General features: G+C 43.9%; 1 protein-coding gene across 3 annotated transcripts; it reads right to left on the bottom strand.

The window, feature by feature from the left end:
- Window positions 1-31,088: 31,088 nt before the first annotated feature.
- Window positions 31,089-101,323, bottom strand: Macroh2a1 (macroH2A.1 histone). Of its 3 annotated transcripts, none has more exons than XM_026398146.2 (9): window positions 101,131-101,323; window positions 90,769-90,970; window positions 68,232-68,338; window positions 67,617-67,814; window positions 55,759-55,869; window positions 48,641-48,740; window positions 42,219-42,308; window positions 39,740-39,914; window positions 31,089-31,851 (listed from the first exon to the last, which is right to left on the bottom strand). In XM_026398146.2, exons 2-9 carry the CDS (start codon window positions 90,938-90,940, stop codon window positions 31,686-31,688), a joined length of 1,119 nt encoding a protein of 372 aa, XP_026253931.1. In that variant the 5' UTR covers window positions 90,941-90,970; window positions 101,131-101,323; the 3' UTR covers window positions 31,089-31,685. The 3 variants fall into 3 exon arrangements, with proteins under 3 accessions (XP_026253931.1, XP_026253929.1, XP_026253930.1); XM_026398144.2 differs by lacking the exon at window positions 48,641-48,740 and adding an exon at window positions 46,822-46,912; XM_026398145.2 differs by lacking the exon at window positions 48,641-48,740 and adding an exon at window positions 46,822-46,912 and having other exon boundaries at window positions 55,759-55,866.
- Between the last annotated feature and the right edge of the window lie 42,856 nt (window positions 101,324-144,179).

Raw genomic sequence — 144,179 nt, 5'->3', positions numbered from 1 at the left:
AAATTGGTTTAATATTTGAAAATCAATGTAATTCACGTTAGCAGAATAATAAGAGAAAAATATGATTATTTCAAAGACAGAAAAACATTTGCCAAAATTTGACACCCATCATCAGCAAATTAGGAACAGAGGGACTTCCTCAACCTGATAAAGGGAATCTACAGGAAACTTATGGTTTACTTCATACCTAATGGTGAAATATTAAACACTTTCCCTAAATTAGAGTAAGATAAGGTTGTCATCACTTCTATTCATTATTGAAGTAGAGATCCCAGCCAGTGCAGTAAATCAAGTAAAAAGTGAGGTGTTCACAGACAGGAATGGAAAAATCAAAACTGTCTTCTTTCAAGGACTATGATCATGTATGCAAAAAATATACCCTAATGAATCTATGGAAAAGCATAGAATTAATAAGTGAGTTTTGCATATTCAGAGAATATGTGGTTAATGTACAAAAATCAATTCTTGTCTATACTTCTAGTAGCAAAGATTTAGAAAATAAAATTAAGTAGACCATTCTACTTTTAATAGCATAAAAAATGACAAACTTCATAAGGGATAAGTTTAACAGAATATGTGTAAGATCTAAACACTGAAAACCACAAATCCAAAGCCATCTTAAAATAGAAGAACAAAATTGGAGAACTTTCTGATTTCAAAACTTACCATAATGTGCCGCAATCTCTCATGTGATGTTGATGTACTAACAGACACATAAATTAAAAGAACAGGACAGAGTCCTGTTGATGGATTATCAACAAAGATTACAAGAGAATGAATATTTTCTCCAACAATTGTTACTGGAGCAACTGACTGTCTATGTGGAAGAGGAACAGCACCTGGACCTACTACTTTAAACCATCCACAAAAATTAACTCAAAAAGGATCACGGCGGGGTGGGGGGCTGGAGTTGTAGCTCAGTGGTAGAGCGCTTGCCTAGCACATGTGAGTCACTGGGTTTGAGTCTCAGCACTACATAAAAATAAATATGTATATGTCCACATACAACTAAAACAATTTTTTGAAAAAGGATCATGGAAAAAAACAGCAATCAGATTCCAAATAAATAAATAAAGAAAATAAAACCCAAGTCTTAAAAAAAAAAGGAGCATGGAGTAAAATTGAAACATTCTAGAAGAATATGTAGGAAAAAAATCTTTGCAACATCAGGATAGACAAAGATTTCTTTGGACTTAAATCACTAATCTTAAAAATATATGAAGTGGGTTTAATAAAAATTGAAACAAATGTATTGCTCATCAGAAGATACAACTAATAAAAGGGAAATAGGAAATAAAAATGGAAGGTTAGAAAAATATCATGTGACATATATCTGATGAATTTTTAGCCCAAATATGAAAAGAACTCATACAACTCTATAAGACACAAAAAGGGGGGATTCCAGTATTGAAGTAGGCAAGATATTTGGATAGACATGTAATATAAGAACTTATAAGAATGAATGGTAAGCAAGCCACTCTGTGTTTAACGTCTTTAGATAGCAAGGAAATGCAATGAGGTAACATATATAGCTAAAAGTTTTATAATTGAAAATGCCAAGATTGAGAAAGTCATGGGGCAGCTGTTAATGCCCACTCCACACCAGCGTGTATGTACTTCGTGTCAAAATACAAAATCACAGAACCACTTTGCAAAAGAGTGTGTGTTGCTTTTTAAATTTTATTTTTGTCGGTGGTGTTTTTATAAAGTTAAAACATGCTTCCAATTTATCCAGCCATTAAGCTCCTTGTTATTTACCCAAGAATAATGAAAAATGTGGCTATAAAAAAAACTTGTGTATAAACGATCGTAGGAGCATTATTCATAACAGCCCCAATCTGGAAACAATCCAATGACCATCAACTGATGAATAGATAAACAAATTGTAGTATATCTATACTATGTAATATACAAAACACTAACTGACAATAAAAAGGATCAAAGTATTTGTAGATAATACAGTGAATCTCAGAAAACATTAACTGAAAGAGACTACATGCTGCATGATTCCATTCACATGAAATTCTAGAAAAGATAGAACTACAGCTGCAAAATGCACATCAGTGCTGGCCAAGGGTCAGGATATGGGGAGGGCACAAAGGAAATATTTTAGGTGACATAAATGTTAATTATATATATTTATATCTTTTTTGGGGGGGTTACCAGGGATTGAACTCAGGGGAACTCAACCACTGAGCCACATCCCCAGCCCTATTTTGTATTTTATTTAGAGACAGGGTCTCGCTGAGTTGCTTAGTGTCTCGCTGTTGCTGAAGCTGGCTTTGAACTCATGATCCTCCTGCCTTAGCCTCCCAAGCCCCTGGGATTACAGGTGTGCGCCACCAAGCCGGGCATTATATCTCCATGATGGTTATGGCTACAAAACTATATACAATTACCAAAGTTAATCAAATCATGTCCTTAAAATAGGTAAATGTTATTGCCTGAAATTTCTACCTCAATAAATCGGTGAAATAAGAATATATTCCAAATGTAAAAAAAAAAAATCAAACAGAATAAAAAACTGACAATTCCAAGTGGTGGTATGGATCTAGAGTAACTGGAACTGTTGTCTATTGTTGGCTCAAGTGTGCAATTGGGCAGCCCCTCTGGGAAATGAGTTGGCAGTTTCTTTCAAAGTTAAACACACACTTATTCCATTCCTAGGTATTTATTCAAGAGAAATGGAAACATATGTCCTCCAAAAGACTTTTATATGAATATTAATAGCAGCTTCATTCATAAGGTTCCAAACTAGAAACAACCCAAATGTTCTTCAGTAAGTGAATGGAAAAATTGTGGTACATTTATACTATGCAATACTATTTAGCAATAAAAAACCCCTCCAAACCAAAAAAACAACGAACTACTGATGTACACAGCATCTTGGGGGAATCTCAAAAACATGCTGAATGAAAAAGAGTGCATCCTGTGTGACCCCATGGAACCATGACACAAGCTAGGCTGCAGTTCTGGGTGGGGGTTTGACTATACGGGGGCACCAGACAGCTTTACGGGGAGTTAGAAATATTCTAGCTCCTGACCACGATGGGTTTCCTGCATGTATATATTTGTCCAAATTCAACAACCTATATACTCAAAAAGGATGCATTTTACTTTACATTTCAAAGAAAAAAAAGATGCCAATCAAGACCTTCTATCAACAGAAAGCTTCACTAGTTTATTAGAATCAGAGCATAATTTAGTGTCCTATTTTGTATCTCCCATCTGATTTTAGATACTTTGAGTTGAAAACTGAAACATAAATCAATCTTAAAAGTATTTTTGAGAGGCTGAGACTGTAATTCAGTGGCAGAGTGCTTGCCTAGTGTATGTGAGGCACTGGGTTCGATCCTTAGCACTGCATAAAAATAAATAAATAAACAGATACATAAATAAATACATAAATACATAAATACATAAATAAATAAAATAAAGGCACACTGTCCATCTACAACTACAAAAGAATTTTTTAAAGTCAAAAGATAATGTCACATTCATGAGAACTTTTAATTTCCACTATTTTAGGATACATTTTAGGGAATTCTCTTCGACTTGGTTCTCTGTACCGAACAATTATTGGGAGACAGGGAATTGCATTTTGATTCCCCTTTCTGCGAAGATAATGTGTCCTTCCATCTTCTGGAAATATGACCAGGGGCTTAGTTTTTCATTCAGGGCCAGTAGGTCCCTTGTTTAACAGCCTGTGTGTTGCACCCTCAAGAAACTTGAAGCTTATTTAGATAATTTCTATGGGGAAAAATCCCTGTTATTTCAATTATCTAGTGATAGCCATTTTAAAAAAATTATTTTGCTTTATCTGGATAATCGATCCACTGGCCCAGTTTGAGGGCAGGGGTGGGATAGATGTGCCGTATTCTGAAGTGGACACTTGTTAAAGGAAGGGGACAGATGTTGAGGAGGACCGGTGATGTACCAGGCACAGGGCTCAGGACTTTATGAGCATCATCATATTTCAGTTTACTCTCACAAGTCCTCCTGAGCAACTCCATCATCTCCATGTTTGTCCTGTAGTTCTGGGTCAGACTTTAAGCCATGTGGCTTTTAAATTGTGAAAGAGGATTCAAGCCTGTGATCTGTCTACCCCCCACATCATGGTGCTTCTGCTCCATCTCACTACAGGAAATAAATTATACTTCAAAGATGACCAAGAAAACAGTCCCACTTTTATCAGATCTGACATGGCATCTTGCCCACATGTTCCCCTGGCATACGAACAGCTGAGGGCCATACCAGGGGACAGGCCAAAACATCTCCATCCAATAAGCAGTCAGAGGGATTTTTCTCTGAAGTTCCTGAGGGGCTGGTCTTGTCTGTCCCTAGCCCACTGCCCAGTTTTGCAGCTCTGTGCCTCCCAACTTCTCAGCCCACCTGAAAGATCCCGCAATTTTCCTGTGAAAAGACCAACAAAAAGTTCTCAGGGTTTCAAGAGCTTGTGTTACCCGCTCTTCTACCAAGCACATTTTACACTGGATTGAATTTCCCTGCTTTATGCAGGAACTCAGCACTGAGCACAAAAATACCACCAGAGTTATGAATATGAAGAACACATTTTTTTCTTCCTCTTTCTCCTGTGCCCCAGTGTAGGACACAGACAGCCAAACCCAGGCAGGTGTGTGATTCTGCACGGATCAGCCCGGTTCCATGGGTGCCCCAAAGGAACAGGGTGTGCTGGGCTGGGTGGTGCCTGCAGGCTGAGGCAGAAGAAATGCTTTTGTGTGTGCTTGGAGGCTGGGGGAAGGTTCACGGCCAGGTCACTGCGCCAGCATTCTTTCCTTGGCCACAGCAGCAGCGGTGGGCCCCCAACCCGAGAAGCCTGGGCAGGCGGGGCGCGGGTCTTGGGCGGCAGAGCTGCAGCTGCTGTGTTTGGCTTCCCTTTGGTCCCGGGGATTTAGATAAAAGGGTTGCTTTTATTGATTGGGGGGACTGGGGGAGGAAGGGGCTCTAGAAGTCAACCTTTGCCTTTTTGTTTTTCTAAGCAAACATTTATTGAGCATTTACTGTGTGCCAGGCACAGTGCCAAATGCTTTTCATGCATTATTAGATTTAATCCTCATGACAGCCCTGCTGTTAGTCTCTTTTCAACCCAGGAGGAGACTAAAGCTCAGAAAGGCTAAGTAATCCATATAAGGCCACACAGCTTACAAATGGCAAAGAGAGTGGGCGCAGGAGCCCTTTTTCACCTGGACCATTGCAATAGCCCTATTGCTGCTCTCTTCTTTCTGCCCTGCACCCCCCTATCCACCTGCTCCCCCTATACCAGAATGGTATCCCAAGAACTCAGCTCTTCTCTGCATCCTCAGTAGCTCCTCACCTTCCCAAGGTGCAAAGCTCATGTGGTGACGGCAATCTGAATCCGGCATCTCCTTCCCTTGGTAGTCCCACTGAGCCCTGTCCTTTCCACCCAGGTGTCCCTCCCTCACTTTCAACCTGCCCTGGAATACCTGTGCCCCAGCTCTCCTGCCTGTCTCTCAAAGCAGAACTCAGAGAACTCTCCTCAGATTCAGTCCTCCGATTTGGGGGAGAAAGAGAATCAAATCACAACTTGCCTGCCGATGCCTTCCGGCCCCAGCATGCCCAGCCTAGTGGCTGGGTCTTGGATAGCAGGGTTGTGTGTCTCTCCACCCTCTCTGCCCACACGGGAGCTGGGTGTCTACTGACTTTCATGGTAACACCAACCTTTTTGACCCTTCATCCATGGTGCCCAAGGTATCTCATGGCCATTCTCTGACAGTATCATGCCCTGCCGTGTTGGGGACTATGATAGACCCTCTCCCCCAAGGGAGGGCCTGGGTTAATGACTGTTCCCTGTCTGATAATAAAGTCATGGGGAGAAATTGGCCAGTGGTCTAATTTGAAGGCCTCGCCCTCTAGCCAAGTGGGCAGGCCTCTTCTAAGCTGGGTAGGCTGGTGGGCTGGGGCAGGTGGCAGGAAAGAACCCAAGAGCCACAGCCCAGAAGGTAGCAGGAGCCAGGTCCTGGACTGAGGTTCTGGTCGGTCCTGGAATGACACGGGAGATGCTGGGTTGACATATGGGGAGTCTACCGAGGGACTTCACACACACCTGGGGCCCCGTAAGAGCAGGGGAGGGCTGCTGGGCAGCACAGGTGTTACCTGGCCATCAGGAAACCAGCAGGCCAGAGATTATCCAATTTGACATCAGAGAGACACAAGTGGATTGGGTGCCACTTGCTGAAATGAATTAGGACCCCAGTTGGGTATTCAGGTTGCAAAAAAAAATCTCAAAGCAGTATTACAGGGGGATCATGGTTACCCACTCTAGTTAATGAGCTGACACTGCTTCCATGGGAACCCTTTGGCTGAGTCCTGAGTGGATATCTTTCTCATTTCCTTGATGGGCTCTTCCAGAGCCTCAGTTTCCTCATCTGTGGCTTGAGGCCCTGTGGCAGCAACCTGCTTTCAGGTGGCATCAGAATGCCACGCAGCTGGTGGTATCCAGGGTAGAGACACTCCCCCAGCCCTGTGGCGTAGGCAGTGATGAAGGGGCTCCTTGGACAGGACCGTTGTTGGATCATCTCACCAAGGCACTCCAAGGACCAGAACCCGACTGTCCTGCCCTGATGCTATCTACCAGCATCTTCTTCCTGACTGCAGCCACGTGGCATGGGAGAGCTCACCACCCTTCCCCTGGTCTTCCCAGAGCCTGTGGAATGTGGAATGCATTGCTGTGTCTCCCCATGCCTAGCCCTTATGGGGACTGACAGACTGTGGCCAGGATGGCCCTTCTATCCCTGAATAGAGGTCCCCACAAGTGGCTCTGCCCCCTTTGGGCTCACCCTCTGTCAGGAGGGCTCTTGGTGGAGGCAGTGAGGGGCAGCCTTGCCTTGTCTACATGGGAGTCCCCACATTGGGTGGTTAAAATAAAAACGGAGAACGATACCCTTTAGTCACACTGGTGGGCAGATGTGGGTGGCTCCTGAAGATGGCCTTGCTGGTGGACATTATAAAGTCATCTGGATCGTGGAGCAGGGACTGTGACTGGCTGATCACAGGGTATGAATGCCAAGGGCAAGAAGGGAGCAGGGGTGAGCTGGCAGGCCTCAAGGTCCAACAGACCAGAGCTGGCTCCAGGCTCCACTATCTTGTGTGACCTTGAGCATGTTGCTGAGGCCCAGTGCCTGTCCGTGTATAATAGGGACCGTGATGATGTCCATGATAGGCACGCACAGTGTGGTCCACGGGAGCCTCAGCAGGGACCCTGGGCCATGGAAAGCCACTCTGTGTGGTGACAGTAGTTGTCACGGTATTATTAATGCCCTGGTGGAAGAGGGTCCTTCCAGCCCTCTTTCTGAGGCAGCCTGGGAGGCCAATAGGCGCTGACCCCAAAGCACAGGTTCTTCCACTAGGTGGGCGCTGTGACTGCCTGCCCAGGACCTTCTCTGCACAGGAGACACATGGAGATCTGGAGAGGCTGCTGCGTCCATTGTTCAATCAATCAGGCTAATCTGCCTGCCCCTCGATAAGGGGAGAGATCGGGTTTCAGGGAGATTTTCCTGGGATTACTTCTAGTAGCCGTTCAGTCTAGACAGGCCTCTCAGTTACAGGGGTGCAGACAAAGGCGACAAATGGGAATGCCTAGCCCTCCGAAGCCTCCTCCCCCATCCATTCCCTCCCTTCCATCTTCCTTCTCTCTTCCTGGGGGGCCAGGGCAGGGAAGAAACCAGCCTGTCAATCTGGGGGCCATGGTCCATCTGGGAGAGGGTCCTGAGCCCCCAGGTTCTGAGCCCCCATAGCCTGCCCAGGTTGGGGACCAAGGAACCATCAGAATTCAAGTGACTACAGAGTTCAAGTGTCTGCAGAATGTGAATTCTGTGCAGGGTGCAGGGAAGAGGGGCACGTGTTATCCTGTTATGTCCCTGGGAGGCTCTCAGGAGGCAGCCAAACTTGCTGCGCCCATTTTACAGATGAGGATAGGAAGGTGCAGCCCCACAGATGTGAAATGGTGAAAATGAGACTTGAATGGAGGCCTGTCATTGGGGGCTACCCTGGGAACATGGTGGGGAGAGTTGTCCTAGTGCTGAGGGGACATTTGCCAGCTCCCATCTCTGGTGTGTGTGTGTTTGTGTGTGTGTGTGTGTGTGTGTGTGAAATGTTCCTGATACACTGCTCTTTGGCACAGCTTACCTGTCATAAGAGGACCCAGAAAGCCAAGAAGATGGGCCGAGTGGCCTGCCTAGGTGCCTCCGTTCTGGGTTCTAGCCTGGCTTGGCTACTCCCTTGCTCTATGACCTGGGCAAGTCGCTCCTGGTCATCAGCATTCTCTGTCAGACAGGCATGGTGTCCACCCTGTCTGGCGGAGGGGTGTGGGGAGAGTTGCTGGAGAGAACATGATTGAAATGGATTTGGAAACTGTGAAGTGCTGTGCCAAACCTAGTGACCAGTTCCTAGAATGCCGTCCGCCACAGAGTTGGCCGGGAATGAATGAATGAGAACAACCCTCCTTCTAAAACGGGGTTGGTGAGTCTTGTCTGCTATCCTCTCAACCTCCCTAACTCCCCTAAACCTGAGGAGTAGGGGAGCCACCTGGAGACCAGGTGCCTGCAGGGGTCTCAAGGAGATGGAGCTGCAGGAGCTGTCCCTCCATCCAGTGTTACTGGGAGAAGAGCTAGAGAACTGGCCCTCGCTGGTGTCCTGGAGACATGTAGGTATGTCTTTCCCCTCAGATACTGCTGGGTCAGGGAGACCGTGAGGGTGGGAGGGGCCTGTATGCAGGGCCTGCCTTCCCCAGACAGTCCAGGGAGGGACTTTGAATAGACGCTGACGGGGGTGGGGGGGACTGGGATGAAACCTTGGCCATGTACATGTGTGCATGTCTGAGAGCTCTAGGAACACAGAGACAGACACAGCTCTTCATTTTGTTGACTCATCTATCTTGAGTTTGAAACAGGGTCTGATACAATTTCACATTTCTCCTTCTCTACATTTTTCCCCTCTGCTCTCTGACCAAGTTAGAGGTTTGGCCCCATAAAATATTACTCCTTTAATGAATTAGCATTCCCCAGAGTAGCAAAACCAAATCCTGTTAACAGAACCCAAAACAGTAACAACTGCTACTTCTACTGCTACTACAAGTTGGGCAAGTCCCTAAGCTATTGCTTTTCTGTAGAAATGGCTTCTGCCTTCAAGTCAGCTTTGTCTGGAGGGTCTAGAATCAGAACTTGACCTTGTATGTGAGGGCAGAGAGAGTGCGTGGTTCTGCACACTTTCTCCTATAGGAAACAGGTGTCCAGCCTGTGCATTGTGCCATTCAAGTCACAGAGGACACAGTAGAAACTAGCAGGGAGGAGGAATCGCTAAGGCAAGGTACATAGTTTTGACTCTCAGTTATCTGAGTTAGAGGCCCGGATGATCCAAACTCTGCTAGCTGTGTGGCTTAGGCAAGTCAGTCAACCTCTCTGAGTCTCTCTGCTTTCTCATCTGGGAAACAGGAAAAGTGACAGGACTTAGGTTGTGAGGCCACTGTGTTCTGTGGGCCTGATAGGGCTGGGTGAGGAGGGCAAGCTTCCAGAAGGGTTTTCCTGGCAAGGCTGAGTGTGGGAGTTGTTGGCAGGGCTTGCAAATCCACTGGCAGGGCCTCTGTTGCAGGCTCGGTGGGGTGACTTAACCTGTATACTAGGCCTTGGGTGCCTCCACTCATGTCTAGATTTTCAAATGCATTAAAAATGCCACTGGGCTCAGAGCAAATGCCAGTTTAGCCTGAGTCTGGCTTCCCCTCCGTAATGGAGAGCCTTGAATCTCCACTGAGCCATGCATGGCTGCTCCCAGCAAGATGAGCAGAATAATAATGAAATCAGCATGTGCTCATGGATGTTGACGGTGTTATTAGCATCTCTGGATTTGATGAACCCTAATCTTTTCAGCCGTCAGTGAGTGAACAATGTCAGGAAAACCAAGGTGGGGACCATGGGTGGGAAGCAGAGACGGTCATTGGAAAAGAAGAGGTGGCAGCTGCTCCATCACGCCCTCTCTGTAGAGCCGAATGGACCCCTTGACAGCGCTGGGACTCAGTTTTCTTTCTCTACCAAATGGGATAATTCTTATTCTGTCTATCCACTGGGCTGATTTGAAGACTGCATGAAACTGTATGTTAAGAAATATAACATCTTGTACAGAATCGTGTGTCTCTGGGTGGATAATCACTGACAAGAGATGATTCGGAAAACTCTGTTAGTTACATTTCAGTTTCTGACAGTTAAGAGTGACATGGAAAATATGTCAAATAAGACAACTGCTTTGTATTTCTAAGAACACACACTCTGGGTTTTACAATTAATTATGCATCTTTCTAGCGTCTTCAATAGAGCAAAGCAGACAAAAGTTAGCCCTATTCCTTGGAGAAATGACCGATTCCTGGGTCGGGGCAAGAAAAGTACAAGATGAGCCAGGAGCATCTCATTATGCCAGAAAGTAAGGAAGGGTGTAAAGAAGGCTGGGGAGATGTCAATAGGACAGGGAAACGGCTCCCACTGGCCCAACGTGGGACCGTTGAGTATCAAAATATAGAATGAATGTAATGGATTCAAAATCATCAGCTGGGTGCAGTGGCGCACACCTGGGAGAGGCTGGAGAGGCTGAGGCAGGAGGATCACCAATTCGAAGCCAGCCTCAGAAACTTAGCAAGGCCCTAAGCAACTTAGTAAAACTCAGCCTCAAAAAAAAAAAAAAAAAAGCCATTATACAGCTCTCCTAAGCCCACATTGGTACAAATAAATAGGTGTGGAAGAAGATAAAACTTCTTCTCATGGTAGAATTCCAACTGATCAATACCAGTATATAATAATTTAGGCAAAATTAATTAAAATTTTTTCACATTTAAAAGTATATATATTTCACATATATGTGTGTTGTATGTACATACTACAATGCATATGACATGTTAGATATAATATATATATATAATATATTAGGCATGCTATGGCTCCATTCTCTGCTATAATTCAGAACCTACTCAAATATTCACTAGGTTGTCCCTACCCTTAATGATTGCAGGGTACATTTTTAAAGTTTCTGTCTGTGTTCTGGTTTGGTTGTGTGTCTTTCTCTAGTTTGTAGCTGTCCTTTTTTGCTGTTGCCACTGTCATGCCGTCGGGCAGTCCTGTCTCATCGTCCACTCCACTGCTCCTGTGTGGACCGACTCGGACGCCACAGGAGAAGCTTGTCAGGGCAACATCCCTGGCTCTGAGGAGGCAGAATGAGCTTTCTGTGCATGGACGTCATGACAACTCTTGGCTGTTGAGACCTTGTGGCCTGGCCGTTTCTTGGCTTTGAAAACATTCTGCACAGAGAAGCCTGGATCCCACGCTACAGGTGGTGACCACGAACATCCAGTTTCTTTTCCTAGAGCGGTTTCTTCTGCACTGTAGTCAACAGGTTGTGTAAGAATGTGCACCCTCCAGCCTACAGGGGAGCCCAGAAGTTGCCAAGTGCTAATGGGTTGGCCAAGGCCATCTGCAGGACAAATTGTAGGCAGTCACTTGTGAGGGGATTCCAGGGGTGCCACCCAGGGAAATGCCAGACAGATGATTCTTTAAATGAAAATAAGCAAATCCGTGGCTGTTAATGAGCTGAGTAATGGCCGCAGCAGTACTTCCAGGCCCAGCTGCTCAGCGCAGAGACAAATGCTATTTCTTCACTTGCCAGTCCACACACTCCAAGAGACTCTTCATTTGCATGTTGGCTGGGTCATTGTAAGACCTGCGGCTGTGCCTGTCCTTGCCTCCCAGGACCTGGGAGGAAGGTGTGTGGGGGGGACAGAGCCCTGAGACAACGGTTGTCTTTGGAGACCACATTGCCAGTGGTACCTCTGGGCTCAGGGGCACTGAGATAGGACAGACGGCCCTGGGCTCTGGGAAACTGTTCCAGGAAGTTTGGTCTGCCACCCGCAAATAGATGTTCATCATCCAGGAATGGGAAATTTGGTTTCTGGATTCATTTTCATGTGCTATTTACGTTGGCCACTCTCCTCAGAACAACCTTGGCTAGTCAGGGAAGAAGAGAGAGATCACGCTATGCCCACTTTGAAAAGGTCATTCCAAGAGGACGAGTGGCTGGAGGGGAGTTTTGATAGTCAGTCATGCCTGTTCTTGGCAGGGCCTGGTCTGGGTTTGGGCTGGGCATTCTCTTGGGAATGGTAGCACGGTGTGCAGTGCCAGGAGAGGCCCAGAAGACAGCTTGTGTCAGGTAGAAGGTGGTTTCTTCCAAAGCACAGCCATCGGGAGCCAAGGAAGTGGCTGCTTGTGTGACCCAGGTGTCAGGACCTTTGGGGACTCTCCTTACATTCTTCTTTCCTTGAGCAGCACCTGTTTTCTGTGTGCCTAACTGCAGCAGGCCCCGGGATAATTCTGTCATCTGTGGTAAAAGCCTCAAGCCTCATGTCTGCCAGGGCATAAGACAATGCCCGCAGATGTTTCCCCTCTCCCTTTGGAACTCTGGGTCTTCACCATCGTTTAGGGGGCCAGAATAGAAGACCTCCAAGATGTCCTCTAGGCAGCATAATACCCACAAAGCCACTTGCCTGGCAACTGTACTCAAGAAAGGTCATAGCTGTCTCCCTACGCAGCCCCTAGGCGGGGAGCTCATGCAGACTCCAATCTCCCTGGAAACTTTTAAGATCTTCTTTTTGTCTTCACAGCTGGACCGTTTCCCTGCAACATGTCCAGGTGTGAACTTTTTATTTATCCTATCTGGGATTTGTTGGGGTTTCGAAATCCGAGGGCTAATATCTTCCACCCGTCCTGGAAAAACGTCTCCCATTATCTCTTTAAAAAATCTCTCCCCGGGCTGGGGATGTGGCTCAAGTGGTAGCCCGCTCGCCTGGCATGCGTGCGGCCCGGGTTCGATTCTCAGCACCACATACCAACAAAGATGTTGTATCCACCGAAAACTAAAAAATAAATACTCTCTCTCTTAAAAAAAAAAAAATCTAAAAAAAAAAAAACTCTCCCCCATTCTGTTATGTCCAGAAAAACTCATGAGATTACCAAATCAACTTTCTCAGCCTATCTTCTATTAAATGTTTGAAAGAGGTACTCACGACAAAAACAATTACTTTTTGCTCACAGGTTGGGGGGCGGGCCATGTGGTTCAGGTCTGAGACAGCAGGAGCTGGGGATGAACTGTCTTGCACTGGAGGCCGAGACAAACGTTAGGTACATTAGCCTCTGCACACTTCATGGTCACTCACATTCCACTGGCCAAAAGAAGTCACGTGGCAAAGCCCAAAATCAGTGGAGTAGGAAGTCTACCTGACCACAGAGGGGGTTGGGAAAGGTGAGGGTTTTTTTTTTTTTTTTTTTTTGCTGAATGTAAACACAAGCTACCTTGAGGGAGGGAAATGAATATAAGCAAAATATACTTACTATCTTACTATAAAGAATCAAGACTGTCCCCACCCCAACCTCCCAAAACCACAATGTACAATCCAGAACTGAGACAAATTAACCATACTACCTTTCCTATTTGAAATGGGAGGCACAAAGCACAGTTCCATAGCAGGGCCTTCCTTCTGGTAAAACACTGTGAGAACCGCCTACCCTAGGGTCAGGGACTCTTCCTTGATTAGGTCCCAGCTCTGTTCTTTGGGAGCAGCTCCGAGATCCATTGTTCTCCGTGGCTCTTGGTTTCCCTCTCAGTGAGTTCCTTCCTTTCCACCTTCTTCCTTTCCTTCTTCCTAAGAAAATATCAGGAAATATTCCCTCCTCTGAGTGATGAGTAACTTTCTCTGCCTCCTGCCTGCAGGTAGAAAGCAGAGGTCCAGGGCTTCCTTGTGTGAGCCGGTTGTCATGAACCAGACTCCATAAGGACCTGCAAGGAAGCTCAGGAAAGAACTGGCCCATTTGCAAACAGAATTCAGAAGTCTGAGGTCCTTGGACTTTCAGAGCTGCCAGATGGAATGTTTCCTGGCCACATTAAGGGTGTGGCTCCTGGGCTCCTCAGGTTTGGTTTGAGGACCACAGTGGTTTTTGTCACACATTTGGACTTAAACTTCCACCCAAAAAAAAAAAAAAAAAACAGATTAATGCATAGCCATCGAGGCACTGTTTTAAAACAAACATCAAACAACCAAGGAGGCCATCACGCCATCATCTCCCCAAACCTCAGAACCTCTGATTAGATGAAGGTCATAACTGGTAGATCGTTTTAACAGGACAAAATGACTCCCATGGAAGCTTAATGAACTCAACATGCCTATAATTAAGTCAGAAGAGAGAGAAAGAGATGGCTACCTCCAAAGAATTGTGAGTGTGGCTTTTGGCAGTGGAGTTGGCCGTGGCAGGTGATGGACTTGGCAGGCCATGGTGGTCCCACGGCTCAGCCTCAGCTAGAGCTTTTGGCCCTGTGGTTTCCCAACCTGTTCTGGTTTTTGTTTCTCATTTTAGCTGACCCTTAACTTCACGGGGCGGATGATCGTGTCTTATACAATGTTTCTGGATGTCGATGGGAGGGTGGCCTCTGGTGCTACAGGAGCACATCACTTCTCCCTAGTCCCCAAATCCCATTCATCCCTGGCACTCAGCAGGGGTCTCAGCAAGCCTCAGGGTCCCAGCCCCAGAGTGAGCTCAGGGCCATCTGGAGGAAGAAGAGGAGCTTGTCCCAGAGAGGGCAGGATGTGCAGACACAAGGAGAGAATCTACAATTGAGAACACACATTTGAGAACCTACAGTGTGAAAGATGCTGCAATGGAGTCCCTTCGACTCTTTGTGTACACATAAAGGCATATATATATATTTTTTTTTTCCACATAATCTTATTTATTCCTCACAACAACTTTTGACATGTGCTTACAAAGGAGAAAACTGAGTCTCAGGAGTGGCAAGTAACGTAGCCAAAGGTGCACCTCAGTTGAGAAGCCCCGGCTGCCTGGCTCTGAAGTCCATCCGTACTGATGGATGTGAGTGGCTGGGGAGGCTGAGTGGGAGGCAGCATGGACCAGGGACCCATGAACACACAGCTCTGACCTGCTTCATTTCTGAGCATGGGTGTGTGCAGGCTGGTGGTGGCATCCATGCAGGGCAGATTTTAAAGGAATTTTGCCCTCTTTCCTTTTCGTGATGGTTATAGACCTTTAAATGATACATTAAGTCAATCTTTTATGGTGGGGGCGCCAGGGTTCGTACATGTGGGCAGAAGGCCGTGTGCAGGGTTAGGGCTTTACTGTCTTTAGGGTTGGAATCTGCAGCTGTAGGTGGTTGAAGCCTGTTGCAAGACAGGTGTGTGTGGTAGGGCTCAACTGTGAGGCTGTTCTCAGAACTTCTGCAGACGTTCTAACTGCCATCTTGTTGAGTTGCTCCCAAAACTCTTGCCAACAAGGCCCAGTGACCCCCAGTTCTTCAGGTTTAGTAGGGGGTTTGGTTTTGAATCAGGATTCATTCTTAAGAATCACAGCAGCTTACCAGTGACATTTTCCTACCCCTCTTTCATTGAAAAAGTTGCATTTCATCTCTCCCCTGGCACTAACCCTGCCCCCAGGGAGTCTGTTCCTCTATGGGTCACCTTTGTTAATGATGACGTGCCCGTCACTGGCGAGGCAGGCACTAGCAGATGTTAGTGGCAGAGGGAGAAAGGATACTGCTTAGACCATAGCATGACAGCTGACATGTCCTCAGGGAATAGAAGGCTCCTCGTGCCTCCCTGGCCCTCAGATTTCCACTAGAGGGGCAGGGTGCTCTGCCAGGGCAGTGGGACAGTCCCAGGGGGCTCTGCTTCTGTGTGGCAGGTGATGAGCTGGCTTAGCTTTAGAATCACTCTCTGAGCGCAGCAGCTTTGGAGCTGGGGCCACAGGTGGAATTCTGACTCAGGAGGGGAAATGCCAGGGCAGGAAGGGAGCCTAGTGATGAAGAGAGTCAGAGTCAGACAGGCTTGGGTTTCAGCCCTGGCTCTGTCCTTTGCCTATGTGACCTTGAGCAAGTTCCTTGATTTCTCAAAGCCTCAGCCTTCCTACCTGGGAGGATGAGGATAATAATTATTGCTACCTCAGAGTTGTTGGAGGCCTTTTAGCATGGTGCCCGGCACATGGTAGGCAGTAAATAAATTCTGCTTATTGTTGCTGGCCCCTGGACACCATGAGGCTGGCTCTGTTGGTTCTGGTCTGAAGTAGAGAGGGAAGCCTGGGAAAAGATCCCGATAATTCAGACTCAGTGCAGAACATGCATTACCACATTGCCCAGGTGATACCCTTCAGCTCTGGGAGCAGGGGCCTTAAAGGGGAGGAGGGAAGGGCTCCTCCCATGGCTCCCTTAAGAACCTTGCTCCCTACTCAGCTGAGGTTGGGCATCCCACGTCCAGGTGCTCCTGGGAGGCCAGTGGCTGGGGTTTTGTACCAGCACCAGAACTTGACTGGGGTTTGCAAGGTCTTTCCTAAATGAAAGCTGTGGTGGAGTCTGTGTTACTGGGAATGGGCATGTGGAGAGGGGGTAGGCATTCTAGGGTCCCAGGAAGAATTAGAAGCAATGTGCAAGCCTGACATTTGGCAATGGACAGGTCTTCATCTTCTGGGCTGCAATGTACCTGCAATTGGGCTAGGCCCATGGGCTCAGTCTGGCAGAAGTGTGGGGCGGACTTGGGGAGGTCCTGGTGCACACTTGGGGAGGGAAAGGGGGTGTCTCCGCAAGGGGGCTTGGAAGGGCACACTGGCCCATCCCAGGCAGCTTTTGCCTCCTTGATTGGCTGATCGACCTGCTGCCAGGAATGGTCACCCTTGACTGGGAACACAAAGAGCAGCTGGAGAATAGCAGGGAGGCTATCTGGGACAGGTGGTGACAGGGAATACCTGCTCCTTACAGTCCCTAGGCAGCCTATCCAAGCGTGTTTTCCCTGTCCCTTTATGGCAGGCAGCAGAGCAAGGGACCTAGAAGTGAGGGGTAGAGGGAGGCCCCATTTGTCTCTCCATGAGGAACACTTTCAGGTGCCTGCACATCCCCTGCACACCCCACCCTAGAAGGAGAGCCTCTCAAGGAAATGCTCTTCTGAGACAAGAGACCTCAAAGTAAAAACAAAAACAATTCAAATATAACAGGTAACATAAGATGAGAAGGTACCATGGAGCAGGCCTTGGGCTAAGTGCCATGATTCCAAAGAGCCAAGAAGGGCCACCACGCACCTCATGGAGGGCTGACAGCATGTCCACTGCTTGGCTTTACCATCTCCTCTGCCCACTGAGCCCCATGCAGCCCTTTAGGTGGGGACCATGAACAAACCTATTTCCCACATGGTGAAACTGAAACTCAAGAGAATTCAAGTCTGGGTGCCCAACAGCAACAGAAGTAGGAGTCACACCCAGACTCATGGGCTCCAGAGACCTGTTGTTAACTAGCTGGTGGTCAAGTGCCCTTGTGTCTCCCATGGGGCGCTGCAGTGTCCAACATCCATGTAGGAGCCTGTCCTCTCTGCTGGAGGTGAGAGCCCAGAGTCTATTCCCTGTGTCACCTGTGACTCTTCATCTCCTGTATTCCACCCCAACATGAGTTTGTAGTATTGGGAACAGGACAGGAGGCCACATTTGTGTTCTTCAGGTGGGTGCTGTGACAGGTTTGATTGGGGAGCTGAGGAAGGCCTGGGTCCTGATCCCTTCAATGGGGAGGGGCCGCCCTGGTCCCTTCAATGGGGAGGGGCCGCCCTGGTCCCGAGTCTGCCCAGGCACAGGACAGGGGCTCTGTGCTTCTTGGGCCAGCAGGTGCCCCCACAGCCTCATTCATCCTGGGCTGTATCAGAGGGTGAGTGACACTGGGGGAATGGGTGCCTTGTGAGGAAAGTCCAGTCATCTACTGGACTTCCTGCCCTTGGTGAACAGAGCACATAGAGCTCAATAACCCTTTCTTAGTAATTGGTTATTTCTCTTTCTGGTGGTGTAAGGAGCATGTGTGCACCCAGGGTCTGTGAGGTCACTATAATAGGTAGAATAGTGCCCAAAGATGTCCATATCCTAGAACTCTGGAACTTATGCATATGCTTCCTTACATGGCAAAAGAGATTTTGCAGATGTGATTAATTAAGGATTTTGAAATGAAGGGATTATTTTGGGCTAGCCAGCTAGGCCCAATGTTCTTATAAAGTGGGAGGCAGGACTATTACTCAGAGAAGGCCAGGAGCAGAGGAGAGGAGCAGAGGAGAAAGAGAAAAGGAGAGGAGAAGGAAGGAGAAGAAGGAAGGAGGAGAAGGAAGAGGAAGATGCTGTGTAGCTGGCTTTGCAGATGGAGGAAGGGCCATGAGCCAAGGAATGCTTACAACTTCTAGAAGCTGAAAAAGACAAAGCAACATAAGGAACACAGTTTAGGAGACACTTTGATTTTTAGAGTGAGACCCATTTTGGGCTTCAAACCTCCAGAACCATGAGATATTGTGTGTTATTTTAAGCCAATAATTTGTCACAGCAGCAACAGGAAACTAATACACACACTCAGACTTGAAGTTAGACCTGAGCTACTGAACAGAGCTTTGCCTCCATTCTGATCATCACCCTGGGAAGGGCGCCAGGCCACTGTTCTCAAACACAGTGACAGATCCGTGGCCACATCTGTCCTCCACCCTCCTATGTTTTCCTTTCAGAGATGCACCTGATAGCAGAATAGGGGCGAACAGAGGGATGTCGGATCAGGGTGAGGGGCAACCTTTGTCTCACTGACATAAGACAGTGAGACTTCATTTCTTAGCAATCCCAATTGTGACAATGATTTTACTCTATCCCACTAAATTTCTTAACCAATTTCTGGCCTTTTCAGGAACTGTCAGACTCTGGGGACACACAAGGGGTGGGATGGTGGGGACAGATCTTCCCTACACAGGCCAGCCTTTGCTCCCAGAACCAGATTGATGGTCACATTCCCAGACCTTTTAACAACTTAGAAAAACAAACCAACTCTTTGTCCAAAGGGGAGTTTAGTAGACAATTGCTGTGGGATTTGGACATTTCAAGGCGTTCTAAAGGAGGGTTAGGCAACACAGTAAAGCAGACAGATTGAGACAATCACACCTGCCTCCCTAGCAGTGACAAAAGTCTGGTGACTGGCTGCTGAGTGGGTCCCTCTGCCCTTATGCCTCATTTTCCTACCTGCTGCCTCCAGATGACCTTCGAGGTTCATCCTCTCGACTGGTGCAGCTGGTGGATTCCCGGCTGGCATACCATCCTGGCTTATTTTTATATAACTTTCTTCTGAGGAATTCTCGATCCATTTGAAACAAGAAGAAACCATTTCACAAGTGATTCCCCCTCCCCCATTTGTCCTACAATGTAAGAATTTCACAAAGATGGTTAGCAGATGATCCTTAGGATTTTCAAAGAGATATCAATTTTCCAGAGAATTCTTGGCCAGAATGGGGCAGAGAGATGGCAGCTTTATAAGGGAGATGCTGGGTGGCCTTGGCTCCTATCTGTGAGGCCTCTCCACCTCATCCAGTCATAGGACTGCAGGAGCCCTGGCCTCTCGGGACCCTCCTGTGGCTAACCAGCCATGGAGGGAGGGTTTAATCTGCAGCAGCTGTAAAAATGGTCCAATCACTAGGCAGACCCTCCTAAGCACTAAAAACAATACCATCCCTGCCTCCCCACCGTCGCCAACTCAATATAAGAAATGATTCAAAGCCGTGATGCCAAAATTAAAGCCATTCCTTGTTATGGTTTGGATGTGAAGTGTCCCCCAAAATCTCATGTATGAGACAATGCAAGAAAGTTCAGAGGTGAAGTGATCGGGTTTTGAGAGCCTAATCCGTGCATTAATTCACTGATAGAGATTAACTGGGCTGGAACTTAGACAGGCATGGTGTGGCTGGAGGGAATAGGTCATGCATTTGGGGTATATATTTAGTCCCTGGTGAGCAGAACACTTTCCCTGCTACCTGATGGCAATATCCTGAGTAGCTTTTCTCCTCCATACCCTCTGCCACGATGTTCTGCCTCACTGGGGTCCAGAGCTATGGAGTTGGCCATCTATGGACTGAGACCTCTGAAATTGTGAACCAAGCAACCTTTTTCTCCTCTAACTAAAACATAACTTTTCTCCCTAAACTTTTATCACTTATGTAGAAACCTGGTTTGCCTTTAAGCCTGGAATGTTTTGCACCTTAGCCCTTAAAGCTGTGGGCTTTGGAGTTTGTTTCTTTCTCCCTATGTCACCTTGGGTAAGCCAAGTCACCTCCTGAGCTTCAATTCCCTCATTCTCAAAAAAGGAGATAATGGTATCTTCCTGTGCTAGTCAGCTTTCTGTTACTGTAACAATTACTTGAGATAACCAATTTATAAAGAGAAAAAGGTTATTTTGGCTCAGAATTTTGCAAGTTTCAGTCCACAGATGGTTGGGCTCACTGCTCTTGGGCCTGTGGCAAGGCTGCACATCATAGTGGAACAAAACCACTTACTTTGTGGCCAGGAAGCAAGAGAGAGAAGAGACTAGAGTCCCACAATCCCCTTTAAGGGCACACCCCACAATGATTCACCAGACCCTAACTTTTAAAGTTTCCACCATCTCCAAACAGCACTAAGCTAGGGACCAAGCCCTTAACAATGGGCCCTCGGGGGACTCTCAAGACCCAAGCCATAGCAATTCCTTACAGAGTTGTTAGAGCGCCAAGCTACCATTTATTGAGGACTTATTATAGGATGGGCACATATGCTGTGTATTTAATCTTCACAACAAGTTCACCATAGTTGTATGTGTCTGAGTGTTGGTGTGACTATTGTTCTTATTTTGTAGGTAAGTTATAGACTCAGAGAACCTATGTGACTCACCTAAGATCATTTAGTAAGTGGCAGAGCTGGGACCCAAACCAAGAACCAGAGAAAGGTCTGTGTTTTTAACCATCTGAGATGATGCCCACCATAGGGCCCAAAGGCCTGTCCCTTACCTGTGCCTTGCACAGTATAACTGAATGAGCAGAGAGTGAGGCATCTGTGTGTGCAAACCCAGCCCCAAGGAATGTGTTGGGTCTCAGGCATAAAACCCTGATTCCCTTGACCTTATTGGGGTGGCAGGCAGGCAGGTGGCATTCTTGGGGATGATTCCAGGGCAAGACTGGGCAGGAGAATGGCCCTGTGACATTCCCTGAGCTGCCTCTTCCGCTTCCTTCTGGGCAGCCAGGCAGACATCCCTGAGTTGGAGTCCGGATCCTAGATCCTGGAGGCCGGCAAGGGGTTGCTTAGATTTAAGGGGTAAGTTCAAAGCAAAAAGGAAGCTCTCTTTAAATTGAAGGGCAGCGTGAGTGTTGGGGCCAAAGGAGGATGGTGGAGAATTTCTAGTAAAACTTTATAGCTTCCGCATTTCCCCTCCTCTCCATCTTCCCATGAAAGTCGTGCGTCTGGGGGGCCGTCTCGGCTGAGTGAGGGCAGGAGCCACCCTGAGCCTAGCTGGGGTGGGTGGGGGCTTCCGGCTTCATTAGTGCCCGCCTAGAGTCCTGGTGGACAGAGAGCTTGCAAAATGGGGGGTGATGCTCCAGGCCCATGGGTGGGGAGGAGCAGCCATGGGATGCTCTCTAGGACCAGATGGCACCGACTGTCCTCCAGTCCTGCTGGACTGCACATGGGCAGAGGAAGCTCAGCTGTTGTCCCTTTTATGCGTATTGACTTAGTGGAGTGCAAACACGTTAAAAGTTCACTTTCTCCTTTATAGGAGTCTATAAAAAGGCTCTTAAACCGGAGTCCTAGGGCTTGAGCGAGACAAATGTAGGATCAGGCCTTGGGGAGGGCACAGTGCTCCTCTCCACCTTCAGCACGGAGGTGTGCGTCGATTCAACATCTTGCTTCAGCTTGGAGCCCTGGCACCGTGGCCTGGCCATGTCCACTGCAGCAGGCTCACACCAGTGGGCAGAAGAGTCCAGCTGCGGGTCGGCCCTGAGGCTGGCAAGCTGTTTCTGGTGAGTCCCTGGTGGTCTTCTAGGATGTGGGGGGAGAGGCTTCCCTGGCCCAGGAAGACCTGCTGAACGTCTGTCTTTCTGCATTTCTGAACAAACAGGTTTCTGCAGCACAGGAAACATCCTCATTGACAAGTGAGTGCAACAATAATCCTGCCTGGTGACGTGGGTTCTGGGGCAGCTTGCAGGGGTGAGGGAGAGGGTGCGAGGCCTGAGACAGGGATGAGGCCGTCTCAAGTTGGATCTCTGGTGTCCTGTTTGGTCTTTGGAGCCATAGAGCCCACCAGATGCCTTGTCCCTGAACTTGATCTTAGCCAAAGGCTGAGAAGCATTAAGCCTTGTCCCTGAAAAACATTCCCTTCAAGGACATGGAGCAGCCAGGTGATGAGGGACCTGAGCAAGTGGAGTGGGGGCCATGGGATCTTTAGGAATATGCCTGTGCTCCTTATACCTCCATTCCCTCATCTGTCAGCTTGGAGGGCGCTCCCTGCTCTGCCAGCCAACCTCATGAGGACTCCACAGGGATGCAATGAGAGAGGGGTTTGGGGCTGGTGGGATGGTGCATTCTGTCCAGTGGACCTGGTCTGTAGAAGGCTATGGCAGGGCTACCAAGTGACCTGGTGTTGAGTCTAGTGCCTAACACCTATTTGCCCAACAAACAGCGAATTGCTAAGTTAATAGAGGTGCTGGGGCTCACTCTGAGACTGGCCACAGTCACCCTGCCCTTTTCTCTGCCTTGGTATATGCTCTGGCTGTGGCTTTGAGCAGGAAAATACAGGTTGCTTCTGTCATAAATTGGGTGTCCCCCTGACATCTGTCCCTTCTAGGTCTGCTGATCTGACCCTTGCAGGACGCCACAGCCCTGATGGGGTTTGCAGCACAGCTGGGACCTTAGCTCATCTCCCCCACCCCATGGCCCCTGGGGTGGGGTGGAACAAGGCAGTGAGGAGGTCCCAGCTTCGTGGGAACACAGCAGCCCCACTAGCCTGGAGTGAACTCTCCCAGGCCACTCTAAGGAAAGACCACATCAAGGGCTTGGGGACCCTCAACCAGGTTCCAATAAATCTGAGCTGTTTTGAGAGAAAGAATGCTCAAGCTGAATGGCAGGCAGGCGGGGGAACAGAGACATCTTTTGGAAAAGACAGTCATCCCTTTGCATGCAGATCTAGTCAGCACAGGAGGTTAGATGGTTCTGCCCTCAGAGCAGGCCAGCTTTGCAGTCAGAGCTATTCCATGCCACCTGTCCTCGCCTCTCTAAGTCTAGAAGATGGAGCCATGTCACAATATGTGGGGAGTTAAATCATAATCAATGTCAGGCACCCAGCTCCATGCCTGGAACATAGAGATGTTTGGTACGCGGGTATTACTATTTCAATGTCATAATTATCAGTCATTATCACTATTAATAGCATGGAACCATTTGCTCATGGAATTGTACTGACTCAGGCAAATGGCATAGACACTCAGGTGGTCGCTCTGAAAGCCTCTGTGGTGTTCTAGGACAGAACTGTGTATTACAGCTTTCTTCCATCCTGGAGCTCTGTCATCAGCACTGTCCACCATGGCAGCCACTAGCCACATGTGGCCACCTTGTTCTAGAAATGTGACTAGTGTGAAGGAAGAACAGAATACTTCATTTAATTAGTTTAAACTTAGTCACCTAAATAGGCTAGCGTCTATTGTATTGAAATGTTCTAGAATGTTCCTTGCAAACTGGACATTGCCTGGTTCCTTTCTGAGCCATAGCACCATGTGGAGAGGGGCTTCAGCTGCCTCTAGCACCCTTGGCTGCATAGAGTAAAGGTGGGTCCTAGAGGCCAATGGCACTGATAACCATGGGGCGAGGAAGTTGAGCTGGGTGCTGTCAACACAGGCCATAAACAGCATTTGGATTTTAGCCATGGCAAGTAGATGGCTTCCAACGGGAATGGAAGCCATAGAAGTCATTCCCATTAATTAGGCGTATATGGGTGGCACTGTGTTGTCAACTCTGCAGAAGAGGACAAGGTGCCCTGAGGAGGTCAAGTGACTCACCACACCCAAGCTCCTCCCTGTTTCTCAGACCACAAATAAAGGCCCAGCCAGGCTTCCTACGGAAGGACAGCCAGAGGCTCAGGGTCATGGGCCGCAGAGCAGTGCTTTCCTTACCTGGAGAGCCTGTCCATGTGCTCACCTCTATAGGGCTCCCCAGTAATGACACCTCTGTCCTCCACCCTGTCATTTGATGCAGTGCTCTGACTGGGGGTGGCCAGGGCAGCAGGTAGCTTTGCATTTTGCAGCCCTGGGAACGGAGGCTTTAACCAGAGATCCCACAGGGAGCAGGCCAGTCCCCCAGGAGACCGCAGGCTTTCTGTCCCTGGGCCTCCTTCTCCCACCTCACCCCTCCCTGCCTTGCGACCACTTCCTGTGGCCCCTTGCTGAGCGCGCTGGCCACGCCCGTGCACATCCCCAGGCCCTGGGAGGCTGGGCAGGGCCCAGAGTGGGGTGGTCCTGCCGCGTGGGGCGGGGGCTTGACAGCCCTTAATAGGCACATTGTCCCCTGGCTGCCGCCGAGAGCGCCGCCCGGCCACTTCCTCACACGCCGCGCGCTGGATGAGCTCATGTCTGAGCGGCGGGCGGCTCGAGCGCCCGGGCCGGCTGCAGGGAGGCCGGCGGCTGGCGAGGCCCGCGCGGGCTGGGGCGGCGAGTCCTGAAGCGGAACGTTGTAATGAGCGACGCCGGCTGGATTTATGGGGCTGCGCACGTGCGCCTGGCCTTCCTGCGAGGGCCTCCGCATGGGAACAAAAACAAGGCCTGGCCCGAGGATGGCGCGACGGGGTCTTAACAAGAGCCCGCTAATTACTGGAGGGCCCCCGTGTGAGGAGGAGGAGGAGCGCTCAGGACCAGTTCCCCGGTCAGTCTGAGCTCTGTCCAGGAGGGAGCACAGGGTCCCCGGGCAGGCAGACCACTCCCTGGCTCGGTGACTGCCGTGGGACAGGTGCTGGTTCAATCTTCTCACTTTTCCTGATCTGTAAAATGGGAACCTACAGTTATTGAGGCCAGTGGGAGGCAGCGTATCAGAATGAACAAGAACTGATTTCAGAGTCAGTCATTATCTGGCTTTGAATGTGGTTTGGCCATGTTCTTGCAGTGTGGCCTGGGCAAGTCACTTCACCTCCCTGATCAAAACTCTTACTTAAAAAGCAGGGATCTAAGGTTCTCTTTATAGGGTAGTTAGGAGGATTTGCTGAAATACCACATGCAGGCCCCTCAGTCCTCACAGTATTCACACCAACCACTGCGGCTTCTGTGCAATGGCAACGTCTCTTGTGCTGTTATTTTCCCACCCAAGCATGGAGGTGGCAGATTCCTCTGAGTCTTATCGTGGGCTCTCAATGGCCCTCCTGCCATGGTGATTTTACTGGGTGTCATAACGATTTGGGCAGCAGAGAGTGGGACACACCTCCTGCTAAGGGATGTGGAGATCCACCAGGGCTGCCCTGTGGATCACCTATGATAATGACCACAGGACTCTCTTTTCTGGTGGAGGAGCCTCACAGTCCCAGGAGTCGGGTCTTGGATGGAGCTGGTGTTGGGACCTAGTCCTCCTGTTGCAGGGCTGGCTGTGAGAAGCAGCTTCCTGACACAAATGTGTGTGTGGTGTCACCAGAAGAGGCTGTTGATGGCCCACAAGAACACATCCCTGTGGCCTGTAAAATATGTATTCTCGATTCACTGGCACATGGGCAAGGGCTTTCTGGAACCATAACTTGCAAGTCCCTTCCGCAGACATTTTCCATTATTTCCCCTATTTATTCACAGCATGGATTTAGCATCTAACTAGAAAAGTCCCACATCCATTCCCCTTGCAACTCCAGAGCAAGGCAAAGCAGAAGCATCAGATGCCATGAGATCCAGGGTCCTGCTGGCAGCATGGCAGAAGGGGACCAAGTCAGGGCCTAGTGCCAATATCAGACTCTGAAGCCACCCTACGCCCACAACAAAGAAGAGGTCTAGCATGATGGGTTACTCCTAGTTGTCCCCACCCCCAGGCTGATTTCTACAGGGTTGGAGTGCCATAAATGTCCTTGGGGAAGGACAAGAAGGAAGACCACAGTCCCCTAACCTGCCCTCTGCCTTCTCTGAGTCAAGTCCAATGTCAGCTGACTGGCCTTTGAGTCCTTTCTGGCAGTAATTCATGCAGCCATCAAAAAAGAGCCCCCATTCCTGCCCCAGGCCTTCTGGGGTGGCACCAAGGGTGCGACAGGCCCTGGTCCCCACCTTCATGGAGGGGAGCATCTCTTTTCCAGACCCTAAGAGGTGATCAGGGGCTTTGGGGAATGTGTGCATGGATGCCACTCGGCATCTGCTGGGGAGACTGGCACGCAAACGCTAGACAGCGAGGCAGGTAGTGTGGATGGTGGGCGTGCAGGGTGCACAAGAGAGGGCACCTGGATCAGACCGGAAAGCTTCCTGGAGGAAGGGGGAGGGAGGGCTGAGCTGAGACCTGCAGGGGTGAAAGGGCTACAAAGAAGCAGACAGAAGCACATGCTGGTGAGGATCGAGGGCTGACTGCAGGGCCAGAGTGGCCTCTCCCGAGGGAGGAGAAGTGGAAGGAGTGCCAGGGGAGTGTGGGTGGGACTAGGGAGGGCCTCTGGAGGAGTTAGAAGGCAGCAGCCCCATGGCATACAGAGCCTCGGTTTCCTTATCTGTAACTTGGAGCCACTGGCCCCACTATCTAGGAAGAGAATGAGCCCAGCAGCATGGTTCTGTAGGCAGCAGAGGCCTGAGTCGGGTGTGGTGGTGGTTTTGAGGAGCCCTGGGGCTGGGTACATACATAAGAATGCACAGGAGAGTTCAGAGAAGGGCCCTCTAGGAAGCAATGTCTTTTAAGCATAATCCTAATGGAAGTTGTCAACATCCTCCCAGTTGTTTGGATTCACCCATAATTAAATCCTGGAGAGCTGTCGGTGACTGTGGACAAAGACATCACAAGCACTTGGAACTCAGGGAAAGTCTTACAATTAGCCACATGCGTGCCTGAGGTGGCATTTCCCTTTAGAGGAAGCTCCACCAGGCCAGATATGCTCTCTTGGTGTGCTGTAGCCTTCTCAAGGTGGGACTCCGTAGCCAGGACCTCCGTGGGACCTAACGAGGAGCTGCTAGATTTCAATTATGCGCCAGCCCTGGCTTGCCCTGTTTGACTGACAGCTCATTACCCTGCTGCCATTTTGGGGCAGTGGAATTTAATCTCCCAGATGGGAAGCAAATCAATTTGCCCATCCGCTGCAGCTGAGCCTACTTGAACTCAACTCTAATTTATTCTCTTAAGCTTAGGAAGCCTTGTCGTTTCAAGGTACAGAAATATCAGGTTTCCCAGGCAGCTCGGGCAGGGACTGCATAGGCAGATGTGCAAAGACGGCCGGGTCTGGGGCCTGACCTGAGTGAACTGTGGTGGTCGGCAGGGGACATGCTATCAGCCCGTGTTAGAGGGAACAGGGCTCAGTCCCCACAGGTCAGGGTCATGGATGGGGAGGTTGTGTGTGGAGATGTGGGAACAGTGTGACATCAAGAATCAAAGTCACCTGCCTGAGGACTCAAAGTCAGAAGGGATTCCCCCAGTAAGGTGCCTTTGACCTCGTTTCCCTGTGTTCTCGGGATGCTTTCTTCTGTACCTCGATTATCACTGTGGTTTCTGAGCTTTGGACACGGGATGTGCATGGTGTCATTCTGGGTCTCTAAGCTTTTCACCTTCCTCAAAGAGTAGTCATAAACCTGAAGCCAAGGTGCTGACCATTAACCTGTGTCATTGGGGCATTTTTCCCAGATTCCCTGCTCAACAGGGCCATCAAAGGGCTTCTGGGCAGGGAATCTGCTGGGAGTGCATGGGGCACATCCCCTGCTGACACCAGAGTGTGTGTGCCAGCTGTTGGTGTGCGTGACTGCTGTGTGCTGGATCCCCCAGACTCTGGAGGGAGTCCTGGGTGCCCTGCTCTAAATACTCCGAGGGGGACTGTGGGCAGATCTATAGAAAGTTCTAGTCATTTCACAGAGCAAAATAGGCCTAACTTAGGAGACCTCTCAAAGAAAAATTTCAAAATGTTTTGTGGGAGACAGAATCCCGGCTGCTTTCTGTTCAAGTTAAAAGGCTGTTTGCATGTCCTTCAATTCTGCTCTCTGCCAGCACAGAGGCCTCTGGAGTCTCCTTATGTATATGTGTGTGTGTGAGTGCGTGTGGGTGTGTGTGTGCACGCACCTGTGCATGTGGGGTGAAGAGAGGAAGGAACAGAAAAGTGCCTCTTACAGAGATGGTGGTGTCGCTGTTTCTCCTTCCCCCAAGCTTGACAAAGCAGCCCAGACTGGATTGGTTTCCAGGGGTCAGGGAAAGGCCAGTCTATTCACACACCTTTGCCAGGAGCATGGAGGGTGGTGAGGGGCTGGATTAATGAGCAGTGTGATTGCCTCGCCTGTCACCAGGGTCATGTGATATTATTTTGATATGGGGGGGGCCCACAAGCAAACACAACAGGCCAGGTTATAAATAGAAGAAAAGCCAAAGAAAAGGTGGCCTCACCCCTTGCCATTGAACGTTTCCCTTTCTTCTCAGTGGGGAGTGGGCCCCAGGACCCCTCCCCACCCCAGTGCCTTGAGGCCGATCACTCTTAGGCGGCACCAAGGCCAGCTCCCAAGATAACATTGGTTGGTGGCGCCGGCAGCAAAAATTAAACATCACCGTTGCTAATGAATAAATGGGCCAGGCCATCCCCTGGGACCACTCAGGGCCACCGACGATGCGGCCTGACTGACAAATTAGGAAACGAGACACTCCCCTGCACCCAGGCTGGCCTGGCCACCTGAGGGCCTCCACCACCCAAGGAAGACTGTGGACAGACTTGAATCCTGGGGCTTAGGAAGGGCAGGATTGTGGAAATGATTGCCCATTGCTTGCTTTTTTTTTTTTTTCATCTTTTAAAAAATTTTGCTTTAACATATGCCAGTTTGTCTGACAGAGCTTTGCTGTAGCTGTGACCAAATACAGCAGCCACCTGACCCCAAATGGGAGGGAGGGATTCTATCAAACAAAGCCATCGTGGACAGCTGCACATGATGGGGCTGGGGCTGGGGCTGGGGCCAGGGCTGCAGAGCAGAACCAGACTGAATTGGCTGACATGGGTGGGAAAGGGATGCAGACCTGGGGTTCTCGGCAGAGGGGACATGAAGGAATAGCTATGTGCCGGCTTGCCACTCACTTCTTTCTCTTTTGGTCTAGGAGATTCCAACTTTTTATACAAAGTAAAGCCCTAGTCTGTCTGCTCCAAGAACCACTGCAGAACTTTCCGAACCAGCAAACAGAACTCCCTGATCTGAGCCTGTTGCTGGACAGAGGCACTGTATGACCTGCCTTTGGAAGAGGCCCCAGTCTGAGGCCTCATTCACAGTAAGCACTCATCATCCACTAGACCTCTGGATTGCTTGAAATACACAACCCTATTCATCTTTTCTTCTACAGGTTGTTTTATGCCCCCAAGGCTGGCCACATAGGCTTTATCAATGAGTAGGCAAGAAGCCCTGCCTAAGGGAGAACAAAATATTGGGGCAGATACCAAAGGAGAATCTAGCTCCAGGGAGGGTGGCGAGAGGTCTGGTTGTATAATCAGAGCTGGGTTCAAATTCCAGCTCCACCATTTACCACCGTGTGACCTAGGGAATATATGCTTTACCTATCTGTTGTGCCTTCCTCATAGCGTTGTTATGAGAAGTAATGAATACTGTATGGAGAGGACACCTACACTAGTTACCATTGTCAGCCGAGTCCCAGTTGGAGCCTTGTTGGTTTTCAGATGACATTTAAAGGGAAATTCTGGATTATTCAGGGCAAAACCCAGCTGCTGAGTTTTGACAAGCTCAGAAGCAAGTGGGAGTGGATGTGGTCTGCCTGAGGCCACCCTGGGCTCAGGGCTGCAGGGTAGAGGTGGGTGCTCAGCCCACAGCACTCTCTGATGCTCATAGCCAAGGGTAGAGCTGGGCTGGGGAACAACATCAGGCTCGAGATCCCGCAGGGTTTCTCCCCTCAAATAATTTCATTTTTGGCAAATTATACTAATTGCAAACTTGTCTTGTGAATAGAGGCATATGTGCATTTCAAGAAATTCCTAGCTAGATGCAGTGGTGCATGCCTCTAATCCCAGCCACCTGGGAGGCTGAGATAGGAAGTCTGCAAGTTCAAGGACAGCCTCAGAAATTTAGTGTAGACCTTCAGCAACTTAGTGAGAGCCTGTCTCAAAATTAAAAAGGGAGCGGGGGTGGGGATATAGCTCAGCGGTAAAGCACCCCTGGGTTAGAGCCCCAGAACCAAAAAATAAATAAAATTAGATTCCTTGTAGTTCCATCAATTTTTTAAAAGTAGTGATCCCTTTCTTTTTCTTGCTTTAAACATGAGGCTGACATCAGAGAACAGTTTTTAGTCCCAGTTTTAAAAGTTAACTGGGTGGTTTGTTGGCTTTCTTTCCCTGAGTTTCATTAAAAAGAATTTCTTCTATGTGCCCACATCTCAGGGGCACAATGTACTTTAAATTATTCAAAGTTTAGAAATATTTAGGTGATTATGGTAAATAATTCATGCAAAGCCTGACAAATGCAATTTATTCTTTTGTGCAATCAGAGCAGAAATCTGAGGCCCTTTTCTCTAGGTACTTCCTAAACCTTTGAGCGACATCTAGTGGAAGATCTTTGAAAAAATACAGCATTTACTCCTATGATGTTTCTCTTAAGTCAAGGAAATCCAATTCACTGAGAAGCTATGTAAACCTCAGCTCCATCTAGATCATTTGATGGTGGACAGAGATGTTTCTGTCTCTGAGTCAGAAACAGCACCAAGGCCAAATGGACTCCTGGCACTGATTAGAGTGTGCCATTAGGGGCCCTATCTCACAGGCTGGCATCTGCGCTTGAATCTGCTTGTCACTTATTAACAGTGTGGTCACAGGCAAGTTACTAGGTAGGTCTCAGTGTTCTATCAAATAACAGGACCTGCCTTACCGTGTCATTATAAGTGGCAAATGGTACCCTGAGCTCTAGCCTGCCATTTGCCCCTAACGTGGCTATAGATACATTCCCAAGAAGAGACTTTACGTGAATCCTCTGCAAATTACCAGGGGCCAGCAGATGGTCCCTGCCCGCCACCCTTACAGCTCACAGGTATAATAACTTGAAACATGCCAGTCACAACAACAGTTTAACATTTTACTAAATCAATTCACACAAATTCCAAATTGCAAATATAATTAAGGACAAAGATTCTGTTCTGCCTTTTAAATCTTTCATTTTCAAATCCATCATTAAGACAAAAAATAAACAAAAATTAGGTCTGTTGCAAATTCATGATTTTCTTCTTCTGAGGAAAAAAAAGAACAATATAGTAAAAAGAACGCCACTGGGTGTACAATAGAGCACCACGACACACGGTTACAAATGGGGCTTCCTGGCTTCTGCGACATGTAAAAGGGACTGTTCTCCCCACTGCTCTGCGTCAATCAGAATTTCATTAAAATAAAACTATAAAATCTCCTAGGTTACACTAAGTCAGACACGGTCTGCAACACAGTGCTTAACAACAGTAATGCCAACTATCAGTGCTAACGTAAAACATTTTAGAAGGTCAAAAACAATTAAACTGGAAACCAAAACCTTATTTTCCCTAGATGAGCAAAACTGAAAATGAAAGGGTTCCTGCCTCCCAGTAAGCGTGAAGGGGAATTTTTTTCTTTATTTTCTTTCAAATTGGAGGCAGGGGACACGCTGTGGGCTGGTCCTGGAGTTCTTCAGTCTAGTTGGCGTCCAGCTTGGCCATTTCCTGCACGTAGATGCCTATACTCTCACTGTCAAAAAGCACGAAGTACACCGTTTTGATGGAGGAGGACATGGTGGACACGAAGTAATTGGAGATGGCCTTCAGAATCAGCTGGGCTGCCGTCTGCTTCGGGAACCCGTTCCTACAGGATAGAAAGCAGGCAATCAGCAACCAGGTAGCCACAGTGGTCCTCCCTTGGGTCTTCTCCTGCAGAAGGTCCTCAAGACCATCTGAGCATCTTGCCCCATGTTGTGCCAGTGTTCACTGAGCCCTGTGGCTGCTTGTACGTGGGCATGAGAAACCCCCGTACCCTAAAGACTGGAGGCAGGCGGCAGGCAGAGCGCTGTGTGGCACAGGAGAGTGCACTGTGTGCCTCCCAAGAAGCAGGCACCCAGGTCTTCTGAAAGACAACCAGCAAGTGGCAGGACAGTGTTTTGTGAAGTGCATTAAGCTTTCCAGGGGTGGCACAAACCCTGCTTCTTTTTCCCACCGTCCCTGCCTCTAGTGCTGTCCCTAAGCCACACAGCTAAAGTGGGTGCCATCCCTGAAGAAGGCTGAAGGTTCTCTGGGAAGGTGCTGACCTCATCCACACATGCAGGATGATCTCTTTACACTAGCCTTTAGATTCGAGGCTGCAAGAGCCACTGTCCCAGAATCCAGCCTCCAAAACACATCAGCCAGTGTCACCCCAGAGGCCAGGCATCAGGAGCTAAGAGCACAGAAGAGCTCTAGGCTGAATGAGCTTCTCATCCCATAGTCTCCATGCATTTCCATTTAAAGTAAATGTCACATGGGGAGGCAGGGGCTCAGAATTTAAGATGAACTCAGGATGGGGAAGATTGATACTCACTGTTCTGTGTGTGTCTAAGGCTGTTCCTAGTTAACACTGTGTACACATGGTCTAGGGCACCCTGAGGAAGGTGACAGTTACCAGATAGCTTGCCTGGTCTGGTGGAAATAATCAGGACTTGGAGGCAGGCCCTGGATTCAAATCCTCTGCTGACTATGTTTTATGGTTAAGGATACTGAGGGCAAGAGTCTGGGACCAGCTTTAGGGGGATTTCTTTGCTCACTGGAAGATTGACAACTGAGCCCATGGACACACAAGCATCTGAAACGATGGGCCAGCCTATCTCTGCTGGTCGCCTCCTTCAGGTAGGGTGCCTGCTAGCAGGTAGGCAAGTTTAGGAATTTGTTACAGCACTTTTAGCCTCACTTGCTGCATGCCAGTGAGTTTTGAACCATCTAGTGATCCCTTGGAGAGCCACAAACGTCCTACTGTCAGTGCTCAGAGCCTTGCACACTCACAAAACTGTTCTGTGACTTGCTTTTGATAAAACATGGCTTTATCCACAGCTTGAATGGTGGCAGGGACATGTAGGGAGAGGGTTTTCTTTTATTTTGGGAGGTACCAGGGATTGAATCCAGGGTTTACACATGCTAGGGAAGTGAGGGAAAAGGTCCTTGATGAGAGTGGGCAGGTCATTTGTCTGTCACCCATGCTCACTCTCAGATCTGAAAGCTCAGCCAGGCACAGCTGCCATGACCATTTTCACAGGCAGCAAGGGCACACGGGCTAGGTTATTTGGAACAAGACACAAAGGCTAGACTGTCTGGGAATTGCTGGGACCTTTCATTCGAGGAGCATCTTCCCAGCTGTGCAGGCTGCTTCCAGCTGTGGCTGGGCTCCTGTGTCCTGCTGTAGACTATACTGGAGCCAAGGGAAGGATATGGGCTTTTGAGGTGGGCTGAGCTTGGATGTGTGGGGACTGACAGCACTGTGAGGAGCTGTTCTCTGCATGTACTCTGCAAGCTCTGCACTCTCCCAACGACAGTGCCTTCCTGCCTATCTCCCCTCATACCACCACAGGTGAACTGGGCTGAGGGAAGGCATGTATAACTATCTGGAGTGGCAGTCTGTGGTATGGCCCAAGAGTTATGGCCCGTCTCCTTCTGTCTGCTCAGCCTGGCTTGTGTGGCCCTGGGACAAGGCTGCAGCCCTAAGGCCTCCTAGCAACTGGTCTGCCTGGGCCACTGCAGCTATAGCCTTAGCTCTCCCAAGCTGGGTAAGATGTGGTTGATATGGGCACACACAGAAAATGTGGCCCTGGGCCCCTGTGACCGGGAGGCCCATGGTTCTCCATGGAGCACAAAAAGTGTTCCAGTCACTCATGTTGGTCTAGCAATTTCTCACACAGAGCCTCTATGGCTCTGCAATCATCTGTGTTAGACCCCTGAAAATGGGTTTGTGACTTTTAGTGAGGGATGTTCTTTCTTATTCTTCTACATCAAAGTTCTCAAACTATAGCTGGCACCAGAATCATGAACAGCCTGCTGGAACAGCTTGCTGAGTTTCTGATCTTGCACATCTGGGGACCACACTTTGAGAACCCCTGTTCTACACATGGCCAGCATGGATTTTTAATCTGAGCTTACAAAGTAGGCCCAAAGGTTAAGGATGCACAACTGGGGAAAAAGGTATGGAATAGAGGTTTGGACCTGCAGGGCCTTCACAGTACCTTTCTGCTAATGGAGAGCAGGCTGTTCTGTCAGGATGTGCCAGGCCTTGTCCTTAAAGGTTAATTTTGGGTGAACATGAATCAGGATTTATTTGTAGGAAAACTCTTGCTGACGAAACCATAACCTAAAGCAGGAGCCCCTCCATGAGACTGTGGCTGCTCTGAACCATGCAGGCTGCCAGGAAGGAATGGCAAAGAAGATGGCCTTCCTGAAGTTTTCAGGCAGGAACCCCAAATGTTTCCTATTTCTACAATTAGAAGCATTTATAACAAATTGGAAGTTGTCAGATGCTCTCAGTGCTTTATATACCCAGCCCTGCACCCTCAAAACAGGGGCAGCTGGGGCATGGCTCAGATGCACAGATGCCCTGACAGCCCCACCCTCCCAGGCCAGAGAAGCAAAGCAGCTAAGAGCTCAGGAGTTCCTGGTGCCACCATGGATCTGAGTGCCCGTGTGTGCTGGGGCCTGGTCTCTGTCCCATGAAATGGAGAACATGGAGTATGGAAGAAGCTGATATGTTCACTTACCAGGGAGGTGCAGTCCTCATCTAGAAGCTAGTGGTCTCTGGGGATCCTCTCTAAGGCTCACCCAGTGGAAAACTGCCCTCCACCCCAGGCCTTGTGACAGGGTATCTTTTTGCCGTTGTAATCACCCTGTGCTAACAACGTTGACCTCAGGCCCCCAGAGAGAAGCCCTTCAACCTGCAATGCCCTGTCTTCTTGGAGGGCTGCGGGCCTGGTTGGTGGCCTGTCACAGCACAGTACATCACAGGCTTCCTGGTACAGTGCCGCCCCACTGAGCCCCTTCTGGGAGCAGCCTGCCTCCTGGCTTCTCTCATCTTTGGCTCCTTGGCTAGCTGGGTGCCCTTGCAGGTCACATATCCTTTTAAACAGGGCTATTCCTGCTTGGCCAGGTCTACCTCCTCGGCTCAGGCTGACTGCCTCTGTGACAAGTCACCTGCCCTGTGGACTGTTTGCCCTTCAGAAGAGATGGGATGCCACAGAGCAGGTGAACGTGAAGGGCTTCTGCTCCAGAGTCAGACTGGGTTTGACCCAGCTGCCCTCAGGCTGGGAGTGATCTTCTGTAAGCATCAGTTTCCTCAACTGGTTATACACCATGGGGAGGAGCATGCTGGGGCCACCACCAGTCCCACCCGTATGTATGCCCCTCTCTATAGCCCTGCCCTGTGCTCATGGCATGCACTTCCAGCACGCAGGGCTGGGCCTTGACTACCCCTCTCCCAGCTCCTAGAGCCATGTCTGAGTGTTCCCTGGCATCATTCCAGTTGTTTCTGGAACAGCCTTTGCTGAGAGTCCTAGCCCCTGTTTCCCTAGGCTGGTGCCAGGGGATCCCAAGCTGTCAGGGTCTGGTGTAGTCCTGGCTCAGCCTGCTCAGCAGTGGTTGGGGCACACCCAGGACCCCTGTCCTACTTGGATGTGCAGGGATGCTGGGCTCACAAGGGCTGCACCCCAGGAGTATTCAAGCTCCGCTTGTTCTGTTAAGCTCTCTCCCAGTGTGGAGCATCGCTAGCACCCTGTTGAGATCTCACCTCCAGGGAAAAAGGCTCCAAGCAGATGTCCTGGAGGGACAGATGGGAGTTGGCCCTTGATGCTGGGTAGGGCAAAGGCAGACTGTCTTCCTGCTGGGCCAACCCAGTCTGATCATCTTGGCTATCTGGGAGATGGGAAGGGCTGGAGGTCTTGGAAGCCTCGCTGTCACCCTACGTGTGGATCACTGCTGCTAGAACAGGTTCTGTTCTGCGCTGCTGCTGCTTCTAGTCTTTACTGTCCTCCCAGCTCTGAACTCAGTGATGGCCTGACTGTATGAATTTCCCCCACCCTGAGGTGAAGACCAGGTGAGTCATCAACTGACAGCAGTGGTGTCCAGAAGGGCTGATGGGTCCTCTGTATTCAGGCAGCCCAAGGATGGCCTCTACAATTTCTCACCTGGGCTCACAAATCAGCTGATGGGGAATTTCTGCCAGCTCAGAGGCTTGGCATTGGTTTCTGTCCTTTCTCATTAAAGTCAAAGATGAGGGGCAAGGAGGCTGAAGGCCAGGTCATGTGGAGGTGGAATCAGGCAGAGCCTGCAGGCAGGGCACCCAGGGTTGCCTAGGGCGTAGGCCTTGGAGCCAGCGGCCTCCCGCAGAACCTGGCTCTGCATGGTCCTCAAGCTGGGTGACCTCAGGAGAGTTATTTAGCTAAGCTTCAGGTACTTTGCCTTTAAATGGACATAGTGACATGTCGCCTCTTGGGGCTGCTGTGTGACACTATAGCTAAAGGTTTTACCACAGTGCCAGGGGCTCTGTGAATCCTCATAAATTGTAGGTTGAAAAACACAAAGGGAGCTTTCCTTTTAAGCTATAAATCTAAGGAAAGTTTAATCAGAGCCCCCAGACTGGCCCTTCCCTACGTGCGCTCAGCAAGGGTTACCTCCTAAGGTCAAACAGCTGAGATGCAGGGCTGTCCACTGGTATTGTGATTAAAATGGCTTAGGCCAGGGTTGCACATTTGCCTCCATTGAGGCTGAGGAGCTGGAGGCTGATGGCCTCCATGAGAGAAAGTGACCCTGGCTCTTGACCATGTTTGTATTTCTATTGTTTTAGTTCCAATGTGACTTTTGTTCCAGAGACACTGGATGCCACAGACAAGCCATCTTATTTCTCTTGGAACCCCCCTGATTTACTGCCGGCTCTGGTGTAATCCCATTCTTTCCTCATGAAAAGGAGGGCAGCTGTCTCCCAGGCTGCAGCAAGGTCTGCCTGACAGATGTGGCTCAGGAAGCCCCACACGTGTGCTGCCTTTGGCATTCCGCCCTCTTAAAAGCTTTAGATTGATTATTTTTAAAAACTTTTTACTCCATGAAAAATGTAAATAAGTTTGTAATAACAGATGCTCTTTTATGGGAATTACTTTTATGCTTCAATTAAAAATTTCCCAATAGCCATATGAAAGAGCGTGAAATTATTACCGCCAATAAAGGCTCCTATTGCCTTGCTCTTCGGAAGCACCTTTCATCAGGGTAGATCAAAGTGCATCCGAAGCACTAATTAACTGAGCCACAGAACCATCTGTGAGGAAAGGTAATCCCTATGGCCTGACTTGAGGTTAAGGCAGGCCAGAAACAGAGAGGTTGATTCATTTACCAAAGATTACACAGTACCATGCTGGCAACCCCTACCCTGCCTGTCAAAAAAAAAAAAAAAAAAAAAAAGCCTTCTGTAAGAAATGGGGGAATGAGAAGGTGGGAGAAGCAAGGAGTATGGTTACTCAAGCTCTGACCCAGAAACATTTAAAAGAAAAATGGTTTTGAATCCACTTTGGGACTGGCCTTAGCACCTATAATACAGCTCCATCACTCAAGGGAAAGTTGAGTTGCTGAGTGCTTGCTGACCAAATTATGAAGGATGCTTGTCTTTGCCAGGTGCTCTTAGAGCCAATCAAAAGGGCTTTTAGATATTTTAACTCTGCTAGCCTTTGATTTCAATGTGTATTTACATGGTATTGACTTTTTAAAAGATGTTTCATGTATGCTTTTGGTAAAAAAAAAAAAAAAAAAAAAAAAAAGGACTAGAATGAAGTACAGTCACTGAAAATAAAGATGGCCGTCCAAACAGTAGGAAAGTGAGTGGAGTCGGCAGCTCTCCACCGTGCACTTCTGGAGGTGTAGTTGGGTGTGGAGTGTGCGTGTGTGCATGCATGGGCGCAGGTGTGTTTGCTTGTCTTCTGCTCAGGAACCCTCCTGGCGCCCCATCCACACACCATGGAGCTGTTGTCTCCAGCCTCCTTCAGTAGAGGCCTGAGGAGACGTGCACTTGAGCAGAGCAGAGGTCATAGGGACCTAACTCAAAGAAGCCCTGGTGAGCCAGGCCCACGGTGCCCAGAGCTGCGGTGCCAGAGCAGGAGAGGTGAGCCTGAGGGTGGCTGCCCTTGCTGGAGCGTGCAGTGCAAGGCTCCCGAGGAATAGGGTCAGGCATAACCTAGTGTCCTCTCCTTGGCGGTGTCATCTGGTAGGTCTTGACATCTGGTGTGACCACCTGGGCCACAGAAAGTCCTGGGGTGGTGGTGGCAGTGCCTGTCTGAGGTATAATGTCTAAGTAATGTGACAGAAAGTCCATTCAGTGAGTGTTGTCTCTGTCACTTGAAGCACTGGACCTCAGTGCTGGCAAAATTATGGGGCCTTTCCAAATAGAAAGGAGAAAACTCCACTTTGCCCTTGTGTGTGCGGAGAAAAGGGTAGCTTTCGACACAAATGCCCTGGGTTTGGGCCTGCCTGGAAGGACAGTGCAGCCCGGGGTTCAGGGATGTCAGTGCTGCTGCCCCGTGGCTCTGCCTTCCTTGGGTTCTGGGAGGGATAGAAAGGCAGAAACTTGGGAGCCTGGGTGGGATGCCCTGGGCACAGCGGCAGGTAGGTAGTCCACTTGAACTATACCACTGCTGATGTGAAGTCTAGGCCTGGCCCCTGCTGGACCCAGAGTCTAACAGCTGCAGCCTCTTTAAGAACTTTCCTTGGGTTTCAGGACCCAATTCAGATCCTGAGCCTTCCAGATCCAGTGTCTCAGAACCCTGGCAGGGAAGACGCTGGAGCTGTGAGGGGCCATGGGCCCCAATCTCAGAGGTGGCATTCTCCTGACTGACCACAGACCCTGTGTCACAGCAGGTTTCTTGAAGCACTCTCCCTCTAAAAACTCCTTCAGCTTTCTGAACACCCTGAGACGTTACATGGAGTGGGGTTGGGGAAGGGGGTGATTACTAATTACACCTGTTTTCAGAGTGGGGGTTCATTTATATGCTATGAATCAGCTGGTGAGTGGCCAATTCCAGGCCTGGCCCCCAAGTCACAGTACAGCACTGCCCTGTCAGAAAACCGAGAGGCTACTTGTTGGTTTGGGGGTGTGTGGCCAGGGAGGCTGTGGGGGTGCAGCTGAGGCCTATCTGCATCTTAGCTGCCAAAGACTAGACTCCTCCAGTGGTGGCCCTCTGGGTTGTCTCAGGAGCAATCATGCTGTTCCTATAGGCCTTGGTGAGTCTACCTGGGGATAACTTGAAGGCTGGGAGGTGGAGCAGAGCGGGTCATCGGATCACCTAGAGCAGCAGGACAGGAGAGGAAGGGGCTTTGGGAATAAAAGAACAGAGATAAAGGGCTTTGCCCAAGGCTATGGTGGCTTGGGGGCAGAATTATTGCTTTTAACCTACTTATTATAAGAAGATCACAATCTTAGTACTCCTATGTCCACACCTCACATCCTCTCCACCTTAATCACCTCTGTGATGACATTTGCTATCATAATTCAAGTTTCATAGTGTCCTGGGGCCTGTCTCTCTGTGACTGCTCAGTTGCCCTTGCTATTGATTAACATTGGCATTCTTCCCTTGCTCATGCTCTGGTCTCCTTGACCAAGGCAAGGTCTGAAGCAGCCTCAGGAGGCTTTGTCCACAATGACAGGGTCACAATTAGGGGGTCACAGAGAAATACAGCCATGACTGACATGATGACAAGAGTGCCCATACCTGCCGCTGCCAATAGATGGAAATGCAATAGATTTCAGCTTCTTATCATCGGCCAGGGCCAAGCAGTTTTTCACGGTTTTTTCCAGAAGTTCTTCACACTTGTCTGCACCCCAGACTGGACTATTACAGTGGATCACAAACTTGGCAGGCAGGCCATGGCCTGCACTGACAGCAGCTGGAGGGGACAAGACAGAGTGCACATCACAAGATGCCAAACACAGGCCCGCTCTCTCACTTAAAGCATGCATTCCCCGGGCCTCTGCTGGCCTGTGTCCACAGAGGAAGGCAGCTGTCTGTGGGGTGGCAATTCTAGCATCAGCACAAGCTGGAAACTGCTTATCCCTTGGTCTCCTCATTTGGGGGTGGTCAAGCAAAACCCACCCCTAGAAAGCTGGCACTGGATGTGTGCCCTCCAAAGTTTTAGCCCAGACTGTAGTGAGCACTGCCTAAGAAGTATGCAGGATATCTGGGTCCTATCCATCTAATGCGACCCAATGTGTCAGAATTTTGCAATGACTATGATTTATCTCTACGTCTTCCAGACACCATTCAAGACAAGCCTGCTAGGAGAGAGTGTTAAGCAACATGATCCCCTCTCTGTGGCCATCCTTCATGCATGACTGATCCTGCCTACTTGTGGCAGACCATAATAAGGGTGCTAAGATGCAACTTTTTCTGTGCCTGGAGGAGGAACCCATCTCCAAGTACTCATCTCCTCAGAGATCCACCTTTCCCTTGTTAGATCTAGGGACTCATATCTGCCATATACAGGAGGAGCGATGAGCCTGTTCCTTTCTCCCATCCATAACATGCTCCATAAAGAAGGTGGCTCCAGGGCCAGCATGTCTGACAGGTTCTGTGTGCTAATGTCTCTAACCCACTGCTACAGTAAATACCCAAACCTCTTGGTTTGATATGTATATATGTTTGGTATGTCCAATACCCACTTTGAGGAATACCTGTCAGCATTGTCCAAGGGATATGGGTTAAGACTGTAGCACTAGGAGACACAGGAGAAGTGATCTGTGGATAGCATTGCACTGTACTGTAGAAATAACTCTAAACTAACAAAAATGGGGTCTGGGTGTGAGTCTTGGTTCAGCTTGCTGACTGGGTTCACAAATGGGGCAGCATTGCTGACCTACAGAAACTTATGATTAGGAGGCTTAACTCACTGGTTTGTCCATATTTGAAGTCACTGCTAAATTATGCATAGATGGCTGGAAAGAAACATGCTAACAGATTATCTCCAGGCAGTGGAGCAGGAGTATATTTTGTTTTCTTCTTTATAATTTTTATAATATTTTCTAAAACAGCTCTTATATACAAGAATAAAATGTATTATTATTAAGTAAAATTATCTTGAACCATGCTAAATCTAATGTGTTTGCCTCAGCTGTGGCTCTCTGTGTGTGGGGGCAAATGTGGAGGGCCACAAGTGGGGCTCAAACAGGAGCACTGTGGGGGGGGGGAAGTCTATGGGCTGATACTGGCAGGGCTTGGGAAGGGGAAAGACCAGCAGCTTGTGGCTGGGTAGCTAATGCTGTGTATGCACTTCCTTGTGCAACATGGAACTTTGGTGCAACAGTAACTTAAAGTTACTGCTCTGCCTGTCATGCCCCTTATATGCAGATCAGAAATGGCAGAGCAAAGGTGAGACTCAGGTCAGCAAAGGGAATGCTGCTCCTTCACTCATATCAGGCCTCCAGACTAGCCCAGGATGGGGGTCATGTGCAGTCACTGGGGAGAGAGGGCCAAGGCCTGGTTGGCCAGCTGACAGAGAGCCTGTGTGGACATCATGTAGTAATTACCGATGTCCATATTGAGTTAAGATTCACTTTAAAAACAGAAGCAAGATTTACTGATAGAATGGGTCCTGGGGATCATGGAATAAGAAAAGAAAATTGGAGTCCAAAGTGCATGGACTCAGGAGGCCACTGTCCTGCATGCCCGACTGATCACCTAAAATTCTAAAATTCAGGCGTGCAGCCGTGAGAAGCACTCTGCCTCTAGATTTAAGCAATGTTTCTGCCCATGTCAGGCTCGAAGTCATTTTATTTCCTCTCCCATCAGGAATGGCAAATTAGAAATATGTATTTCTATGTTTCCCACTAAAAACACAGGTGGTTGGGTGAAAATTATTAATTTGCATCTGCTACCAGCAATTGTTGCAGATGGTTCATTATCACTGTCTAGAATTCCCAGTTTGTAGATTTGCCAAACTCAGTTTCTGTAATTTCTTAAAATTTGATGCCAAGCTTATAAGAGCTATTAACTTTTTTTTTTAATTGCAAAGGTGAGTTTCACAAACCTTAAGCTCCCTGACAATTTGCATGTGATAAATCTCTAAGTGGTAAACTTTATAGGGCCCTCGCCCCGGGAGATATATTTGCACTGCCACTCACCTCTGAACTCTAAGTCATCTCCCCAACATAGCATGTGACATACCCAAATGAGCACAACAGCTTCCCCACCTCACCTCCAGCTACTTCCAAGGGCCCGTTCTTTTTCCGAAGTTCCAGAACAGCTTCCACAAACTCCTTGCCACCCTTCTTCTCCAGCGTGTTTCCTAGACAAGGACAGGGTGGGATCAGAGTGCCATCCTGTGCCTGCAGCACACATAGACACTTAGCATGTCAGGTGATTATGTACTTTAAATGATCTGACCAGCTAAATTTCCATAAGGCTGCAAAACAGGAACTACGCGTTCAGGAAAGTGAAATTTAGAAGGGATTTATCATGGGCCAGTTACCACCCTGGCACTGCGGCCTCTACTCACATCTCTCTTGCCCCTTATTTGGATCTGCCTCAGTGATGCTGCCAGAGGTGTGAAGATGCCTGTTCTGCATGTTTTACATGGGCACAGAGCCCAGTTGGCACTGACTTCCAAGGCGGCTGCCTGCCCTAGGTTTTCTTCTATGTCTCTGGGGAGAAGCCCCAAATAAGGAGGTCTGTGAAGGAGGAGACCACGCCCCTATCGAGCAGCCACCTCTCCTCTTGGCAGGAGGCCCAGAAAAAGTGTTCATATTTGGCCCCCTTTGGACTAACATTGCATGCTTAGTTTCTATTTTGCAGCTTTGGTGTAATATGTGAATAAAAAAAAAAGGCCTCAGACAGTATTTTCTTAATTACACTAACGATTCAGAATCATTTTAGGGAAAGGAGGGTAACATCAGATACAGAGCTTAAAGATGAACTGGGTTGTATAAAAGTTTGAAAAGAAGGCTAACTGCTCAAGATCAAATTTGAAACAACAAAATATGGTGCTTTTAAGAATCGAGGTGCTTGCTAAGTGATCATTTACATCTATGAAAGTCAAGTTCTCAAACCAGGTCACCAATACCTATAAGAACTTTGGGTTAAGATCTCATGTGGGCTAAAAAGCAGCAAAATTAGTGACAATATCACCCTTTAAAGTTTGGCCAGAATGGGGTCTGATTCTTCCTTAAGCTCTGTTTCCTTAGTTTTGCACATTTTAAAGTACTTTTCCTCACATGAGGATAATATACTCCCCTTAAGATTCACCATATGTCTTGGAAAATTCAAGGTGTATCTGGTGTGATTCTGGTAAGGAGGGTCAAAGTATATCAGAATGCACCAGCCCCAGCTCTCTTTGGATTCACTGGGTAATGATGGATTATGTCTATTTATCTTAGCAAAACCTGCCTCATTCACAGGCTTGTTCTACAAAGGTGAATCAACCCCAGGAAATGTCTGGAAAGAAAAGCAAACAGCCAGGGCACTGTCACAAATAAGACAGAACCAGGGATGATAGCGGGAACTGAACCTGTTGCCGCCCTGCTGCAGGAAGTCAGGGGTGTGAGAATGAGCATGACTAGCAGCCCCCTGCCTGTGGGAGACTCTTGGCGATCTGAGGGCTAGGTTTCCAAAGGAATAAACTTTGGATCCTGTGTCACTTATCATTAAGTCAGACTGCTCTTATCCCTTTGTCCTGAAAAGCAGCAGAAGCTTTACATGGCAGAAGCTTTACATGGCAGGTGTCACAATGTCACATCCAGAGACTGTCACCTGCTGCTGCATGTCTGTAATAAAGTTAAATGTCAGGGGTGGCAGCTGAATGAGCCATGTGCCTGAGGGAGTAGGTTCTGGGCCTCCTGGCCCAAACTCCACACATCAGGAAGCAGATACTTTGGAAGACTGGGTTCTAGCCCGGGCAGGCTTTATTCCTTCTGAGGTTTGTCCTAGCTGGAACAGGGTCAGTGAGGGATGTGGGACTTGACCTTGGGCCCAGGTTACTTGTGAGACCCCAATACAGGAGTGCAAATCAGCTGGATCCCAATACTAGTTTTCCCATTTAGCCCATTCTCAAGCTTGGGGAGATGGGGTGACAAATATGCCACAGGCTGGATTATTTAAGGTTCTCATTCTCTATCATATCTACCCTTTTGTAAGAACTGGGAAATTTGGAAAATAAAACAAGATCAGCACTGTATTCATGAAGACTTTCTAAAGTACAAAATATTTCCTAAGAAAATGGGCTGATTTTTAATTAAAGGTGTTTTATCTTAGGAAGAGTGTTTACTTTAAAATTTTTACTTATAATTAAATATTGCTTTAATTAGAAGTGAAATTGCAAGTTAAAATACACTTAATGCATTTCCCAAACTTAAAAAACTGAACCCTAGATTGCAGGCAATCAACCCAGTCAGGACTTGACTCCTACACACACATATGTATGCACATGTTCATGTAGACACACGTGTACTTTTTAACAAGAAACAGGCCCATTTTCAACCATATTGTCAACACTCTTAATGTAAGACTCTTGCTTTTTAGGCTTAACTTCAGGGTTAATCATAAAGCAATTGGCTTATTTGCCCCCAAGCATAAACATGTGTTACTCCCATGAGAACAAGAACATTATTTCATGCTTAGAAAGCAGGCATAAGTATCAGTGTTCAAAACAGCCTAAGCGAAAATTTAGGCTTGGGCAAATGTCAGGCTAAGCCTGTGGTCTATTTCACTGTTAGAAAGAACTTTTGATGGGTAAAAGTTAATCACTGGGGCTAAGCATTCCTGCACTCGAATTCCTTCTTCCAGCAGTCTCGGGACTCAGGAATTCACACCGAAAATGAGAAGTGGAGTGGTTGCTTCCCTAGCTTCCTCTTTTCCCCTCTCACACATCAACGTGGGAGCTGGAACCAATTGAGGCCATGTATGAATCTGGTTGATGGTTGTTTTGGGATTATACGAGACATCTGGGGTCAGTTCTAGTTTGGACTGGGTTGCCAGGCACAGCAAGCACAGAGGTGGGCTTTGGAAGACTGGGTTCCAGCCCTGGCAGGGTTTATTCCTTCTGAGGTTTGTCCTAGCTGGGACAGTGTTAGTGAGGGATATGGGGCTTGACCTTGGGCCCAGGTTACTTCCTGACCCTATGATACTGGTGGCTGGGCAAGCATGACAGGGGTAAATAAAGCATTAGCAACATTGTTAATCCAGCCCCACTGACAGCTCAGAAAGGACTGGGCTTTTTTAGGGGCCTGTGTCCTAGCTGGGTGCCACCCTGTCTCAAAGCCTCCAGCTCTCCCCCAGGCCTGGATAATCCTGCTGAACATAGCCTTTGGTGGGCCACAGCAAGTTGACCAATTTTCTCCTCTCCTTGAGCCTGGGTGAGATCCTCTTGCCCAGGGAGCTTCATAATTTCCATTATCAAATGCTCTGGATGGCAGGATGAACCCTGGCCTTCATTCCCCCCAGCTAAAAAAAGGACTAGCCCTTTGCTGTTCATTTATTTATTTTCCTCCATATAAGTACTTCCCTCTGATCAAGTTTTCATTTGGTTAAGAAAAGAAGCATCTTTCTCTTAAGCTCCCTGTCTTAAGAGCTATTAAACTCCTCTAAAATCTTATGAAAACAGAGTTTATTTTAATTGCCTACAGTTTGATTTCACTTTGGCCTTGGCACAGATGGCAAATCCCGACTTTCTCATCCAGTTTGTCTTTCCATCCATGTCTGAAGTCCAAAATGCTCAGGACAGCAAAGAGCCTAAATCCTGTGGTCCGGGTAAGACTGAATGGCTCCTCTGCTAGTGACACTGAATAGAACTGGGCAGCCACAGGGTGCTGTGCTATTGTATATCTAGTGTCCAGGACTCAGCAAAGTCCTAAGTTCCTCATCTGTCATAATGACTGTACTTGGCACTTGTCAGGAATGTCACTGTTCTCTTTGGAAGCTGTATTTGAATACTGAGAATGCTGTTCTCAGACCCAGCAAATGTATATATAAATCACATCTGCAATCAGAGGGAGACCATACAGCAAGCACCAGTCACAAGACAGACACCAGACAAGGCACTCTGCCTACAGTTCATGTAATTCTTATTATTACCAGTTATGGAAACTGAGGTATCCAGGAGTTAAGTGGCTTTCCTGGGCCCCATAATAACCAGAAGATGTTAAGGCTAGGATTCAAGTTACTCCTAGCTAGAAATTAATTTTGGGATTACCATCGGATGCTTCATTACATAAGCCCTTCAGCATTATTGGAGAGGGGCCTTGATGCCCCACACTGTGAATCCACTGCCACAGGATGTGCCTCCTCAGTGCTCTCTGCCTTGGCCACACTTAGCTAGTGAGCATGCAGGGAGGAAACCTACATTGGGTTGCCAGCTGCCAGAGGAGAGGAATGTGCCTTCTGGATCTAGAATAGCTGTCTAGGGACTTCTCATCATAAGTGAGGTGGTTTTCATACCCCTTGTCCACTCTTTACAGGGCACAGAAGTGGTCTTAGAAGCATGCGGCCCATCTCACCATATCCTCCCTAAGATCTCTAAGAACCCAGTCTCCAACAAAGCTGTGCCTCAGGAAGTAAGGGAAGAAATGATGCTGCTGAGCCAGTTTACAAACCAGAAGTGCCCACTGGTGAGCTGCATGATGCACCCTGGCTGACAGCTAGCTGTATTTCTCTGGTTCACAACCCAGGGACAGGAGGCCTTGGGAATGTCAGGACAGCTGGAAGTGTGAAATGAATGCAGCCCTGCATAGCTGTCAAAGGATCAAGCTGTCTGCGGCGGCCGACTGACCATGCACACACACACTCGGCAGCACCCGGCTAGGCATTACCTACTTCACCACCGATGTAGAAGTCAGTGTTTGTCGGGTGAACGACAGCATCACTGTCGATCGAGGCAATGTCAGCCTGTACAACTTGCAACTATAACAGGTAAACAAATGTAGATCAACTGTGTTGGACCGAGACCCACGCACAGGCACATTTACTAATGCCCCAATGGCAGGGCTGTCCTACCTGGTCGATTCCAACATATGAGCCCAGGGGGCAATCAGTCCACGCAGTGTGCGCACATGTGGATGGGGGTAAGGACAGGAGGAGGAGGAGGAATATCAAATGTGACATGTTTAAATTAAACATTTGAATGACAAGTCCAAAAAAAGAGAAACACACATGAGATCATTTCCAAAGGTTAAAAGAAATTAAAACAACAAATGCCCCATTTCACTTCGCAAAAACCTGTAACACTGGCACCCCACTGAGAAGGCTACTAAAACATGGCATCTGCTTTAAAAAAAAAATGTGGACCATCAGGCCAACCAAAACAACAAGTTTCTCCATTTAGTCTGCAGTAGTCAACTTGCAGGCTTTGATGTTCATTCTTGTGGCATTCACCATTTTGTCTGCCTTCAAGGGGAAGCTCTCAAAAACCTGAAAACAGTACAGATATGTGTTCAGGATTGCCTTCATTCCCTCAATGGGTAGAAATACTTTTACAGGCCTGTCTCTTATTCTAGTAAATCTTAATTTTATATATTTTAATATGAAATGTACTTTGAATATTATCTTTGCATTTTTTATTTTTTAGCTTGTGGCTTTTTTAAAGTATTGTGTGAGGCAGTTGGAAAAACAGTTCAAGAAGGACATTTTAAGTCTCAGTCCCCACATCTTCAGCCCACTGAAGCCTATGACTTCAGTTTGGTTTGTGTGGAGTGGGCCCAGGCTGCGTAATAAGCAACTCTCCTAGCAAGGCATCTGCCATCTTACAAAAGTGGCCATAGCTGGGAGCTAAAGGAACACAAAATACACTGTAGTCAGTATTAGAATGACAATGTCTCTGTGGGTATCTGCATAGCCTGGGGAGGCTCTCTACCCCTAAGGGGACAAGTGGCTTTAGTGCCCTAAGTTGACAATTCCTTATATGAAAAGATGAAACAGACACAGGACACCTGAGGAGTACCTCTGTGCTTGCCCTAAACTCTGCCCTTCTGAGCAGGAGATACCATGGCCCTGAGGCAGTTTCCTTCACAGGAACACATTCAAAGAGATGCTGCCCTTCTATTTCATATCATTGTCTTGGCCAAATAATTCATTAAGGGGCATTTAGCCATTCAGTATTTTCACTATAGAAAAAGTGGGAGAAGTGTCAGTAGGTGGTAAATTTGGGACAAGCCAATCTGCTTGTAAATGAAAGACAGCTCAGTGGCACACTAATGTAGCGTGTCTTCCTTTTCAAGCTTTGAGTATCATTGCTCATCAAGGCTTAAATGGAGAAACTATCATTTTGTAGTTACCTGAGACTGTTCAGTTTAAAAAAGAAAAGGAAAAAAGAAAATAAACAAACAAAAAAAACCCACATATTTAAAAATCCCCCCCAAGTAACCAGCAGTCAGTTTGATCATTATGGAAGAGAATTTAGATGATAAACATTGCAATTGAGGGGAATGTGGCCAATCACACTCAAGGAAATACATCAGACCATTTCCATTTGGAACAGCTTGAAGTAATATTTAAGGTCTGTACTCGAAGGTCAATCAAGGATTTGAAAATTTGCCTTGACCATTCTGGAGTCTGGGTGGATGAAAGTCTAAATTCTGGGTTCCATAACTTTTCATCTGACAGCTGGTGGTGCCGAACCCCATCCCCAATTACCTAGGTCATCTTTAAGGTCAATGTCAGCATTGGTAGGATTGATTATGGCCTCCACCTCAAAGCCGGCTAAATTACTGATTTCACTGTGAATAAGGTTCAGCTGAAAAGAAAAGCATGAGGTGGAAAATAACAGGAGAGCCTGCAAGTCGCAGAGAAGTGAGCCCTGGACACAGGTGATAGCAGTGAACACTCACAGTGCACTGGGCATGGAGGGAAATAGGGAGGCGCTGGCTAACATAATCCATTTCAATCAGAAGACTCCAATGTCGCTTGGGGTGCTGAAAGGAAGCAAGCTAGGCAGAGTGCTCACAGCTATGGGGTGACGCCTAGGTCAGAAGGGAAGCACAAGGTATTGGGGGTATTGGCTCTCTTTAGAGGAACTTGTGACCTGGGGACCAAAGTACAGCAGCTGTCAGGACCCAGAATCAGAGTGCTTAGTGCCAGGTGGCACCTGTGACTGTCCTCACCCCTGGGCACTAGGGCAGTGTGAAAGGGAGTAGTAATTGGCTTGGTTACGCCCCTAGTAGCTTTGCCATGGTCTTCCAAGTGGCTATGGGTCTTTAAGGCTGTCCCATCACTGTGACTGCTGGCTGGTGGGTTCCCCTCCCCTGCTCAGGGGTGACAAGGAACAAGAAGTCTGTTGTTTAATGACTTAATTTTATTGGTCATGTAATGCTGAAGTTCTGGTGGAACCCAGGAAGAAAACAGCAGTGCTCCAGCAGCACAATGTCCTAATAGTTTCACCTTGTTGGTCAGGTCAGAGTCCCTAGTTTATGGCTTATGAGCAGTTTCCTTGAGGCTGACCAGTCATCTGGCTCTTTCTGAAGACCCCCTGACTGTCTTCTACACTGCTGTTCTGTTGCCAAGGCAACCCTGAGCCACTGAATAAGAGAGGAGTGAGTTGTGGATTTGGCTGTCCTGGCCCTACTCCTCCCTTCCTTTTCTTCAGATGCAAGTATCTGTAGTAAGTTTGCATGTGCCTGCCCTCTGTCCTTTAATAAAGTTTCTTTAATGATGTAAAGTCCTAACAGCTACAAAAAAGTGCAACACCTAAGCAGCCCACAGAGGAGCTGGTACTCAAACCTACCATGAACCAGGCTGGGAGAGGGACTGTGGCCTGTGGGGCCCAGTGGAGCAGGAGCTCTGGTCCTGGTGCTCACTCGGATAAGAGGCTGTACAGACTCTGGGCAAAGAGGCTCTTGGTAACTGAGCTCTGAGCTGCTGAATTTCCAGGGTCAAGCATTTTGTTAAAAAGAAAAGAAAACAAAACAAAAAAACTTGACACGCTATAAGCATGAGAAATATAAAACCACGTTTGATTCTTAGAAGGAGCCAGATTCTCAAAAAAGGGAACTGCTTACTAAAAGTTATTCTTTAGAAGAAAGCAGCTGTACAAATAAATTTGGTTACACAGTTAAGAAAGGACGCCATGTACGCCCTGTCATAGGGTGGTGGCCCTCATTTTAAGTTAAAAACTTAGAAGAGAGACTAATTTTCTCCATTGGACTTTCTGGGCTGTTGCTCCTGTGCTCAGTACCACAGGCTGATTTAGGGGACACTTATATCCCTGAATCTGGAGGAGGCCTAAGGGGGATCTCAGCAGCTCAAGGCTATGGTGCCAGACAGAAGCACAGAAAAGAAATAATTAGCATAGGGCCAGGCCTGACCATTGCCCTCAAGGAGAAGGGGTATGAGTGGCAGGGTTGGAGCATCAGGGTAAGGCAAGTGAGCCCTCAGGATTTAGAATAAGGTGGTAGGCCTTACTATGTTATTTAGTATTGAATTTAAGTCCTAGCAAATGTAGTTTATAAAGACTCAAACTAATCCCTGCCCTACCAAAAATATTAAAAATTAAAACATCTTACACTGTGTGAAGATACAGGATGGTGAGTGAGGGAAGCAAAGGAGAAAAAAGGAAAGAAACACTTGGCATGGCATGGATGGTTAGATTTTTAAGTATATACCTGAAAGATTTCTTTTTGTTAAAAAACAACCACACATCCTTAAAATTCACACGATCATTTTCAATTTGTATAGATGCTTCTGGATTTATATTCAGCTATGCCTCATTGGAAAAGCAGCTACTTTTATGGTCTCTGATTCATCTAGTCAGCAAGGGACCTCAGGAGCCTTCCTCTGATTGTCCTAGGGAAAAATCAGTCTCTGTCCAGGGTAAAGGAGTTTCTGGGAAACTGTGCAGACTGACTTTGCTGAAGTGAGGGAACAGTTGTAAGCCTAACTCAGTTCCTTGTAGAAATCCCAGCTTTCTCTGGACTCACATTCTCTTCTGACCAGAGCAGCCTGCTCCTAGAAGCATGGACACGGTAGCTCAGGTCCACTACTGCTCAGCACTGGGAACTCCCAGCCAACCAAGTGCTGTTTTGCTCTCTCACCCACATCTGAGGATGAGGCTAGAGTTGAGATTGTCTAACTGTGCTCTACTTTGTGTCAGGGCTCAGCAGAAGTTTTCAGGTTATGGGGTTGAGCCACAAAATAGTTCTACTGGTGTAAAATATATGTGAATATGAAATTTTAAAAAATCCTCTGGACTTGAAATTGTGTGCTTGGGATGGGAAGGGAAGAAGACAAATTGGTTCAGACACTTTGGAAAGACAAATGGGTAATCAGCTTGGGCAGGCTGGACAGTGGAAAGAGGCCAATAGTGAGATGATCATAAAAAAAGACAGTAGTTTCCCTAGACAGGAGGAAAACCCCAAGCCTGGGGGCAAATGGACCATGTATGCACAAGTCTGGAAAAGACTCCACAGTCCAGCTGGTTACACATAAATATGCGTAGTGGGGCCAAGACACCCCAGCCATGGGAGGCCTCCTGTCAGTCAAAGCATGTAGACATATGAAGTACATGCAGAGGATGGGTACTTGTGGGTCACAAATCAAACTTCTGGGCAACTGTGGGAATTCCCAAGAACAGTTTCATTTGCCAAGAAGGAGGAGGATCATGAACAATTTCAGAATTTTAATAAGGTGGTTACTTTGTCCTATCGTTGGAAAAAATGAGAAACTAAGATTTAAACCACAGCATGGGGAATTTAAAACAGCTGTGAAGATTGTTGGCCACTGGAGAGAACAACCACAGGGTATTGCCAACTACAGAACAGAAGGGCATCCCCTTGGCTGTAGAGTTGGGAGAAAGGAACTGAGCCCAACTAGCTTCAAGATCCCTCCCGTGGTGGAGGTCTGATCATCCTAACCTCAGTGGCTCTGCTGTAGCCAGTCTGTGATGCCTGCTGTACCCAAGTTTTTCCTGGGGTGGCTATAGTCATATTAGCACTGAACACGAAACATCCTCAGATATAATTCTGAGATGAAATGGGGCTCTTGGTGGCTCCCAGCCAACCTGGTTCACCTGGATGGGAGGCTGGCACCTACTACATAGGGCAGGCCAGGAGGCAGTCTATCACTAACGACAGGAAAGAAGCAGGTGGGCTGCAGCTATAGAAGGACACACAGCCTTCATTGACCTGACCTATTTGGTTACAGGAAATAGTAAAATCTTTTTTTTTAAATATAATCTGGTCATAAATTCAATTTTAGGAAATAAAAGTGATTGTTAATGATAAGCTGAATAACGTGCTGGATCTAGCTACAACTGTCAAATTTTGGTGTCCCTCATAATGGGCAAGGAAGGAGGCCTGGCTGCTCTCATGTGTCCGTGCTAGCCCCCCCCCCCCAAAATACAATTCTTTTTCTGTCCCCAATGTCCACACTAAAGGGAATGGGAAGTAGGTATCTTCCATGGAATTACTTCTAGATTTCTCAAGAGAACTGTGCTTTCCCTGGGGTCCACATGGTGGGCGGGGGGTGGAGTTGGGGAATGAGTGAGGAACCATAAAACTTGAGCAGGTTCTAGGAGGCCTGGCCCTGAGCCACTCTATGGTTCCCTAGTCGGCCTCACAAGTTGGTCATCTGCCAGAGTGGTGGAAAAGGGTTAAGGGCTCCTTCTCACTCACTGCTGCCTCAGAGCTCCCTCTTTCCATACAGCTTTTCAACACCAGAAGAAGTGGGCATGATAAGGGGGAAGAAGTCCCTGGGCCCCCATATCACTGGCCTTTAATGGCTTCCAGTGCTGAAGCCATGGTCCTGATCATTTAAGAGGTAGGGAGACTCACACACCCTCCTTAGACTGCCTTCCCAACTGCTTCAAATAATACTGACTCTACCAAGAAACCCTAAATCATTTACTACCACTGACACAGATTTATAGATAGACACATTGGAAGTGTTTTTCAGCAATAAAACCATCAGGTTTTAAAAACTCTGAAAAAAGGCTGCAAATCTCAGTTGAACCACGAAGCAAAAACACTTAGTGATTCAGATTCATAGCACTGTTTTCTTTTTTAAAACAATTCAACAACGTGTGTGAACATTGGGTAAAATCATAGATTAATGATGCCAATCACTCCAGAGTCTTCAGTATGTGAAATACATCATTAACAACAACAATTAGGTCCCTGCTCCTAAGCCCTGGGCCATTTCCTCCTGTGAGTAGCTTAGCAACTCTGCCTTACAGGGCTGGAGCAAGCACAATATCACCTTTCTCCACTTCAGTTTGCTTGCAATATTCAAGCACTGATTTCAATGTCACAGATGGAAAAATAAGATTCATAGAACACAGTCATCATTCTACAGTATCCTTTTGAAACATTTACTAAAATCCAAATCAAAACTCATGTCTGTAATAATAACATTTGCAATGTGCTTTGTGTAAAATTTTATATGAGTCAGTTTTATGACTCTTGCCCCTTTTATACCACATGCAATGATTTTCACCTGACAGTAATAGCCAATAAAGGGCCTGAGAGTACTGCTTCAGAATAATGCTCTGAGGGCTGGGGATGTATGCCTAGCATGGGCATAGGGGTTCAATTCCTAGTACCCACCCCTGCCAAAATAAAAAAAAAAAAAGATAATGTTCTGAAATATAAATGCTCACTCCATTTCATGCTGCAAGAGTATAAGGTTCCAGAAAGGACAGTGGCATCTTAGTTTCTAACACTGGTGCCCAGGCTGACTTGATAAGCTGCTTTATTCTGAGAAGCAACACTTGGGAAGATGCAGCTTGCCCTGCTAACAGGTGCCTGCCCTGCTGGATATTCAGGGCACTTCTTCCTGGGTGCATGAATTTTAGCTCATGTTGTAAGCACATTTAACTGGAAGGATAGTTTCATGGTAGCTAAGAGAACAAAGCATGTGAGATGCGACAGAAGGCTGTCAGCATCAGCCCCTTCTCTTACTGGTGACCACTTTACAGTGGGCTCCAGCTCAACCAAACCTCACCGAAAGCCAAGACATCTAACAGGCCCTTTAGTTTCACTATCCAGCCCAGTGCTTTCATTCTCCTCATTAGGCAATATGTCTAAATTATGGAGTATTGAGACTTTTCTATGATTTTTTGGTCCTTCTTCCTAGCCCTAAGAGTCAGTATCATCCAGATCTGCACTTTTTTATTGCTGTGGTGCTTGCCCTGTGGCCTGTTAGGAAGAGTACCCAAAAGGGAGGAGAGCTGCTGGGAGCAGACTTGTGCCCAACTCTGTCATGGGAGCCAGCAAGGTGTCTACAGCCTTTACCAGGCAGGGCTCCAGGCAGCGGACACAGATCTGATCCCATTCATTTCTGAAGAGCAACACAACAAGAAGGGCACCTCTGTTTGTATGTGGGCATTTGTATTGTTCTGTGCTACTATTCTGGAACTATGTGAGCTCATCCAGCAAGGGGGGTCTGAGCTCTGATCTGAGGTTGGCCAGCAGGAGGAAGCAAGAACACGGAAGAAAGAGGCCAGGGACCTGGAGTCCAAGGACAGGGTGGGGCAATAATGTGGTACCTGCTTAGTAGGTTTGGGAGCCCTGGCTAATCATCTATGTTTGGGATCTAGAACACACGGGAGCTAATTCTGAATAGCAAGAGGTTTTCACATGTTATTTTCAACTGAAGCAATTTGGATGACAGGTCACATTAACTTTCAATACATTCCCCAAAGGACATGTTAAAGGGTGTGAAAGTAAACCCAGGTGGTTGCCTGCACTGCTGAGTTGAAAATTTTTAAATGAAAAGTACATGTATTTTAAACAAAAACTTTTAAAGCCTCAGACCTTAAGATGACAACTAAAACTGCTTTTTTTTCTTTTGAAAAATGCATATGAAATACAGATAATGGTTATAAAATGTAAACAGCAATGGTTAGATTCTGGAACACAGAGTCCACCACAGGAATTGCATCATGAGAGACTGAGTGCAATTAGTGACAGGAAGAGGGAAGGGCTGGGGGGAGAACTTGCAATGATGTGAGCAAGAGAACCGTGTCACTGGGATGCTAAAGAAAATCGACAGTGAGGATCTAAAAATGATGCAGCTTCTGAACCATGTTGTTACCACCTTAGAACCAAACAAATTTACATGGAAGGTCAAATTCAGTCCTTTAATTTTTGAATGAAGAATGAAAAAAAAATTAAGCAAAGCTTAATTCTCTTTCTCCCCACCCTCTTTTTTGGTGCTAATAGAGAAATATTAACGTACTCTCGTTTTCAGGTCTTAAAAGCCTTTGCATCATTTTTATTTTCAATAAAAGTGAATTATCTTTTACAAAACCATGGCGTCCTTGCAAAGTTGCATCACTGGGGCAGCTGAAAATATATTGCCCACGGTTAAAACAGACAAACAATTGGCTTGAAGAATCGTCTGGTGGTTCAGTGAAGAAGCCCCGAGTGCCCAATTAGTACCTCTGAAAAAAGTCCCCTCCCAGGATCAGATCTATCTTCAGCATCCATGAGAATGAGGAGGCTGCCTGCCAGATCCTTCCCTTTGCACCACCCATAACTGTCTGGTGACCAGTTATCCCACAAAAGCAGCTCCTTCCCCAGGCTAAGCCCAAGGGTCTGATACCAACTGGCAGATTCCCACCGTCTTTACCACAGTCTCCCCATCCCTACCCGCCAGAGTCCCCCACCCCAGGTTTGTGGTCCTCTCTTAGTCCTCAGCCCCTCCCTGGGCCACTCCCAAAGTCCCCTGAAGCTCTGTCCACCCGTGGGTCCTGGAGCAGCCCTGGGGACCCCCCAGCCTTGCCCCGGGGCCCTGGAGCAGGCTGAAGCGCAGCTACCTACCTTCTGGCCAAGGAAGAGGCTCTTGGTAGAGAGGATGGTGAAGCCGTCGGCCGGCGTGCCTTCTGTCGTGCTGTCAGCACTGGCTGCCTTGCTGACTTCTCCCTGCTTCTTCTTGCACAAACGAAGAGTCAGAATGAGAGCCAAAGGAGCAGGACCAACAAGTTTGAATTTTTCTTCAGGTTCTTTTTTTTCCCTCTCTTGCATGCTGGGTAAGTGCTCTGCCATTGAGCTACAATCCCAGCCTAAGTCTGGGCTTTTTTTAATGGGAATGCAGCTCAGAGGCCTTGCCCATAACATTTTGGAGAAGACAGGAAACTAAACCACAATCAACTCTCAGCATTTCCCACAGGAGGACTGCACACTTATTTTTAGGGCCCAGAGTTCCATTAAGAAGCAACTTAAAGGCAAAACTTCACTCTATTGTGATAGTTTAGAAAGAGAACCATTGTCAAAAATTAAGACCAAGTCAACATCTCCTCAAGTTTCTTTCCTTTCTAGATATCTGCACCATTCAAGTTTAAGAAGAAAATAGGTCTCTAGTCCTCAAAGTCCTTAACAAGCATCCCAAGGACCACAGGCTTGAACCTTCCCACCCAAGAAGGTAGGACTCTTCTACTTTCCTTCATAAAGCCCAGCTGTAAAGAAGGATGCACACGGGGCTGTTGGTATCCTGCCCACAGTGCCATGGGCCTTGGCATGCTCTGGGCCTCTTCCCCAGCACCATTCAGAGTGAAGTATGTGTGCACTGGAGTTCTGGAGGGCCTTCCAAGGGGCATATGCTGTCCATAATTTTAAATAAACCAATCTCCAGAGGATCATCTTCCTAAGGTGTTTTCTCTTACACATAATCTGCCCTAGGAAGGTTCTACACCTGGGGCTGAGGTGACACACTGGGTTCCTTCATAACCACCCTCTTCCCACTTCCCAGAGTAACCACCAAAAGAACACACTATTCTGGAGGTCAAGACATATGCTTTTTCATATTTCTGTTAAGAATGAACCTGTGATAGAAATGGATATTTGGTTCATTTGGGAATTTTAGCATTCAGATATATTGTAGCATAAGGATAGTGGGAATAATGGCAAGTTTTGTTTAGATACTTTCCCTTTAACCTTCCCCTAATCACTATCAAAAGGTACTTTACTCCCAAGGTATGGCCCAGTGGAAACAAAGGAAGAAAAGCAAGGCTAAGAAATAGGATGAGCATGGGCAATAACCTAAGGGAGGCACTGTGGCCTAGCCATTTGCATGTTCAGGATTCAAATTCATTAATGTGCATATTAAGTTTCACTTACATTGAAAAATAACACCTAATTTTGCTGGTGCGTTTAACAATAAGGACTACTTTGGCAATTAGGTTATTGACTTATATTCCATAAATTAAATGAACTCAATCTGAAGTTCCAAGGCTTTGATATAAAGAAGAAAAAATATTTTATCCAGAAATATGGGAACTGGCTGGCTAACAAACCCTTTCAAAGTCAGGTGTTTTTAATTTCACATTTTCAACAAAACAGAAGAAATACCTAATTGAGTTAACAGCTGAGAGACCATGGAAAAACAAACTGATGCAGCTTAGTTAATAGTACTGTGCCAAAGTCAGCTGCTTAGTCAAGACAACGTGTACCATGGTAGTATAAGATATTTACAATAGGGAAACTGCTGTTAACAGTGAGGGACATGCAAGGACTCTGTACTATCTTTGTAACCCTTTTGTAAATCTAAAACTATTCTAAAATAAAATGTTTATTAAAACCAATGGATAAGAGATTACTATGTGGCTGTTGGCATATATCAGAAACAGCAACATCACTTGGTCCCCTGTACTATCACAAAACTCTGTTCCCATTGACTTATCTTACTGAACAAGATTTTCCATGCACTTACATCTATAAATATACAAAAATAGGATGCCCATACTTTGTCTCATTCTAGCAAAAGGTAATATTCATCTTTGGATACTTAAACTAAACTGGGGAGAAAAATCTATATCCATCCATCCCATAATGTTTTTCCAATAAAATTTTATTTTTCCCCTAATACTTATTGACATTAGTAATGCACTGTTGGTTTGATCAAATGTGCATTATTAATAAAGGCATCAGCTATCTAATCTTGTAGAATTCGTACCATTTAGTGCTTTTATAAAAGGCCAAAATATTTTTCAAAATAAATTTTAAAAATCATTTTGTTGCAGATATCAACAGAATATTATAAGTACAAAGCATGTTAAATTAAAATGAAATTTTGAGGGTTAAGTGAAAGGGAAATAAGTTTAAAAAGAAATAATGTAAAATTTCTAACTATTATAAAAGAGCTTCTTTGCATACTTTTAAAACAGATGGTGTTTCAAATCAGAATATCTGGATTCCTGTGTGTGTGTGTGTGTGTGTGTGTGTGTGTGTGTGTACACACATGCATATATACACATTTTTTTATTTAAAATTTTTTTTTTAAGTACTGGGATTGAACCCAGTGGTAAGCTACATGTCCAGCAAGCCTCCTCCTTTTTCTGAGACAGTGTCTCACTAAATTGCTGAGGCTGACCTCAACTTGTGATCCCCTTGCCTCAGCCTCCCATGTTGCTAGAATTACAAGCTTGTGCTATACTGCCCAGCTCCACTGGATATTTAAAAAAGAGATGAAACAATTTTTAAACATTAATATTTTTTAAAAACCAAAAATTATATCCTTTACAGCTACTTAAATTCATTATGAAAAGTAAAGCTGTCAAATTATAAATTTGTATGATACAAAGATATTTCAAATTCTGGGGCTGGGGCTGGGGCTCAGTGGCAGAGTGCTTGCCTAGCATATGTGAGGCACTGGGTTCAATCCTTAGCACCACATAAAAATAAACAAATAAGATAAAGGCATTCTGTCCATCTACAACCACAAAAATAAAATTTAAAAAAAAGATATTTCAAATTCTTTTAGAAGGTAGGTAAGGCTTGAAAACCACTGCTCTCTTCTACCCAGCATAACACTATGCATTCAGAAGGTGCTCAGTAAATATACAGGAATAGAACAAAGATGTTCCCACTGGAGGATAAACAGATAGTATAAGGATTAGTGCTTCTACCCAAGGCTACAGGGATCTTTTTTTAAATTTTTTTTTAATTGGTTGTTCAAAACATTACAAAGCTCTTGACACATCATATTTCATACATTAGATTCAAGTGGGTTATGAACTCCCATTTTTACCCCAAATACAGATTGCAGAATCACATCGGTTACACATCCACATTTTTACATAATGCCATATTAGTAACTGTTGTATTCTGCTACTTTTCCTATCCTCTACTATCCCCCCTCCCCTCCCCTCCCATCTTCTCTCTCTACCCCATCTACTGTAATTCATTTCTCTCCTTGTTTATTTTCCCATTCCCCTCACAACCTCTTATATGTAATTTTGTATAACAATGAGGGTCTCCTTCCATTTCCATGCAATTTCCCTTTTCTCTCCCTTTCCCTCCCACCTCATGTCTCGGTTTAATGTTAATCTTTTCCTCCTGCTCTTCTTCCCTGCTCTGTTCTTAGTTGCTCTCATCAAAGAAGACATTTGGCATTTGTTTTTTAGGGATTGGCTAGCTTCACTTAGCATAATCTGCTCTAGTGCCATCCATTTCCCTGCAAATTCCATTTTTGTCATTTTTTAGTGCTGTGTAATACTCCATTGTGTATAAATGCCACATTTTTTTATCCATTCATCTATTGAAGGGCATCTGGGTTGGTTCTACAGTCTAGCTATTGTGAATTGTGCTGCTATGAACATCGATGTGGCAGTATCCCTATAGCATGCTTTTTTAAGGTCTTCAGGAATAGTCCAAGAAGGGCAATAGCTGGGTCAAATGGTGGTTCCATTCCCAGCTTTCCCAGGAATCTCCATACTGCTTTCCAAATTGGCCGCACCAATTTGCAGTCCCACCAGCAATGTACAAGAGTACCCTTTTCCCCACATCCTCACCAGCACTTGTTGTTGTTTGACTTCATAATGGCTGCCAATCTTACTGGAGTGAGATGGTATCTTAGGGTGGTTTTGATTTGCATTTCTCTGACTGCTAGAGATGGTGAGCATTTTTTCATGTACTTGTTGATTGATTGTATGTCCTCCTCTGAGAAGTGTCTGTTCAGGTCCTTGGCCCATCTGTTGATTGGGTTATTTGTTATCTTATTGTTTAATTTTTTGAGTTCTTTGTATACTCTGGATATTAGGGCTCTATCTGAAGTGTGAGGAGTAAAAATTTGTTCCAAGGATGTAGGCTCCCTATTTACCTCTCTTATTGTTTCTCTTGCTGAGAAAAAAACTTTTTAGTTTAAGTAAGTCCCATTTGTTGATTCTTGTTATTAACTCTTGTGCTATGGGTGTCCTATTAAGGAATTTGGAGCCCGACCCCACAATATGTAGATCGGAGCCAACTTTTTCTTTTATCAGACGCAGAATCTCTGATTTGATATCAAGCTCCTTGATCCATTTTGAGTTAACTTTTGTGCATGGCAAGAGAAAGGGATTCAGTTTCATTTTGTTGCATATGGATTTCCAGTTTTCCCAGCACCATTTGTTGAAGATGCTATCCTTCCTCCATTGCATGCTTTTAGCCCCTTTATCAAATATAAGATAGTTGTAACTTTGTGGATTAGTCTCTGTGTCCTCTATTCTGTACCATTGGTCCACCCGCCTGTTTTGGTACCATACCATGCTGTTTTTGTTACTATTGCTCTGTAGTATAGTTTGAAATCTGGTATCGCTATGCCGCCTGATTCACACTTCCTGCTTAGAGTTGCTTTTGCTATTCTGGGTCTTTTATTTTTCCATATGAATTTCATGATTGCTTTATCTATTTCTACAAAAAATGCCTTTGGGATTTTGATTGGCATTGCATTAAACCTATAGAGAACTTTTGGTAATATCGCTATTTTGATGATGTTAGTTCTGCCTATCCATGAGCAGGGTATATTTTTCCATCTTCTCAGGTCTTCTTCTATATCTTTCTTTAGGATTCTTAGTTTTCATTGTATAAATCTTTCACCTCTTTTGTTAGGTTGATTCCCAAGTATTTTATTTTATTTTTTTTTTTGAGGATATTGTGAATGGGGTGTTTTTCCTCATTTCTATTTCAGAAGTTTTGTCGCTGATATACAGAAATGCCTTTGATTTATGCGTGTTCATTTTATATCCTGCCACTTTACTGAATTCATTTATTAGTTCTAGTAGTTTTTTTGTAGACCCCTTTGGATCTTCTAGGTATAGAATCATGTCGTCCGAAAATAGTGATAATTTAAGTTCTTCTTTTCCTATTTTTATGCCTTTAATTTCTTTCATCTAATTGCTCTGGCCATTGTTTCAAGAACTATATTGAATAGAAGTGGTGATAGAGGGCATCCCTGTCTTGTTCCAGATTTTAGAGGGAATGCCTTCAATTTTTCTCCATTCAGAATGATGCTAGCCTGAGGCTTAGCATAGATAGCTTTTACAATGTTGAGGTAAGTTCCTGTTATCCCTAGTTTTTCTAATGTTTTGAACATAAAGGGATGCTGTACTTTGTCGAATGCTTTTTCTGCGTCTATCGAGATGATCATATGGTTCTTATCTTTAAGTCTATTGATGTGGTGAATAACATTTATTGATTTCCGTATATTGAACCATCCTTGCATCCCAGGGATGAATCCTACTTGATCATGGTGCACAATTTTTTTGATGTGTTTTTGTATCTGATTCGCCAGAATTTTATTGAAGATTTTTGCATCTAGGTTCATTAGAGATATTGGTCTGTAGTTTTCTTTCTTTGAGGTGTCTTTGTCTGGTTTCAGAATCAGGGTGATGTTGGCCTCATAGAATGAATTTGGAAGAGCTCTCTCTTTTTCTATTTCCTGAAATAACTTGAAAAGTATTGGTATTAATTCTTCTTTAAAGGTTTTGTAAAACTCTACTGTATACCCATCCGGACCTGGGCTTTTCTTGGTTGGTAGTCTTTTGATTGCTTCTTCTGTTTCATCCATTGATATTGGTCTGTTCAAATTGTGTGTATCCTCCTGACTCAATCTGGGCAAATCATATGACTTAAGAAATTTATCGATGTCTTCACTATCTTCTATTTTATTGGAATATAGGTTTTCAAAATAATTCCTAATTATCTTCTGTATTTCTGTAGTATCTGTTGTGATGTTGCCTTTTTCATCCCGTATGTTAGTAATTTGAGTTCTCTCTCTTCTTCTCTTCGTTAGCATGGCTAAGGGTCTGTCGATCTTATTTAATTTTTCGAAGAACAAACTTTTAGTTTTGTCAATTTTTTCAATAGTTTCTTTTGTTTCCATTTCGTAGATTTCCGCTCTGATTTTAATTATTTCTTGCCTTCTGCTAAATTTGCTGTTGTTTTGCTCTTCCTTTTCTAGGGCTTTGAGATGAAGTGTGAACTCATTTATTTGTTGGTTTTTTCTTTTTTTGAGGAATGACCTCCAGGCGATGAATTTCCCTCTTAAATTTTTTTTTGGGGGGGGTACCAGGGATTGAACTCAGGGGCATTTAACCACAGAGCCACATCCCCAGCCTTTTTTTTTTTTTTAAGACAAGGTCTTGTTAAGTTGCTAAGGCTAGCCTTGAACTTGCAATCCTCTGCCTTAGCCTGGCATCACAGGGGTATGCTATCACATCCCACAGGATATGGGAATTTTAAGAGGTGAGAAGGCCATAATAGATAGGACTTTAGGCCATGGCAGTTGGAGCTGGCTCAGTGGAAACTGAGGCATTTAAGCTTTCCCTACCTGGATACAAGCCAGGTTCTAAGGGTAATGCAATGATCCTGGTGGTTTTCAGCAATGATTAAAATTGTTGCCCCCACTTGCCCTGTTGTGGAAGGCTTTCTAGTCCCCATTACCAGAATGGGGTCTTCTGCTAAGGAAGTGGCCCACAGGCATGGGACAAACTCAAGTTCTACGTTTGAATCCAGACTCTGGTAGTTGTATGACCTTGTGAAATTGTCCACCTTCCCTAAGTCTGAGATTCTTCATCAGAGATGTTAATACCATCATGCTAATACCACATTATTTTGATCACTATAGTTTTTAATAAATCCTGAATTCAGGTATTATTAAATCTCCAACTTTGTTTTCCTTTTATAAGTTGATTTGGTTATTCTAGGTCTTTTGTATTCCCATATAAATTTTAGAATCAACTTCTTAATTTCTCAAAAAAAATCATGCTTGGATTTTCAATGGGATTGTGTTGAATCCATAGATAATTTGGGGGAGAACTGACATCTTAAGAGTACTAAGTATTCTAATTCAAGGACACTGAGTCTGAGAGATTCTTACTAAGAGACTCAGAAATATTTTCTCAATTCTGAGTTAACCCCTGTTTTCCTATTATAGTTTGTACTTTTAGATGTTTGTTTCTGAATTATTTTAGGTATCTTTAATAATTATTTTATATACCTCTTTATTCATCTAATCTTAGAGCAGTAACTATATATTTAGTGCTGTTTATAAAAGGGTGTTTAACATCATTCCATCATGTTTGTTTTAAATTCTTCTAATTTCACGAAATTGTTACACTAATTAGTGTACTGTGTGTGTTTGTGTGTGTGTGTGTGTAAGGAAGAACGTATGAGTGTATTTGAGTATTTGGTTATCTGTAAAAATTCTTTTCAATTGTGCTCAAAATTATAGCTTACCTATTCATAGAATAATCAGGTTTTCCAAGTGAACTAAGGCTGGAGAACTGCTGATTAAACAAGTGGCCAAGACAGCAAGCAGTAAAGTGGTACAGAGAACAAACCAACCATTCCTTCTGCAGCCTGTCTGCTTGGCAGAGAAATCCTGTCTTTTCCCTTCAAGGTTCCCTCCCACTTCATGGGATGCCGGGTGCACAGGAGCCCTCTACTCTGAGGCACCTGAATAATCCAATACTTTACTGTCAGGTCTCAGCTCAAGTGTTACTTTAGAAGATTCGCCTCCCCCGACCACTTATGTAATATAACACTGCCTATGCCATCGTGTCTCTCTGTCACAGCACTTACTCTCTCCTACCTTCTATACTGTACCTGCTCCCCTCACTGAGCACTGGGGAGGGCAAGAACATTGTGTTCACTGCTGCCCTTCCTCTATTGAGGTAGCAACTAGCATGCATAGATGCAAAATATACTAATCAAACGAGAATTCTTTCTCCTTTGAGCAACTTGATATCAAATGTCAAAGAATAAGACAGCTTTTAAAATTCTTAATGGAGTTAAAATGCTCTGCAGTGCATAACAGCCATCAAGGTTAAAAAAAATACTCAGACGCTGTGTTAACAAGTTCACTTCATCTCATAGATATACTTGCACGTGAACACAGAGCCCCACCTCTGGTGATGGTCACTGTGGCACTGTCAGAATAAATACTAAAAACCATCTCGAAGTCCATTCTTGAGGACTAGTTACATGGATTTCACATATTATGGAAGTAACTACAGGTTATCCTATGAAAGGCTCTATGTGCAGAGATGTGGAAGAACTGCCAAGGTAAGGGTGGCAGCAGCTACCAGTGTGCTAGACACAGCTGTTGGTATTTTATGTGAATTCTCTTTTTTAATTCATTTTTTTTTGTACTGGACATTGAATCCAGTACCACTTAGCCATATCCCTAACCCTTTTTATGTTTTATTTTGAGACAAGAGTCTCACTAAGTTGCTTAGGGCCTTGCTAATTTGCTAAGGGTAGCCTTGAACTTGTGATCCTACTGCTTTAGCCTCCCAAGTCACTGGGATTTACAGGCACGTGCCACCATGCCTGGTTGTGAATTCTCTTAATCCATCATGTCCCATATATGGGACACCTATAAAAACTTAAATTGAGCATTACCATTTGTGGTAAATTTATGATAAATTTGTTTCTAGAATTCTATTCTTTAAAGAAAATTAACAGGTGAAATATTCATTACTATTATCAATGACTTTATTACTATTATTATCAATAATAAATTCTATAATAAGCTTCAGCTGATGATGTCCAACCTATTTTAATACATATTTGAAATATTCACAGAATTAAAAACTTGGGACTTAATGGGTTAAGCCTCACAACCACCCTGTGTTATAGCTCTAGATGAGGAAATTGAATGACAGGGAAGTTTAGTAACTTGCCAAGATCACTCAGCAGAACTCAAATATAAAGCCAGGTGGCTGACTCCATAGTGTCAATTCTTAACCATTAAGAACAGGTAGGATGTGAAGGGATTTGCAAATCTATATTCTTTCACATGCATATATTTATTTATCCTTCCTGAATGAATAAATAAAAGCTCACTTCAGAGACTATGATGGCAGTGCAATTTTTTTACCGCAAACTCGTGTACTATCCAAACACGCATATATATTACCTATGCAAAAACACACTGGGTAATATGCATAGAGCCACTGAAGTGTAAGGACAGAATAGAGCCTATCACTTTATAGGGTAGATGTAACTGAGGCACAAAGAGGGGAACAGACTTGCCTGAGGCCACCCAAGGAGGGGGACCCTGGGGCACAGCCAGGGTTTTGGACTCACAGTTCCCATGGGGTTTGTTCCCTTCTCTGTTCCACTATAGCTGACTCAGCTGCCACAATTGAAGATTTTCAAAACCTTCAAATTACATAGAATTGGGGGGAAAATTATGATTTGGAATTTGAGTGTTGACACTTGAAAAATACCGACTCCTTTCACTACAAGTGCTTTAGCATGTTACTAAGGCTTTTTCTGTGTTTCCCTGGAAAGGTTATTTTCAGAATGATCCACTTAAACCTGGAAATGCAGGGTTCTCTGCTGTTTCTGGGAGCTGATACCACAATTTACATTAAACAAATGTTTTGAAAATTAGCTGTTCACGGTTCCAATTTCAGCTCCCCCCAGGGTTTAATGTTAGCCAAATACTGGTACAGTAAGCAGACAATGTGTTTTATTGTGTGGAAGAAAAACAGACCACCATCACAGACTTCCTGCTTTTGTAATCAAGGGAAAAGTTGAGTGTTTGAGTGATTATTGGCATATGGTTATTAGAAACACTGACTCCAAATATAGCTACTAGCAGCTAAGGACACACACACACACACACACACTCACATACACACCCTTAAAGAGAAAGAATTCCTGGTAAATTGGAAAGTTCAGAAAGTCACTGGGCCAAATCTACTAGAAGGCTAGAGTCACAAGGGAACAAGGTTCAGCCCTAGTTTGCTGGCAGATGCTGGTGTCCCACAGACATGCTCAACTCTCACAGCAGCGTGTTACATTCAAAGAAGAGCACTGGCTCAAGACACAGCTACAGTAAGGACCAGGCCCAAGACATGGCTTTTCCCGTTCTACTCTAAGACCCAGTGCCAGGGCCCTGTGCTGTGGGCATCCAGGCACCTGGGTCCTGCTTTCAAGAGATGATGGATTTGACCCCTCTGTGTCTTTCTGAACATTTAAGAAGGGTTGCACAGCACTGTGCCCCATCTTCCCTGCCCTGCCACCCTCTCAACTACAAATGTTGTAAGGGGGAAAGGAACAGTTCGATCTGCTAATTTTATAGTTAGCAGGAATGTAATAGAACATTCTGTGAAGTCCCTGCCTGGCCGCCCCAGCCTCCTCCAGGACTTGTGAACCAGGTGGAATGCATGGGCTGTTTTCAATATTAAGTTTCTCTCTGCAAGAACAGGGAGAGACTCTGGGCCTGGCGTGAATGGTGATTTGCCAATAGGTAGATTTCATTTTCAGGAATGTTTTTTGCACCTGGAGGGTGTACAAGGAATACACCCTATTCCACCTCAAATAATGGAAGCCTCAAAATAGTGTAAACAGATAGGAGAATATTAGAGGTGTTCCCCTTTGGGATGAAAGCTGGGCTCCAAGAAGAGGACAAGCTGCAGGCTAGGAGCTGGCAGGCTTACTAGGTGACCACTGAAGCCTATCTTTGGAAGGTATCCTCACTATTCCACCCTGGGGAGAGGGTCTGGGCTTGTGGAGGAACAACTGCCCAATGCCATATCTTTGGATACCACAAGGCCCTTCCAGGACTTCTTACTGGGGTCTGACAAGATAGAGGGGCCACCTTCTGCCAGAGGTAACTTCCTTCTGGTCCATCTGAAGGCCAGAAGGAAAATTCCTCAGAGGCACCTCAAGGGAGGTCAGCTCCGAGTTGCACCATCCCTTGTTTGTTGGCCCCAGAGGTTGTGACAACATTTAAGAATGCATGTTCTAGCTGACATTCAGACAGGAGAGCAGAGCACTGCACCCCATGATGTGAGGGTCCTGTTTAGGATGCAGGGTCCTTGCCCATCCAAAATGGCACTGGTCATCCTAGTGATAGGATTTCCCTCAACACAAAAAGATGAGTACCTCACACCCAAGTTAGGTCAGGCAGAAAGTGTCTGGCTAATGCATCTTTTTTCCTCCTTGATAGAAGCACCCATCCTGAAAGGAAAACTTCTGGACCATCCCTGCTAGAGCATGCCCAAAGACAGACATATAGCTATGGCAAAAGAATGAAAGTCTTACAAATGAGCATCAGGGCACAAGGACAGTCTGGTCCCTGAGCAGGACTGGCAGCAGGCCATCTCCTAGCACAGGGAAGCCCCTTTCCATGTGCATGTGCATTTCACTAGGCATAGAGCACTTCCAGCCTAGGGTTGTCACTGCCCCTGACTACTCCCTGAAATCCCATCCCATCCGGCTTGCCCACAGGGCAACTGTGTCCAGACTCTGGGAGACCCTCCTGACTGGCTACCTGAACTGGCTAGGCCTGTCTAAAACAGCTCCTACATGTTCCTCCCTTAGTAGCCCCTGAAGGGTTGACCTCCTTAGGGCCCCATTTACCTGTGAATCATCCTACTCCATCCTACATGACCTGTCAGATCACGTACCTTGGATTTCCGGGCCCCTTTCTTGCCTCCTGCCTTCTTAGACACAGGCTTCTTCTGGGATGGAGACTTGGCCTTTTTGGCTGGGGGTGGGGTGATGATGGCTTCCAACTTTCCTTTGGATCCTCGCTTCTTTGCTAGCAACTCAGGGTGGATGTTCGGTAACACCCCGCCACTGGCTATGGTGACTCCTTTTAGCAGCTTGCAGGAAAACCAAAGTAGCAGATGGTGAGCCAGACCGCCATGATTCTGACCTTCAAGAAGTCAGCCCTGCCCATGTGTCCTCTTGCTTTTGGCTGGTACAGCTCTTGCCTCCATGGCCCCTGTGAGGATGCTGACAGAACTCAGGCCTACTATACAGGGATCAAGTCCTCAGAGTCTCTTAATCAAATGGACTTCAGATCATATTCTTTCTCCAGGGAGAGCCAAACACCTTATTTTACCCACACTTCCAGTACGGCCTTGAGGAAAAACTACCAGAGGCAGCAGGCAAGTTGCTCACAGTCTAAAATGCCATCCGCAGCTTTGCTAGCCAGCCAACCACTACAGCCTCTCTGATGGACTGCTCTCTCCTGGGCTATATGCTTAGTGTCTGGGGTGGAAGGGGGAGCCTCATACCTGATTTAGCTCTTCGTCGTTGGCCACAGCCAGCAGGATGTGCCGGGGTGTGACCCGTCCCTTCTTGTTGTCTCTTGCTGCATTGCCAGCCAGTTCCAAGATCTCCGCTGAGGAGCAGAAAAGAGTATGTGATCATATTAGAGCATCAGAGGTCTGTGTGTGTCCTCATCCCCATCCACAACATGGAAACAGGGGCAAATAGTTGCCCTGAGGTGAGAAACTGCAGGTAGATCTTCCTGACAATGCTTTTGGTACAGTCTAGGAAATGTTTAGTGGCAAGCTGAGACCTAGGAGGCCCTGTGGAACCACTCTGTTTTGGGATGAAGGAACTGAGGCTGAGAGGAAAGAAAAGACCAGCTGCAGATCACTGAGCGAGTGGTAGGGCTAGGATCTGAACCTAGCTCTAGCTCCCATTTCCTAGAAAAGGCTGCAAGCAGTGGGCACTTAGGTCACAGGCAAAGCCAACCCCATTGAGGCAGCACAGGAGCCCCTAAGAGTTCACAGCTCCCATGTCTCTAGTAACACAGGGACCGAGGAGGAAGGGGAGTCTTGATACTGTGTGGACTTGTGAAATCTCTGTTGCTTGAATAAAAATTGAATACCCATGTCTTCTATTCTGTATCATTGGTCTACATGTCTATTTTGGTGCCAATGATGTTTTGGTTACTATAGCTTTGTAGTATAGTTTAAGGTCACATAGACAAACCCACATAAATACAGTTATCTCATACTAGGCAAAGGCAACAAAAACATACATTGGAAAAAAGATAGCCTCTTCAACAAAAGGTGCTGAGAGAACTGAAAATCCATATGCTGCCAAATGAAAATAAACTCTGATCTCTCTCCATGCACAAAACTCAACCCAAAAGTGGATCAACAACCTAGGAATTAGACCAAAGACCCTGCACCCAATAGAGGAAAAGGTAGGCCCAAATCTTCACTAGATCAGATTAGGCCCTGACTTCCTTAACAAGACTCCTAAAGCACAAGAAATAAAATCAAGAATTAATAAATGGGATGGACTCAGCAAAAGAAAAAATCAATGAGGTGAAGAGAGCCTACATTTGGGGAGAAAATTTTTGCCACACACACATCAGATAGAGCACTAATCTCTAGGATATATAAAGAACTCAAAAAACTTAACACCAAAAAATAAATAAATAAATAACCTAATCAATAAATGGGCTAAGGAGCTGAACAGATACTTCTCAGAAGATATACATTCGATCCACAAATGTATAAAAAAAATGTTCACCATTTCTAGTAATTAGAGAATTGCAAATCGAAATTGTTGTAAGATTTCACCTCACACCAGTAAGAATGGCAGTTATTAAGAATACAGACAACAATAAATGTTGGCGAGGATGGGGGGGGGGGAAGGCACACTCATACATTGCTGGTTGGACTGCAAATTGGTACAACCACTCTAGAAAGCAGTATGGAGATTCCTTAGAAAACTTGAAATGAAACCACCACTTGACCCAGCTATTCCACTCCTTGGTCTGTACCCAAAGGACTTAAAATTAGCATACTACAGTAATGTAGCCACAACCATGTGTTTATAGCAGCTCAATTCACAATAGCTAAACTGTAAAAGCAACATAGATGCCCTTCAATAGATGAATGGATAAAGAAACTATGTGTATATATACACAATGGAATATGACTCCACATTAAAAGAGAATAAAATTATGGCATTTGCAGGTAAATGGATGGAGTTTGAGAATATCATGCTAAGCAAAGTAAGCCAATCCCCAAGAAACCAAAGGCTGATCCATAATGGGGGGGAACATGGGAAAAATGAAGGAGCTTTGATGGGACAAAGGAAAAGGAGATTGTGAGAGGGGACATGGGGGCAGGAAAGATGGTGGAATGAGATGGACATCATTACTCTAGGTACATGTAAGACTGACACTACATTGTGTACAACCAGAGAAATGAAAAGTTGTGCTACAACTGTGTACAATGAATCAAAATGTATTCTGCTCTCATATATACCTAATTAAAACAAATTAATTCTTAAAAAATTTTAAAAATTGAACACCTGTACACTTGGATTCAAAAGTAGGATATGATTGGACTTTATAAAGTCAATGTCATAGCAATATGAAACAAAAATGGTGGGATGTTGTAGATTTTGAAAAGGCTAAAGAGATATAACAACCAAATATAATGTGTCACTCCTTGATAGGATCCTCCAAAAGTCATTCTGGACACCCTTGAGGTTTGAATATGGACTGGACATCAGATACCTGGGAACTGATTTTCCTAAGGGCAAGATTGGTATTTCCATTCTGTGGAGAATATCCTTGTTCTTAAGAAATTCATGCTGAAGCATTTAGGCCTGCTGCACCTTGATGTCTGTCTATAGAGTAAAGCAAATGTGGCAAAATGTTAACAGTTGTCAAATCAAAGTATCTGATAAGAGCACTCCTCTTTCAAGGAAATCCTGTCATTTAAAACAACAAATGTCCAGCTATGATGATGCTGGACTTAACTGGATACTAAGAGAAATGTTTAAGTGAAACAAGCCAGGTACAGAAAGATACATACTGCATGATCTCTCTAATGTATGTAATCTAAAAAAGCTGAACTCAGTGTAGAAAGTGGTCATCAGAGGCTGGAGGAGGAAGAAAGTTGAAAGGGGAAATGTTGGTAAAAGGGTACGAAGTTTCAGTTAGAAATTATTAAGTTTTAGCACAGAATGGTGACAAGACTTAATAATAATGTATATTTCAGAGTTGCTAAAAGAATAGATTGTGAATGTTCTTAACACCAAGAAATAGGCACATGAGGTGATAGATATGTTAATTAGCTTGATTTACTCATTCCACAATGTATGTGTATCAAAACAGCACATTTAACTTTACAAATATATATGATTATTTGTCAATTTAAAATAATATAAATAAAAATAAAAAAGAATACTCTTTCAGCATTCTGTATATTTGAAATTTTCAGAATAAAAAGCATGAGGGAAAAGATAAAATTAGAAGGCTCTGAGCCTGACCCACAGCTGGTGCCCTTAGAGGAGTCTGACAGGATGGGACATGTCTTCCATGGCACTAAGAATGGTGGAAGTAGGATATGCACTCTGACAAAATGCTTTTTCTCCTTTGCAATATGGTTCTCTTGGTAACCTGTCAATCTCATCCTCACCTCCTTATTTTCTTAATGAGGTATGCAGACTGTTCCAGAATGTATCTTACAGTGCCTACTTCTGTGATTCTGCCCCTGCCAAGGCCTTGTCTCTGATGTCCTGCCAGAGTACTCTCTGGGCCAACCTCAAGCCTGACCTCTTGCCTGTAGGTAAGAATTTCTAATGTTCTAGTTGTGTTGTAAACACTGGATCTCTGCAGCAAAGTCAGTACTTGGAATCATTATGATATAATTAGGGACAAAATGCTAGGTGCACAAAAATCGTGTGTTTGAAATTTACAGTATTACATGGTATATACATTTTTAAGAGGTACTAACGGCGGCAGCTGAACCCCAGATGAAACACTGCTACTTGTGTGTAAAGCCGAAAAGCTACCTGGCTACTCATGAGCATTTTCCTACAGGCCAGGGGGAAAAAAACAGTCACACTTGGAACAGCACATTTCCCTGCTAAATCCAGGAATTCATTTGTTTAAAAAATACCACACTGAGACACACAGCCTTGTGCTTAAAGAGAGGGACACAGAGGTACCAAGGCCCCTGTGTTTTCAATGTTCCCAGGTCAACAGGGAGATCACTTGCAGAGCTGCATATACCTTGCTACAGAAGTACCACAGGGTCCCTCCCTTCCCTGGGCTTCAGTCATGTTGCAAGAGTCATGAATGCCAGGCAGGGAAGCTGGCCAGTACTTAAATGCAATAATTGGTGGGGTGGGGAGCCACCTTTACCTGTCAGTCTCACAGGGCTGTTCCCCTACAGCCTTAGTACAGTCAAGTTTGCCAGTTTAAATGAAGCTTTCTGATAATTGATCATGGTAATGTGTCCTGATGCCCAGCAGACAGGTCCAACTCCATCAAGGGCAAAATGCCCAAAAGGAAGCCAAAGCTGATGTCTGAACACCATAAGAGCACAGCCTCCAGGAGTAAGAGAGCAGGAAGGACAGCCAGTCACAGTGATCCCTGTGCTGGAATCCAATGCAGCAAGGTCTTGGAGGGGCATCTGACACCATGGAGCTGTAACCACTTTGTTGGCTTCCTGGTGTCTACAGCATCCTCCCCTCCCCCAGCATACCTCCACTTTTTGAGGCCACAGGGAAACACAAGGCCATGAGATTCCAGAGCCAGAATATGCACAAGTTTAATTTGATGACCATCATGTGTAAAAAAAAGTCTTACCTGTCCCTCATTAAAAAGAGAGAAAGATAAGGGGTAAAAATGGGAGTTCATAACCCACTTGGATCAAAGTGTGAAATATGATATATCAAGAACTATGTAATGTTTTGAACAACCAAAAAATATTTAAAAAAAAAAGAGAGAAAGAGTGAATATGACCACCAGATTGACCTGTTTTACTAAGACCAATTCTGTGACAAGAAAATCATTTGAAAGCAGCTTCTCAAGAAAGTGGAAGTAGCCTTTTCCACTTCCTGCCCAGCATGTTAGCGGAAGACCCTCTGCAAGATGGGACTCAAGTGGTCGTTGGTGGTTGGGGAGGGGAGGGATGTGGTCTTTTCATTTTCTGCAGAGCTGCCCTCACTCTCTTGTGCAAGGAAAATGATGGATCAAAAGACCTAAATGGTGTGGGGCTGGGGAAGAGCCTGAATATGTGTGGGATCCCTGGACTTGGGTGGGGTAGGCAGTGTGTGAAACAAAGAAAGCAAGCAACGGAGTGACCCAGAAGGAACCCCAGGACCAAGGAGTCACAAATGAACTCCCCAGGAGCCAGAGGACATACTCCCCAGCCTCCACAGGCCTTTTATCCTAGGATCTTACTTTGTGGCTACAAGTTCAATACTTGTCCAGAACTGTACTCACATGTTGCTACTTTAGTTTGGAGTACGAATACCAAACTAAATCCATCTGGGAGTCGCAATGAGCAATGAAGGGGCATATGGAGTGAGGGACAGGGAGCATCTCAGCTCCTTGGAAAGTGCAGGGCAAGGGTCACATTCCACCACCTCCTTTACAAGGAGCATGGAAGTCCAGGACTTCTTCCTTCCTGCAAAACCCCAAGATGGTTGTTTCAGCCCCCAGCCCCCTACTGCCAAAGAGTGAGCCCTCAGCTCTGCAAGCAGAGACAGGAGCTCTGTCCAGTAAGAGTAACAGAGAGGGGCACAGAGTCACAACCCAGCTAGCTGAGCAGGCACTTAATCTTCTGTTTACTCTTGCATTTTTTCCAGATGGATAGTAACCACAGTAACACCAGCATCAAGGGACATACAAGATGAAGACACACCTTTTATGAGAAGCGTGTTCCACGCTCCACCCTACCCCTGCACTACAGCAGGCAAAGGGCCTAGGCATTTTTACAATGGCCAAGAAAGATGGAAGACACATCCTGATTGCTAACAAAAGTGGGAACCCGCAGCACAAACTCACCCCTTGCTGAGTATCAGTAATACCCACTCTTTCATCCTCAGCCCAGTTTTAGAAATGGCAATCATAAAGGTCTTTCCTGGCTAAGAGAGGGCTGCCTGCTGCAGAGGAGAAGGAGAGGTACAAAGTGCCAGCAACTCAACAAGATGAAATAGCTTCCATCTGCTATCCAGGGTATGCACATGTTCATGGGATGGAGGGGCAGAAAGGGTGATATACTGCCAAGGAATTGGGGCAGGGCACATGCCACCAAAGGAGAGATCCTGATGAAGTCTTCCTTCCAGTTAGTGATTCTCTGCTTTGTATGTGACATGGAAAGCTAAGCCATGAAGGTCCCAGAGCTGCATGGTGATTCCTGCCATCTCCTGGGATGGGCCCACAGCCCCCACTAGCAAGCGGGCCATCCTCTAGGCTAGACCAGAACCTGCTCTCTTTGCCCCAACCTCAATGGAACCCTCACCTTCCTACATAGTAGGGGTTTGTGCATTTAGTTCATTTCACATTTTGGAAGGTTTTGTGAGTCTCTAATTTTTTTGTCTCTGGCTAATCTAAGAGAAAAATGATTCTGAGAAAGAGAACCAGGAAAATACCAGATCCACAAGTAAAAATCCTTTTCTCCACAGTTTCCAGAACTCAACCCTTGGACCCTCCCTAGGTGGGATTTTCAGGAGCCACAGCCCTGGAGGCTGTAACCAAAACAAATGGAATCTGTCAGAAACATCCAGGGAACTGGAAAAGAGCAATTAGAAGGAGAAGCAGAAGCCTTTACCAGGCTTTCCACCCCCTGGAGCCAAGTCTGTGAGGCCAGCAACAGTTTAATTTTGTTGCCAGTGATCAGATGTGGACTGCTCTGGGGCCCAGTATTCTTGGGTCAGCTCTGGAGAGGATTCTGAGTGTGGGAAGTTTCCCAATTATAAATGCCACAAAAGGGACAAGTGGAATGATGAGCAATACTGGCTAACTCATTAGTTATTCTTTTAAGGTGTTTTTTGTTTGTTGTAGGATCTGATTTGCAGGACACCCCAGGGTCTACTGGCTCCCACTCCTGGCCAGACCCAGTGTCTAACAATGAGTAAGCAGCTGGCTCACCATCTGTGGTGGTGGGGACCAGCAGGGCAACGTTGTCTCTCCTGAGAGCAGCAAGCACTGTAGAGGCACCCCCAGGCCCAAAGCTCCCCAGCCTCATTGAACATGATCGGTTTAAGGCAACTTGACAAGATTCCCATTGTCCTGGATAATGGCAGGATTTGGCAGCCCTTTCAACTATATACCAGCTGCCTAACATGAATACTTTTGACAGGTCTACTTTCCAAGTTCACCCCAAGACTTAAAGCTTAGGGTCTTTCTCTCCCACACACCACCCCCGCACCCCCAGGATTTAACTAAACCATATCTGTTGTATGGAAGCATTTCTCCTATCTTCCTTTAGGGAGATGAAGTCATGGTTTATAGCATTAGACTCCTAACAGCTAACAGGTGATGAGCAGAAGCTTCGCCAAATTCCAAACACAAAAACCTTGCAACAGGAAAGATTCTGGGATTTTACAGACCTGTTTGAAGCATCTCATCTAACAAAGGAAAGATTGAAAAGAACAACCAGAAATCAAAGAAAGCCAATGTTCATGTAATCCCAAGGTGAAAAGAGATATTTGCTACAAAGCCAGAAACACGATAAGGAATCTGTTTATTGTATTTCTTTCAAATCTCCCATCCTTCCATCAGCAGTTCACTGGGTTCAGAGCTATTTTACACCATTTCTGAAGACCTTAACCCAATCAACCCCAATGAGAGGGCGTCTGTTAAGAGCTTCCTGCAATCCTGACCACACCACAGCCTCCTTAATTCCCTAGTTGACCCCAAGTGTTTGCAGCTGCATCCCAGAATTACCCCCACCTTTCCACAGAGTGATAGGGACTGACACTGCAGAACTATCAACCAAACTCTAGGCCACAGTGAAGTTCCCCAATCTGCCTATCCCAGGGGCCTCAAAAGAACTAAGCATTCTACAGAGAAAATAAAGCTTATGGCAGTGATGAAAGAAAATATTTCCTTTAACAAATACAAAGTATTTTGTTCATGAACCACTCTTCTACTTCACCAGAGATGGTTCAGAGTCTGACAAGCTTGTTCCTTGCCGTCAAGTCTAAGAGTCAAGGATCTCAGAGGCAGCATCTGGTCCAGTCTCCCACCTTCCCACTTTCCAATAAGCCAGAAACACAGCTTAACATGGGAATTTCTAAAGTAAGTTCTAGAGAATGCTGTCTTCCATGTTTAACAATAAAGAAAAAAGTCATTTTATATCATACACATTAACAAGATGGGCATATTGTGATTGCTGGCAAATATTACCTTGCTCTAACCCATCAACCCAGCCCAATGCCTGAAGAGCTCCCCATCAGGCAGGCTTGCCTGTCTGCAGTGGAGGCAGCAAGCATGCACACTGCTTAGAGCTGCGGTTAGCTGTCAGCACTGGGTTGACGACCCAGCTCCTGCACTTTGCTGTGAGACAAGGCTCTGTTTCCCATTCTATAAAGCAGGGCTTGAGAGGTTTAATGAGTTACCACTGAATTGAAAACTTGATAAATAGAAGCTATTTTTACTGAGGCTACAACTACACTATTACAAAATAAAAAGTGCAGCAGACTTGATTACTAGGGAAAGAAAACAATACTTTCCCCTTAGCCCTATTTCCTCTACCTAAATAACTGGATGGAGGGATGTGTGTAAGAGGCAAAAGAGGAGAAAAGCAACAAAAAACCTGGTGTTTCCTCCCCCGATAGTTTATTCTTTGCTGTTACACTTAACAGTTTACATATGTTTGAAAAATGCACTTGAACTTGATTAACCTCAGTGCTGCCAGACCTGCCTTGATGGAACACAGCACCCAGAGCGGCCCCACAGGCAGTCTCTGCCTTGGGATAGGGTCTGGGTCTTTTGTCTGACCCCAATAGGAGAAAAAGGACCAGAGCCTTCTGCTGAGGCAGCAGAAGTTCAGGCCTGAGGCGGGAAGGGGGTGGAGGGAGCTGCCTGAGAAAGGCCCCCAAACCTGTTCTAACCCCTGGCCTGGCTGGCAGCTGGGTAGGGCCTTCTGCACCACCAAACACTTGCTTTCAAGGACTCTAAATTAACGTACAAGGAAATGGTTAATGTGTATGTTTGTTTTAATATGAAAAACCACAGCCATTTGTTCTTAATTCATCTCAGGATGGGGTGAACAATCAGAGATGGTGCTGAAATAAAATGATTGGAAGAGTATAATGTAAAGAGGAAATTCATTTAAGAACCTTGTCATGGTACTATTTCCCAGATGGACTTTTAAGAGGGGAAAACAAGGAGTGGACCGGGAGGGTACATTCCATAGACTGTCATTTGAGGTAGGGGTCTATACTCTCACCCAGGCATCATGGCAACAGGAAATGGAAGCAGGGACTAGGCCAGAGGGAGAACTGTGCTCTATGCTTTTTTGAACTATTAGGGTTCATCCTCTGCATTTTCATTTCCAAATTAAAACTGAAAAACAGAGTAAATGGGAAGTAGCAGGCAGCTCTACTCTGTGCTGCCCCAACTGGCCTTTGCTACTAGAATGTCACAGGCCTTGAACATTCAGGTCCAGGCTGCTTATCTGGCTTCTCACAAAAAGGGTTCTGAGTGCAGGAAATTTTTTCAGGTTGCTTTTCATAGTGGTTTCTAGAGCAATGAGTGTGTCCTAGAAATAAGAACTCCAAGAGCAATTACAGTTCTGGGGTACATCTTTACAAGATCACTCTCTGTCCCGCCTACCTGTAGATTCCAGAGGCTAAGGGCCGACACTGTTTAAGCACTTGACTAAGCTCTGTCACCAGGACTCCACACATCCCCTTCTCTAGTGAAGGGACACTGACCAAAAAGCTTCTTGCCCTCCAGTCCCTCCCCAGCACCAGAGCAGTACAACCTCTGCATACCTGCTTGGGCAGAGTCCTCTCTGAGGCCTACTGGGGCTCCTTGTGTTGCCCTGGTCAGGCTAGTGCTTTCCCTTGGTACCTTACTTGTTCTGTAGCTGTTACTTACTGCCAGCACCTCTGTCACTTTCCACACTGTCCCTTCTCTGTAGCCCAGCACACAAAACTCCAAGGAACCCCCATCCTTGCTCATACCCATTTCCTCCTGCATGTTCTCATTTTCCTTATCCCTGCCCCATCTCACAAGACCCTGTCCTTCCTGCCCACATCAGGCCACAGGAATGTTTCCAGCCTTTGAAGGCACATACCATATGCTCTGAAAGCTGCCTATGACTGCCTCCATGTCTATTCCCTTAGGCTGCAGCTTCATAGAGGACAGGAGCCATGCTTGGGGGACTAGGCACACACTAGTCCTCATGAGGTAACCACTGGTTGCTTTAAGATGAACTGCATAGTGGACTAAGTGGTCCTTAGTCCCTTGGCAGTTAACACACAGATAGCCTGTAGAAACTGTTCTTCTGGAGATGGGGCACTGTGGTGAGTGAGTTTAGAGAAGTTCCTTAAACTCTCTGAGCCTGTTTCCTCATAAGCAAAATGGTGGTTTGAGGATTCAGTGAGCTGCTCAACATAAAGCAGTGTCTGGCACGTGGTTATGTGCTCGGCATATGGCAGATGTTAGAACTTAAACTGCTGTCATCACCTAGAACTCAAAAGCACTTTCTCTTCACCCCCAAAACAATTACAAGCCACCGTCTCTGCCTCTGGAATAGATACTGCTGAGGGATGGGGTAAGGGGACAAGAAAAATGATGCTGCTCCAGGTAAATGCCTTCGTTTTCTGAATGAGCAGCAGATATTGACTCTTAGCAGTCAATATGAAGATTGAAAGAGGCAATAGATAAATGTTAACCAAAGACTGCCTCAGCTATCAATTCCTATAAGGAGCATTAGTCAGGATATTGATAGCAAGAAAAGTCAATAATTAGCCATTTCCAGAGCCCTAGCTTTCCAAACTGTTTCCCCACCTCTGTGGGCCTGAAATGAAGAGAACCAACATTTTTAAAGACCCGGAGAGATCCTCTGTAGATAAATGGGAATGGTATCATGCACACCCATGAGAGGATGTTGTGGTTTGGATATGAGGTATCCCCCAAAAGCTCATGTGTGAGACAATATAGCAGTGTTCAGAGGTGAAATGATCAGATTATGAGAGCTATAACTTAATCAATGGATTAATTCATCAAATGGATTAATGGGTAGTAACTAGACAGGTGGGGCATGGCAGGAGGAGGCAGGTCACTATGGGCATGGCTCTGGGAATTATATTTTGTCCCTAGTGCCTCTGCCATGAGCTGAGCAGCTTTCCCTCATCATGCCCTTCCACCATGATGGTCTCACCTCCAGCCCAGAGCTAACTATGGACTGAATCTCTAAAAACATGAGTTACAATTAACTTTTTGTCCTCCAAGTTGTTCTTGTTGGGTATTTTGGTCACAACACAATGCTAACACAGAGGACACCTCATTGTGAGGCACCACCTATAAAGGAAGCAGCTCTGGATACCAGGGAACCCATGCTTGCCAGCCATAAAACAAGATACACTTGCCTGAAAAGGGGCTGGGGTGGGACAAGAAGGAAGAAAGGAGTGGAGCAGGGGTCAGAACAGTAGGCTGAACCAGGCAGCCAGACAAATCCAAGGAGGATTTATGTCATCTTCTGGCAAACAGAACTGGAAGGGGTGACAGGAAGAGACAGACAGACAGAAGGAAGAAGACTGTGATTAATACCCTTTGGGTTTACCTTCTTGTTACAACTTATTTATAGCTCTGAGGAGTGGCTTTTTGCTTTCATGCTATTTTATTCTGGGTTGACTAGACATACAGCCCTCTAGTCAGGGAAAGAAAACAAGAGGACTGTAAATGTGTTCCATCAGTTGCTGATATTTTAGCAGGGAGACATTGGGAGAGAAGATAGATGCAGAATTCTGACCCACTTCCTTCTCTCAGTAAGGAGTTCTTTTTGAAGCCACGTACAGAGGCACCCTGGGGGTATGGGTAGCACCCTTGCCAGAACATTGCAATCTTTAACCAGGTGGGCTGCTTTTCAGCTTCTGGCCACTTCTGCTTTTCAAAGTAGAACTGAGACATATGTGGTGACTTTAGGGTACAGAGAGACAGAGAAGTCCCTGCAATGCTTCTAAAGCCCTCCTGTTTGCCAATAATAGCTACGCTGCCCCATGACCCTCCTTAGACAGATGTGGTCTACTGTGCTCGCCTGTTAATCCTACTTATTCTTCATTTAAACATCCAAGGGAGTAGTTTAGCTCTCATCAGCTTCCTGCATCTTACATTATTAATTATTTCCTCCTCCTGCTAACTGGTTTTCTCATCCTTCAATAAAATAACTATTTTTCCTGCAGCTGTAAAATGCCAGGCCTTGTGCTGGGAGCTGAGCAAAGGCAAGGGTGGGGTGCAGGGAGCACAGTCTCCACCCTCAAGTCACTGACATGGCCTCTGACACGACTGGCACATATAGGCACTCAATACACATCCATGGAAGTCAACAATGTTCCTTTCAACCCCTAGCACCCAGCTTTGCACTCTGCCCTTGCTCAGGGAATGGTAGGTCTTTCCTAAGTAGGTCACTCCAGATAGACTGCTGAAGACTGAGCTGAGCATTGCAATGGTCAGACAGTGATGAGGGATGGAGGTGCAGGGGTGTTCTCCAAGGCACTGGCCTGCTTTCATGTATTAGAATAGCAGGATCCACTACAGGTGGCATGAACTAAAAAGCTACCATCCAGAGGAAAGCCCTGGACAGACCCAGAAAGCAGGCAGGTGCAGTCTCCCAAACCCAAGTGGAGACTTGAGTTTGACTGGGGAACTGAGCAGGTTGAGGGGGGTTAGGGTGAGATCAAAGACTCTCAGATCCTCCCAACATTTACATTGGTCCAAATGTAAAATAAGTCATCACCCATTACCCTCCTATTTTTTGGCATTTCATTTTCAAGATTTATTTTGAAATAAAAAAAGGAAAAAAAAGAATATTCTTCAAAAGATGTATACCATATACAAGAAAATCCTGGGAAGAGAAATGGGCACATGAAGGAGCTAGGAGGGAGATGCAAGTCTATTGCAGACCCTTTATTATCATGTGAAATTTTCCATGGGTATTATTACTTATTAAAGAAAATAAAATCAACAAAAGACCTAGTATGTATGAGAGAAAACATGAAAGACCTAGTATGTATGAGAAACAAAGTATTTTATAATAAGACAGAAAGATCAACAAGGCAGAAAAGGATGTCCTGAAATAGCCCTAATTATATCTAGTAATTCTGTGTCTGATAAAGGTAGCATCTCAGATCACCAGGGAAAAGATGGGATATTCAATTAATTGTGCTGGGATAACTAGGTAAGCATATGGGATAAAAATAACTTGATCTGTATCTCACACCATATTTAAGAATAACTTCCAAAAGGTTCAAAGGAAAAATATGACAAATGAAACCTTTAAAAAAACTAGGCAAAAGAATAAAGACATTCTTTTATAACCTTGAGGAGGGTCAGGCTTTCCTAAGAATGACTCAAAATATAGCAGAAATAGACTCATAAAGACTTATAGTCTTAACAACATGTAAAATAACTATGTGAAATTTATTTTAAAATTTTATTTTAAAAAAAGATAACTCAAAGTGAAAAGATTATATAAAGACAAGCAAATCCAGAAGAGATCCAATAAAATTATAGAAATTAAAGTATAATTACTGAAAATTAAAATTTAGTGACCAAATTAACAGTAAATTTGACATAGTTGAAGAGAAAATTAGCAAACTGGAAGATAGTTCTAGAAGACAGATCAGAAACAATTATCCAGAAAGTAATCCAGAAAGTCATGAATAAACAATATTAATAGATATGGAAGATAAAAAAACTAATATATGCTTAATTTGTGTTCCAAAAATAAATTAGAATAGATTTTGTTAAATAAATAATGGCTGAAAATTTCATAGATGAGATAAAGACATGTTAAAAAACAACTTGAGAATATTTACCACAAAGATGCTTACTAAATGAAATTCTAAGAGATACACCTCAATCAAAAGTACAGTGATCCCAGATGAAAAAACTCATATTTAGTTTTGGTTGCACCTTTTCATTATCTAAAACCAGAACCAGATTTAGTGGTGTTGTGAGCTTGTCTGTTGGCTCAAGCAAATACAGTACACTTAACATGGAACTTGTCTACCTCTCTGTCAATCCTGATGGCACAAATGAAAACTGCATATTGCCCTTCAAAGGGATATCATGAGAAAACAGTGAGACTCCTTGATCATTAAAGATTTCTAGTTAATATGAATGAGGGGCAGGATACATTGGCAACATCTGTAATCCCAATGGCTCAGGAGGCTAAGGCAAGAGGATCACAAGTTCAAAGTCAGCCTCAGCGACTTAGCAAGGCCCTGAACAACTTAGCAAGACCCTATCTCAAAATAAAACAATAAAAATGGGCTAGGGATGTGGCTAAGTTTTTGAGTGCCCCTAGATTTAATCCCCAGTACCAAAAAAAAAAGAAATGAGATTTTTTCCAAGAATGGTACTAGACATCTGAACATCCACATGTTAAAAAAAAGGAAAAAAATAATCTATATAAATTTCGCCTTACATCCTTGTGTAATTAACAAATGAATTATAGACCTAAATATAGTGTGTGAGACTGTAAATCTCCTGGAAATGATATAGGAGAAAAATTTAGATGACCTTGGTTGGGTTTGGTGATGATCATTACCAAAGGCTCATTCCTGAAAGAAATACTTTTCAGGCTGGACTTCATTGAAATTAAAATTTTCTACCCTGTGAAAACACTGTAAAGGGAATGAGAAGACAAGCCACAGACTGGAAGAAATATCTGCAAAAAAGAAGCACTGAGGCCTTTCCTCTCTCCAATCCAAGTGTTGTAGTCCAACACCTAGACCTAGGAGAGAAGAGAAAAATGAGACCATTATTTCATGGAGTAGGCCCAGGTCACATTTGTATTCTCCTGGTCAATTTCATGGACTTTTTAGAAGGACCAAATGAAGGACTACATGAAAACTCAGTTTTTGAGCTCTACAGCAGATTCATGTGCCCTGGAAGAAGCACATCCTCAAGCCACACTGCACATCCACATCTTGCGTAAGGCAGTGAAGAACTGGGGGACATCCCTGACTTGGTGACTCCCAGGCTCTAGGCCTGACCCACTTGGGTCTGTTAATGTGCTGGCCACAGGATACCACATCTTAAGGCACATAATGATGTGCACACATGGTGACAAGCACCAAAGGCACATAGTGAGGAACTGAGTCTTCTTCAAGTTCTCCCTGAATGTCTACCCTGGAGTCATCTTTCCCTCAGGAGACTGAAGGAGGGTTGATGTGGAAGCACCTCCTTAATCATTTCACAAGTGGCTTTATAAGATTATATATGAGTCTCTGTGATGAGACTCATATTATTATATATGAGTCTCTGTGATTGGTTATCAAATAAAATCATCAATAATATATGTTAATAAAAACAAATAATTAGACTAACATCTATCTCTTTTATACATACGCACATAAAAGGCATGCAGTGCCAGCTGCTATCTATGGGTAGTAGGATTGAGTGAGTTTTAGCTTCTTAAATTTCAAACACAAATTACTCACATAACCAGAAAAGGGACCATGCATTCAAATGCAGTCCGTACACACAAGGTATCCAGCACCCTGAAGTTTGAATTTCAGGGTCTCCAGCTTTATTCTAGTTGCAACCTCCTGGCTCCTTAAAGTTCTTCTTCATTTTCTGTGTATGTGTATATTTTTAATTAAAGAAAATGAGGCTCATAAAAGGCTCTGTAGAACACAATTAACACAGTAGCATGAGCCCTAGAGCAGCATCAATACCCCAGAAGGTTCCATCAAGCACTAGCTGGGTCTTTACCTGAAGTGTCAGTCTAAGGTAGGTACAGTCATGCAAATAAGCAAGGGATGTGGGGCCATAGAGCACTAAGATCTGAACCTGACTGTCCTCTTCCTCCTGCTCTATGTTTACTTGGGTAAGTCCAGGACACACTTTGGGTATCCCAGATACAAAGCAGTAAAGAGGCTTGAAACTGATTTTCAGTCAACTACAGGCCCTGCCTACCCCAATCTTCTAAGCTTATAAGGTTTATTCTTTCCCACTTCAGAAGTACCAAGTGTGATGACCTGGCTGAAATGAGTACCTGTGTAACAGGATGTGCAGCTGACAGGAAAGGGTTCTCTCTGCTTCACTTCTGAGAGATGGGAGTGGGAAAGAGGTGTGGTTCCCAGGACTAATACCCAAGACAGGCAAATCTGATCTGAGTTAGAGATCAGAAATCAAACAAGTTGCAACATGGAATGAGGATGATCATTTTGTTAGCTAAAACCAGATGGCCAGGTGTATTTCTAATAACTACCCCTTTTCCTTGGGATTCTATTGCAGGATGCAACCAGGCCTGAGTAAACCTCATTCAGTCTATAAAGTGGCCATAACATCACCCCAGTGACCTTGCTTCTTTCTCCAGGTCAGGAGCTGGCCCTGAAACTTCACAATAGTTAGCCATGAATCTAAGGTAGCTTCACATTTGTAGCATCCACTATTAGAGGATGCTGGGTACTTGTCAGAGGAGTGTAGAGATTCTGGTCATTGAGAAGAGATACAAGAGAAAAGACCAAGGTTTAAAACATGGAGGATTAGGAATATGTAAATTTAGATGTCATCATCATTTTATAGACTAAATCCAAGCAAGACAGAAAAGAACATATATTCTAGCCTCATTTTCTTTAATTAAAAATATACTAGATTTTAAACAGACCAGAGCTTAGCTCTGATCTAAGCAGTGGTCACCTAGGGAGGGTCTATGCATATTCCAGTGATACTAGTCTTGGGAGCTAGAAGTAGTGCTTTCCATCCTGCTAAATGTCAGAAGTCCTCTGCAGGTGGATTTGACTTTTACAAACAAGCTTAAATCACTAGGAGGTTAAGTTGGTAGAATAAGATGTGTGATCAGTCTATGTAGAAGGGTTTCTGGACAAACTAGAAAAAGAATGTCATTATAAAGGAACCAGGCCCATTTTCTTGGGGTCTGGTTGAAAGGTTTTTCCTTCCAGGGCAAGCTCCCTGAGAGTAGGGACTCTTGTCTTGAGTCTCAGAGTCTAGCACAGGTCCCCAAGCTAGCACATAAGTGATTCAACTCAGAATAATAAGTGAATGGCTTCCCAAAGTGACTTCCTCACTTACATGTTCCAGCACTAGCTATGTGCTGGGCTCAGTATAGAAACAGAAGGCCTAGATAGTGCTAGCTATTAGTCCAGCCTGGTACCTCAATGGCACAACAAACCAGACTTAAGCTCCTTCTTTAAGATGACTTTCTATTTTGATTCTTCACTCTTAATAGTGCCATCTCATGGGCTTAGCCAGCAAGCAGTGTATGCTCTGTTATGCAAAATATTTTTATTGTTATTCCTTGAAAGACTTTAGTGGTAAAAACTTGGGAACAACTACATCTCACATTTCCTTTCCTGAAGATTCACAATGACACCTGGATGTAAGAGACTCTGAAAAGTCTTACAGTATAGAAGGTTGTTTTACTCAGTGGTCCCAAATTAAAACAAGTTCCTTTATGAAGGAACTCAACAAAGTTTTTCATTTATCCATCTCCAAAGAGGGAGAATGAGTCTAGGTCATGCCCTGATTTCAGTCATAGGACCATATTTTTTGGTAAAATGCCACTTATATGCCATTAAACACCCCATCATCAATGAAAATTCAGGGGGAGGGGAAAAGTCATATCACATGTTTTTTTGACATGTTTCCTACACCCCCGCACTGTGCTAGGTTCAGAGGAGAGGCTGCAAGGTGTTCTTGGACTTAAGTAAAGTCAGGTTCCCTTAAAACACCATTAACCTAAAAGTTCCACAGAGCTGTGGCTAATGGCACACACCTATAAGCCCCAGCTACTTGGGAGATTGAGGCAGAATTTCAAGTTCAAGAAGAGCCTGGGCAATTTAGTATGATACTATCTCAAAATAAAATTTAAAAGGCTGTAGATCAGTGGTAGAATGCGTGCAAAGATGGTGGCTGGGCAGAGGCTATCCCTGACTGCTCCAGTTTCCTGCATAATCACACTTGTTTTTATCTGTCCTTTATTTAGTGTTCACTATGAATGCTGGTTAAATGTTTCAGATGCATTGCCAGGTCTCCTAGCACCCAGAAGGTGGTGATTCTATGGTCATCTAGGTCAAGGGGCAAAACAGAGCAAGGACAGACAGTCCCAGGACACTGAGAAGCCCAAGAGACAGTATCACAATCTTCAGGAAGAGCTCTGGAAAGGGTCAGGCAGGGCTTGAAGCTAGATGCACAGAGATCTGGGGAAGGAGTTGTCTGGTTGTTAGACTCAAGTTAGTTCCAAATGCTGCCTTCCTTTAAGTATGGCAGATTAATGGACTCTGCAACCAAGAGAAGAAACAGAAGCCAGCTTCAAGTTGTAAGGCTTCATATCCCTCCATACTTGAGAATGATAAGGAAGAATATTTCCATGAAGAATGTGCTCTTCACAGGGGTCCTTATAACAGGGTTCTCATGGCTCTGGCCTGCAGGGGTGCCACCAAGTCACCTATTCCTTGGCTGGTTTGGCCTCAGCTGTTGTGTAATAGGACCATGCTTAGCTCCTGGATAACCTGGAAAATCCTTAGTGGTTTCCACAAATGAGCCAGGAACTCTGGACAGAAGGAGCCTGTTGCATAAGACAGAAGAGTCTGGCAAAATAGGGCATCTTGAGGTGTTGGGTAATAACAGGCTTTAGAAGGAAGGTCCCATGACTACCTGAAATAACTCAGGGAGCAGGCCTGAAGCTGCCAAGATATCTATCAGTGTCTGGGAAGGCCTGGTAAGTTTGGAGCAGCTGGAAGGACAACAGGCCCTGATGGGCAGTGACAGTTCCTGTCACCATCCCTTAAAGGGGGCACCCTAGTAGTCAGACAGGATTACTGGGGATCCCCTCCTCTCCTTCACTTTAACCATAATGCTAATGGTCAACTTGTGAGCACACGCAGGTACGGGCAATAAAAAGAACCACACATGCAGCTCCTTCTTCAGCCTCATCAATGATAGGGATCCTCATTTTACTGATGATCAAACCAAAGCACACAGCTGTAAGTGGCTTGCCCAAGGCCACAAGTAAGAAATGGCAAGTCTGACACCAAGATCTACCTTCTTAACTTCCCAGCTCTAGAATTTGGCAGAGTCCCAAGTATCCCGAGCTGGTCACCAAGGAAATGTCAGCTCAGTGCTTCAGAAGGTGGGCCCTGCAACTCAGCAGTCCTACTAGCAACCCCTGAGCACCTAGACCCCTCCTGGTCTCTGCACTAGAGACTTATGAAGTCAGGAGGCCAGCCAAGCTACTTCAAATGGGCATCTGTGTGGCCCACTCCCATCACCATGCCTGTAATTATTTGCACCACCTATAAGAGGGTTGGCCATATGGATGAGAAAACAATACTTTCATAGGGTCTTCAGGTGACAACAAGCAGGGCATCGCTGGTAACAAGGGTCCTCCAGGATTTGCAAACCCCACTCAGTCCCTTTTCCTGCCTCAAAGCATAAGTGGTTCTGTCTCATTACAGCCTTTTTCTTACTTGGATCTGACTCGGACAGGAAGTTCGCTGAGGGTAGGGATGGGTCAGGTGCTTGTCTATGTCAGACATATCACAGCCTTTGGTGAGAACCTGCTGAATGGTGGGACTTCCCCCAGCTGTTTGCCTTGTGTTAGACCATGAAGTTTGGGCCACATCCTTGACTAGACCCCAAGCTGCTGAGGGGATAGTCCTCCAGCCTCTCCCTTTCTGTAGCTTCCTCACACTCTGGGAAGGGGTTGACACAAAGGAGGTGTGTCAAATGAATGGCAGAGCTCCTCTTCAAGCCCTTGTAGGGCTGGTTGGACCATCCCTCCCCAGGACTCAGCTGATCTCTCCCCCTCAGAGAAGCTTTCCCTGGCCAGCTCCTCTCCAGGTCCCTGGATCACTGGGTCCTCCCTTGGCCTGTTTATGTTCACCCCCTCCTCATAGTGCTTGTGACAATGTAATTGTCTGAATTGGCTGGTTTCTCCCAGACTAGACTGGAAGAAGCAGAGCCCACTCTGCCCTAATCATTCCTGTGCTCTCATGCAGGACTTTGCACAGAGCCTGGTAGACAGCAGGTGCTCATTAAATGTGGACATGAGTGATAAAAAGTCTTCAGTGCAACAAGAGCAAAGAGCAGTGTAGAAAGAGACCTAGGTCTACCTCTTCTTCTCACTCTGGCACCCAAACCAAAGTTCAGAGTAGGCAGATGCCAAGAACTCCCAAGTGCCCCTTTGTTCCCACATCCCAACCCAATGGGCTGAGGGTTGTCACCATCCAAGAGCAGTTAGCATGGTGTACAGCACTGCTCTGGGTGTGTGTGCACCAGACACAGCCCCAAAGGTCAGCTCTTATACCATCAGCACAGAGAACACAATGGCCACAGGAGTAACAGCACAGCACTAATTACTCAGAACATTCTTCTGAAGTCACTAGGGCCAGACTCCATGTGGGGAGCAGGCACTGGGCAGTGGTCATGCCAATGAATCAATGTTGTGTGCAGGCAGAAGAAATGGCTCAGATTCAGCCAACTATAGCCCTGCTAGGACTTTATACAATGCAAAATATTATATCACTCTTCAATATGCATGAGTTGATGAGGCTGATGGTAGAGAAGGAACAACTTTGAGTTACTTTCCCAGCCACAGTGATGGGCTGCCCTGACTATTCCCACTATCCTTTATGATCACTATCACACACCATGATAGCTGGGCCAGGGACAAAAGCAGGACAAAAGACAAGGTCTCCAGCCTCCCAGGAGTAAAGATCCTCTGACCTTGACTTCATGAGCAGCAGGGTCAGATTCAGAACCAGCTAGGCACAGCCAAGGGAACCATACAGATATTCTGAGGAGCACAAGTAGTCTGAGATATGATGGAATGATAGTACTTCCCCATCACACTCTGCCAAGAAAACAGAGAATGCTAGAGGAAGAAATGAAACTGATATCGTACTTAACCTGAAGATAGTGTCTGAGAACATCCAAGAGGCAAGGTCATTATGACATTCAGAAGCCAAAAACCAGAGTCTGGGTTTGTATAGCACAGAAGCTTTTCCATTGTGCTCAAACAAAGCTCCTTTGGCTCTCACAGCAGCCTGGAAGTGGTGGGGGTAGGGACAGTTGTCTCCATCTGAGTTGTAAGGAAAATAGGGCCCAGAGAGGTTAAGTGACTCAACCTTTGTCATATAGCATATAAACTGCTATGCAAGAACTAGAACGACCCCTCCTCGGGACTCTGGCTGATTGTCAATGCTATACAAAACTTTCCTGGGTGTGTCACCTAAATTCTCGGCCTCTGTTTCCTCATCCATGTAATGAAAAGAATCATGCCTAGCTCACGCTATCAGGTTCCCCACCTATAAGTCCCTGCCAAGTAGAAAGGCAAAAGTCCCAGAATATGTGCAAACACCTTGTAAACAGAGCACAACCATTACTTTTCATGCCTAGGTGAACACAAGAACTTTACCTTCCTCATGACTGAGTTTGCTTCAGGGAAACCCTTGGCCTTACCATATTGAAACCTGGAAAGCCATCCAGCTCATTTGCTGCCTGGCTGTGCCACTTTGGGAGAGCCAACTGTCTTGCTGAATCTCCTCTTTCAGAAGACTTTGCAAAGAATCAAGCCTGCTGCTTCTTGGCACGGTGCAACCTACCTGCTCATGTATCGAGAAATAAGTGGTAAAAACATTACAGAAGGGCAGCAGGATCTGGGGCCCTTCTCAACTTCTTAAATGTTGAATTATAGGCAAGTCCTTTCATGCTTTAGAGGCCTGATTTTCACCTTCCTAAAACTAGGGTAGCACCCCTCAATTTTTATGAAAACACAAATAAGATTATATCTGAAAAAAGACCAAGGATCCCTTGGAGAGATGGCTGATTTCAGAACTGGGGCAAGGAAATCCAGGGTGAGACTGAACGTCTTATTGTGTTGGACAGCAAGGAAATGTACAGAAACCAATGGAGATACAGCAAAAGGACATAAGAATCAGGTTGATCAAATTTGAGATAATTAGAGCTTTAAAAGGAATAGTAACATGAATGGGGTATAACCCACTAAATAAAATGATGATCTAACACTGGTAGCACAAAAAATAAAAAGAAGAGAAGGGCATAGGGAAAACTCTTACTTACAGAAGAATGCTACCCTAATGAAGTACGGAAATGAAAGAAATGTAAAAGTCGTTGTTTCATACTACTGCAGTAATAACAGATTCAGGGAAGATCATCAAGGAATGCTAAAGCCACTAGGTGAAAACTGTGATATGAGATGTGCAGAAGTGCAACTTAGCTGGATGAGCAAGCTGAACATCACCACTGACAGCACAAACCCATATCAGGTGTGATACACAGGAAAGGACTCATCTCCTTCGAGAGTGACACCTGCTCTAATCATGAGACCAGCCCAGATGGAAGGACATTCTGCAAAACAATTGGCCTGGAATCTCCAAAAATGTCAAGATTTTAAACCTTCCATTTTAAGAATGGAAAAACCTGGAGAATTGGTCAAGATTAGTATAGGCTGGCCAAACCTGAATGCCAGATGCAATGGATAATCCTGAAATGGATGCTGGATCAGGAAAGGGAAACAAACAAAATCATAAAGGGTGTTATTGTGGCAACCAAGTATTTTCAAATTGGACTATGTAACAGCCAAAAATGAGTAACAGAGGCATCTGTGAGCATATGCATGCACACACACATACTTGAGGAGACATAAAGCAAATGGGAAAAATTATTAACTGAAAAATCTAGATGATAATGGTTGTAATACTATTTTTGTAACTTTTCTGTAGGTTTGAAAAGCTTCAAAATAAAAGAAACAGAAAAAAGTCCTATCAGTCCTTGGCAGACTTATAAGAACTGCCTTATCTGAGCCCAGGTGTCCATGGTTGACTTGGCACACTCACCTGTCAGGTATTCCAAGACGGCAGCCATGTACACGGGTGCCCCCACTCCAATCCTGTACTTGGGGTGGCCTTTCTTGATGTACCGCAGCATCCGCCCCACAGGAAAGATGACGCCTGCCTTGGCGGACCTGGAGGTCTTGGTGGACTTCTTCTTCCCACCACGGCTCGACATGGTGGCCCTGGAAGCGGATCAGCAAGCACACTGTGAAGGCAAGAGCACACCCAATCAGGATCACATCACAGCCCCTTTCTTCCAGGTACACTCTGGTCCTCTGACAGGCACAGGCCTAGCCATACACCACCTGCAGCTGCTAAACTCTCTAAGCCCAGTTTACACACTCTGCTGGAGCAGTTTGATCTCCAAGAAGAGAAAGGCTCAGCTTAGCACATCAATTTTATTGGTCACCTCCATTTAACAGTTATCCTAACAGTGACTGCTCTTAAGTGCCTTGCTTTATGCCTCATGATGTAAAAGAAAATGGGATTTCTTGTTTATGTTCTACATACTTGTTTAAAAGTTGCATCGTCATAACACTTGAGATGGGGATAATAAATTTGTAGTAAAAAGAAGAGTGTTACTTGCAACTAGAATGAAGATGTAAAGCCAGAAATCTGGGTTTTGTGATGAAAGCAGTATCTTTATATTACTATCCTGATCCAAGACAGGCAAGAGCAGTGTATAGAATTTAGTATTGAATACAGCCAGGTTGGGATAAAAGGCCCTTGGAGCACTTTGGGTACACTGAGGAAAGGGGGCTATCTCAACCCAATGCCCCCCCTCCACAGTCTACAAGATGCCCTCTTCAACCCTCCAACATGACTGCATCCAGCTTACCACTATGTTAATCAAGTGGTAGCAGACATCTCCTTCAAAGAGCTACCCCACTCATTCCAATCTACCTTCTACTCCATGGCCAAGGCAATCCGCACACACATAAGAATATGTCCTGGTCCCAGTTCCAAAGTGTGCCAGGGATGCCACAAGTCCCAAGATAAAATCAAGACCTCTGTCCACCATGCAGGCCTGACACATCTGTCAAGCTTCACCTTGTACCACTTGTATTCCAACCTTGGACACAGTGAGCCACAGGGGGATTCTCCCAGACACCCGCCTTCTTCTTCATCTCCCCTGCATTTGTAGAAACTGTTTTACCATGATTACCTTTATCCTTTGTATTTGCTCTTGGCCCTCCATCTATCACTTGTGAGTTCTTGGGTGAGTGCTAGGGTTTGGCTACTCTACCCTCAAGGTTCCACAGGCTTCAGGCCACAACAACGGTGTGCATGTCCCTATCTCCCATCAGGCTGCAAGCTGGTGGAGGGCTTCCTTGACTATATCTCTGGGGTAGCACATGCTAACTCAAAGCCTTCTGTTCACTCGTGTGCACTTCAGGAACTATGCCAGGCAGAGGTGATCCCTGCCCTCCTGAGCTGGTGGGGAAAGAGACAATAAGAAACCCTAGTCATTTATATGATTATCATAAGTAGTTCAAAGGGCCAATTCAGGGTGCTGGGAAAGGGTATGTGAGGAATCTCAGCTTGTTCTGGAATCTCCTTGATGCCTGTCCTATGGAACATCATGTTCAACCCACTGAACCAAATGGACAGGTCTCTCCAGTACTGAGAAACAGGTCAGGCTCTATGGTGTGTGAACCCCTCCAGTTCCAACAGTCTAGATGCCACGGGACTAGGAGTCCTTGTTACTCTCACACTCCTCCTTACACTGGGGACCGCCAGGTTCACACCTAACATCTCTATGACCCTGAGAGCATCTCAAGTCATCTGGCTGACAGAAGAACTCCTGGACCCTCTGGGCTGCTGTATCACCAGGCCCCTCTGCAGGGGTTAGGTGACTTAGGCCCCTATGATGAGAGAGACTTGTACTGTGCCTTGTCAGGGCACCACAAATCTTAAGGACTCATAATACTAGACAGAGACCCAGAGGATCAAAGTTTTTCTGAAACAATTAACTGATCCCATTTCTTGTGGTAATGCAGTTTTAAGACATCTCTTGCAAACAGGTCCTGTGCTCCCTCTTAAGCAGGAATAATATGCATGTGCCTGTGTTTTAGGAAGAGTTGTCACTGGTTTCCTGGCACTATCTGCCTTTACTACAAAAAGCACATTCGCAGACCAAAAACCAAACATCTTTGGACTAAAAGCTAATCTGGAGGCCTCCACTCCTTCAGTAGAGGAGGCCTGTGGTCAGGGATGATTACTGGCAGCTTAGTCCCTTTCCGACTGGAGCAGACTCATCTATGCTCTAGCAGACCTGTAGGGTGTGTCTAGGGCTGCCTCTGCAGGAAGTTGACAGTGTTCTCCAAAGAGAAGCCATTAGCCCCACATCTGGCAGGTACTGCTCATACTTACTTCTTAAGAGTGATGCTCTTTGTGTTTCTCTCCTCTGACTGTAGCCAAGGGGCTCTATGCCAACATGCTAGTGATTCCTAGTCTCCAGGCCAGTGCACACCTGGCTGCTGGGCACCAGAATTGCATTGTGACAGCCTATATCAAGGGTCCATTTATCAGTCCCCTAGACCCCTTGAATTCCTCTGTGTCTTTTGGCCTCATCAGTGGCATTATCATATACCATGCCACTCAAGCATAAGTCATCCTTTCCTGCGTGCCCCATTGTACCCAAGTGCCAATGGCCACCACCAAGTGCAATGCCAAGCTCTGTCCAAGCCATGTGCAGAACCTCAGCCTCCTCACTTCTCATTCCCCTCCCTGCCCTCTTTCAGCTTCCTTACCACTCATTATTCTCCTATCACCAGACTTTTACCACAGACAACAGAGGCACCTCTGCCCACTCTGATGGCTCCCTATCACCCTAAGTTCCAAGCCTGCCATAAATAACACCCTTCAACTACTGCTACAGCACTGCTTCCTGGCACTCCTGCACATGTTCAGCCACCCCATGCTACCCTTGATTTCCTGAGATTGTCATGCTACATAAAGGGTGTCTCTGAACATGCTCCTCCTGCCTGGAACACCCTTTGTCCTCTTGTCAAACTGCTCATATTCCCTATCTACCATGGGGGTTTCTTAGATATGGTCACTGCCTGATTTATGTTCCCATAGCATATATCCTGACATGTGTGCCTGCCTCCCTAACTCTACTGAACTCTCTTAGGTCATCATGGTTTTTCCAGTGCCACACTGCCAGCAGAACACCTTCACATCTCATCTTGAGTCAGGCTTCTGTCCAATTAGCAACATCAAAACTTTATCCGGGCCCACGAGGTTCTTACAGAGATTCTGTTCTTCCCCTTTCCCGTGTTCTTTCTGCACTTATAAGTATAGTTCTCCAAGCTATGAAAGAATTCTGACTAAGCTTTGCAGCCTCATGACATGCAGCAGCATGTGGTGGTTTGTAAAATACCCTCTGGAAAAATCACCCCACAGCTGTGCAGTCTCCAGATTAACCTCAGTGGGCCAGATCCACTCTGCTCTTCAGAGGTCTCTGGAGGTAGGGACTGCTCTGGTACAATACCAATGTGAGGACAGAATAGCTATGAGGGAAATGACTCTTGAGCATGATTGATAACTAGAAGGTGAAAGCCAGACTGACCCAATTCTAGTCATGGCTCTGCCACTTAATGGCCATGGGGCCTTGAAAATGGGACTTAACCTCTCTAGATCAATTTTTTCATCTATCAGGTAGAGATGATGATAGTGAAGACCTCAAAGCCTTAGTGGGAGAATTAGCCAGAACATGCTTGAAAGGGGTCTAATACCACCTCACTGAGCAGGTACTCAGTAGTTAACAAAACAACACAGTGTGTATCAGAAGAAAAAAGGCCGCTCTCAAAGAACAGGTGTTGGACATTTGTACTGGTAAATGTATTGCAGGGTTGCTTTAACAAATAAGTCCCTACAATTTATTACTTACTCATGAAAAATCCTGGTACACTTGGGATGTGGTTTGTTCCTAAAGATTAATGTGATGAAAAGCTGGGTCTCTAATGTGATGACGTTATAAGGTGGTAGGACCTTTAAGAGGTGGGGCCTGGTGGGAGGTTACTGCTGGCACCTTCCCTGAACCACTCTCTGGCTTCTTAATCACCATGATTTCCCCCTCTTGCATGTGTTCCCACCACTGTGATGCCATCTGCCATGATGATGCCAGGACTATGACCTTTACAAAGAAGTTTATTTAATTATAGCTCCAAGCTAAACAAACTTCTTTTCTTTGTAAAGTTACTAGCTCACATTTCTCATTATAGCAACAGAATGCTAACTAGTACAATTCAAAAAATGATTTCCTTGATTGCTTAGTGCATCATCTCCTGCACATAATGATTTGTGAGTCCAAACCCCTTCCATCTTCTGACTCTGACATCTCAATGCCTAATCCAAGGAAAATACCATGGAGGATAATACACGGAGGTTTTTAAGGACCACGTTGGAAAGTGGAGCATACCACTACTGACAATCATTCATCAATTAGAACTTAGTTACATGGCGGAGATTGAACCTAGGGGTGCACTACCACTGAGCTACATCCCAAGCCCTTTTTACTTTTGAGATAGGGTCTCCCTAAGTTGCTGAAACTGGCCTTTAACTTGGGATCCTCCTGTCTTAGCCTCGGAGTTGCTGGAATTATAGGTATGTGCCACCACACCCAGTGGCTACATCTAATTCCAAGAGAGATTGGGAAATAGATTCTAACTATTTGCTCAGAAAAAAAAAAAAAAAAAGGTCAGGGATGATGGTTCATCTCTGTGTCACATGGTAAACCAGTTTGAAATCTGACTCTGAAGCTAGGGTCTAAGTGATCAGTCAAAGCTTGCAGATCCCTATTTGACCCATGTCTGCAACAGTCTGATCTGAAGAACAGACAGTCCTACATGATAGACAAAGTGGCTTGCTAAGCACTCAGCCTCTTGGCAGAGCACCGAAATTGCTCACAATACAATTATACTATTTAGTAAAACTGACAAAAATGTCACTTTACTCAGTCAACCTGTTGAGGGCCATGAATGTTTTCAAGACAGGGATAGCCTGCAGCCAGTCATTGCTGTACATTAGCTTGACTGACCTTTTGCTGTTATTAGCCTCGGACATGAAGATCTTGAGGCTTATCCTGAAGGGATCTCAGTGCTATGGTTTAGACATGGTTTGAGTCCCCCCAAAGGCTTCATGTGTTGATATTTACCCCCCCACACACTTCTGAGGAGTGACAGGATGATAATCTAATCCAACTATAGTGTTTCGAGGTGGAGCCTTGGGGGAAATGACTAGTATTAAGTAAGATCATTAGGATAGAATCCCCATGGTTGAATCCTGTTGGCTTTATTAGAAGGAAAGAGATTAGAAGAGACACACATACATAGGTGCACTCCCTGACTCATGCTATGTGATGCTCTACACTACCCCAGGACTCTGCCAGCAAGAAGACCATCACTAAATGTGGGCCCTTAACGTTACACCTCCAAAAACATAAGCCAGAATAACTTCGTTTCTTTATAAATTGGCCTGCCTCAGACATTTTGTCATACTAACAAAAAACAAACTACTATACATTGAAATTTCTCCAACTATGAATTAATCACAATAAAAGTAAACCTTGTTTGTATAAACTCAATGCTTACCTGAAAATAAACTGTTAAAGGGGCTATATGGAGAGATGAGCCAGACTTGAATAAGAAGCTAGTCTGGTCACTAGCTCCTCAACAACTGAGATGTGCCTGGGAAAATGTGGTCTGCCCTCATAGAACAGGGCAAATTAAGGATTCCATGGACAGGATGGACTTTAGAACAAGAAGCTCTCTACTACTGGGAGGGGTATGAGAGAAGCATGAAGGTGCCATGTAAGTCCTACTATATGCTCCTACTATTTATTCCATACAAATCACCTTCACTCTCACCTCTATCCTTCAGTCTATTCAGCTTGCTCTGGAGTAGCTTAGCAACCAGAGCTCCCTAGGTTAAACACTCCCAGTTTTCCCAGTGGACATATCTGCTGATGCTCCCAAGCCTAGCTTAAAATGCCTTATAATCTCTCTCTGCTTACCCCTCGTCTTTAGTATATTCTTTCTTCTCCATTTTATGTAAAGTATTCTGTAAAGGTACTTTCTAGTCCTTCCTTCCAACCTGATTGCTACTCTGCATCCAATTTTATATATAAATCCTCAAGTCAATGGCCCCATCCTTAGCACAAGTATATTGTATCATCATTGAAGTCTTGGTGACATGAACCAATACAGTCTGCTCACAACTATCGTCCAGCACCTGCCACCCTGCCTGCTACCTGGTAAGCATTCCAATGCCGGCGGGACTATAGTTGATTAGTCAGCACAGAGTAGATGAGGTTCCCTTGACAAAGAGGGCAGCATTTCCAAAGGCCAAGGACTCAGAGTTATGGCCAGTGGGACAGCAGTTGGGAACCTTCTCTGGGACCACACACTTGGTCAAATCACTGTGGGAGCCCACTCTTAAAAGTCAGGGAGTTTGTGGAACCACCTCAGGGATTTCCAAGAAGGGAACACTCCAATGCCTTGAGAGCTGGGACATGAATCAGACAGAGGCTTACAATTCTGACAATTCTAAGGCTTCAGCAACCACTCCTCTTGCCACTAGACAGGCACAGTCACAAAAACTAGAGGAAAATACTTACCTTCTTCCTCACACCTGTAAGACACTGACTCCTGCTAAAAGTGCAGCAGAGAAAGCCCTTAAATAATCAGGGCACTCAGGAAACTACTGGAATGATCAATTGTGAAGTTTCTTATTATATAAGCAATGAACACATGTATATTGATCTTTAGTGAAATATTGATTGCAACTCCTGGGTAGCTGCAGCAGAGAGTCCTAGCTCTAGCCCCCAATATGGAGATTCTGAGCCATTCATACTGAAATCACTGTTTTCAAGGGGGAACTATCCCATCCATTCCCTGCAGCTGGATAAATGCTCCAGTATCCACGTGCACTTGTCAATTTCCCATCAACTCCAATCATTAAAGAACACCTCTGTCACTTGATTCTGAAGGGGAGGACACCAATCCTGTTTACAGTATTTTATTTTGTTTACTCCCACTACATCAAATGATTAACAGTGGCACTGCTGCTATGTCCCCAGAGGCATGTGTACATACTATACAACCATCACTCACAGCCCTGGGTTCACAAGCTGCACTCTGATTGGCTTGCAACAGAGATCTTTCTTGTAATACCAGCCAATCAGGAAAAAAACATCTCTCTTCATTCATTAAACACTAACTCATAAAATGAGCCAGACAATTAAAGAACCTACAGTCTAGTCTCAGTGAATGGGAGGAATTGCAAACAGAAGAGACAGAACACTGAGATAGAAAAATAAATCCTAAATCATGCATTTTGTTCTAGCATGTATGTCAAGTTTCAGTAGCGGGAAAAAGCAAAACCCAAACATAAGTGTCATTCACCACAAGCAGGAAGCAATTTGCAGGAAGCAGTTGGGGACTAAAATTTCATCTCTGCAAGCCTACTCTATGGTGACTTTCTGAGCTGCACCAAAGAGACTGGCACTACTCAATGGCAAGTCATACTCTGCCTACTTCACAATGCAACTTGTCTCTTCCCCTTTTGAAGGTTGTGCCAAACTCTAAGATGACAACCATTCCAGGGGAAGGCCATCAAGAAAAAAGTTAAAATGTGAGCTTCAGAGGGTGGGACCTTGGTCAAACTTAGCATCTGCAAGCCACTCAGCATTTGCTGAACAGAGGAAGTATTCCCAGCAAGAATAAAAGAACACCTGATCACATCCCTCTCCTGCTCAGAACCCTTCAGTGGTTCCTTACTGATACTTGGAATAAAGTCTTGTTCTGATCAGGATCCTGTATGACTATGCTCACCTGACTCAAGGCTTCAGATGTACTAAGCCTACACCCTTCTCTTATTTTCTTCTGAGATCTGTTCATGTGGTTCCCCAAGCCTCAACCACCTGACCCTATCTACCCTTCTTTACCCAGTCAATTCCTACTTGACTTTTCCATGCCAGATAAAGGCTCATTCCTAGCTAGATAACTGTTCCTCCGGAGGGCTACACTGGCCTCTCACACTGACCTCCTAAGAGCCACTTGCCTGTCTTTTCCTAAGGTCAATTCTCAAGGGTAGGGCCTGCCTGGGCATTTCTTGTTTATGGCTGTGCCCCCATTCCCTGAATCAATACTGATTCTCAGGAAAAGGGTTTGTTGAAAGACTGCAAGATACCTGTCAGGCAGTCCTGACCCATTCAAACAAGTCATAGAACTCTTTGGGACCAAAGCAGGACCCAGCATCCTTCTAAACCTATAGAATGGGAGGAGGACTCTAAGTCAGGTATGGGCCCTGTGTCCTCCTACCCCTTCCCAGTCCATGTTCCAGGAATGGGGCTCTGAAAAGCCTGTTTCAAACCCTTGGAGTTGTTGCAATTCTCATGAACACCATATAGACTCTTGCTGGGTTTTTCATTGAGGGGTTTTCACTTTGTGCTTTTATTTATTTTAATAAATCTGTGAGTTGGCGCATGATTAGCTCTGAAAATATTAGAGGCAAGTCCCAAAACACATGTACTCCAAAGCCTACTGATGGGGATGGAAGTCATACTGTCTCCAGGACCAGAAGAAATGGCAGACTGAGCTACACCACTCCCTCTGCCTGGTCCATTTGTTAAAACTCAAGTCAGTGACCAAGTTGTGTATTAGAATGTCACATATGAAGTGTCCTAGACAATTCTCAAAATTCAAGAATTCATCCTAAATTAAGCCCTGCCTCAAATGATTTCCACTTACATCCCCCTTATGCCTCATTTAGGGATGAGCACTAACAAGAACAACAAAGTGACCCAAAGGGACAGAGACCAGGAGGGCTCTAATTTCCCCTTGTAAAATTAAAAGGGTCAATAATTTTAAGTCTTAAGAATTTTCTTGCTATTTTTAAGGGAAAAAAAAGGTTTAAAACATAGTCATCCCTATGGGAGTGTCTTGTACAAAACTGAGATGCTGCTGCCCAACTTTGGTCAACTGTATACAAGGCTTATAAATTCCACTTGGGAGCATGAGACTTCCATTTCAAGTGATAATGAATCTGGCAGCAGACCAGGACCCTAAAGGTGGTCTACAGTAGGTGACAGGTGGGTTCTACCTAATTTACCACTTGAGTCTTCCACTCAAACCTAAAATTGTTTAAAACTCCTACTCCCTGGAGCCAGGAGCCTCAGAACAAAACACTTCCCCACAACGGAAAAAAACCTCAAACCACAAAGGTGTTAGGAAAGAGGGAAGTCAGCAAGAGGGCACTTCTAATTGTCTAGTCTTCTGTGCTGTTTATTGGATCATTAAAATCTTACAAGGACTCCGTGGTAATTGTAATTGTTGAATTCAAGGTCTGTCTCAGCTGTTTGTACAGAAGTCGTTCGGTTTCAAATTCGGCATCATCTTCCCTAACATCTTGTCTAAAAGAGCATTTCAAGTCATCTCCTGACCAGCAATTTGAGTGATCCGTGGTCCCTGTAGGAGCGGGGGTGGGGCGCACCATCTCTCACACCTGTTGTCAGGTGATACAGCCACCAGCAAGCCAGCAGCATCTTGCGCACTCACTCTCCACCCCACCCCCAGAGAGTCTCTCCCCTGCTGGTCTTCTCCACTCGGGCAGTCTACAGCCTTCCCCGAATTACCTTTAAAACAAAAACAAAAAACCTCCCAACCACAAAGCAAACAAAAGGTCCATTCCGAGCAGCGGGGGTTCCCATGGCCCCTCTCCAACACACCCCTGGACAGCCCCCTGCCCCCGCCCCAGGCTTGGCTTCATTCCCGCGAGTATCCCCCAACCCCCGCTGCAGCCTCCAAGCGGAAAGATACAGAGCCAGCCCGCTACACCAGGCCCCCTGGGGCTCGGTCCCAACTTATTGTGCCTGGGCGGGCAACTCGCGGGCGGGCGGGCGCCAGACCAAGTACAACTCCTCACACAACAGCTCCCGGGACCCCGGGCCCAGGCTGACCAGCCAGCCAGCGCCACCAGGCCTCCTGCGTCCTCGGGCCCAGCCCGCGCGGAGCTCAGACAGGGTCGCCAGGGGAGGGGCCTCAACTGTCTGCCTTCCCACAAAAGCGCCTAGGAACAGAGAGAGGACGCCTTTCGAAGAGAAGTTGGTTTCCGGGTTTCCTTTCTTAACAAAACCAAAGGGACTGGACTCCCGCGCGGCCCTGGCAGGGCCTGGGCGGGCGACTGGCGGCGCGAGGCCTGGCGTGGGCCGCACGGAGCCCAGCAGCCAAGCCCAGCCGAGCGCCGCCCCGCTGCGCGCCAGGCCGGGCCGTTCCTAGGCACCCCGGCTGGAAGGTGCGCGGCTTCCCGACCCGAGCGGCGGGGACCCGGCGCGTGGCGAGGGGCCCGCGCGGCACTTACGGGGCGGCTCGGCGGCGGCGGCGGCAGCAGCTGGGTGTCCGGCCTGAGCCCTCTCGGCCGCTCGCGCCTTTTCTCTCCGCACTCCTCGCTGGCCCGCCCGCTCGCTCGCCTCCTCGCTTCCCGCCCGCGCGCCCCGCGCTCGCCCCCTCCGCCCGGCTCGGCTGCCGAGTGAACTGGAACCAGTCGCCGCGGCCCCGGGATTCCCACAATGCACAGCGCGCCGCTCGTCACATCCCATCCCGTCCCCGCGCGTCCGGCCACCCCTCCCCGCGCCACCCGGCGCCCCGGCCTTGACCCCAGTCCAGCGCTCGGCTCCCTGGACGTAAGCGGGTCTGTCCCCTGCTGCACCCAGGTCCCGGCGGCTGGCTCGGCCCCCAGGCGTCCTGTCTACACGAGGGACGCAAGGTTCGGACGATGAGCTCGAGGAGTTAAGCCCTATTAAGGACTTGGAAAGGGTCAGGCCCCCAGAGAGGCTCTTCTCCGGAGCATATTTCAACCTCTGCATCTGGAGTAAGCGCCTACTATGTGCCTGGCCCCCATCCCGAGTCTTAAGCCGCCTCAACCTAGTAACCTTCACATCAACCCGGGACGGGGGCGGAGGGGCGCAGTTGTTATCAGCGATCACCTTTTCTTCCCCAATCAATTCAAATTTCCCGGATCTCAAACTTCCACTGCCTTAAGATATAAGCCATCCTCAAACCCTAGTCGGTCTGCCCTAAAATAACTACTGCACCTGCCTCCCGGCTCCTCTGGGGTTCTTCAAAGTCAAGCTCACTTACTCGGGTGGAAGGAGTTAGCTACTTCAACTCAGCCAACTTTGGCTATTGGTTCCAAGCTGGGATTCATTAATATAAACAGTGAATCTTTATCACACGCATTTTTTAAAAAACTGTAGAGTAGCAGAAAGAGGAGGGATCGCGCAGAGAGCTTCCACCTATACCTAAATTAGATTTTGCCCCTCAACGCATTAGTGTCCCATGCCTGGTGCTTCAATAGGGGCCTTCCTTAGATTTATCTCCCTCCAAAATATGGAGAGGGAAGCCACCTCTCTACCTGGCTGCGAACTAAATATAAATAAGAATAGCAATCTTAAGAGTTGCTGTGAAGTTTAATGTGCTGTTTCTGGGCATTTTGGAGGTAATTGAAGGCTCAACCCAGCCCTCAGGCTTCACTGGAATAGCAGCGGTTGTAAACTCTTTCTCTCATTCTGAAGCTTTACTAGTTTGCAAACCAGTGTGCGATATGTACCATTCGTGCATTCAATTAAATACTCAGGGCATACTTTGTGCCATGCACGAGTTTGGATGCTGGAAATGAAAGAGTGGACTGAACAGGCAAAAATTCCTGCCCTCCTGAAGTTGCAGTCTAGCGGAAGAAGAAAGGCAATAGAAAAGGAGATGACGTGTCATATGGCATCAATACTGTGGAGAAAAACAAGGCAGGGGAGGGTGATAGGGAGTGTGGAATAGGAGCCAGATTTTAAGTTTAAGAGACAGCTTTCCTGAGAAGATAACATTCTAGCAAAAAACCTGAAAGAATCGCAATCCCTTCATGGTGCAAGCCATGTGGTTATCTCGGAAAGAAGTGTTCCAAGCACTAGAACAGCAAGCGCAAAGACCCGAGGCAGGAGCTTGTCCAAAATCATTAAGGCACAGAGGGTGTGAGGTTGGAGTGGAAGGAGGGAAGAGAAAAGAACAGATGAAGCTGGAGAAATGATGATGCTTGAAAACAAGCATCAAGGGTATGTGAGGATTCCCCCAAGAAAGTGGTGCCAGGGAAAGGACAGAGCCAAGACTCCTTGGGCAGTCACCCTCAGTTCTGCAAGGTTCTACATCAAAATTCAAGAATAGTTTCTTAAAGGTTAATCACAATTTAGAGAGTGAAACCAATCAGTGAATTTCTTAAACTAGGTTACATTTCAAATTCATTGATCTTTCTTATGTCGTGAATGGACCATTCAACGATTCATGATTTAGAAATGTCATGCATAGGTCATTTGGAAAATATAGATTTATTGAGTTTTGTGAGCCTTCCAAACACGAACACAGTTCATTGTACAAGAGTGGAAAGCCACATTCATTAATATCGTTGCTGCTCTCATCTGAAGGTTTTTAAGTCTTGGGAAGTTTTCAAATTCGGTGGCAGACACAAGCTTCCCAAAATTACAATTTTTGCTCAAAAGCTTAAATTTGTTATTGGCAACAATGTCACAGAGATTTTCCTTCAAGTGAGAGACTCATTCATTTTCAAGAAAATGTTTACAGGTACCCAGGTCTTCATGAAGACTTTTGTGGGCTGCAAGCAATTTTGCCTCCACAGGCTCCTTTATTAAAAAAAAAACCTGCATTAGCATAAATACAAATACATTAATATTAATATCACATATTAAAAATGTGCCTTGTGGAGAATGAAGCCCTGAAGTTCAGACACACCTCAAGTCTGAACAACCATAGTTTGTCAACCAGGCCCAACTTTTCCCTTAGGAATAATGCAGAGGTCCACAGGATTTTATGAGACCATGGAAAAGCCTTGATTTCTTTTAAAATTAGAAGAAAATGAAGGTTACTTCTTTTTAACTGAAGAAAATATTTTATATATAATTAATATATTTGTCTTTAAACCAATACAGACATAAAATATAATATTCCATCTTCTTACAGAGGATGGAGTCCATGAAGGCAAAAGTACTTATGGGCTCACAAAAGCAGTGTTTTGCCCTACTGTCAGTCTTTGTATCAGGTAGTAATGGTGTTCTGTTACACCTGTAATCCCAACAACTCTGGAGGTTGAGGCAGGAGGATCAAAAGTTTGAGGCCAGCCTCATCAATTTAGCTACACTTTGTCTCAAATTTAAAAATAAAAAGGACTGGGGATGTAGCTCAGTGGTAAAGTGCCCCTGGATTCAATCCCTTGGATAGAAAAAAGAAGAGTAAGAAAAGAAAATGTGTTCTGTGAAAGGCAGCTCACAATTCAGTGATACCAGTGCTTTTCCTCAGGTCACCTGTCCTAGTTGGATTGCAGAAGTGTTTCCCACTTGGTCACATAAAATATTTAAAAATGGGTCCTGAAGCGCCAAAGATTTTTTTTAATTAATACTTTTTATTGCTTCATCAAGAACATTTTGAAACTGGTTTTTCCCGAGTGCTTGAAAATAAAGTACTATTTATTAATACAGATGATAATGGTGACTTGTGCCAAGTCACCAGCATTTTACTCTGTTGCTTTTGCATCATTCATGCAAATAAAGACCAATGGTGAAAAGTCAAATAATGTCTTGGTGGTCTTACGAGAATAATTTGACTTCACAAACCCCTGGAAGGGGTTTCAGTGACCTCTGGGGGTCTACAGACCATGTTTTGGAAACCATTCCTGGTTTGCAAGCAACATCCCCAGAGCTGGATCACCATTTATTTAAACAACTTCTTATTGCCTCTTCCTCCTGCCTATCTCCTCTCCTCCTCCCAGACTGTTTCCAAATCCATTATAAAGACTTGATGAACATACTCAGGGACACATTCTGTGCACATCTGGCTGGCTCTTAAGGATAAGTTCTTAGGAGGATTACTGGATCAGAGATTGCCATTAAAAGGCTCTGATACAGGGGACCAAATGGCCCTCCATGATGTCAGGATGATTTGGGCTCATGGGCAGGGCTAAACTTTCCTGGTTTCCCCACCAACTCCTGCCCAACCCTGAGTATTCAGACCTTCCATGATTTGAGAGTTAAACCTTGGAGATGACACCCATTTCCTTGGTTTCTCTTGACCTTGTGTGTGGAAGGCAGGGAGTCCCCAGTGAGTTGCTAAACTTTTGATGAGTGCTTATCAAACCAAGAGGAGAACACAGGCGGGTGTGAGCATGTGTGCGTGCCTGTGTGTAGGGAGAATGCAGGGTCACTGGAGAAAAGCTGCGGGCAAACCTCTAGGATTTCTCTCTCACCAGGCTCTGTCCCCTTAACAAACTGCCCCATTCCACAGAACAGATATGTTTGGCTTCTCTGGCAGCAAGTCCCTCTATTCTTTCCCAGATGACTCCAGAGAGAGTTTCTTTTTCTTTGATCTGCAACTGGCGGCAACATCTGACACTGTCACTGATTTTCTGCAGTCTCCACCCCCTCCTATGTTTGTTAAGCAATTGAATGCCCTGCTTTAAAAGAAGTGCAAGTGACTACTTAGCCTTGAGGAGAAATAACAAAGGGGCCTGCAGGGTGCAGGTGGGAAGGAGGGGGAGGGGCTCCGTCACCTCTATTCATGTGTAAAGACCTCGATTGACTGAAATGTTTTTCCCCCTGAGGTTAGAGCTGGGGTTAAAGGACTCTGGCTACCCTTAGAGCAGTGCTACTCACTGGTCCACAGAGCACTTTCTTATTATTATGAAACCACTTTCATAAAAATATGAAAGCAGTATTTGCCTTTTTCACTTGTTGGTGTTTGTACTGATGATAAAAAGCACTAGTAGGTAAACTGCCGGCACCTTAGCAGAATCAAGGAAGTGTCCCCAAACTGTGTATTAGCAGTCAAGATTTTTCCACCCCTCCCTTCCATATACATACACTTAGCTTCACTTAAGAATTAAGAGTGCTCTTAATGAAACAACATTTTAAAATGTTAAAGCTTGTGTCTTCCACCATGAACTTAACCAGTTCCCAATACCTAAAAACATTTCTGATGAGACAGGTGATGATATTAACTAAGATGATTTTTGGCGTTATTTAAGTCTGTCAACATTTGGAAGTTCTACATAACTTCCATATGATGAATGTGTTTTCACAAAATCACGCAAAGGTAAAAGATCACTCAAAGTGCAAGATAGACCAATGGATTTTCCCCCCTTCTTTTGGTACTGTGGACTGAACCCACAGTCTTGAGCAATACTAGGCAAGTATTCTGCCACTGAGCCATATCCCCACCCCTTTTATTTTATTTTCAATCAAGGTATCACTAAGTTGGCCAGGCTGGCCTTGAATTTATGATTCTCTTGTATCTGCCTCTAAAGTAACTAGGATTACAGATGTGTGCCAACCACTCCCGGCTATACCAATGGATTTAATGTCACAGAGTATGAAAATTTAATGACCTGTTTTTAGATTCTACATAACTGCTAACCTTTAAGAACTGGGCACTTGTCAGGCTTTGGTATGGAATCAGAATGATATTTCCAATTATCTGAAAAGATTATTATAATATTCCTCCCTTGACTACATTAAAAACAAAAACAAAATTTTTACATGGAAAAGGAAAATCAAAAGTCAAAATGATAAACTGGAAAAAATATGGGCAAAATATACCTCAGATAAAAATTATGTCCCTGTCTTACTCTGCCTTGGCTACCATAACAAAATATCATATCCTGTGCATAGAAACAATAGAAATTAATTTTCTCACAGTTTTGGAAGCTGGACAGCCCAAGATCAGGTCCCACCGGATTCAGTTTCTGGCCTGGACTCTCTTCTGGGTTTGTAAACTGCTGCTTTGTCCTCCACTGGTGTGCAAGTGAGGGGAGCAAGAGTGCCCTCTGCTGTCTACTCTTGCAAGGACACTAATCCTACCTATTAGGACCCCACCCTCATTATTTCATTTAAACCTAATTTCCTCATAAAGGCCCCATTTCCAAATATAATCACATTGGGAGTTAGAGTTTCAACAATTAATTTTGGAGAGACAGAATTCAGTTCAAAGAATTCTGTAACATTTGGTAAAAAAAAGGTTTTTGAAAACTGAGAGGAAAAGATTTTAAAATGTTATTGAAATATTCACAAAACACAAGAACAATTAACAGGAAGAGACATAATATGGAACTTAAAATACGAAAAGCTGTTGAACTTCAGTCATAGGAGAACTGCAAATAAAACCACACCTAGAAACCATTTCTCAGTTACCAGAATGGTGAAAGTTCAAAAGCTTGAAACTACCCCTATGGCAAATGTGTAAGAAACAGGCACTCTCTGTCTTTCATACATTATTGATAAGAATATGAACGTCTTCAACTCTGTGGAGAGAAACTTAACAACATTTAATAAAACTATCTTTGCATTTACTCTAAATCAAGTAAATAAGCTTCTAGAATTTATCCTGAAGATACATATGCATGAGATTATTCAATGTCTCATGATTCATAATTGTAAAATATTGAATTTTTTCAATATTTTCAAAATATTGGCAACTACTTAAATACACAAAATAGGAAATTGGTTGGATAAACTATGATGCATAGACAAAATGAATACTATGTGTTGTGGGGATGATAGAGTTTACTAAAAATTGATGTGGAGTGAATCCCACATCAGAGATATTGATAAGTGAAAAGAACAAAGAACAAATGAGCTTATATGGTGTGTCATGTTTTGTGTAAGAAAGAAAGGTAAGAAAACATACACACACACCTGCCTAAAACACAAGAGGAACAAACCATAAAACATTGAAGATGATAGTTCCCGGGAAGGAATGAGAATCAGAAAAACACAAGAGAAAGTGACATACCCCTGAGTATAGTTTTTGCATACTTTTCACATTGAGAGGTACATTCGTGTTTTCCCATATTCAGTAACTAAAACTGCATCTATAACAAGGTGTGGAGAAAGTTCCCAAATTGAAAAGTGAACTAAAAACCAATGAACCTAATTGTCTTTCAAATAAATATCATAATCCATTGAAGAGGAGAGAAGAAAAATCCAAGCAATTTATCAACCCAGCATTTGGTACTTTCAACCTATAACAGGAATGAAGGTCAGAGAAGAATTACCAACAAGTCTTAAATGATTTTTATTGATTTGGGTTTTATTGTAGCAGTATGGATTAATCAATTTTGAATAATTTTAGATGTATTACAGATTTCAGCAAATGAGTAAGGGCATTGCTGTTATTGGGAACCAGGTTTATCACTGTGGAAGAAGGGACCTGAAAATATGGAATGGAGGAAGGCCAGCAAGTACTATCTAGAGATGAATTTTAAAGGTAATGGTGTAGACTCATAATTTCTACAATAGGTATATATATAAACATCTACGTGTGTATGTGGATATGTGTTTATATATACATGCAAGCATATACATACACACATATAAATGTACACACATGAGTGTATACACAGTAGAGTTTCTTAACTCTGTTTGCTGAAAGGGCCAAAAAGAGATATACACTTGTAGCAATACATATAACTAGCTCCTGATCTTGGTTTTAAATACTATCACCCACTAAAAGAAATCAGGGCTCCTGTAATCACAGCAATTAAGGAAGCTGAGGCAAGAGATTGCAGTTTCAAGACCAGCCTGGGCAATTTAGTGTGATCCTATCTCAAAATATGAAAAGGGCTGGGACTGTAGTTCAGTGGCAGAACGCTTGCCTAGCATGTGTGAAGCAATGGGTTGGATCCTTAGCATCATATAAAAACAAATAAAATAAAGGCACTCTGTCCGTCTATAACTACAAACATTTTTAATTAAAAAATAAAATATGAAAGGGGCTGGGGAAGTAGCTCAGTGGTAGAGTGTCCTTGGGTTCAATCCCCAGTACTGCAAATAAATAAACAAACAAGCAAACATTTGTTTGCAAGTTTTTGTGTGGATGTAAGTTTTCAGTTCTTTGTGGAAAATACCAAGGAGCAGAATTGCTGGATTATATGGTAAGGGTAAGTCTAATTTGTAATAAACTGTCAAATTGTCTTCTAAAGCAGCTGTACTGTTTTGCATTCTTACTAGCAAAGAATGAGACTTCCTGTTGATGCACATTCTTGACACTGGCAAATGTCAGTGTTTTGGATTTTGGTTATTTTAATAGGTTTGTAGTATGTCTTTTGGTTTTAGTTTGCGTTTGCATACATGACAATGAAACGTCTTTTCATATGCTTATTTGTGACCTGAATATCTTATTTAATAGGATGTCTGTTAAGGTCTTTGTGGTTGTGTGTGTGTGTGTGTGTGTGTGTGTGTGTGTGTGTTTGTGTGTGTGTGTGTGTATAAAACATATATGGGGGCTAGGGTTGTGGCTCAGTGGTACAGCATTCACTTATCATGCATGAGGCACTGGGTTCGATCATCAGCACCGCATAAAATAAAATAAAGGTATTGTGTCCACCTACAACTAAAAAATAAATATTTAAAAAAATATATATTACATATATATAATATAAATATATATATTTGTGTGTGTATATGTTTTAAGTCCAGTTGTTTGTTTCTTATTGCTGAGTTGTAGAATTTTTTTTATTTTGGATTGTAATCCTTTATGAGAAACCTCTTTTGCAAATATTTTCTCCTGGTCTATGGCTTATTTTATTCTCTTGATAATGTCTTTTGCAGAAAAGAAATTTTTAATTAAAAAATTGTTTTTTCTTAGGAAAATATAAAGTGATTTTATTTTTGTTTTTTTATTGGTTCTTTTTAGTTATACATAACATTAGGATTCATTTTGACATAAAAGCATGAAATATAATGTGCTCTAATTCAGTCCCCAGTACTTCCCTTTTCCTCTCTTGCTCCCTCCCCCTGTTCCCTTCCCTTTACTCTACTGACCTTTCTGCTATTTACCCACAGCATTTTTTAGTAGTGTCTTGTGGATATATATAATGGTGAAGTTCATTGTACATAGGAAATTCAGGTCAGATTCACTTCACTTATCCTTTTCCTCATCCCTCCCTATCAATCCCCTTCCTTTACTCTGATCTTTCTTCTGTCTTGATGGAAACTCCCCTCCCTTGAATTCTTTTTATTTTTCTTTTTTTTTTTCTTCCTTATTTTAGACTAGCTTCGGCATATCAGAGAAAGCATGCAACCCTTGACTGTCTGGGTCTGGCTTATTTCACTTAGCATAATAATGAAGCTTGGCTTATAAATTATTTCTCCCACGGATAGTGTCTCTAGTACTGTTTCTAAAAAGTCATCACTAAACCCAAGGTCATCTAGATTTTCTACTTGTTATCTTTTAGGAGTTTTCTAGTTTTGTTTTACGTTTAGGTCTGTGTCTCATTTTGGTTTAATTGTTATGAAGGGTACAAGGGGTACAAGGTCTGTGTCTAGAGTATTATTATTTGGGGTTGAACATCCAGTTGTTCCAGCTCCATTTACTGAATACCTTCTTTTCTCCATTTATTGCTTTAGTCCCTTTGTCTAAGAGCATTTGACTATATTTATGTGGACCTGTTTCTGACATCTCTATTCCCTTCCATTCATCTGCTTGTCTATTCTTTCACTAATACCAACTGTATTACAAAGCTTTCTAATAAGATTTGAAGCTGGATTGTACCAGCTGGTTCTCCTTTCTCCTTCCATATTGTATTGGCCATTCTGGGACTTTTGCTACTCTTTATTAACTTTAGAATCAGTTTGTTGATTGAAATAACTTGCTGTGATTTTAATTTGGATTACTCTTACTCGCCCCCCCCATTTTAAATTTCCCAAAAGAATTTGTGTTGGATTGTTATTAATTTCTTGTAAACTTGATAGAAATTGCTAGAAGAACCATCTAGAGTTTTACTGGGTGGGAATATTTTTAATTACAGATTCTATTTCTTAGGAAAATGCTATTCATGTTTCTTCTCATGTGTAAAGTTTGCTTAGTGTTTTCCTAGGAATTCATTATTTCAACTGATTTTTCAAAGTTGTTGACAGTTAATTACTAATACTACATGATTTTCATCTTCAATGTCCATAGAATTTGTTTCAATATGCCTCATTCTTATATTCCTGATTTTTTTCCAGTTCTGGGGATTGAACTCAGGGGTGCTCTACCACTGAGCTACATCCCTAGCCTTTTTTATTTTTTATTTTGAAACAGAGTTTCATTAAGTTGCTGAGGCTGGACATGAACTTGCGACTCCACTGATTCAGCCTCCAGAGTTGCTGGGATTGCAGGTATGCACCACACCTAGCTTATTTCTGATATTTTAGTTTATGTATTTTCTATTTTTTTTCTTGACTGTTTGTGTTACCAACAAGAACCAACTTTGTTGAATCATCTTTCATTATTGTTTCTTAATTCACGAATTTCTGTTCATTTCTTTATGATTCACTTTCTTCTTTTGGGAGGGATCTAACTTTCAACCTTTTATTGAAGTATCACACATTTGCCCAATAGTACACAAGACATAATTGAGTAGCTATGTGAATTGTTCATAAGTTGAATATGCTTGTGTAAACTGCAGTTGAGATCAAGAGACAAAACATTATCAGCATCCCTTAAGCTCCCCTTCTGTGCCCCATTTCAGTTTCTAGTCCCTAAGAGTAGACATTATTCTGACTTCCAACACCATAGATTCATTTCAACTGTTTTGAACTTTCCTTAAATGGAACCATACAATATATGCTTCTTTGTGTCTGGCCTCTTTGGCTTACCTGATATCTGAGATTCATTCATGGTATGACATATGATATGATGCTAGTTTATTCAAAACTTTATTCCATTGTATTCTTTTGTTATATGTAAATACCTATATAATCATAATTTATTAACCCAGTTTTTTTCTGTTAGTGGGCATTGGATAGTTTCCAGTTTGAGGTTGTTATAAAGATCACTGCTATGGATATTCTTGCACATGTCTTTTGAGAATGTATGGATATACATGTTGGTTGGAATGAAATTTCTGGGTCACAGTATATTATTGGTTGATCACAAAAATGGCTTTAGTTCTTCAACACTTTATCCAATGCCCTTGCAACATAATTTAGCAGTTCATTTCATCAAGAGGGAGAGTCTATTCCCAACTCCTGAAATCTGGGCTGGGATCTGGAAGTTGTGATCTGCTTTGGCTGCTGGAATATGATAGAAGGTGTGGCGTGCCAGTTCTGAGTACAGGCATCAAGAGAATTTGCATTTCTGTTCTCTCTCTCTTGCTCCAGTTTCTTTGTTATTACCATAAAAACATGCCTCACTAGCCTGACACAAAATCTGTTGGAGGATAGGATTCCATGAGGTGCAATCTCAGCAGAGGCCCTAGAAATCTGAGCATCCAAACAAGATAAGTAACATTGCTTGGCTGAGTCTTACTTGACTAAGGCAGGAAGAGGGTGTGTATACCCAGTCAAGACCAGAAGAAAGGCCAGATGACCCATACATTTGCAGGGGAAAAAAAAGTTTATTGTTATATACCTCTGAGGTTGCACAGTGTGCTGCAGAACCTAACTGGACAGCACACAGCATACATAGAACAGTACTTGTTTAGCTTTAGGAGTTTCTGCCAATGTTGCAAAGTGGTCTTGCCATTTCCTGCTCCCACTGGCAGTACAGTTTGCATCATCCACAAAATTTGATATTGTCTCTTTTCCATTTTAGCCATTGTGGTGGGGTGCATATAAACTGTCATATTGTGGCTTTAATTTCTATCTTCTTGAAGCAATAAAATTGAGGTTGAGTACCTTTTCACATATTTTTTGACCATTTGAACATTCTCTTTTATGAATTCTTTTTCAAGACTGTTGCTGTATTTTTGGTTGGGTGGTTTTTCTTCTACTTATTGTTTTGAAAAAGTTACGTATTCTAGATACAGTTTTTTTTTGTAGATATTGCTGGTATCTTCTCCCACCTTTTGACTGGCCTTTGCCTCTTCTGTTTCTTTGTGTGTGTATGTGTCTGATTTTTTATTTGAAAATTTTATTTAGATGATCATAGATTTATATGCAATTATAAGAATGAGTGAAGAAATATCCCTTGTAACTTTCCCCATTTCCCTATAATGGTAACAATTTGTAAAGCTATGGCATAATAACATAATAATCAATGTCAAGCCAGCTGTGATAGCACACATCTGTAATCCCAGCTAGTCAGGAGACTGAGACTAGAGGATCACAAGTTTGAGGCCAGCCTCAGCAATTTAATGAGACACTCAGTAACTTGGCGAGACCCTGTCTCTAAAATAAAAAAATATAAAAAGGCCTGGGGATGTAGCTCAGTAGAAGAGCACCCCTGGGTTAGATTCCCATATATATATTCCTATATATTTATGTGTCAATATTGTATCATTGATGTTATATAGGGACCATTAATATAGTACAATATCAGTATAAAACAGTTATTCTGGTTTCCCTATTTAATTCTGTTCATTTGTATGTTAATTTATACCAATGATGTCACCTGTGTGGGTTCCTGTTTCTACCGCTATAGTTGAGGTACCTAACAGGTCCATCAATGCAAGAATGTCTCATGTCCCTTTGCAACTACAGCCACTTTCCTCCCACCTTTCAACACATCCCTAATCCCTGGAAATCCCTAATCTATCCTCTGTTTTCTAAAATTTTGACATTTAAAGTGTCACATAAACAGAAACATACAGAATGTAACATCTTGGGACTGGCTTTTTTTCACTTGGCATAATTACATAAAGACTCATCCAATCAATGTCAACATCGATAGTTTGTTCCTTTTAATTGTGGAGTAATACTTCAAGGTATGTATGGACTATGGGTTGCACAACTATTCACCTGGTAAAGGACATCTGAGGTTATTCTAGTTTTGTGTATTATGAAGCTGCTATGAACATTCTCCTCCAAGTTTTTGTGTGCACATGTTTTTATTTCTCTGGGATTAGTGACCAAGACTGCAAGTGCTGGGTGGTATGGTAGCAACATATTTCGTTTTATAAGAAACTGCCAAACTGTTTTCTGGAGTGGCCATACTTTTTTATGTTCCAACCAGCAATACAACAGCAATCGTTTCTCTTCATCCTCATCACTACTTAGTGTTGTCCCTATTTTTCATTTTAGTCATTTTGACAGGTGTAGCAATATGTCACTGTGGTTTTAATTACCATTGTCCTAATGGCCAATAATGTTAAATAGCTGTCATGTGCATATTGCCATCTGTGTATCCTCTCCAGTGAAATATCTGTTCATGTGTTTTGTCTATTTTCTAATCAAATTGTTTTTTATTGGTGAATTCTGAGGACTTTTTCCATATTCTAAATACCAGGTTGTTGTTGTTGTTGTCAGATTTGTCATTTGCCAATATTTTCTCTGAGTATGTAGCTTCTCTTTTTATCTCGTTCATATGGAAGAAGTGTGATTTATCAATTTTTCCTTTTATGGATTGTGCTTATGAATACAGTAAGAGCTCTTTTCCTAGTCTCATAGCCTAGAGATTAAAAACTTTTAAACAAGTTTTTAATTTTAATGTTATACCTATAAGTCTGTGATCCATTAAGTTAATTTTTTATGAAATGTGAGGTTTAGCTCAAAAATTTTCTTCTTCTTTTTCTTTTCTCTCTCTCCCAATGTATATCCAGTGACCTGAGTGCCATTTATTGAAAAGGCTCTCCTTCTTCCATTGTATTGGTTTGGCACCTTTGTTAGAAATCAGGCATATTGATGTGAATCTATTTCTGCATTTTATACCCCATTTTATTGATTCATGTGTCTATCTTTCTGCCTTAATATCAGCAGAGTAGTTTCTCCTGCTTGGTTCTTATAAAGATTGTGTTAGCTATTTTTAGTCCTATGACTTTCCATATAAATATCAGAATAAACTTGTGCAAAAATGTGCAAAAATCTTTTCTGGAATTTTTGCTTTAAACATATAAATCAGCTTGGGGGAAATGGACATCTTTACAATGTTGAGTGTTTCAGTCTATGAGCAAGGTGTGTACTCTAGTTTGAAACTGGACTGTCCCCCAAAGGCACTCACACTGAAGGCTTAGTTCCCAGATGGTGCTATTGGGAGGTGGTAGAGACTTTGAGAGGTGGGGCCTAGTAGGAGGTCTCCTGGGTATTGGGGGTATGCCTTTGAAGGGGATAATCTTACTCTTTCTCATCCCATCCATGAAGTAAATGGCTTTGCTCTGCTTTGTGCTTCCCACCATGATACACTACCTCACCACAGGCCTAAAAGCAATGGGGCCAAATCACCCTGGACTAATGTCTATAAAACAGTGAGCCAAAATAAACCTTCTGTCTTTGTATGTTGATTGTGGCAGGTATTTGTTATAGTAACAGAAAACTGATTAACACAGTTTGTCACCCATTTACTTAATTTATTAAAATTTATTTTTATTTCTTTTATCGGTTGATTGTGTCTGTTGGTAAATGGAAATTCCTAATTTTATGTATCCAATTTATTCATCTAATTCCTCTATGATTAGCATGTTCTTTGTCCTATTTTTAAAAATTTTGCCTACCCTAAGGTTCTTTGATTTCTCCTAAAAGCTTGATCAGTCATCAATCTTTGGATAGGGTAAGAAGGTTATAGCAACCCAATACTATTTTTACTCTTTTTTTTTTTTTTTGTACTGGGGATTAAACCAGGGATGCTTAACCACTGAGCCACATCCCCAGCCATTTTCTTGTATTTAATTTAGAGATAGGGTCTCACTGAGTCGCTTAGGGTCTTGCTAAGTTGCTGAGGCTGGCTTTGAATTTTAAATCCTCCTGCCTCAGCCTCCCAAGCTGCTGAGTTGCAACCCAATACTCAACCTAACAACATCAAAGAGTTCTCTAAGCAACAAGTATTATATAAACTTCAGTTGTAGAGAGTGTGAGCTGATGATTACTAGCAGTTTTCTTTCCTAGAGGCTTTTGTTGATTGGAACTCAGATTGAACTTTGAACCTAACACATGCAGAGGGACTCTGCTGGGGAATAAGAATCCAGCAAGGGTTCTAGTGGCTGCACAGGACTCCTTGGATAGATTGGAGACTTTTGTGTCTGGATTTCGCATGGAATGCTTGCTAACTTCTGAGGTTGTGTGTTAGGCAGAGGGTTTTTAAAAGGAAAAACAAAATACTCGGGACTGTTAAAGGAGGACATTCTGTCTCAAAAAAACCCATCCAGTCTCAAAAAGTTTTAAGATGTTTGCCAGATTTTGCAGCTGAATGAAGTGGGAGAATAACAAATTAAGTTCAGTACCTTCAAAGAACTGAAGTGAATCTCTCATGGTCTTTCAGGGTCAAGGGGCCAGAGAGTCTCTAGACTGCAATGAAAAAAACAGACAAATTTTTTTGGTTTGACAGCCAGAACATTGATTACTTTGGGGTAACTGGAAGGGATCATGAAGGACCCTTCTGGATATGTAGAAAATGTCATCAATCTTCTAAGATTTGTGCAGTTTTGTATGTAAGTTAGACCTCAATTAAAAAAAAGGAAACCAATTTTGAACAAAGTAATAAAAGAAATTTATTTTTCACATTTAAATTTGTAACACATCTGAAATACAAAAAATATGATACAACATTAAGTAAGAAATAATTTTTCTTAACTGTTCTGGCACCAGTTAATTAAAAAACTATTCTTTTCCTATTGCACTGTTACCTTAGCCCCAGTCAAGTGCCTGCGTATCTGTGGGTTTGTTTCTAGACTCTACTTGTCCTGGTTTGCTTGGCCTGTCATAACAAAATACTACAACAGGGATTTTTTTTTTCCACACTCCTGGACCCTCAGAAGCTCAAGGTCAAGGTATTAGCCAATCAGATCTCTGGGCAGGACTCTTTCTAGTTTATAGACAGCCACTTTCCCACTGTAGCCTCACATGGAGAGAGAGGACAAGCTCTGTGCCATCACTTCTTATAAGGGCACTGATCTCTGGTGAGGGCCATCCCTTCATAACCTCATCTAAACCTAATTACCTCCTAAAGGCTCCATCTTCAAATTCTACCACACTGAAGTTTAGAGTTTCAACATATGAATTTTGGAGGAACACAATTCTTTCCATAGTATCACTGTATTCCATAGTTTTATTTTTCTATTCTTTTGCTAGTAATACATGCTCTTAATAATGTTCTTTATAATAGGTCCTCATATTTGGTAGTGAAAGTTTTTCCATTTTGATTGTCTTCTTCATGATTGCCTTGGCTACTCTTGGATAGAATTAGATCTATTCATCTCCCAAATAGATGGACATCTTTAGGACACTGAGTTTTATGATCTATGAAATTTCTATTTTTGCCTGCAACCCACGCCGTTGAGATGAACTAGGTTCAAAAGAGCTGGCTGCTACATTAAACTAAGAAAATGGTAAGGAAGCACAGGACACAGAAGTCATTTTCATATCGGAGGATACAATGGCTTTGTGACCTTAAGGGTCAGCTTAAGGAAGGCAAGAGAGCATGCATCCAGAATCTCTTTATTTTTACAGGGGGACCAATAAAGGAGTTTCAATAGAATGTTCTTCACCAAATAAGGCAGGGGATAAGGTTTCAAAGGTGGAGTCTGGCTTAGTGATGTCTTGTGGTAGCAGATCGATTGACACCTTGGCAAGTCAAACCTATCTCAGGTGCTGTGTGGGATCACAGAGAGAGAGAGAGAGAGAGAGAGAGAGAGAGAGAGAGAGAGAGAGAGAGAGGGGTGCACTTGCATTGCGCAGCCCAACCAGCATGCGATGCCAGAGATGTCCCCTCATATGGTTACGAGACATGCATAGCTCATACATAGCGCCCATGGATGTCTCATGACATTTTATAGCTTTCCCCCATCCCATTTCTCTTTGTGCATTTTAATTTTGCTTAGAAATATTTAATTTTAATTGACTTACTTGTTCTGGCTAAAATCTTCCATACACTGTTAAATGATGATAGTGGACATCTTTATCTTGTTCTTAATCTCATTTAAGAAAACTTTCAATATTTCACTATTAACTATGATGTTCACTGTGTTTTACAAATACTCCTTATTAAAGAAGGTCTATTCTATTCTTAATGTGCAGGGGTTTTTTTCCCTTTTAATCAAGAGTAGGTGATGTGGGCTGGGGTGTGGCTCAATGGCAGAGCATTTGCCTAGCATAAACACAGCCCTGTGTTGGATCCCCAGCACCACAAAAATAAATAAATGACATATATAATTAAAGTAAAGTCAGGAGACTATCTGTTGAATTTTATTGGTTTTTCTGCATGTATTGAATTGAGATGGTCACATATTTTCTCTTTTTTCCTTAATGTAGCAAATTTCATTGATTAATTTATTAATGTTAAACCACTATTGTAAAGCCAGGTGCCAGATGTTGTGGCTGTAATTCCAGCAACTTGGGAGGCTGAGGCAGAAGGATCACAAGTTCAAAACCAGCCTCAGCAATTGTATGAGGCCCTAAGCAACTTAGTAAGACCTGTCTCAAAATAAAAAATAAAAAGGGCTGGGGATGTAGCTTGGTGGTAAAATGTCTCTGGATACAATCCCTACTACTATAAACAAATTGAGTTACCCAAAAGCAATAAACTCCACCTTATTATGATCTGGTAGATTTAATTTATTGTATTTTGTTTGGGTACTCATGAAAAAGACTGGTCTGTGTTTTTCTTATAATGTTTCTGTGTGATATTCGATGAAGATTATATGTTGATCTCATAAGAAGAGTTGGAAAGTCTTTCCTCTGTTCTGTGCACTGTCAGAGATTAGATGGCTAATTTTTTCCCATGTTTTTAAAATGTATTTCTTGTGATGACAGTTGGTTTTGCATTTTCTTTGCAGGAAGATTCTTAGTGATACAGTAAATTCTTTGACAGACTTGATTATCTCTGGTCTTCTGTCAGTGTTCGATAAATCATATGTTTTTCAATAATTTATCCATTTTTTCTAAATTGTTAAATTTGTCAATACAAAGTTGTTCAAAATATCTTTGTCCTTTGACACAGCATTCGTGTGACATATCCTTTCTCATTCACGATATTGATATTTTGGGGTTTTTCTCTTCTCAATTGGTGTTTCTAGGGTTTATCAGTTTTTCATGGGCCCTATTTTGGGCTTTTATAATTTTCTCTTTTTTATTTTGTTATGTATTTGATCAGTTCCTGTCTTTATTCTTTCCTTTTTTCAACTTTCATCAGATTTAACTTACTGTTCTTTTTAGAATTTATTAAAATGGAAGCTTTTTGATGACCAGTTTGAAACTTTTCCTGTTTTCTAATAAGCATTTAGAGCTATAATTTTTCCTCTGGCTTAGTTATATAAATTTTGGCACATGACATTTTTCTTATTGTTCAGTTCATAATGTTTTGCCATTTCAGTTGTAGTTTCATTTGTAACTCATAATTTTTGAAGTATGTGTTTGATTGTTAGGTACTTGGGAGTTTTGTTGTTTACTTCTAGCTAATTCTGTTGTACTCAGAGAATATAGTGTAAATGATTGCAAACACTATAAATTTGTTAAAATTCTTTATGATTCAACTTATGGCCTATTTTGCTTAAAATTTGTTAGGCACTTGAAAATAATATGAATTCTATCATCCTTGGGCACAGTATATTATATATGTCAATTAGGATGAGTTTATCAATTGTATTTTTCAGATTTTCAGTGCCTTACTGATTTCTTAATCTAATTATACTATCAGGTATTAAGAATGTTGAAAAAAATAAAAATAAAAAAGACTGGGAATGTAGCTCAGTAGTAAAGGGACTCTGGATCCATTTCCCAGTCTCAAATAAATGAATAAATAAATAAATGTTAAAAATACAAAAAATAGGGCTGGGGATGTGGCTCAAGCGGTAGCGCGCTCGCCTGGCATGTGTGCAGCCCGGGTTCAATCCTCATCACCACATACAAACAAAGATGTTGTGTCCGCCGAGAACTAAAAAATAAATATTAAAAATTCTCTCTCTCTCTTTAAAAAAAATAAAATAAAATGAATATATTTTGAGGAAAAAAAAGAATGCTGACTATTTATAATCCACTATGACTATAAATTTGTCTAGTTCTCTTTTAGTTATGTAAATTTTGGCTTTATAAATGTTGGAGATATATGTGTATATATACAGTATTAATAATATAAATATTAAGACTGTGACATTATCCTGGTGAATTGATCTATATAGTTATAAAAATTTCCTTTTTTATTTTTGACAATGTCTCTCAAAATCTACTTGGTCCAATATTAGTATTTTTACTTCAGCTCTCTTTTAGGCTTTGTTTATTTTGTCAGTCCTTTGTGTTAAAAGTTTTTGGGTTCTTGTTTCCCAAAATGCACATTTTATTTTTTATTTGTTCATTTTAGATATATTTAAAGTTTGTCTTTTGTATTTGGGTGTATTCTTTAGATATCTCTCTATCTCTGTCTCTGTCTCTATCATCAATCAATCAAGAGATATGAGAGGGAACTTATTGACTGTAATTTGTACTTCAATAAATCTGTGGACTAACAATCTATTTCTACTGTTTAAATTGAAATAAAACAAAAAACTGACAATTATTATGTAGTTGTAGGATTTTTTTATGCATTCTGTGTACTAGTTCTTTCTTAGTTTTGTATCTTGCAAATATTTCTTCCAGTCTGTGGTTTGCCTGCTTCTTTAAGTGTCTTTTGATGACCATAAATTTTTAATTTTGATAAATTTTATCTTATCAATTATTTGATTTCTTGTTATATCCTTCTTGTTTAAGAAATCTTTGCCTAGTGCCAGGTCATAATAATATTTTTCTATGTTTTTTCAATATATTTACACTTATAACTTTTACATTTGTATCTGTGATCCATCACAAATCAAATCTTGTGTGCAAAGTGAGGCAGGAGAGTCAGTCTTCATGTCCTCCTATATGGATATTCTGTGGTTCTAGCATAATTTGATGAAAAGACTTCTCTTTCCCCTCTGGCTTGATTTGGTACTTTTATGGAAAATGAACCAACCATGTAAGTATAATTCTATCCCGGGGCTTTCTGTTCAGTTCCATTGCTCTATTGTTTCTCTTTTTACCAACATTAAACTTTGTGCCCATGGAATTTAATTTTCTCCATTTCAGTTATAACTTTTTACTAAGTCTTAAAGTCAAGTAATACAAGCCCTTAAGCTTTAAAATTTTTTTTCCAAGACTGTTTTGGCTATTCTAGATTATTTGCATTTCATGTACATTTTAGGATAAGCTATTATTTCTATTTTTAAAACAGCCTGCTATTGGGATTGCACTGAAGATCTATTTGAGAAAAATCAATAAGATTGAATTGATCAGTCCATTAACACATCGTAACATATTATCTAGGTCTTTATTTCTCAATGAAGTGTTTCATGGTTTTCAGAAAAGTTTTTGCACATCTATTATTAAATATATTTGTATATATTTTAGGTTTCTTTTATATTATTTTAATATAATCAGTTTTAATTTTGCAACATTTTTCTCTACTACATAAAATACAATTGAATTTTGGATGTTAACTTTTTAAAATATTTTTTAGTTGTCAATGGACCTTTATTTTATTTATTTATGTGCAGTGCTGAACACTGAACCCAGTGCCTCACACATGCTAGGCAAGCACTCTATCCTTGAACTACAACTCCAGCCCAGGTACTAATTTTTTAATACCAAACCTTGTTAAACACATTTAGTAGTTTTGTAGTTAACATTTCTTAATTATTTTTTATTTTTATTTTATTTTATTATTTTTTATTATTAGTTGTTCAAAACATTACAAAGCTCTTGACATTTCATACATTTGATTCAAGCAGATTATGAACTCCCATTTTTACCCCGTATACATATTGCAGATTCACATCGGTTATACATCCACTTTTTTACATACTGCCATACTAGTGTCTGTTGTATTCTGCTGCCCTTCCTATCCTCTACTATCCCCCCTCCCCTCCCCTCCCATCTTCTCTCTCTACCCCATCTACTGTAATTCATTTCTCTCTCTTGTTTTTTTCCCCTTTCCCCTCACTTCCTCTTACATGTAATTTTGTATAACAATGAGGGTCTCCTTCCTTTACCATGCAATTTCCCTTCTCTCTCTCTTTCCCTCCCCCGTCTCGTCCCTGTTTAATGGTGATCTTCTTCTCATGCTCTTCCTCCCTATTCTGTTCTTAGTTGCTCTCCTTATATCAAAGATGACATTTGGCATTTGTTTTTTAGGGATTGGCTAGCTTCACTTAGCATAATCTGCTCTAGTGCCATCTATTTCCCTGCAAATTCCATGATTTTGTCATTTTTTAGTGCAGAGTAATACTCCATCGTGTATAAATGCCACGTTTTTTTTATCCATTCATCTATTGAAGGGCATCTAGGTTGGTTCCACAGTCTAGCTATTGTGAATTGTGCTGCTATGAACATCGATGTAGCAGTATCCCTATAGTACGCTCTTTTAAGGTCTTTAGGGAATAGTCCAAGAAGGGGAATAGCTGGGTCAAATGGTGGTTCCATTCCCAGCTTTCCAAGGAATCTCCATACTGCTTTCCAAATTGGCCGCACCAATTTGCAGTCACACCAGCAATGTACAAGTGTACCCTTTTCCCCACATCCTCACCAGCACTTGTAGTTGTTTGACTTCATAATGGCTGCCAATCTTACTGGAGTGAGATGGTATCTTAGGGTGGTTTTGATTTGCATTTCTCTGACTGCTAGAGATGGTGAGCATTTTTTCATGTACTTGTTGATTGATTGTATGTCCTCCTCTGAGAAGTGTCTGTTCAGGTCCTTGGCCCATTTGATGATTGGGTTATTTGTTATCTTATTGTTTAATTTTTTGAGTTCTTTGTATACTCTGGATATTAGGGCTCTATCTGAAGTGTGAGGAGTAAAAATTTGTTCCCAGGATGTAGGCTCCCTATTTACCTCTCTTATTGTTTCTCTTGCTGAGAAAAAACTTTTTAGTTTAAGTGAGTCCCATTTGTTGATTCTTGTTATTAACTCTTGTGCTATGGGTGTCCTATTAAGGAATTTGGAGCCCGACCCCACAATATGTAGATCAGAGCCAACTTTTTCTTCTATCAGACACAGAGTCTCTGATTTGATATCAAGCTCCTTGATCCATTTTGAGTTAACTTTTGTGCATGGCGAGAGAAGGGGATTCAGTTTCATTTTGTTGCATATGGATTTCCAGTTTTCCCAGCACCATTTGTTGAAGATGCTATCCTTCCTCCACTTAATTATTTTTTAAATATTTATTTTTTAGTTGTAGTTGGACACAATACCTTTTATTTATTTATTTATTTTTATGTGGTGCTGAGGATTGAACCCAAGGCCTCACTCGTGCTAGGCGAGTGCTCTATGGCTGAGCCACAATCCCAGCCCAACATTTCTTAATTCTTAAAAGTAAAAAAAAATATAGTGTCATCTGAGAATAGGGACAGTTTTCTTTCTTTCTACTGGGAATATACTTTCTTTTGCTTACCTGATTACCATCTAGGTCCTCTAAGATAACATTGAATAAAACTGGTGAGAAGAGTCATTACCTTTTCCTGATTAGAGAGGGAAAAATCTAATGTGATGCTAGCTTAGGCTTTTTCTTAAAGCTCTTTGTAGTCCACATTTTCTGAGAATTTTTATATAACAGCAGGGTTCAGTTAGTCAAAAGCTTTTTCTGTATTTATTGATATCATCAAATGATTTTACTCATTGATTCTGTTAGTCTGGTGGAGTTCATTAGGTGCTGTTGAATGTGAAATCACCCTTGTATTCCTAGAAGTCCTACTTTGTTATGGTGTATTATCCTTTATATGTATATTACCAGGCTTGATTTATCAGTATTATGCTAAGGACTTTGTAAATGCTTTTATTAGTGCATTATAGTTACACAAGGTAGTTGGGTTCATTTTGACACATGCATGGAGTTTAATTTGCTCCATTTCAGTCCTTAGTGCCTCCTCTTTCCCTCCCTCTTCCCTCCTTCCTCTAGTCTACTGGTCCTTTAGAAGTATACATAAAGGTGTATTTCACTGTGGTATATTTATATACACACATAGTGTAATTTTGTCAAATTCATTCTACATTTCCTCCCTTTCCAATCCCCCCTCTCTACCCCACAATCTCCTTCTGCTCCACTAATCTTCCCTCTATCATTATGACATCCAACTCCATCTCTATTTTCCCTTACTTTGCTCCAGCTTCTGCATATGAGAGAAAACATTTGTCCCCTGACTTTCTGAGTCTGGCTTATTTCACTTAGCATGATATTCTCCAGTTCCATCTATTTACTGGCAAATGCCTCTGCAAAAGGTTTTTTGAAATATCAATTGTTATGAGAGACATTGGTTTATAGTTGCATTTTATTTTTTAATAATATTTTGGTCTGGTCTTGTTATCAAAGATTATTTTGGCCTCAGAGATGAGTGAGGAAGTGCTCCTTCTTTCTCCACTTTCTGAAAGAGTTTACATAGGATTTGCATTTCATTCTCCTTAAATTTTGATAGAATTCGCCAATGAAATCATCTCAGTCTAGAGGTAAGTTTGTGTGTGTGTATGGGGCTTTGATAACCTATTCAATCTTTTTGACAGATACAGAGTAATAAGATTTTTTAACTTGGTCTGTGTCAGTTTTTTAACCGTTTTTCATCTGTAGAAAACATTATCATTTTAATAGTTTTAGTGTACATTTTAGGGGCAACAAGTACATATACACTGTTGTGCAGCCCCCCCCCACTTATCTCCAGATGGAAATTCTATGCCTGTTAAACAATAGCTTCCGACTCCCCTCTCCTTCCAGCCTAGGGAACCACCAGGCACTTCCTATCTCTCTACAGATGTTTGGATACAAGGTATTCTTTTTCCCTTTTAAAAGTGTTCATTTCATTTAAGTTATCAAATTTATTTGCATAAAGTTAATCATAGCATTCCCTTTATTTCCCTTTGAATGTCTGTAGGAACTGTAGTAATATTTCCTCTCTTCTTCTTGGTATTGGTCATTCTGCTTTCTCATCTCTTTATTTCTTCATCTATCTCATTAAAAATTTTTATCCTTGTTATAAAACTTTTCAAAGATTCAACTTTTGGCTTTGTTAATTTTCTCTACTTGTTCTAATGATCCCTTATTCTAAATGTTATTACCTCCTTCTTTCTATTTTGAGTGTTGTCTTTCTTCCAAGTCTAAGGTAGAAACTTGGATCATTTACTATAAGTTCTCCCTCCCTCCCTCCATTCCTCCCTTCTTTCCTTTTTTCTGTGTGTGGTACTGAGTATTGCACCCAGGGCCAGGCACATGCTAGGCAAGTGCTCTACAACTAAGCTAAACCCTGGAACTTTTTTATTATTTTACTTTGATACAGGGACTTTCTAAGTTCCTAGGCTGGCCTTTATGTCTCTGCCTCCAAAGTAGCTGGCATTACAGACATGCACCTCCTTGCCTAGTTATTTTCCCCTTTTTAATGTAAGCAATTAAAAAATGTCTTTTGAGGGGACTCCAGTTTCATCCCATATGTACATTAAACCACAAGAGCACTTGATATTCTACAATCATGTCTCTGAACTTTTGTTCATTTTCTTCATTTTAAATTCTGTTACTGTATCTTGAATTTTGCTGATCATCATTTCTGCTATCTACACATTATCCAATGATTTTTTTTTTGTGTAAGTTATTGACCTAAAATATTTATTTGGCCTTTTTTATATTTTTTCTCCAGTGAGATTCTCCATTCACATGTCGATCATCTTCTTCACATTATTAAATTCGTCTATAATAGTTATTTAAAGATTGTCTGCTATTTGTAATACCTTTCCCTCTGCATGCACCCCTGCCTTTGTGATACTATTGGCACTGAGGTCCTTATCCAAATGGAGCTAATGCTAGCACCATGTCTTTGAACCTCCAAAACTGTGAGCTTAATAGCTCTCTTTTCTTTATGCACTATCCAGTCTTAGGTATTTTGTTATAGCAATAAATGGACTAATACAATTGGCTACTCCAGTTCTCTACAATACAAGGCAGTAGAGCTATGGCTTTTTGCTATGTGCACCCATCTATAGGTTGAGTAACCTCACTATAGCTCATCTTTCAAGGGTAGACTCCCCTCTAGTTTCTGCTTGGTTTTATTAATTTTCCAGTGCCTTCAAATAATTTTATTTTAAAGTTTGGGCTTAAGAGATTGTTATCTGCAAGGGGGTTAGTTTGACTAGAAACCAAGACCCTTCATATTTATTTTTGAAGAATATTTTCAGGGAGAATAGTATTCTTGGTTGGCAATTACTTTCTTTTAGCACATCAAAGATGAAATTCCATTGGTTTTTATTTCTGTTAATAATTCCTCTTTCATTCTTACTGGTGGAGGGGAATGTATCTATTTTCTACATCTTTGTTGATTTCTCTTTGTCTTTTGCTTTCTATGGTTTTATGAGAATGTGCCTAGATGGCTTTTGTTGTTTTTGCTTTTGTCATTTTGTATTTATCTTGCCTGAGTTTCTTGAGTCTGTGGTTTGATGCTTTTGCAATGCTTGTAAAATTCTTAGTCATTATCTTTCAAAATTCTTCCCCCTCTGTTTGCCTCTCCCCTCTGTACATGTGCATCACCCTCTTTGAACTCTTCTGTGTTCTTGTACTTGATCCTTGTTGCACCCACCCTCCACCCCCCACCACTCTTTATCTTTCTGTGATTCAGCTTGGATACTTTCTATTAACCTGTCTTACAGTTTACTGATCCTATCTTCTGTTTTCTTACTGAGGGTCCCTCCAGAAGTGTACCCTGAAATAGGATTTTAGAGCATTTCATTTACTTATAATGTGATCTCAGAAGTAATGGAGTGGGGAACTGAAAGAGAGAAGCAAAGACTGTCATAAAGTGTACCCTGTCAAACAAGTTACCACTGTGAGTACTCTGTCTGGGAACCATTGTAGAAAACATTCTATGAGTTGGCTCAACTGAGGAATGAGGGAGCAAAGTATTTATTCACTAACTCACATCAATCATTGATTGAGCATCATTTCCAGGAGACCATCATTCTTTGTCCCTTCTGGCCTATTGTATACATGGGCAGGGTAAGCAAAGTCATCCAACTGCTGAATGTCAGGTCACTGTGCACTATAATGATGTAGCCCAAAGGAGTCTGATAGCACTTGCTATAGTCCACCCCCTGTACTCAGGTATAGTGACAGCACACATTAAGTTCAGTACACTTTACCTCTGGGTTACCCCTATTCCTAGGTTGTGGACCTTCAGAATTGTCAATTAAGACATTAGTATGTCTTTTTTTGTTTTCATTACCCAGTGACTATTGGAACTTTTGTGTTTGCTTTTTTGAGAGGTGTTTTGCTTAAATTTTTAGCCTCTCACCCTGTGTACTTTCAGAGTTTTGCAATAGTTGTGAAAGGGAGAACAAAGATGTATTTGAGGTTCTCCAAATACCCGTAGGGTGCTTTCTCAGTCTCATAGCAGCAGCCTTCTGCCAAGGCCAAGTCTGGCTTCTGGCTTCTAGGTATATACAGATTGCTAGTCTTCCCAGGAAAGGGGTGGGAGATTGTCAGTGTCAATTCCTGTCACTCCCAGGGGGGTTTAACTTTTAACTCCTCATTTCTCACTTCCCAAGCAGGTTTCTGTCTGTGAACATGTTAGGACTGTAGAAAGTTATGCTCAGCTTTTCCAAGAGTTTGGATTAAGTAGCTTGCTTAACTCTACAGTTTGAGAGTTCATCTCAGGTCTTAGGAATTAAACCATCCTTGTGTTTGAGGCCCCTCAAATCTACAATTATGTCCACTTCATGTGATTTGCTAACAGTCCACAGGGTTCTCTGCTCCTGGAAGCCATGTCTGCAAGGGCCTAGCCCAGACTTTTAAACTGTGGCCTATGTCCAGTATTTATGACTACCCTGAGAATGGATGCAGATGTTCAGCTTGTCCCTGAAAGGTTGCCCTCTCAATGGAATCTTACTCCCTGTAACTTCTGATGCCTCTGCAGTTCTTTGATACTTTTGAATAGACACTTTTGATAAGTTGTCTGATGTTTCTAAGTTTTTTTAGCAAGAGCATTGCCTTGCCACAAACAACTTCTTCTACCTGGAAGTGGAACTCTCTGAGTTGAGTTTCATGCTATAATTCTAACTTCTATAAGCTCTTTCCTTTTCCTCCCTGTAAAAGCTCCAGGGTATCCATTTCCCTCCAAGTTCAGGTTTACTGCATCCCACAGGACTTAGTATATTTTTTTAATATTATTTAGTTAGTTTTCCTTTCTATTATGATCTCTTATTTGACCCATAATTTACTTAAAAGTATATTGCTTAATTTCCAAATATTTGAGATTTTTCCAGTAATCTTACTGTTTTTGAATTTCTGGTTTAATCCCATTGTGGGTTGAGATTATCTTCCTTATGATTTCAGTTCTTTGAAATTTGTTAAAATTCCCTTTATGCATCAACATATGTTCAATTTTGGCAAATGTTCATGTACACTTGAAAAGAATGTATACCCATTCTGTCACTTTTGGGAAGTGGAACTCCATGTATGTTAATTAGATCAACTTTTTTATCGTATTCTTCAAATCTTCTAAACCCTTATTGTTTTTTTTCCCCCTGCTTGTGTTTCAGTTAATGAGAGAAGGGTATTAGAACTTCCTATGATAGATGTGGACTCATCTCTTTCCTTTTTAGTTCTGTCAAATTTTGCTTTTAATGCTTAGAGCTTCTGTTATAAAGTGCACATGAATTTGGAATTTTTATGTGTTTGTGGTTGATTGATCTTTTTAACATATATTATTGGTCTTTATCCTTAGTAATACTTTGAAGTCCCCTTAGAAATGCCAGCTTTGCTTTAATTAATGTTTGAATTGAATGTTTTCCCTTACCATTATTTACTATGTATCCTTATAATTAAAGAATGTATTTAAGGTTGTATTTGGTTGTTGCTATTGTTATTTCTAAATCTAGTCTAACTTAGATTTTAATTGGTGCATTTGTTATTTATTTATTTATTTTTTGATACTGGGGGATTAAATCCAGGGTCTCTAGCATGCTTGGCAAATGGCCACTGAGCTACACCCAAGTTCATTTTTTTTTGCCATTTAGGTTTAATGTTATAATTGATATTTAGGTTTAAGCACTATGACTTATTGTTTTTTTTCCTATCTTCCTTGTCTCTTTTATGCTCCATTTCCTTTCTTACTCTCTTTTGTGTTACTTTTACTATTTGATTTTTCTTCTCTGTATGTTGTCAATTCCACATTCCATTACCATTCTGTTGGTGATGAACCTAGAGATCAGAACATACATTCCTGATTCATGAAAAAATCTGATGTAAGTGAACATTTTTGCAATTTTTCAGATGATGCAAGGATTTTTTAAAAATCTTAATTCCTTTACCCCCTTTCTTAATGCTATTATTGTTGTATATTTTAATTATGTGTAATACAACATGATTGTGTTTATATTTATTATTTTGCATATTATTTAACTATAAATAGTATTAAATACATGTTCATAATTTTCGAGGACATTAATTAGTTTTGTTTTCACTGGTGAAAATTCATTTGAATTGGCCTACTTGCTTACAGTTTTTAAAATAAAAAACATTGTTAGGATATTTTTGTATTTGCAGAGAAGTTGCAAAGAGAGTTCCACATATCTTGTACCCAATTTCCTGTGTTGTTAACATTTCCCATCAGTGTGGCATGCTGTGACAAGTGAGGAACCAATACTGATCCATAACTGCAGGCTCATCTTGTGTTTCCCCTGCCCCAGCTCCAGAACCAGCCAGTTCTCCCAGGATCCTTGATTACTTTTAGTAGACACCAAGATCTGGGCACTGGGAGTTTTCATTGAAACTGGATCAAAATACTGGACCATAATTGCTGATAGTCTCTCTCAATACACGGAACTAGAAATAAGTATATAATGACCCATATATTCAGCTCTATAATTATTTCTGAATCTCTCCATCTGTATCTAGAGTAAGCTAATCATGAATTCATACTAATATCTTAACACTAATCTAAAACCACATGGTTCACTCCAGCCTTCAACCTTGCTTTTCTGTAACTCTCCTTCCAACATTGAATTACCTGGCTTCTACCATTTCTCACCCATTCCATACTTACATGGTCAACCCCATTACCCAGGTGTAAGAGCAACAGAACTGTTACCCCATTTTTCTGTGAGGAACAACTTTACTGAGTCAAGCACTGTGTCTCTGGGCAGTCTGATAGTTTCCAATCAAAACACCATTTCCCCCAAATTTTGATATGTCTCTCATGGGTAATTTTCATTAATTTGAATTTTTAAAAATGTTTCACTTTTATATCATTTATTTTAATTACTGATGGTTTTTTTGGGGGGGGGCACCCCTTCAATTTTGTGCCTAAAGGAAGTCCCTTACCAGGCTTCATCTTAGTCTTTGCCCTTCCAGGCACAGCTCTTCATAATCTCATCAGAGGCTGAAATGATTCAATATTGGGAGCTAGTCTTTGCTAGTGTTGGTCTGTTTCTGGTCCACTCATTGTATGAGATATCTCTTGTGTTCTTTCTCTGATCCTATGAGTTCACCTTCTCTAGGGCTATTGGTCCCCTTCATCCATAAGGTGCTGCTCAAGGCATTCAACTCAGCATTATTCTGACGCATAAGTGTCTGGTTTCTTCTATCACTTTTATGTCCGGGTGACGTAAAGGGTGTGAGATGTGTCTGCCTTGGAACTACTGGAAGGATTTGGGGACAATCTAGACATGTGGGAGCTTACTTTTTGGAATGAACTTTAATCACAGGGGTCAAGAGATGGGAATTCCTGGCAGGTGAATTCCCAACTTACACAACTTGGAAGGACTGTTCAGAGACACAGTAGCTAGTAGAGACACATGAAACTGGTCAATCAGCTGTGCTTGGTTAAAAGCTCACAGATATGTTCCTTGTGTGCAGCCTCCCCTCTCTGCTCTGCTCTCCTTTCTCCTTCACTCCAGCTTCGCTGAAATTGTATTTCCTGGTCCCATGACACCAACTTTTCCCTTAAAAGTCTTCTAAGATACCTGGGTTAAAATTCTGTAATATTTGGGCTGTAGATACTAAGGATCTCAATGGAAAACCTGCATTGCTTATTAAATCCTCTCCTGATTGGGGAATCTTGAAGATTAACCAGGTGAAAGATTGTCAAAACTTCTGCTCAACCTCTCAGCTGCTGCTTTTGATCCATGATTCAGTTAAAAAAATTGAATTGATAAATATCTCAAGGCATAAAGACTGCCAGCTACTGGACTCAGATTTCTGGATTCCCCTTCTCTCCTAGAGCTTTCTTTTACCACTCCTTGCTCTTTGATGCTGTCATAAGGTTAAATGGTACATTTTTGTCCTTCCTTTCTAGTTATTTTCAGCTAGGGACTTGGTGTGGAAAAAAAAAATTAGCTATCTCTCCATTCCAGGAAACAGAACACACAACCTTGGTTTTAGTAGGAAACCACAAGATAATGCTGGAGAAACTGTGTTCTTACAGGCCCCAGGCCCAACAGAGAATAAGGTGGGTTCTGCCCCCCCACACCTCTCCTTTTGTTTCTATTTTTTTCTCATGGTGTTGTTTTTTAACAGAGCTACATATTTAGACATCTTGGTGGGAGGTAGTTCCGGTACAGTTTTTCTTTGCCTTGTGCAGTTGGATCTTTCAGCCAGGGTTTTCATATATGCAGAAAAAATACAGGCAGAGTTAGCCTGTGAGGGACCTGGAGCTGAGAGGCAGATGTCAAAGGAGCTCCCCTCACTGACCCACTCCCATTACCACAGTCCTTTTCCACAATTCTGGTTCCTTTCCACAAATGTTCACTCCATTTCTTCCTTTTGTGATGATTCTCTTATTGCCCTCTGGTGGTACAGAACTGATAGCCTCTGTACTAAATGGATTCAGAATACTGCTGTCCTGAGCTTTTTGTTGACAAGGAAGGAGACAGAATAATTTTTTAAAAGTGGGAGGCTGCCGACTCTCACATATTATAATAAGAAATGAGTCTTTCCCCCTTTATCCACTGCCCTAATGCCCTGGGAAGCTGGTGAATTGTTCTTGTTAGAGCAGTTTCTGATTTAAGAGTCAACAAGTAATAGGCTAGAGGCCACCACGACTTCTCAGATTGTTGAACATGCTTTGGGGCTGCCTCTAAATTGAGAAGGCGGGGGGGGGGTGGGTGTGATTTGGGGAATAGGATTTGCCTTTTTCAAAAAGGTTCTTGTTGTAACAAGTAAGCTATGAACTTAAATACTTTCTACAGTAAAGTTTATTTCTTGCTTGTGCAATGTCCCATCATAGGTTTTCCTGGTCAGGTGACTCTCCTACATGGCTCTCCTCCACATGATGTCAAAGGAACTCAGGCTCCTTTTATTTTACAGCCCCCACTTTCCACTAAGGCCTCGGAGAACCTTCCCAGTAGATTTGAAAAGGGGATCAGGGGTTGTACATGAGAGAAATCAAGCTGGAATTTGCTTCCACCATTTATGCATTCCATTGTCCAGAATTCATTCATATGGCTGCACCTACCTGCAAGGGATGCTGGGAAATGTAATCTAGCTGGTAATCCAGGAAGAAGAGATAACCAGTCTGTATACAGCTATGGAGGCTTTGCCATAGGTCTTGTGTGTGTGTGTGTGTGTGTGTGTGTGTGTGTATGTGTGTGTGTGTGTGTGTTTCTGCCTTCTGAAGGGAAAGTAAAGGAAATGTCTTGGTTTCTGCCAAGGAGCCCTCAAATCATCTTTCATCTCCTCACTTTCCTTAAACCCTGAGTTAATAGCAGTACTAGATGCTATAGTTTTTTTCATTCCCTTAAACTAAAAAGAAGATTTATTAATTAAAATTGGAATATTTTCCTGATCCTAGGGAGTTCTAATCAGCCAATATTATTTTTAAGTAAGTTTTTTAAAAAATTGAAGCTTGAGATAACATGTAGAAGAGTGAAAAAGTAATCACTGAGAACAAAGACTACAGACAAACCAATATCATGGAACTCAAGAAAGGGCACATTGGCCCTGTCTCAGAGCTACTCACAGGTGAGGTGGGTGGAGGAGTTCTCTGTGAAGAGAGGGGCTGGTGTCAAGGGTCCTTAAACTACTAGCACATCATCTGGCTCCAATGCCTCTTCTTTAAAATGTTAGCTCTGAAGTTGACAAGGAGATAAAGAAGACTGGATTCTGCCTCCTCTATTGCAACCATCATAATTAACTATTTATTTCCTCTCCTGGAATCTCTGCTTTTCCGTTTGTGCAATAGAGGACTGGACTGGCAAACCCTTACAGATTCTCAATGTGATTTTAGAATTTTCCCCAGGCCCCATAGAAGGGGTGCAGTGAGGAGTCCTGCATCATGGGCTTGGAAGACATTGCTGGTAGAGGGGTACCCCAGCCCCTAAGGGGCCCCCAGGCCTGCTGGAGCCAGATCCACAGAATACTGTAGCTGGTGATCAGCCTTTTTGGATGAATCTAGCTCTTTGTGTGCTGTGAGATGCTGCCAGACCTTAGGGAACCAGGGAGGCACACACATGGCCAGGCATTAAGAATTCCAGATTGTAACTGAGAAAGGTTTAGTTGCCAAAACAGACAGGCTGTGTGACTTTGGGCAAATCATTTAATCTTTCCAAGACTCAGTCTCCTTGACTATGAAATCTAAAGAAGAAAACTGCCTGTCTTATAAGTTTAAATGAAGATGAAATGGACTATCTACCCAACAGACCAGGCATGATGTCTGGCCCTGAGTGCCAGTGTTTGCTGGGCGTGTTGCTCCATGCTTCAGGCTGCTTGTGGCAAGAAGACAAGAACCTCTAACCTACAGGGGAAACATTTGCTCTGCAGCTGAATCCACACCAGTCCCATTTATCTTCTCTTAGCGTGTTCCACTTTACCTCCTCCCCAATCGTGGAGCAATTCATTTCTCACAATTGCCAGAGTCATTATCTCTAAAATTCAGAGTAATCTTTTTGCAGTTTAATCTGAGATCTAATGATAAATAAACATAATTATAACTAAAAGGAATTTACATAGAGTACTTTTTCTCTTAAATGTGATAGAAAGCAGAGGGAAGGAACAAGCTTCAGAGTCTGTTAACTGGGCTCAAGTAACAGCTTCGTTATTGACTTTGCAACCTTGAGCAAGTGACTTAACATCTCTGGACTCAAATGAAATGTGAGATGTGAGGTATTCTTATTCTCAACTTACCCTCCTTCATGGGGAAGCTTCCCGGACTCCCTTGCAGCTACAGTTCTGGCTGAAAGTAAATTTGTTGATTTTTCTGGAGGGAGGTTTGGAAGGCCTTCTTTTCCCTGGAAGTTTGCTGGAGAGCTTGGTTGTGCCAGGGAGCTTTGGTTGTGCTGAGTTTAGAGGGAATCAAGAAAGATGATGGGAGAAATTGTGACGTAGCTATGGTGGCAGCTACAGCAGCTGCCTGCTATCTCAGGTCTCTAAGCTATACAAGCCATGTGTCCTTGAATATAAGGGTTTGTGATACGTACATTGCAGAGCTCATTGTTACCCTATGCAAATGCCCTTCCATCCCTTACTACAACCTTGTAAACATTCAATTTCCTATACAAAAAAAAAAAATCTTCCTTTGCTAATACCTCAAATGACTTCTGGTTTTTTTTTTTTTTTTTTTTTTTTTGCACTGGACCTGAATGACATAGGGTGATAATACTGCTAATTTTTTAGGATCATGAGGATTAGGCACGCTATTAAATATAAAATACTCATTGCAGAAGAAGCACTCAGTCAGTGGTACTCACTAATAATTACAGTAAGACTGGTTAGCTGTTAAAATTTGGGGAAACCAGTCCTAATAAATTGCATCTTGCTGCCCACCAGTGTTAGCAGGATTTTTTCCCACTTTGGTTTTTCCAAGCAGTCAGCAGGCATCTATAACAAGAAGAAAATGATCCTTGGCTAATGTTGCTTTCCCCTTATGTTCTCGCCAACAATTCATGTTGCCTTAAGAGATTAGGCCTTTTTATTGCTTGCCTCATTGCCCTGCTGTCTGCACCAAAGTTACGTCCTGGCTGGCTGGACATGCACAGCCTGCTGATGGAGTGCAGGCCTGTTGCACTGAAAGCACAGGGGTTATTTGATCTCTTCGACTATGGCTCTTACAAGTCCCATGGAGAGTGTTCTTACCCACAGAGCTCTGCTATGCTAATTGTCCCAGTGTAGGCTGAATAAGAACAATTATACCTAGAGCAGAGAGGGTTTCTCTGGCGGTGTTTGGCATTTGGGAGTGGGCAGCCTCAATGGGGCCTTCAGGATCAGCTCTTGCTCCCACTACACCCTTCCCAGACACTTAGAACCCCCAAAGCTGATAGGCAGCAGCCGAGGGAAGACCACAAGGAGCATCCTCCTACTTCTGGAGAGATTTTCATTCAGAATTAGCTGAAACTAAAGTTCTGGAATACAAAAAAAGTTTTCTGATCTAGTGTCTATCAAAATGAACCCAAAGCGTGATATGTTACCCTCTGAGCCCTGGCCCGCAGACCCTATTGGTGAGAAGGCAGAGAAGTACTCTCCCCACTCGGACCCATAGTTTTTATTAAAAAGCTGGTTGGCACTTTCCCCACTGTGCATTCTCATTATAACTCATCCGAAAAAAGCAAGGTTATCCTACGAAGCCAACTCATAAACTTTTGAGGCCCTGGAGAGGTGCTCAGACTCATTCCCCTTCGCTGGAAAAAGTATAAGCAGAGGGGAACTCCTGGCTGCAGGCTTCCACGGCTCCGTCAGCACCAGCGGCCCTTACCACCTCCCTCAGGCTTGTCTGGGCAGTCTCCTCAGATCTAAGCCCAAGTGTGGCAATCTCCAAACCCTCTTAAGATTTGCTTCAGGACTGCAAAGTGCTCTCGATGGGCCACAGAACTCAATTCTAGCAACCATGGGTTTCTTTTTTTAAAGGAAAGAAAATTTAGACTTTGAAGAGTGGCAAAAATTCCCTTCCTTAAATTGAACATCTGCACGCAGAAATTCCAAACCGGACTCCCCTCTCTCACCCTGAACAAGAAGAATCAACTCAAGATGGATCAGAGACCTAGGTGTAAAGCCAGAAATTCTGAAACTACTAGAAGAAAAAATATGAGTAACACTTTAAGACCTTGGTCCGGGGAATGGTTTTTTGAATAGTGCTTGAAAAGCGCAGGAAACAAAGACAGAAATAGAAGAACAAGACTCTATCAAACCAAAAAGCTTCTGCACAGCAGAACAACAGAATGAAGAGACAAACTACAGGATGGGAGAACATTTTTGTCAACTATTCACTTGACAAAGAGTTAACATCTAGAATACATAAGGAACTCGAAATGCTTAACAAGGAAAAAAAAGGGTAATGCAATTAAAAAATGTCAAATAATCAGAGTAGATAGTTCTCAAAAGAAGAAATACAAATGGCCAACAAATATATGAAAAATATTCAATATCATTAGTCCTCAGATAAATGCAGATCACAACTACAATGAGATGTCATCTCACCCCAGTTAGGATAACTGTTATCCAAAAAACAACAACAATAAGTACTGGTGAGGATGTGGAGAAAAAACAACTCTTAATTCACTCATGGTGAGAGTATAAATTAGTACATCTATTATGGAAAACAAAAACTAAAAATACAATTACCATGTGATCCAACTATCCCACTTCTGGATATATATACAAAAGAAATTGAATCAGTAAACCAAAGAGACACCTGCACTCCCATGATTATTGCAGCACTATTCACAGTAGCTAAGATATGGGCTCAGCCTAGATGCTGTCAGCAGATGAATGGATAAAGAAAATGTGGCATGACTGCACACACACACACACACACACACACACACACACACACACAATGGGATATTATTTAGCCATAAAGAAGAAAAAAAAACCCTTTGCAGCCTAATGCATGGCACTGGCAGACGTTATATTAAAGCTAGACACAGAAAGATAAGTACAGCATGTTCTTTCTCATGAAAGTGGAGAAGGATGACCTGAAAGTTGAATGGAAAGAAAAGGTATGGGTAACACTTTAAAACATTGGTACAGGAAATGGGAAGGGCATGGGTGTGGGGGATGGGGAGGGAGTGTGGATAAAAAGGAGGTCAGATTGGATGTGTGCGTGCCGTAGGCGTGTATGGAAACATCAGGCTGAATCCCATCAAGGTGTGCAATTGATATATGTTAATAAAAAATTGAATTCCCTTCCTTTACCCTGAGATCCTGTATCTCTCTGTTTCCTTTATTCACAGCAAAATCCTCCCACTTTAGTATGTATGGGAAGTACCTGAAGAAAGACATCATGAGGAAACACTGCATACTTACCAGGGTGACTGTGCTTTTTTTTTTTTTAAAGGGGAAATAACAAGGATAAGTGAGGATGCGGAGACATTGGAATTCTCATGCATTGCAAGTATAGTTGCTATGAAAAATAGTAGTGTTTCTTCAAGAAGATAAACATAGAGATAACATAGATGCAGTAATTTTAGTTCATTTTTGCTGTTTTAAAATGTGAAAGTGCTGGGCATGGTAGTGCATGCCTGTAATCCCAGCAGTTGGGGAGGCTGAGGCAGAAGATCGCAAATTCAAAGCCTGCCTCAGCAACTTAGCAAAGCCATAGCAACTTAGAACCTGTCTCAAAATAAAAAATTAAAAGGGCTGGGGATATGGCTCAGTGGTTAAACATCTCTGGGTTCAATCCCCAGTACCAAAAAAAAAAAAAAAAAAAAAAGCAAGCACTTGAACAAATATTTTTACACTGGGGTTCATGTGGCCAAAGAGTGGAAATATCCCAACATTCCATAGATAGAAAAATGGAGTAACAAACTGTGGTCTAAACACACAATGGAATATCATTTAGTCACAAAAAAGGAGTGAAGTGTGCTGATGCCTACTACAACACACATGAATCTTGAAAAGGTTATACTTAGTGAAATAAGACAGACACAAAAGGCCCACATATTGTATGATTCCACTTATATGAAATATCCAAAATTGTAACTTTGTCTAGACAGAGTAGTTGAGAGGTTACCAGTGGCTAATTACTACTATGCAGATTACTAGTCATTCATCCCTGCTGAGTCTGGGATCAAAGGACTAGTAGGGACTTTCCAATAAACCCTGTAGTCCTGAGATGAGGAGCTTGCTGCAGCATCTACCCCCTATAAGGCAGCCTGGAGAGCCCTGCCCTGCAGCCTACAGCCTGCATTTCCCCAGCTAGGCTCCTCTGCTAGGTCTGGCAAATACCAGAGGCAGGAGGTGCTTTAGGTTCTAAGCACTCCTTGAAGTGACCGTCTGTCTTCACTCCAACAGTCCTGGTGCTCAGGTCAGGTTTGTACTTCCTCCATTAGGGCTACATGGTCTCACTTTTCAGTGACCTGTGCCCAATAATCAACATTGTTTCTTGCATTTTTTTTTAAATAAGTCTTTTCTTGCTAGTGAATAGGCTGATTTCTAGAAAGCAGAATGGCCCTGAGCAATTACAAACATCTTCTGGGCTGATATTTGAAAATCTGTGCTGTGTCCTCTTGCTGCCTGGCACTTCAAGCCTTCTTTGAGATCAGTTTACACTTTCCCCCTGAGTCCCTCAGACTCATTTTAAGAAACTGAGTTTACACATCCTATGCAGGGGAATGTGCAGAAAAGAGATAAGCCTGGAAACTCAACTGTGAGTACTGCTCCTCTTCAGAAGGGAAAGAGGACAAGAAGCAGGATCATTGATTTTTACCGAACATTGGCCAGTTGCAAGATCTGGACCAGGCCCTTGGGAAACGGAAGTGAATAAGTTGCAGCCCATCCCTGGCTGTCCCTGATGGGTGTCAATAGCCTCCTCTCCTCCCCACCAGACACTGTGCAGTGCCCTCCCCCATCCAGGGAGGAGCAAAGTTGATTCTGGTTGAGCATCCTAGTTAAAATATGACATGTCCATATAGTAGCGTATAATAGGGTCATCAAGATGCTTTTCAGGAGTCATTAAAGAGGTATGCAAAAATGCTTACAGTAGAACTTTTAGGGAAGAAGTTGAACATATAATTTATATGCTAGAATATTATTAAATTTATCAAATACACACATCATGAGTGGAAAAGAGGGGAGGAAATAACCTCAAAATAACCTCGTATGGATGGTAGGATAAGTGACATGTTTCCAATTTCCTACTTTAAAAAGACACATTTTTTTTTTGTAAAGATGAATTTGGTAATTTATTTGTACACCTAAAGTTGCTGTGAATCTGACAACTTATTTTAAGGAAACTTACTATTGAATATGAATATTGAATATATACAGGAAAGGGCACAAATCACGAGTGTACAGCTCAGTAGATTTTCACTAGGTGAACGGACCCTCGCAGCCAGCCCCAACACGAGAAACGGAGCCCCTGGTGAACACTCAGCCCCACTGTCAACTTCCAGTCACTGCCACTCCCAAGAAGCAGGACCCCTTTCCTGATTTAAACACCATACATTTTGTTGCTTTAAAAACTTTATATACTCTTTTTTTGTGTCTGACTTGCTGTGCTCGACATTATTAGCGAAAGTCATCCACATTATGATCTTATGTGCAGTGGGCACATATCATTTTTAAAATAAAAAACTACTAAAGAAAAAAAAGAGTGGATTTTAAAGGTGTGGGACATGCTCCATGTCCTGGGGAGCGTTCTACAGTCCTGCCAGGAAGCTGATCCGAAGCCTCCGGCCCCCATCACTGCCCTGAATATTCTCTTGCCTGATTGCATTTTAGGACTAGGAAGGATTTGTGCTTCTCTCACCACCCTGGCTCACTTGCTGTCACGAGTGCACACAGGATAGAGAGGGGAAGACCCTGAACATCTTGCCATGAGGCACACTGGGTATGAGGCTCAATGGGAAGTGGGGCCTTGGGGGTCAAGAATGGGGTCATATCCTCCTGAAGGGAGGATCTTCCCTACCTGACATGCCAAGAAGTAGAAGCTTCCTCTTAAAGATTGCTTCATCTGGTCCCCCAGCTTGTCACATTCCTCAGCACAAAGCACCCATGCACATGCATTTCTTGGAAGAACCTTGCATTGGAGGGACTACCATTATTTTTCATTTTGTGGACCACACGCCTGAGACTAGAAGAAATTAACTTGTAGAGGATACCAGCTGGGCTTTGAGCCCAAGACCAAGGGAGCCCAAGCTTTGCTTCTTGGCCTCTCAAGGTCACCTCCCTGCCCCTCCTGTTTGGCTGAGGTGGGGATGGAGGTCACGACAGTCCCCAGTAGGGAACTTGGTCTGGTGACTTGCTCCCAGCCAGATTGCCAGGCGAGTCATTCTCTCAGATGAAGCTTCAGTTTGCCCAATCATAAAATGGGCACTAAATATCTCCTTGCTCCATGCCCTACTTCCCCTAGCCCTCAGGAATCTCTGGAAAAATGTTCTGGGTGTGTGGGGCGGGGGAGAAAACGGAGGCATTTTTATGACTCTCTCCTCACCTAAACCTGCTGGGCCAGGACAGAGCCCAGACCCTCAGGCTCTGACCATTATCCTACAGTTTGGACCCAGGCCGTCCCCCGGCTTTGATGTTGTCTTGCTAAATGTCCCCGAGTCACTGGCAGGCTCTGATCTCTCCAGCACCTAATAATTCAAACAGCCTGAAGTAGTGAGCAGCTAATCAGCCAGGCAGCCCTTGCAGCTGCACAATGAAGCTGAAGAGAAAGGGGATCCCTTTCATTCTTAGGGTCTCATTCTACAACCTGATGGCCAAGGCAGACACCACCATCCACTGGCCAGGGAGTGAGGTTAATTCCTGCAAGGACCTGGGTGGGGGTCTGCCTGACCATGATGACCGGTTGCAGGGTTTGAATCATGGCTGTGCCGGCTGGGCCATCGGGTGGGAATTAAAATTTAATTTAGAAAGTCCTGTCTCTGCGGCCCTGGTGGCCGTCGTCTGGGTGATTGACTGGCTGGTTTCTTTCACCTTTGCATGCCTTGGGTTTTTACTGGCAGAGGAAATGAAGGCCGAACTGGGGCAGGAAATTCCATGTACACAGGTGTTTCTGATTAGCCCTGTGCACCTCAGCCGGGGGCACAACCAGGGGCCAGGGATGCCTACATGATCCCGGAGCCCCTCTCTAGCCTGGCTGCCATGGCTGCTTTGCATCCAGGGGTGGCTGGACAGGGCACCCAGGCCACTGCCAGGTAGACAGAGGGACAACAAATACCGCCTGCCACTGATAAGAGATCAAACGGTGCACCACACTAGGGCCACCCCAGCCTCTGTTCCTGCAGTGGGCGGCTGGTGGCACCAGGGCCTGACCTAGGAGATTAGCATCACCCTGAGGTGTGTTTACACGTTGTAGCCGGCACTTCATGTGGCTGACCTGCCCCCATTTTCACATCTTCCAAAGGGCTTAGAGATCCAAACAGCACCCCTGTTTCACTTAAAGGGTCCCTGGAGGGGTTGAGAAGGGTAGCCTTGGGCTTGGTATGAGATGGTCATCTGCAGGGGTTGTTTCAGAGGCTGAAGAAGCAGATTCCTCTCATCCCATAATATCTCCCTTCTGTCACAGGAGCATTTTCACCACGACTCCTTCGATGGACTGGGGAAAGGCACTGGAGCTCTTATGAAACCCAGATCATACCTGTGGGGAGGAGCATCCCGCGAAATGGCACACAGAGATACGCCAATGTCCACTCCACCCAACCCCCTCAGTCTTTTCATCTATAAAATGGACACCACAGTAAAGAGCTCTGCAGGACCGGCACATGGGTTAATGAGATACACCTGTAAAATGTCAGGCACTCGATCTACAACTAGCACTCAGAAAATCCACACATAGCTCTCACCTGGTATGCAGCGCCTGGAAACATTCCCAGGGAATTTCTCCAGAGAAAAATTATTTTGTGAATAGCTTGGAGTACTACTTTAAACACAACCCCTCTCCCCCATCATAGCCAATTAAGACGCCCAGGAATTGCTTAGAGACTAAGGTGTGTTGTGATGTAATCGTGCATTACCAGTAAGACCAACACAACAGGGATGAATCCAGGTAAAATGTCCAGGAAATAACTGGAGGAAACAAGCCTGTCTGTCCTGATTTCATCTGTGAAAAAGTATGTTCCCCAAGAAGGGCTGAAGAGGATGTAAGTAATCTTTGTGTACTTAAATATTAAATATCTTTAAGTCACTCAATAGTTCAGTATATAATAAGAATAAAAATTAAATGAGAGCAGATATATATGAATATGCCTAAGCTATCAAGTTCCTGCAAAATAGGACCCAGTGAGATCAGTCCGGGATGAAGAAAGGCCCTTTTCCCACAGGGACATGGAAGCAGAGTCATCAGAATGAATGTGGCCACCACATGAAGTTCCAGGTTTGGTGTGCTGGGAATGTTGGGGACATGTGGGGTTAGCAGATGCCACAGTCAGCTTCTTTTACCAGCCCAGGGCATCACCTCCTCTCTTGCCCCTGTAGCTGGACTTTGACCAGTAGGAGGGGCTGGGAGTAGGGTTGCACCCATGTGCTCAGAACAGCTGAGCATTTCAGTTCTTTGAGAAGAGAACCATGTATTTATTGCTCTTATGACTGTCACGGGCATCAAGCAACCTGTTTAGAAAAGACCTCTAGCTGTCAGTGGAGCATAAATGAATGACTACCATGTGGGATTGTGCAGGTTGAGAGGTGGAGCAGCTAAACTGAGACCTCTAACAGCTGGCTGCCCACCCACTGCTGGTGGGGGGGGCAGTGAGGCACAGAGAGCAGGTGTCCCTCTCCCTGAACATCATCCAAAGCACAGCTTTATCTCCAACTCCAGGGTTTCCTAGCCTGGCCAGAACAGCATTTGCCAGTCTGAGCACAGAACCTTCTAGAATCTGTGGTTCTGAGTCCCTGGAGGGTGGGAGCCAGGCCTCACCCTTTCTTAGCTGCACTTCCTGCACCCCTCCCCAGGCTCTCCAAAGTGATCTGAGTACATTGTTACCAAGTTGTCTAGGATGCAAAAAGACGGTTGGGCCCGCAGCAATGGTTCATGACTTTCAATTCCTCCTCTGAAACCACTTGCAGATATTTCTGCCCCTTTCTTCCCTCTCCCCTCCCATTTCTTCCTTCCCCTAGGACAGGGTTATAAGATAGTAATGCACATCCACCTCCCTTTGCAACTATAGCTCCTCTTGTGGGTGTTCCATGATTCTTAGGGGGAGGAGTAGAACCTGGCTCTGATCCACTTTCCAACACTCCTCCCTCCCCTCATCCTAGTAAGTGCCATCAGACTGGGAGCTTTTACCGTGGAAGTGTGACAAAAAGATAACTTCCAAACACTGGGGCCTCAGTGTTAGTCCAGCAGTGTGTTGAGTGTTTCCCATGCACTCCATTCCATCTTCCCCAACATCCTGTAAGATGGGTGACACTTCTGTTTTATAGCCAGAAGCAACAGAGCCTGGGAAAGGTTGATCTCTGGCCCAAGGTCCTGAAACTAGTAAATGGTGGAGCTGGGATTCCATCTGTCGCTGTTTGACTCCACGATCTAGGCTTCTCTTCGCTCTAAATCCCTCCACTCAAACTTCTCTTTTGTCTGGAATTCTAGGAAGTGTTGGTTCTGTTTCTCATCAGCAGGACCTGACACTCCCCAAGGAGCAGGGTCTCTGGGTATTTGTATGTTGTTCCCCAGAGGCAAACCATGAGTGTGCAGAGCATTGTCTCAGTGTCCAGGATGTCCAGAACCAGCTGGAATCAGAGGCCTTCTGGACCCCTGCCCTGCCACATGGAAATGCCATTTGTTGTCAGCGACTGTAGTTGGAGAGCTGCCTTTAGGTGCAGTGAGTCAAAAGACCACATGGAAACACTTTAGGCTGAGCCGGCACTGGAGAAGCCCTGGCTTGCAGCCACGGATGGCGGCAGGTCCAATAATGCTGAGCTCCAGGTATGACTGTTGCCAAGAAGAGAGGGGAGTTTGGAGACTGACCAGCAACTCTGGCTCACGCAAAGAGTCCTGCGCGGCGCTAAACATGTGGATACTTGGTAAACTTGGGCTCCTGGGCTCTGTGCACTGACTCTCTTGGCAAGGACATGCTCTTTGCTTGGCCGCCTTGGGTGGCAGGGAGAAGGGATGTCTAAACCAGGAGACCAGAATCCCCTGAGGTTTGGGGCAAGTTCATGCACATTCTTGGGTGTGAAGAGGAGCCACAACTTTCTCTGCATTCTCCCATGACCAGCAAAAGGCTACTCCCACCCCCATCCAAGAGACCATGGTAGGAACAAGGGGACTAAGCCATTTAGCATGTCCAGACAGACAAAGTCACCCAGGGAAAGCTGGTTGAGGGAGATGGGCCAAGCTGGTATAAGCTCCTGAGAGTGGGAAGTGGTACACAGCCTGGCACTCTGAGCAGCATGGCGCTCCTCCTGCTTCCCTTCCCGGCCTGACCACACAGGCTGCAGAGAGCAGGCCCCCCTCAGGCCATCAAGGAAGATGGCCTCCCCCAACATCATCTGTGAACCTCATCTCCAAGCTCAGAACTTCCTCCCAGGTGGGGTTGCCCCTTCTCGGGGCTCCAATTTCCCCATCAGCCTTGGGCCGTATATCTTCCCCTCCTTTCTCCTGGCTGCTTT

The sequence above is a fragment of the Urocitellus parryii genome, chromosome 1 (genome assembly GCF_045843805.1).
Source record: "Urocitellus parryii isolate mUroPar1 chromosome 1, mUroPar1.hap1, whole genome shotgun sequence".
NCBI classification, from domain to species: domain Eukaryota; kingdom Metazoa; phylum Chordata; class Mammalia; order Rodentia; family Sciuridae; genus Urocitellus; species Urocitellus parryii.
The sequence above is the reverse complement of the archived record's forward strand: the minus strand, read 5'-3'. Positions and strand labels throughout refer to the sequence as shown.

Bases quoted from the DNA above. Each gene is read 5' to 3' on its own strand.
- Macroh2a1 (XM_026398146.2), bottom strand. From the start codon at position 90,940: ATGTCGAGCCGTGGTGGGAAGAAGAAGTCCACCAAGACCTCCAGGTCC. The intron at 42,309-48,640 runs GTAATTGGGGAT...GTCCTTGTCTAG, and splicing joins TGACCTTAAAGATGACCTAG to GAAACACGCTGGAGAAGAAG. The intron at 31,852-39,739 runs GTATGGGCACTC...TCTATCCTGTAG, and splicing joins CCATCTATTGGCAGCGGCAG to GAACGGGTTCCCGAAGCAGA.